Raw genomic sequence first — 112,057 nt, 5'->3', positions numbered from 1 at the left:
TCCTGATGTGTAGACTAGAGTTCTAAAAAAGAAACAGAAACAAAAAGAAGACCATGACAAAAGTAGCAAATTCAGAAGTTTTGAAGCTGCTTAAACTTTGTCCCAAAGCTGACCAAAGCTAATACTCTTCCATTTCTATTCATAAAAACTCAACAGTTGATGTGCGGTAGAGAGGATAGACAACGATGACTTGCAACCACATGCTCTTGAGCTCTATTTAGCCTGTTGTTGTTTGCCAAGCATAAATAAGTGTTGCTCTCTTCTTGTCCAACTATTGACCTACATTTTTATAATATTTTGCCATTTTGAGGAGGAACCCGCATCAGTGTATGCAGCTATATTTGAAATTGTATTTTGTCTTCTACATTGCCTACAAATAGAAATCCAACAATGAGTATTTATATTGGCTATTCTTCCTACAATTAACATGATTCACCTGTTATCATGCACCTTCCTGTAACTGGTGTTCTAGCGAATCAATCTCAATCATCATCATCTTGTGATGAAAAGGATTCTGTTGGGAGTTACTGCCTAAGGTTGAAATAGGCACCAACTGATATTTACTTTGTATCATGTCAAATATGATTAAAACCAAGGTGACGTATAGGCTACAATCACACGCTTATAGGCCTAAGTAAAATATGCGTTACCTGTTGCATGCATTGACTCGGCCAGCAATTGTCTCCCACACCAACTGTCTCTCCTACGCTGCTCGTTGTGTTGCTTGTTTCCAGAATATTTGCTCAGATTCACCATAAACACATATTAACACTTGTATCTGAAGTGTGGTGAAGTAGGAAAATGTTTTTTGTCCAGGTGCCATGGTGGATCCTAGTATCGGCATTCCATTGATGTTGGCTTTTAATAGTTCTCATGCCCGCACTTAACTCAGAGTAGACGTACTCCAAGTTTTCTTTCACTAATTCAAATAATCTTTTATGGAACCGTAAAGTCGGAGTTTCCCATTTTAGGGTAAATCAACTCAGAGTTCAGGGTTAAGTTCACAGTTTGTTGAACCCGCTTTCTGGAATACCCCCCAGGTCAGTAACCATACTCTGACCATGATGCAACCAGTGATTAGGATGTTGGTTAGTTGATTTGGTGACACATACAAATAAAGATTTCAAACTGAAAGGAAATGTTCACTCACTTTAACTACTTTTATTTATAGTAAGTTTAACGTGTAAATATTTGTATGAACATAAAAATAACATTAAATGATTTAACAACTAAGACAAACAAGTTTCACAAACATGTGACTGAATAATGTGTCCCTGTAAGGCTGGGTGTCACCCTACCCCCCACCTTTCATTTGCTAAAAGTTGCTGGATGGAGTCCCACCTCTTACTCCTTCTCTCTCAGATTTACAATAATAATTGTAGAGTAGGTAAGATTCAAAGCCTTCACTTTAAAACATGTTTGCCTTCTAATTGATTTAATTCATTTGCAATGTTATTAAATATCTATTTAGTTGAACTTACTTTGACCAGTCTTATTCTGATTGAATCCATATACTCAAATAACTGTAATTTCAGCATTTTTTATTAATGTTAATACACTGTTGAGTTTACCCCTCTTCTTTTAAATTTAAGGGAATAGTTTTGGTTGTTTGCCAAATCTTAAACCCTATACAGTTTTGGTGACCCCATGATGTGATATGTTACAAGCAATTCAATTACAGTTTGGGAAACCGGCGTCTCAAACTATGGTGCGGTGAGTAAGCATTGAAGAATGTATGTTATGTGTCCCACCTGGTTCCTTAGGTAGATGCATTACTAGTTTCTGATATTAGCTCCTGCATAAAAATGAACTAAAGTAGAATTACATTTCATTTATTCATTTAGCAGACACTTTTATCCAAAGCGACTTCCAAGAGAGTGCTTTACAGGGGCCAGGCAGGAGAAGAGCTTGTGTTGGGACCGGGCGGTCTTGAGCTGTGGGACCACCAGACGGTTGCTTGACGGGTGTAAGGCGGGAGGAAAGACTTGATGTAGTCGGGTGCAGTCCCGTTCACCGCTTGGAAGGTCAGTACCAGGGTCTTGAATCTGATACGGGCCATGATGGGTAGCCAGTGAAGGGAGATGAAGAGCGGGGTAACATGGGAGCGTCTGGGTAGGTTGAAGACCAAGCGGGCTGCTGCGTTCTGAATCCTCTGGAGAGGGTGGGATGCGCATGCTGGGTGGAACCCAGAAAGCAGCTGGGTGGAATTAGAAACTTTATTGGAGAACTGTTGGGGTTGCCAGCAGAAAATAAACAAATAGGCCCATTAAAGACGACAAGCAATTTAATTAAATGTACTTGATTTAGGTCCAAGTTGTGAGATTGCTACATTCCTACTGAAAAATAGTTAAACTATCTGGTGGTTGGGTTAGTTCAAAACACTGTGGGGAGTCCGGTCAGAACTCCGTGATGGAGGGTTCCATTGATGCAGGGTTCCATTGATCAGACGTTGTATCCAGAAATGTATTCTTTATTTATGAACTGACAGGATTGGAGCTGGGATAGTAGTTTCTCTCAGATTATTTAGTATGTGGGTGTGTGTGTGTGTGGTTTATTTAGGTGGACGCACACAATTCGACTTATCCTAACTAACTACCTTAAACTTAACTAAAATCCTGTCGAACTCTTTCTGACTTATTGCGGGCTCTAGTAAAATAACCGTCACTGATCTAGTTAAACGCTTGCGCAGTCCTTCTTAAAGGGGCAGGCACCCTTTTCAACACCTACTGTAATACACCTTTGTTCGGTATTTGATGCAGTTCAAAGATTCAGTTGAGCTATGTTTACATTTCTATTCATATTTTTCCCTTTATGCTGTACTTTAAAGCAGTCTTATCTTTTTGTTTACTGTATTGTAATGACATGGCCTGTCAACAAATTAGAGTACAAAAATAATTATACGTAAATCGTGTTCAATCTCTTGCAATCAATCTCCAAGACGGGCGCCGTATAAGGTGGAAAAGGTAGGACAATTCCAAGGGCCCCTGACTGAGAGGGGCCCCCAAAAATTTAAAAACTATTATAAATGTTTTTTTTTTTTTTCATGGGGTCCTTAATCTGCGCATTTGCCCAACCGCAAAAATTGTAACTTTATATAATGCCTGTTACTTAAGATAATAAAACCACTGACCTCGACACAGAGATTCCTGTCAGATTCAGTTAGATTGTCAAATTGTCAAATTTGTGAATTGAGTCAGACTTGAGTACACGTCATTGGAATTATATTTATTGATTGTGCTTATTACTTAAGAAAGCCACTAGACAGCACTGGCTTAAATGGTATGTGATCATTACGAAGTGAAGAGTCACAAAATAAGAAGATTCATTAGTTTGAAGAGACACTAAAGACAGTGTGACGACACGAGAGGCTACACAGCCCTCAGCGGGACAGCTCAAAGTAGTGCGAGGACACTGAGGGCCTCATTTACTAACATTGCGACGGCAGCTTAATCTGCGACTTGGCCCATCCGCAAATAGCGTACGGTGTATTTCTGCATTTTGCGTGGTATTTATCAAAACAGATCCTCATCGGGCAATTAGCGCCTTACTCCGCCCTTTAGTGTTAATTAGCGCGCCGTTAAAAGACGGAAGAAATTGCTATTTTACGCCTGAAATGGGCCAATCCTGTTAGTAAATGAGGCCCTGAGTTCGAACATAAAAAAGGGGTTTACTAAAGGTCTTCGGAATTAACAAAACAGTGTTCCAAACTCACAAAGGTTAACTAAGGCTCAGGTTGGTTGGTCTAAAAAAAAAACATAAACTGCGCCTCTTCCTGGCGATGAAATCCTAATCCTCTCAAAACCCCCACCTAACTTTGGCTCTCCTCCCTCCTCTTAAAAAGAGGGAGGGGTGGAGCTCCCAACTTCCCCAGCAGAGGGAGCCACAGCTGCTCAGGGCTGCAGCCACCTCCGGGGAATGTAGCACCCCTCCAGGACCCAGCCTCTCGTGACATCACAACAAACATGTGGAGTGTTATATACCCTCCCCAGATGTTGTGTGCCTAGGACGAGAAGGGGGATGCTAGCCCAAACGTTTTGGGAAAGGGTTTCGTTATAAAGGGTACACTGGACACAAGGATATATAAACTACTCAAAAAAGGTTTGGAAATGTTATTTCGGTCATTATTCCTTCCCTTCAATAATACCAATTGGTATTATATTTTATATTGTTGGAAAACCTGATTAGTCACCTTTACAACGAGGTACAACTTGTAAGGATCGTGCATTTGTGGAATGAGCAACACAGCTAACCGTGTGGGTAGCGGCCCCAAATAATGTGCCAAAATCCTCTGCAATATTCTTCTGTTGGTATTCACTCTCGTTTTGAGCTTCAAGTGGGATCCGCTTGGGCATGCTGTATGTGCCAGAGTGACCAAAGCAAACATGTTGACGGACTTTCGACAAATCCTGGTTGAGGAATGTCATAGAAAATTCTAACGGCACTGTGTAGATTTGAACGTAGTCAAAATGGCGGTTTCAATATAATGTATTTAGTTTGTACAAACTTAAGATTAAACAAAGTACTTTGTGATCAGTCATTTCGAAGGGTGCGCTAGTCACAAATCGTTCGCAAGAGTGATACAGAACTATCACCTATGCACTGCCTAATGTAAACTCTAGATCAAATGCCATTCTATAAAGTCAGTCAATCAATGTAGCAAACTCTGTGATTGGCTAACTCAACTCAGTAATAGTTTGAAACAATACATCGCCATACCAATTGTCACACTGTTCTTTGATGTAACATCTCTCCCTAAACCAGTAGATAATAAAGCCCTAGGAGTTGGCCAGCCAAATGGTCAACTGTCCTTTGTGTGGTCATATTTAAACAATACTTTTAATTAACACACAATGAAACAGGACACAGTTCTTCTAGCCAAAGTTCAGAGCAACTGCCTCATTGACCCCTTCAACTACTTCCCCCCCCCTAGGTCATAAATACCTTAAAACAATACAAGATGCTTTACCCATCCTCCAGAGTAAAATGCCCACAGAGCCATCAGCACCTCACATTCCTTTGAACTCAACTTCATTATCTTCCCTTCCTGTCTCTTACCAATGAACATAGAAGCTTATAGATTTCATACACATACATCTATGCATATGACCACAGGAATGGGATGCCATCCCACAGCAGTGTGTGACCAGGCTGGTGACCAGCATGAGGAGGAGGTGCCAAGCTGTTGTGGCTGCGTTTGGATCTTCCACATGTTACTGAGGTCCCTGACAGTGTAAAATTAATTAAGTGTAATAATGGCCAATATGTGTTGTGTTTTCCTTATTACTGTGGGAGAGTGCAATTATCCCATCCATCAAGCAACTCAAAACGAGAGTGAATACCAACAGAAGAATATTGCAGGGAATTTTGGCAAATTTTTTGGGCCCGCTACCTGCCGGTTAACTGTGTTGCTCATTGAACGAATGCACGATCCTTACAAGTTGTACCTCGTTGTAAAGGTGACTAATCAGGCTTTCCAATGATGTAAAATCGAATATCAATTGGTATTATGGAAGGGAAGGAATAATCGACCAAACTAACGTTTCCAAACTTTTTGTTGAGGGTTTTAGTAACGAAGATGGTTTATTATGACTAACAACCCCGACAAGGGTGCAAGGGAACAGAGAGCGGTGCCAAATAATAGAACAGAGTAAAACAGCCCAGCCTGCCTATCCAAATGCTAACTAAACAGAAATACAGTGGGTGGTCCGGTGGTCTCACCAGTGGTGAGAATGGGCAACCCCACCTCCTCTGCACTGACCCTGAGCATTGGACACCTTCAGGGCTGCGTACTCAGTCCCCTGCTGTACTCCCTGTTCACGCATGAGTGCGAGGCCACTCAGAACTCCAACATCATCTTTAAGTTTGTGGATGACACCACCATCCTGGGTCTTATTTCCAACAACGATGAGACCGAATACAGAGAGGAGGTAAGGGACCTGGCTCTGCAAAACTAAGGAGATGATCGTGGACTTCAGGAAGCGGCAGAAGGGGGATCATGCCCCCATACACAACGATAGAGCTGAAGTAGTGAAAGTCTCCGACTTCAAGTTCCTTGGTGTGTTCTTCAAAGATTACCTCACATGGTCCAGGCAAGCAGACTCGGTGGTAGAAAACTGCCAAAAAGTGCCTATACTTCCTGAGGAGACAGGAAGTTTGGCATGTCTGCAAAAGCTCTTACCAACTTTTCCAGGTGCACCATTCAGAGCATCCTCTCCGGCTGCATTACTGCCTGGTATGGCAGCTGCTCCGCTGCTGAACGCAAGGCCCTCCAGAGGGTGGTGAAGTCAGCGAAGCGCATAATAGGCTGCCATCTCCCTTCCGTGCAAAGCATGTACGGAACAAAATGCCTCAGGAAAGCACGGAACAGCATAAAAAACTCCAGCCACCCAGGCTATGGTCTGTTCACATTGCTGCCGTCTGGTAGACGTTACCGGAGCATCACGACATGCACTTCCAGACTCAAAAACAGTTTTTACCCCCAGACCATAAGCAGAGTATGAATTATACATGGCAATCGGGGGGGTCAGCCGGCTGTCGGCGCAGCCGGCGTTCCATGAAGGCGAACACACCTTGTGTGTGTGTGTGAGTTGGCTCGACCCTCCCTCATGCAGTATAATTGGTTGACACAGCATGTATGATTGACAGGAACAGAATGTGAGGCTGATTAGACAGTGTGTGCACCTTTAGGCCTATATAATTATATTTTCTCTGTTCTTTGAATTAGTCAATTATTTTAAATACAATTAAAATCATTCATTATTTCATTTTTACATAATCATTTCATTTCTATAGACTATATTTTTTTATATGGGGCTCTTCAGATAAGAGCTCCTAGCGAACGACCCATCAGTACAGAACAACATAAGGTCAGACTGGGCACTGAAATTCTTGGGACAAGACAACGGAAAGCAACCTGGCATAACATAACGTATACATAGATGACATATATGATAAGCTAAAATATAATAAACCTCCTAAATATACAAAATTGTATACAATATACAATAAAGTATACTAAACCTCTAATACACATAATAACCTATACTAACCTTATAAACCTATACTAACCTAAAGACAAGGGGGGTACAATTAATGCAATATTGCTGATAGTGCAACCAGTAGCTGAAAGTGACAGTGTATAAAGTGAGAAGTGTATCAGTGTCCATATCAATGTCCATTCAGAAGCCTGATGGCACTTGGAAAGAAACTGTTGTCCAGTCTGCATGTACGAGACCGAATACTTCTTTACTTCTTGCTCAGTCAATTACTTAATTTCATGCCTGTCATAGTTTGTTTCATAATGTCACTTACAGTTAGAGACAAATAGTTTCCCCAACTGAACTCACAACTTGGGTCATCGTCGCAAAGTAACACTAGGTAAAGCAGGGCTCTCAAGCCTCACGTATTCACCGTGAGACTCACGCATTTCAACCAATTCTCACGCTCTCACGCAACACCTTGTATTTCTCACGCTGAGAAGTAAGAGTTAATTGTCCCGCTATATAGCTACGTATATACTGTATATTGACAGGTTGTAATCTCACGCCAAACGTTTTGATTAAACTTGAGAGCCCTGGTGAAGAAATAGGAGTTGTGACATAATATTGTTCATATTATGGTCAAAAAATATATACAGTTTTGATATGTGTATAAGTTATTTTACACCAATTGTATAGGTGAAAAGGAAACACTTTGTAATTTTACAAATTAAAACTTAATGCAGTGGATTTTTGTCAGTGTCTTTTTATCTGACTTAGTCTTCCATGAATAACATGCCTGGGGCATTTTTTTGTAAATGATAGGATGGCATTTACATCTTAAATTCCAAGACTTTGATAAGTCACCTGAACAACCTCTGATAAGATAGTCCCAGAAACAGAACAAATAGTCTAGAACAGTTTGGATCATTACACAGTTTGTAGAGTAAATACGTGTTTGAAATTGTACCGGTTTTAAGTTATAATATTATTCAGTAAACAATATGTTTGTAATAATATTCAATAGTCACACAACTGTTAGTTTAAACTCATGAAATCTGTCTGAAATTAGGTTTTGTCTAAAATGTTATATTGAAAAAGAATTACTCAAGATAACACTAAAACCACACCTTCAAGGCTGGGTCAAGTGAACAACGTGTTCAGGTTATAACAGTAATAATCATTAAAATACCTCCAACTGGGGGTGTGGTTGCATTGGTAAATGTTAGTAGATACTTTGGACTTTACCATGGCCACAGAACAGGAACATTACTTTCTTCCTTTATGACATTCTCCCCTGCCTTTTGTTTTATACACAAAATATAAATGCAATTTTCTTTGAGTTACAGTTCATACAGTTCTGTTGGAAGAACAATACAATAATCCACACAATAAAACAATGTTAGATGGACATAAATCATCCTGTGGAAATGTCAACAAAAACACTATTCAAAAATAAACGTGACTGTAAAATAAGCAATATAGACTTATTTCCTTATTTTATTGTATTCTGTGCAATGGCAGAAAAATAATTATTTTCTATTTGGATTCCCATTAGCTTTACCCTTAGTAGCTGCTCATCTTCCTGGAATCATCCCTAACCCTATCCACACAATCAATTTCAGTTTTTTTCAATCACTTTGGGTCATTTGAAAAACAGTTCACAATCTCTAAACTGTAAGTGCAATTGTCCGAACTGTTTTATGGGACATCACAATTCTATTGCATGTCTGTATAACGTAGTAACTAACCCCAAACCTTTAATTAATGCTTCAAAATCTAGTCATTGTGTCAGTAACTTCATCAATACCACCAAAATGAAAGTTGGGCAATTCCATGCAAAGGTCACCCTTACCATAGAAAAAAAGGTTGTGCCCACACAAATATAACAGTTGTTAAAATGTTCACCTAGGTCTATATTTTGTTGCATGAAAACACTCTGATCTAAATGTATAAACAATAGCACTCTTTTACATAATATACAAGTTGTGCACTCATGCAAAAAAAGGGATTAGTCAAATGGCCGTTTTGTACCATTTCAAGAACGGGGTAAATGGACTCCAGTTTTCAATAACATTTTACCATTTAGCATTTTCCTGATTGCCAAGGGATCGATAGAGCATTGTGTATGCTCAGCTCGAGTTAAAAGCACAACTCCTTAAATGCATTAAGCCTCTTGTTTATGAGTCAGTGAGTTCCATGTCCAAGTCATGTCCGTAACGTATTGTGGAATACGTTTATGCCTATCAAACAGTGCCTATGCTACAACATCCAAAGTTTCTGTGCAAATCTTATTTATACCAATGGTTAGTTACACTGTTCACAACACAATGGAAATGTTCTCAACAACAGGTCCAGCCAGGCATTCCTAAGAGCCGTTGTACTCCCGGAACAAGGTCATCTTGAGCCTTTTCTTGAAGGTGGGGAGACAGTCAGTGTTCCTGATGGAGGTTGGGAGCTGGTTCCACCATTGGGGGGCCAGGTAGGAGAAGAGCTTGTGTTGGGACCTGGCAGTCTTGAGCGGTGGGACCACCAGGCGGTTGTCTGAGGAAGGCCGTAGGTGACGGGTGGGGGTGTAAGGTTGCAGGAGAGACTTGATGTAGTCGGGTGCAGTCCCGTTCACTGCTCGGAAGGTCAGTACCAGGGTCTTGAATCTGATACAGGCGTTGATGGGTAGCCAGTGGAGAAAGATGAGGAGCGGGGTAACATGGGAGCGTCTGGGTAGATTGTAAACCAGGCGGGCCGCTGCGTTCTGAATCCTCTGAAGAGGGCGGGTTGCACATGCTGGGAGACCAGCGAGCAGTGAGTTGCAGTAGTCCAGCTTGGAGAGGACCATTGCTTGGACTAGCAGCTGGGTGGAGTGCTCAGACAGGTATCTCCTGATCTTCCGGATGTTTTAGAGGGTGAATCTACAAGACCGGGAGACTGCGTCAATGTGGGCCGTGAGGGAGAGCTCGTCATCCATGGTAACCCCAAGGTTCCTGGCAGAGGATGAAGGGGTCACTGTCGCAGATCCCAGGGTGATTGACAGATCATGGGAGATGGAGGGTTTAGCCGGGATGATGAGAAGTTCTGTTTTGGCGAGGTTCAGCTGGAGGTGGTGCTCGGTCATCCAGGCGGAGATGTCTGTGAGGCAGGCCTCAATCCTAGCTGAGATCCCCGGATCAGTCGGGTGGAATGACAGGTACAGCTGCGTGTCGTCAGCGTAGCAGTGGTAGGAGAAGCCATGGGAGGGGATGATTGGTCCAAGTGAGGTGGTATACAGAGAGAAGAGGAGGGGGCCAAGGACGGAGCCCTGTGGGACACCAGTGGAGAGCTGGTGAGGGCCTGACAGTTTGCCTCCCCAGGAGACCTGGTAGGATCTTCCCGACAGGTAAGATGAGATCCACTGGAGTGCAGTGCCAGTGATGCCCATCTCAGAAAGTCTGGAGAGCAGGATATGGTGGTTAAACGTATCAAACGCTGCAGAAAGGTCCAGCAAAATGATAACGGATGACCTGGAAGCCGCTCTGGCAGACTGGAGGGCAGTGGTGACTGAAAGAAGGGCAGTCTCTGTGGAGTGGCCAGTCTTGAAGCCCGATTGGTTGGGGTCAAGCAGGTTGTTCTGAGAGAGAAAGTAAGACGGTTGGTTAGATACAGCACGTTCAATTGTTTTTGAGAAGAAGGGTAGCAGTGATACCGGTCTGTAGTTCTGGAGGACGGCAGGGTTAAGGGAGGGTTTTTTGAGTAGAGGGGTTACTCTGGCCTGTTTGAAGGCAGAGGGAAAGGTGCCGGAGGTAAGGGAGGAGTTTAGGACATGGAGAAGAAAAGTTATAATGGAGGGGGAGATGGTTTGAAAGAGAGGGGAGGGGATAGGATCAAGGGGACAGGAGGTGGGGCGATGAGAGAGAATGAGGTCAGAGATCTCTGCCTCGGACAGAGGAGAGCAAGAGTTTAGACATTTAATTGGGTCAGTCGTGGAGGGTGAGAGGGTAGGAAAGGTGGGTTTAGGGAACCGACTGCTAATGTCGGCGACTTTTTTCTCAAAGAAGGAGGAGAAGTCGTCTGGTGTCAGGGTGGAGGGAGGGGGTGGGGGAGGTGGGTTAAGAAGCTTGTGGGGGTTTGAAGCAGAGTTAATTTTATTCAGAAAGTAGATGGTTTTAGCACCAGTTATGTGAGAAGAGAAAGATTTAAGGAGGGAGTGATACTTATCAAGGTCCAGACCGTCTTTGGACTTGCGCCATCTCCTCTCAGCTGCCCTAAGGGTGGACGGCTCTTCACGAATAACATCCGTAAGCCACGGGCAGGAGGGAGAAGATCGCATAGGCCTGGTTGACAGGGGACAGAGAGAGTCAAGTGATGCAGTTAGAGTGGTTAACAAGGAGTCGGTGGCAGTGTTAGTGGGGTGGGACGAGAACTCGTCAATGGGAGGGAGGATGTTGCAATAGAGGAGAAATGGGAGGGGGATAGGGAGCGGAGGTTGCGGCGGAAAGTTACAAGGGGAGGGGACGTAAGAGGGGTTGGAGGGAGAGAGACAGAGAATTGGATAAAGTAGTGATCAGAAGTGTGTAGTGGGGTCACAGAGGTTAAGTCAGTGATACAGTTACGTGTGATTACAGTCGGAATCATGGGTAACAGGATATAGCCTAAACACATCTTCAATGATCGACATCTTTTTGAGTGATACTGACATTTCGAGTAGCCTAACTGTCTTGCCGTAACTGTCTTTGCCATAACCTCGATCCCTGCTCCATATTTGTAATACTTACTTCCTTCTAGAGAGGTAACTCGAAAATGCTCGAGGGACTCGATTGGTTTAGGCATTTAAGGCGGCGCTCTGTAATTTGCTCGCGCTACCTGTCGGATCAAGCTGAGGTAGAGTTGACACAGAGTTAAAATAACTAGAGTAAGCTAACTTTGTCTTCCAAGATGGCGTCCCCATTCATTTCTATGAAAAGTGCTCAGTGGCGCAGTGAGGCAAGCGAGAGCGCGAGACTGGACGCGGCCATATTTCCACTTCCGTGTCTTCCGGTCTAGCTTTAAACAGTGGCTCTTTTTTCCCTAGCTCCGAGACCTCGTGCACGCTTGCAACTAGCTGTACACGTCATACTTTGCGACAACCAGTCGCGAGCATAGATTTATACGGTTACGAGCGTGTGAGCTAAGGCATCGCAGTGGCAGAATCTATGGGCAGAAAGTACGATAAGAATCAGAGACATGATGCAAACTTAACGGAAATGTATTCTGTCACTGTATAGTATTCCTTCCACTTGATTTTTAGAAATAGGCTATAGGGCTAAATATATGGCTATTCTAGATGGAACTCATCACATATGTTGCATTTTTCTTTGAGAAATGAGTAGGCCTATGATTTCCAACGCCGCATTGTATCGGATGATATAAACTTAACAGTTTCACGTGACGTGATGTGGTAACAGGTGAAGATACGCTGCGTCTCGCGCTTGTCTCGCACTCTTGTTAATGTTTGTTTATGCTTAATCTCACCGTATGTAACCTAACTCTCTCCTAAACCTAAAGTAGTACATTTACTAACTTGCTGTTCTGCTATTGAACTGCCGTGACCATGCCGAAAGCTAAAGCGGCGCAGGCCAACATAAACACCGAGGCGGTCACCATGGCGGCCCTCACCCACCTGCTTGAGTCTCATCGTACCGCCATCTCCGATGACTTTAAACAAACTCTCTCAGCTCTCGAGACCAAGTTGAACGGTGTCTTAACTACCGTGACAGAACATGCGGAGAAACTCGAAATACTTGAGAGTGAAGGTGACGCGCGAGAGGTATGCCTGAAGGCTGCCAACGAAGCTATCACCAAGCTACAGAGAGACCATGCTAAATTTAGCAACCAAAATTGGCGACCTCGAGTCACGGAGCCGGCGCAACAACATCAGGGTTATCGGTGTACCAGAATCCATGGAGGGGCCTGGGTCAACGGCTTTCTTCGCCGGGATGCTCGAGTAGGTCTTTGGAGGGGTCCTCGATTCGCCTGTGGAGTGTGAACGGGCTCATAGAGCCCTGGCACCTAAACCAGCGACCAAGACCGGTCATCATTCGTGTTCTCAGGTTCCAGGTAAAGGACAAGATCATCCGCTATGCCCGGACCATGAGGGGTAAACGGAGGTTCCAGGATCATTCCATCCTTGTGTTTGAGGATTATCCTCCAGAGGTTATGGAGCAGCGAAATGAGTTTAAACTGGTCATGTCGAAGTTGTACGAACGAGAGTTTAAGCCGGCCCTGCTGTACCCGGCCAGGCTTTACGTCAAGCTGGAGTCGGGAGGTAGGAAACATTTTCCCACGGCAGCTGAGGCTGAAGCCTTTATCGCTTCCTTGCCACCGCGGAACACCTAAAATCGTTGTTTTCCCAAAATCCATGCGATGAGGATGGCAGGCAAGAGGGCGGAGAGGTGAGAGACTTTTATTTTTATTTTCTTTATTTTCTTTGTTCTTTTCTTTTCAAGAGACGTAACGGTTTGCGAGCTGTCAGCGATGACCGCGGCGTGGTACAGATTGCTTGAAATAAAATAAATAAAATTGTACCTGAGTATTTTCTTTTTCTGTTTGTGATATGTGTTTGGGTGTTCCGAGTGTGCTTGTGGCTATCGCTGTGTCAATGTATTTATGTAATCCCAGGAAACTCCATGATTAATTGGTACTGTTTATATTATGGGTTTTAATGATTTCAATATTGTTGGAGATTCTCAACACTGTTTGGATATGGGTGGCAATATTACTTGCAATGTTCTTGACCCTGATAACTTAAAACCATTAAATGACATATATAATTATTCATTGTTACATTTAAACATCAGAAGCCTAAACAAATATTCTGATTTAGTTTCCTTATTGTCTAATTCAAGTTGTCATTTTTATGTTATTGGGTGTAGTGAAACCTGGCTTAATGACTTCTCATATGTGGATTTGCTTAATCTCGATGGGTACAATCTACACATTAATTAGACATTAATTAGATTTCAAGCAATCTGTACCACGACAATTAATAGACCTAATAGAACAGGTGGAGGGGTCTGTCTCTATGTTAAGAACAGTCTCCAAGTAAAAATCTGTGATCTTTACCTAGAGGATGACGACTGTGAGTCTTTATTTATTGAGATTAACAATAATGACAAAATATTTATTGTCGGTATACTTTATCGGTCACCTGACTCTGCTCTTGACACTTTTTACCATAAACTGGAAGATGTGTTCCATAAACTGAATAAGCAAAAAAAAGACGCTCCTTGGTGATTTTAACATCGATATTTCCAAGGAAGATGGGGTAAAACATGACTTTATGAACACACTGCATTCATCCTATTTCTTCCCCACCATTAATAGATTTACTAGAGTTACACCGACATCCAAAACGATTATTGACAATATCCTTACTAATATTCAAAATACCAAGTTAGTGACGGGAGTCGTGCAGTCTGATATTACAGACCATTTTCCCATTGTAATATTTTTTGGCTCTGGGAAATCGTTCTCTCCCCCACTCTCTAATATTAAGTCTAAAATCCTCAACAAGAGAACTTTACGGCACCTGATTGTTAACTTACAGACCAAGTCATGGGACCCTTTCTATGACAGTGGGACTCCTGATGCAGCTTATGACAGTCTGATAAAGATCATTCAAGACTCCATCATGGACACAATCCCTGAGAAGACTGTCAGATGCAGCACTACTCTCCAGAACCCTTGGATTACAAAAGGAATTTTAAAGTCTATTAAATATAAAAGTAGGCTTTATAAATCCTACATAAAAATCCTTCTATCTTAAATAAAGAGAAGTATATTTCTTATAAAAATAAACTAACGCAGATCATAAGAAAGAGCAAAAGAAGCCATTACGCTGAACTCTTACAAGCATCACAGGGGGACTGTAGGAGTTCATGGAATGTGTTGAATGAAGTCCTCAACAGGAGACATAAACCTACTACTCTGCCTGACTTTGGTGATGCCAAAGATGATTTTGTAGAGAATTTTAATAATCATTTTGCCTCAATAGGTGTAAATCTGGCTAAGAATATAAGTCAACCTCAGGGTGTCACCTTCATGAATTTTCTTTCTGGTAGCTACATCAACTCATTTTTCATGATACCGACAGATAGTACTGAGCTCCTCAAGATAATTTTGGACTTGAGGAGCTCATACACTGCTGGTGTAGATGGAATATGTAGTGAGATCATGAAAGCCATTGCAAATGTCATTGTAGAGCCACTGGCTCACTGCATCAACCTTTCTTTACTTACTGGGACTGTACCTAAAATGACAAAAATTGCTAAAATAATTCCTATTTTCAAATTGGGCGACAGAAAATATATGAGCAATTACCGGCCCATATCAATCCTACCCACTTTCTCCAAAGTAATGGAGAAAGTAGTATACACCAGACTCAGTGGCTATCTTCAAAAACTGGATATTCTTGTTGCCTCTCAATACGGTTTCAGAGAAAAGAGTACAACCTCTATGGCAATACTTGACCTAATAGAACAAATAAATGACTGCATTGAAGAGGGAAAATGTGGTGTTGGTATTTTCTTGGACTTATCAAAAGCCTTTGATACCATTGACTTTGATATTCTATTGTATAAACTGCATTACTATGGTATCAGAGGTTTAGCACTTAAATGGTTCAGAAGTTATTTATATGAGAGGGAACAGTATGTCCATGTCAATGATCATAACTCCTCTTGTCAGCCCATGACCTTTGGGGTCCCCCAGGGTTCCATTTTAGGGCCACTCTTATTCATTCTATACATAAATGATTTTATAAATTCTTCAAAAATATTTCATTAAATTATCTTTGCAGACGACACAAATTTGTTTACATCACACAAGGACCCACTTATTTTACAAGATATAGTAAACTCAGAGTTAACCAAAGTGGATTCATGGTTTAAATGCAATAAGCTATCATTAAATGTCAGCAAAACAAATTTTATTTTATTCAAATCATGTAAAAAAATGCCTGATTAAAATGAATGGGCAGGCGATGAAGAGTGTATTCCACAAAATTCCTGGGGGTCCTCATTGACGAGTCGCTTAACTTTAAAAGTCATATAGACTATCTTGTAAACAAACTGTCCAAATTTGTTGGCTTGTTCTATAAGATCAGACATTTTCTTCCTCTATCTGCCCTTCTCACACTGTATAAAACTCTGTTTGAACCACATCTCAACTATTGTAATGTAATATGGTGCAACACTTTCACCAGCCATCTTAAAAAACGTATTTCCCTGCAAAAGAAAGTCATACGGGCTCTGTCTTGGTCAGAGATAAATTCTCCCACCCAACCTCTATTCCACAGTTTTAAGTTATTAAGACTGACTGAGTTAAATGAATATCATAATGCCTGCCTTATGTTCCAAATTGTCAACAGACTGAACCCTAGATTGAGTAGTCTTGTTCCCATCTCCAGCCCCCAACATATATACCAAACGAGAATCAAACCACTCATATCAGGAAAATGTCGCAGACATGTGCGTTCCAATATGAGTGTTGTTTGCAGGGGGCCACAGATCTTGAACGGGATTGATGAAGGCCTCAAGGTGCTGACCTCTATCTCCAACTTCAAAAGACAACTAAAACATAATTTCTTATTAACCTATACCTAATATAAAAATAAATACAATTACTGGGATGTATGTGAATGATTGAAGGTATGTAATGTTATGTTATGTATGTACTTGTGCGTCATCTGTGGTATTGTGTATCCTATAGTCTGTACCATGTTATGTATGTTAAGCATGTACTTGTGCGTCATCTGTGGTATTGTGTATCCTAATGTCTGTACCACTAGCCTTACATGAATCATCGGCCCCCTCCTATAAACTTTCCTAGCTTCTTTGGGGGACCCTTTCACGCTACCCAATTGGTCTTGTACCCCAACTGTATTATTATTGCAATCCCAATACTCCCCCTTACCCCTTCCCCCTTCCCCTTAGTTTTGCGCGTTTCCGTGAGAGCTAGTGGTGTCCCAATACTCTTTTGGAGCTAAGGGAAGGGCTAAGACTAAGGGGTATACACCCCTTAAAACCAAGTAAGATCGGGAGCTTACTTGAAACCTAGGGCTATGTGAAAACTGCGCGACCGGCAACAATGGCGACCAAATCATCCAGAGAGTCCGATAAATGTTATATTATCGGCTTAATTAATTGGAAAAAAAATTATGACAGTCTAGTTTTGTGTTATATACAGTCATGAACATATATATTTGCAACCATTTTCCTAATTGAAACGTTTCTAAAAATCGCTAGTTTGGTACGTTAATGTTACAGTTCTGAATTGCACAACAGTCCCGCATTTCTTTGACTAGCATGTCTACAGTTCTAAGTAAACTCCATTAGCAGCGAATTTCGTTTAATATCAGTGCATAACGCTACTTGCTTTGGAGATATCAATACGTGCTAGATGACGTACCTGTAACCAAGTGGCGTCCCATTTCCTAGGGCTATGTATTCCTTACCCCTTACTTTCGAGGGCCAAGGGGAAGGGGTAAGTTAAGGGGAAGGGGGAAGGGAAAAGCGGAGTATTGGGATTCGGCCTAATGTTATTTAAATATATATCATTTCCGATTGTGGTTAACAGTTAAAGTATTAATCTTCGTATTTGCTCCAGATTAACATGTCAACAATATGCTCGCGCTTAACATAATATATTTGCAATCATGTCATGAACGTTTTTACGAAATATCAAATCTGTTTTAAAATAACGGGAATAAACTATATTAACAACATTTAATGTATGTGTGACAACCATTTGCTAAACAACAAGGCAGTTAACTCAAGCCATTTCTCCCTGTGCTCATTCAATATAAGTCTATGGCTCATTCAGCTCAATATAAATCGGATATCGGCCAATGTGAACTTTTGTTCTAGTGCCCTGTTAGTATCCGCGAGCACATTTGCAGGCAACTTTTATTGATGTAGGCAAATAAATGGGATGCTAGTTTACCCTTTTCGGATTGGTTTCAAACTTAGCAAAAATCAGGAAAAAATATTCTATGAAAAAGCTAGTAGTATAAGCCAGGTTCGAGAATGGAACAAAAATGATTTGGGGAGATAGTTTTGTAAATTTTGACTGGAGTTAATGGAATAAAAACGACCGGAAGACACGGGAACCTAATCGTAAATGCAATTCCACCCACATCCACCAGAGCGGTTGCTTTAAGCCGAGGGGTGGGGGTCTGAGTTGACGAGTAGACAGCTTCGATCGAAGATGTCTTAAAGGGGTCATTGACTGTGCTTTTTGGGTATTTCACACATTTTATTTGTAACTCAATTTTTTTATTTCAGTGCTAAATTAATAGTTCAATGTTGAAAATCACTAAACTGCAGAAGACTGGTCCAGACGCGTCACATCCATGACGTTCAAACGTCATATCCGAAATGCTGGTTTTCCAAAAAAGACAAATATTTTCAAAAACACATTTTTTGTGTTCATTACTCAAAATCATTTGTAAGACTGTGAGAGTATTAACAGCTAAAGATGATTGGTGACCATTCTGAACTTTTATAATAGTAATTTGACAACAACTCCATCTAAAAAAAGATAAGGGGTCCTTATTTTGTACCCAGCGCAATTGACTTTGTACACTGACACAAGTATATTTCCTATTTTGCACTCAATGGTAAGCGGACTTTTGCCTTCACAGACGCACGTCGGTAAATTAGGGAATGAACTTGCGCTCCCAGGGCAGTTCAGCGAAAAGAGGGGGCGTGTTCCGGCGCAAACGTTCCTTGGTGTTATTTTGCAGTTTGCGAAAAACAATTCCACCACAGACCAGGAAAAACTTAGACTAAAGTCAATGGCGCGTTATTCAGATGCTATTTTAAGGGTGCATGCTTGGCCCGTGCGCACTACTGGTGAGGGCAGGCTACTTTTCCTCTAAGCTACGTTACATTTCTTCCATGTCAATGATTGAAAAGAGTTTCATGAGTCTCTGTATGTGAACTTGATTTGTAACAATTGTGGCAAATTCCGTTATAATAGTAATCCGCAAGATAACGAGCGCGCCTGCTCTTAAATGGAATGTGAGATGTTGCTCTGATTGATTTATTGCACGTTACACCCAAACCACACCCAGGCCTGTAAAGAATACCCCCGCAGCCCCCGCACCGCGGGGGGGCCTCGCAGGGACGGGGGGCCTCGTGGGAGGTCTCCCGTAAAAAAAATTAAAAGATAATCCAATTTGAATTACATGGGATGCACATGGTCTTATTGTCTTGTCTGTGTTTCCAGAGGTGATATGAAAATGAAGAAAAGTATATTTCATTGTGCTTTCTTTGTTAGTTAGGTAAGTGACGTGACGAAGCAGGTCAGGTGGTCACACAGACCGGCGAGCCCGCTGCAAATAGGTAGCTAACTGTAGGAAAAATGAAACGCACATTTGAAAGCGGTGCCCAAAAGCGGCATTCCAAAAAAAAAAAAATCTGAATTAAATGCAAAACTTACAAGTCTTTTACGACCAGCCGGTGAAGGAGAGTGCACAGAAGAGACAGGTATTGTACTGTTTGCGTAATGCATTACTGTACCACGCAGTTTAAGGGGCCCCATTATCGTCCACAACCGTTTCTTCTGTTAATTTCTTAAAGAAGATATGCAGCAGCAACGAAAGAAAGTAACTTATCGATATGTACACATCTTATATTGCTGCACACCAAATTACATCTTCTTACTTCGAGATTTGAGTATCTAAATACGCTCTCAAACCGTATGTAGCATCTGCCTTGCGCAGCGTCAAACTGACATTTCTCCATTGAAAGTGGTTGGGTGGATGATAATGGGACCCCCTGGCTAACTGCAAAGATCAGGAAAATAGCTAGCTAACGTTATACTTTGACAGCTGTACTGCTCTGTCTGTGTTGTGCTTCCTAGCGTTAACAGCGAGCCTCCTTTCCAAGAGCCAGGAAAATTAGCCTTCTTGCTCCTTTATTGACTTCCTGTCAAGCTGACAACATTGAAATAGAGTGAAACTACAAAAAGAGAAAGTAGAAAAAGTGCTTAATTAGCCTATAAAATATATTACATAACTGACATTATTAGCAAACATGCTAACGTATGCGACATAGTAATATCGTGCAGTTGCAGCGATTGCGTTTGACTATTTACAGTAAACATACAAAAAACATAATCAAAGTTACAATAACTCATTGTATTTCAGTTATATATATATTATGATTGTGTAAAACGTACAGTCATTGCTTTCTACAAGTTTCACACGACAGATCGAAAATACATTAAACTTCACAGCTATTTGACAGTTGCTATGTGAACGATGCCCGGTTTGTGTACGTTCAAAACTTCCTTTGCTTTCCCGATCTCTAAGGGCGTCAAAGTAGAAGTCCCATTCACCGTTTACACTTAAATCATATTCTGTGAAAGAGGATAAGGGAGAGCCAGGCGTGCGCCAAATGTTTTTTTCTGATTGAATACATTTCCCTCACAGGACAAGCTTGAGTTTTGATATTGTGCATTTATTATAAGGCTCTCAGAATGTTCCAAAAAGTTCAGTTGATCGTGTCTGGGTCCTTTTCGGCCCGTCGGTATTTGTATTACAGTATCCCTTACATATGTGGGGGGAGGGGGGGGGGGCTCTCAGACTTATTCTGCGGGGGGGCCTCATGTGTTTCCGTTACGGGCCTGACCACACCCCATGAGTAATGTAGCTACTTCAGACCAACCCATTTTAGATTTGCGGCAAGTCATTTATCCCGCCGGTATAATAGCAACCGCGCCGGAGTCCCGCCCACAAAGTCACTTGCGTGTCACTTTTTGATACTTACGTTTCAGATTGTTAAAATAGGGCCCAAAATGTCATTATCAATGCAAATATCAAATTATTTTGGTGGCCATCTTGAAAATCTCCAGTGACATTTCAAATGGTTTTCTTAATGTTAAAACTAATTCACAAGTTATTTTAGATGTTGAGAAAAGCGCTGTGAAAGTTTGATTCTTGATTTCCCAACAGATTCTGTGTGTATTTCAGACACGTCACATCCATAACAGAATAATGTCACATCCATAACGCAGGATTTTCCTCATACAATTCTGCATAAAAGACTACATGTTTTAAAAATGGCTATTTTTATGTTCACCTAATACTCCATGATCATGTCAATATCAAACTTTCTACATTAGACTTAATGGTTCACAGAGTTACAGAAAAAGTATAGTATCCAGAAAATGACTGTCATTTCTCATCACATAAATGTGTCGATGCTTTTTCACCATGGAAGTCCACCCTGGGAAATGTTTACAAATTTCGTTTTTGTTCTACTTTTTGTTCACACTGACTGCGTATTTTACAGCACAAGAATGTCAGTTTTGTCTAGCTGAATGATATTGTGTAATTGTGTATCACAGTGAGCTTTTTAGATACTGATTTCAACAGGTACCAGTTTACTGGGAAAAGTGAATACTTAAGCAATAAGCCCCAAGAGGCCGTGGTTTACGCTGATTTTAGAACAGGTAAGGGGAGTTGTTAGGCACTATGCGAAGCGGAGTGCCGAAAACCCCCTTACCTGTTCTAAAATCAGCGTAAACCACGGACTTGCGGGGCTTATTGCTTTTCTAAAACTGTTACTACAAATATTTGATATGGTTTCATCAATAAAAACAATTAGAAACAAAATAGTTTAATCATAAACCGTCATTCTTCCGCTACTACAAAGTATAGTTCCTACATAAATCGTTGCCACGCAACAGCCAGATGGACATCTTTGCCGTCTTTTTCAATTTGAAATATTCGATGCGCAGTAATATGGAATGTTAAAGATTGTTATGAGGACAACCTGTGAGGTTATGCTGGATTTTACAACGGCATGGAATGCGATATAGCCAATCACAATCAAGGATGGGAACAACCAGTTTTAGAATGTACAATATTGTAGTACACAGATTTTTTTTTTTTTTCTACTCTTTTGCACTTGTGCCAAAACACGTACAATTTGTTTACAGTTTTTATCAGTCACTTTGGTGCATTCCTCAGATACTAACTGAAATTCTCTAAACATTTTTTTTTACTCCACATCATCTAGTCACTTGACTAGTCACAACTTTTGAACACATTACTAATGCCTTGGTACATTTGTAGGCGGTGTGTGGTCAAACTCACTCCTCAAGTATGTACACTGGTCACACTGGTGCCGTGACCCGGATCACTAGATTAGCGTCAGCTGACCGCCGAAGTGAGTTTGAGGGGTGAAGGTAGCCGGTGTGTGGTGAAACTCACTCCTCAAGTATATAATAGGCCACCCGCATCACCAAATTGCTAGCTTTTCGTTGCCGTAGTTGGTAGTGGTGGCACTTGGGAAGTTAGAGGTAGTAGGTTTGACTCCTGGTCGGAGCGAACAGTTGCCCGTATGCCTCTGACAGAGCTTGCAAGACCACGTCTGTTACACATTCATGCAATTGATTGTGTCTGCTGTTTCCCACATTATCAATTGCACATGTCATGTTGATCCAAATATATAATATGATTCCCTGTTCATCCGCTCTTTCCCTCTATGACTCTGGATGAAGCTAAATGGTACAAATTAGTATCCAGAGCCTCATCGCGATAAGTAAAACATCTGGACTAGCACTTTTTCACTTTTTACATTACCGCAAGGCAAGTACGGTGAAGTGCCTTGCCCAAGGACACAACGTAATTTTTCACAGCCCGGAATTGAACCGGCAACCTTCTGATTAATAGCCCGATCCCCTAACTGCTCAGCCATCTGACCCCATGACATTGATTGACAGCTCACCTCATTAGCTTAAGGACAAGAAAATGCAGCATAAATAAATACATAAATAAATACATATAAAATAAAATATAGCTGCAAGCAGCAATGGCGGATTCCTCCTTCAAAATGGCAAAATGTAAAATTCACATAATACACTGGGATTAACTCGAAGACTTGAAATTAAAATGTTTATACCTCTTACTGGATTAGAACCGACCACCCTTCGCACATCAGCACTGCGTCTCATCCTACTAAGCCATTCACAGACTTAAACTTTCAAATGTTCAGTTTTTGTGTCAGAAAATAAGAAATTTTATGGCACACATTGTCAGATTTGGTTAAAGTTCAAACAGCTGTAATTTAGTCCTGTTTATATATGGGACAACTCGTAGTGCTTTAAAAAAGTAGTTTGGAGTGCCATAACTTGTCATGGAAGGGAATTTCAAATCATGCCTAGCATCAGTGGCGATGTGTCCTGGTTTAGGTAACTAAAACACATTTGTGCAACAGGCAACGGATCCACCTGAACAATCAATATGCTTCATTGAAGCTAACTCGGTTGTGAATCTGACACTACCATGCGTAGACTACAAATATCTAGCTACTGTGGTGAGCCTGGCTTGTTTTGCAGTGGTTTACACAGTCTTGCTAAACACATGATCATAGTGTTATAATTGGCTCAAATAAATACTCTTTGCTATGTTTTACAACCGGAGGATTGACCGGAAGACCAGAAACCGTTCTGTAAGAAAAAAAAAACATGCCTGTGACTGGTTTTGAACCTATAACCCTTTGTTCAACAGTACAACATCTCATCCAATTGAGCCACTCCCAGATCTGGACTTTTAATGTTCAATAACTAGATAATAAAATAAGACGTTTCTCCAATGGCAAGCATTGTCAGATTTGGTCCAAGCTCAAACATATTTGTAATATTTGCACATATTAAGGTGAACTTTGCAGGGTACTTCAGGGGGGTGTCACCTTAAAGCCTATTAGGTCTGAAAAACCATCATTCAAAATGACATTTGATTTAGTGACACAAACACATTGAGGAAATGTGTACATTTACATAAATACACCCCTTTCAGCCATTTTGTATTTGATTCAATTGCCTTAAGTAACATTTTAAAATACGTCAATGATATATCTGTACAAAATTTCAAGTCATTTAGACATTTGGTTCAAGAGAAGAGGAATTTTTAAGGTTTTCTAAAATTATCACTGTACAGGAAAATCCATCATGGCAGACCTTATGGGTCCTTGAGGCCTTTTGGTTCCTCGTGAAAAATGAGGCATGCACACCAAGTTTCATAAGAATTGGAGATATGGGGTGGAAATGCCATCACATAGAAAATTTGACTTTTGGGCGTGGCCTGTGGCGCCCCCCGTGGTCTGATGTGGCCCATATTTGGTGTGGGGGTACCCACTTGGATGTAGTATCAACGTGCCAAATTAGAACATTTATGAAAAGGGACTTTTTGAGATATTGGGGGCGCAAGGAGAAGAAAAACAATAATAATAATACTAACAAAAACAATAGGTTCCCTTCTAAAGGATGAACCCTATTAAGAAGAATACTAACAAAAACAATAGGTTCTCCTACCGGAGGAACCCTAATAAAATGAACAAAAACAATAGGGTTTCCTCCTACCGGAGGAACCCTTGTAAGAAGAAGAATACTAACAAAAACAATAGGTTCCCTCTTACCGGAGGAAACCTAAGAAATATAGCTGCAAGCAGCAATGGAGGAGCCAAGCAGTCCAGAGCAGGACATGGCCTCCATAGCACTTAAGCAACAATTAAGTCACAACAACCTCTTGTGACTTATTCAGTTACCAACATACCAGTGATTTTTGTGGTATAACACCCCAGCCCTCTGCTCTTCGTGGGAACGATGGAACCCAAGTTTGGTGCGATCGGACAAATGGTTGATGAGATATGCTCTCACGTCTTGTTTGGCGGCTTTGCTGCTGCCTTTGATCTGCTCTACCGAACAAACGGTTTTGGAAATGGAAAATCCATCTGATACCTTTTGTGGAGCTTGGTCTGAAGATCATCTGTGCCAAATTTGGTAAACATTGGACAAAATGTGTGGCTTGCAAAAGGTTTTTACCCTTTTTCATGAAATCCAAAATGGCCGCCACCGCCTTTGATCGGCTCTACCGAAAAAAAGTTTTTGAAAATGGAAAATCCATCTGATACCTTTTATGATGCTGGGTCTGAAAATTATCAACAAAATTTGGGGCGTCGCAAATTTGTATCTATTCAAAATGTCCATTGATTTTTTTGTGCACTTTTGGTTGCGTACCACTACTTCTCGCATGTAGCCGGCCCGGTACTCTACCACACTGACAGAGAAAGTGTCAGTGCCAGATAGATTGGTAATGACCCTAACGTTACATAAACTACAATACCCAGAGGGCACTACGACTACGTGACTTACCTCAGATCTTGACGAAACACGTAAAGGCAGAGAATGTCTAATATAGAGAGAACTGCCACTCTCTGGAAACTTCTGAACTGGTTGCAGTTCCATGTGAGGGCGCTAACGAGCGAGTGCAGAATGAATGGAGGTCTATGGAGCGGTACCCTTCAAAATCCACTTTTCTCAGAATATAATTTTTTGTCTAGTAATTTGAATTCTGAATTCAAAAGGGGAGGCAAAAATAATACACACTGCTGGCTGTTAGATTGTTTTAAAGTCGCCTTTCTGTTCTAATAAGCCTTTGAAAATGTCATTGACGTCATACACATCGTACGACCAGAGCTACTGCTTTACGGCAAGCTCTTGTCACTTACTTTTTTCTCTCAAGGCATCGACAACACAGCTGACAGGTTAGGCTCTCCCTGTCAATACACATGCTAGAAAGAGTTTTGGCTTGCTAATGTTGTTGCTAATGTTGCTAATGCTCTGACATTCTGATTCCGCTTCGGATGCCATCAAGCTAGCCTGGTCCTAACCAGACCCTCGTACATTTTATTTGTACAGAGGGTCTGGGATCTCTTGATTGACAAACGTTAACTTCCTTGAAGGTAGGTCCTCTGTTGAAGTTTAAAACTATTGGATCCGCCTAGAGCCACTCTGAATTGCCATAACCAATCGCAAGCATTCGCCTTAGCCAACTCCTTCACCACTACTGTAACGGAGCTAGCTGCCGTTGCTGGAAAATCCAACTTTTCCCGAACCCCGTGGGGAGGAGGGCCACAACATCATGGCCACCAACAAAACTCAGCAAGGAATGTTCTTGCTCCGGCTTTAACCTATATTCGGCAGCGTTGCCACAACCGCACAATAGTTTCGCTCGCATCTTTCTCAGCCGCCATTACTGAACTACTCAAACAAGTGCACAACATTAAAGTCATCGTTCTCAGCCACTCCCTCTGTTCGCTGATTGGACCTACAATTTTTTTTTTCTGGAAACTGACTTCAGAGCCAAGCTCCCAGACCTAGTACAGAAGCAAAATCCAAATTGAGCGGAAGTACGTGGGAGGGCATTTCCAGGCTACCATCAAGCGGGAGCTCTGGTCGTATCAGTCCTTCACTAACCAATCAGCATTCATTAGCAGAATGCTAGCGAGTTGTAACAACAACTCACCCTGTAAGAAATCAAAAGGACATAAGTACTCGTTCATTCAACTTTCGACCTATACTGCCGTGCAAAGGCAAAAGACCGTAACTTCAATTTTGTTGAAAATGATTTTTTTTCATTTTCGGAACAGTTAAGGTCTGCTTTATCATGTGGCCAAATATCTTAAATGAACTTGTTTGTTTTTCAGAGAAAATAAGGTTGTTGTCTTCACCGTAACTTCCAAAAGCCTGCTTTGGCTTTAGAAAGCCAATGCAGAATGCCGTAACATCAGTTACGGTTCTTTGCCTTTGTTTTGCGGCACTCAAAAACGTTCAAATGGAGTTACGGTTTCAATTGAACTAATACGTAACTTAGCAACAACAAACACATCTAGCATTAGCCTAGCCTACTCGCTGGCATTCAACACCAAACATCCCAAACATGAGTCGTTTGTAAGTATCTTACCCTGGCAGTTAAATCAAAAACACTTGTCTTGTGAGTCTTGTGACAGGTATCCACGTGTATGTTACATTGGCTTATAAAATGCGGAGTTTATATCGTGATAAGCAACTAAGTGAGCGAAGAAACGGAAGTTACTGTATTTTGCCTTGGCATGACCACTTACGATAGACTATAGTATACTACTGTAACTTCAAAATAGGGGTCAAAAGTGCAGTTTAAGATCAACAATTTCAAAGATTTCTAATTAAGATAATGTGTAATCACTAAAACATCAAACTGCTAGATTTCCAGTGTCCTACCTAAAATACATTTGGCAGGACAACTACTTTGAAAGTGCAAAAACTTTGAAGTCGTTTTTCTCCATTCTACACTTCGGCGAGTTACGGTCTTTTGCCTTTGTAGGGCAGTATAATCCATGTTGAACATGCAAAAACTACAATCAAATCGGAGATTTCACAACGACAATCAGGCGAAAGAGACAAATTTAGCTGTTTAGCTCCCATTCAACATGCACTTGCTCGAGATCACCCCCAGTGGAACTGCAGGCAAATTTGGTACAATGGGGCTTAACAGGGAGTGGCAAGGCTCTCCTTAAACAGGCTCTGGTAAAGGCGAGCAGTCAGCCCATCCTATCAGAAGTTCGCTTCTCCACGGATGCTAGTTCGAAAAAGCTGTCTGATGCCTGCTTAAGTGCGTAACAGATTTTTTACTGCTAAAAACCTAGAAACTAAAAAAGTTTGTCGAGTTTCGGAGTTTGTAAGTCGTTATGTTAGCCTGGCTTCAGAAAGGTACTAAAAGAACGCGTATGCCAGAGCCAGACACGTCAACAGAGGTTCAAGTCTAACCAGAAACATTGGGTACAAATCATGAGCTTCAAACTTGTTTCAATAAGAAGGGATTTATTCGCCATGAAAGTTTGCACAGACAAGGAATTTGCTTTGGCAGGAAGGTGCATACAATAAACATATAGGAATCTTAAATTTAGATATATGGTCTAACTATACTAAGGATACATAAACTAGCAATACTAAGTGGAATACAATTAAAATAAAATATATAATAAAATATAAGTTGCCATAAAATAAAATAAGTAGCCAATTTACAGTATAAAATACAATATAAACAAATATTACACAAATTGTGAAGTAGTGCAAATGCAATTGTTTTAAGACATGAAGTCATTAAAGTCAGTGTGAACTCTTGGCCTTGTTGAGGAGGCCAACAGCGGAAGGGAAGAAACTGTTTGTGTGGCGTGAGGTTTTGGTCCTGATGGACCGCAGCCTTCTGCCGGAGGGGAGTGACTGAAACAGGGAGTGTCTAGGGTGGGAGGAGTCGGCCACAATCTTCTTCGCTCGCCTCAGGGTCCTCGAGGTGTGCAGGTCCTCAAGGGAAGGCAGATTGCAGTCAATCACCTTCTCCGCAGTGTGGATGATACGCTGTAGCCTGCTCTAGTCCTTGGCAGTGGCGGCAGCATACCAGATGGTGATGGAGGAGGTGAGGATGGACTCAATGATGGCTGTGTAGAAGCGCACCATCATTGACTTTGGCAGGTTGAATTTCTTCAGCTGCCGCAGGAAGTACATCCTCTGTTGTACTTTCTTAGTGAGGGAGCTGATGTTCAGTTCCCACTTGAGGTCCTGGGAGAAGATAGTGCCCAGGAAGCGGAAGGACTCCATAGTGTTGACTGGGGAGTCACACAAGGTGATGGCGGTGAGTGGGGTTGTGTTCTTCCTGAAGTCCACAACCATCTCCACTGTCTTGAGAGCATTGAGCTCTAGGTTGTTCTGGCTGCACCAGGTCACCAGGTTGTCCGCTTCCCACCTAAAATCAGACTCGTCTCCACCAGAGATGAGCCCAATGAGGGTGGTGTCGTCCGCAAACTTCAGGAGTTTGACGGACGGATGACTGGAGGTGCAACTGTTGGTGTACAGGGAGAAGAGCAGAGGAGAAAGGACGCAGCCCTGGGGAGATCCAGTGCTGATGGACCGGGAATCAGAGACTTGTGTTCCCAGCTTAAAGCACTGCTTCCTGTCAGACAGGAAGTCTGTGATCCACCTGCAGGTGGAGTCAGGCACATACAGCTGGGAGAGCTTGTCCTGAAGCAGAGCGGGGATGATGGTATTAAAGGCAGAGCTGAAGTCCACAAACAGGATCCTGGCATAGGATGCTGGGGAGTCCAGGTGCTGTAGGGTGAAGTGGAGGGCCATATTAACTGCATCGTCCACAGACCTGTTGGCTCTGTAGGCAAACTGTAGGGGGTCCAGTAGAGGGTCTGTGATGGATTTTAGGTGCTCAAAAGACTTCATTACCACAGAGGTCAGGGCGACGGGTCTGTAGTCATTATGTCCAGTTGGACTGGGCTTTTGGGGCACAGGGATGATGGTGGAGGACTTGAGACAGGCTGGCACATGGCATGTCTCCAGGGAGGTGTTGAAGATGTAGGTAAATACCGGAGACAGCTGATGAGCGCAGTTCTTGAGGGTGGCTGGAGAGACAGAGTCCGGCCCAGCTGCTTTGCGGGGGATTCGTGTATCTTGACAAGTTTGTTCACTTCTCTCTCCTGAATGGAGAGGGTCGTCACTGTAGACGGGGGGAGGGGGGAGGCCTCACGGGTGGAAAGGGGTTGTTCAGGACTGTCCAATTGTCTTTCAAATCTACGGTAGAACTCATTCAGGTCGTTGGCCAGGCGGGAGTTGTTAGTGGAGTGGGGGCTCTAGGCATGAAGTTGGTGATCTGCCTGAGGCCTCTCCAGACAGAAGCAGAGTCGTTAGCAGAGAATTTATTTACATTTACATTTATTCATTTAGCAGACGCTTTTATCCAAAGCGACTTCCAAGAGAGAACTTTACAAAGTGCATAGGTCACTGATAATAACAACAAGATAGCCCCACAGCATTGCGGGTAGTCAAAAACAAGAAGTACATATTGTGAACAACCAAAAAATTGTGCTAAAGGGAAGAAACCATAAGAGCATGTAGTTAAACAAGTTAAAATTACACAACATTAATCTCTAAGTGCAGGTGTACCTGTAGGAAAGCAATAAAAATAGGATTAACTAAAATAGAATACAACAGTTTAAATCAGCTACCACTAACCAACAAGAGCAACAGTCTAAGCAAGAGTCATTGTGATCCTTGAGGAAACTAGCGTTGGGTTCAGCAAACCATTCCTAAGTACCATTGTACTCCCGGAACAAGTGCGTCTTGAGCCTTCTCTTGAAGGTGGAGAGACAGTCCGTGTCTCTGATGGAGGTGGGGAGTTGATTCCACCACAGGGGTGCCAGGCAGGAGAAGAGCTTGTGCTGGGACCGGGCGGTCTTGAGAGGTGGGACCACCAGGCGGTTGTCTGAAGAAGACCGTAGGTGGCGGGTGGGGGTGTAAGGCTGCAGGAGAGACTTGATGTAGTCGGGCGCAGTCCCGTTCACTGCTCGGAAGGTCAGTACCAGGGTCTTGAATCTGATGCGGGCCGTTATGGGTAGCCAGTGGAGGGAGATGAGGAGCGGGGTGACGTGGGAGCGTCTGGGTAGATTGTAGACCAGACGGGCCGCTGCATTCTGAATTCTCTGAAGAGGGCGGGTTTATGTTCTAGTCTCTGCGAGTGCAGTCGTTTAGCCTCTCTCACCCCTTTGCTAAACCTGTTCTTCGACTCCTTGAATCAGTCCCTGTCCCCACTCCTAAACGCGGCCTCTTTGTCCAGCCTCAGCCTTCTGAGTTTAGCTGTAAACCAGGGTTCGTCGTTGTTGTAGCTCACCCTGGTGCGTGTTGGTATACAGAGGTCCTCACAGAAGCTGATGTATGATGTCACAGCCTCTATGAGCTCATCGAGACTATTTGTAACAGTCATGAACATGTCCCAGTCAGTACAGTCCAAGCACGCCCGCAGTTCCTCCATAGCCTCACTGGTCCACTGTTTTGATGTACTCACAGCAGGCTTACTGCGTTTAAGCTTCTGCCTGTATGCAGGAATCAGGTGGACCATGGCGTGGTCTGAGTGACCCAGTGCTGCTCGGGGAACCGCATGGTATGCTTTACTGATAGTAGAGTAGCAGTGATGCAAAGTGTTCTCTTCTCTGGTAGGGCATTAGATGAATTGTCTATATTTGGGGAGTTCTTGAGTGAGATTGCCTTTGTTAAAGTCGCCTAGCACAATAACCAAGGAATCTGGATTTTCATGCTCCACGCACAATATCTGGTTGGCAAGTACACGTTGAGCCTCATTGGCGCTAGCCTGAGGGGGCATGTAGACGCCGACCAGTATGAATGAAGCAAACTCACGTGGCGAGTAAAAAGGTTTACAGTTAATTAAAAAGAAATCCAGATCAGGAGAACAATACTGCAGAATCACTGTCACATCTTCACATCAGCCACTGTTGTTGTGAACACACTGTTGTTGTGAACACACAAAAAAAACAAATACCACCGCCTTTCGTTTTGCCAGAAAGCAGGGAGTCTCGATCCGCTCTCAGCAGTTTGAAACCTGCTAGCTGTAGTGCAGAGTCTGGGATCATTTCACTTAGCCATGTTTCCGTAAAGCACAAAACGGAAGATGAACGAAAGTCTCTGTTTTTCCATACCAGTAGCTGAAGTTCGTCCAGTTTGTTGCTCAGCGAACGAACGTTGGAGAGAAATATCCCCGGTAACGCTGTGCGCACTCCGCGCCGACCAAGTCGCACCGGCCCGTTTACTTCTCCTGCGATTCTTCGCTGCTAAGACAAAGCCGAGAGTGGCTGTGACTATAATTCCCACTAAATCTGCCGCTGAAAGCAGAAATGTGGGAAATAAATCCTGATGTTAACAAGTGCTTCTCTTGTTAGAGAACCCCGGAAATCTTGGCAGAACACTAAATTAACAGACAAAACAGAGCACACCTAGCTGCCACGGCTGCCATCGTCGGCGCCATCGTCCACATTTTTTTTATACGTACATATGCATTGCCGCGGGAGCACCCCCAGACAGCACAAGAATTAAAAATGATATGACTTGAAAATACACCACCGCGGCGCAGTAGCACACTGGCCATCGGGAGCACCGGAAGAAGAATAACGATGGAAAACCAGGCTAAGAAAATTAAGGGTGGGGCTGAAAAATTGATAGACAAAAAGACATCACCTTCGCTACACAAGGTTTTACCAATTAAAAAACGGCTATGTTTATTTTACATGAAGCTCAAAAAACGATTTCACGCTTAAACAAAAGGCCCAAAAAGTTGGCTTGCAAGCAATGCACTCGGGCATTACTGTAAGTAGCCTATCAAACTCCCGAACTAGCATCACATCAAACAGACTGCATGCATTAACAGGGCAGCTGTGGTGGCGTATATTATTACTGATGACAATTAGACCAAAAGAGGTGCGTTTCGACCTTATGTTCATCATAACCGCAAGCTGTTGTATGATTTTGTCGGTAACAGTTATTAGCAATGCTAACCTATCCTGTATCTAGCACCTGCCTTTCTCCAGTTCTTTCAAATGGATAATCTAGACAGGCGTTAGCAATAGGCTAAACTGTTATTCGTTTTCTGGATTTTTTTCCCGGAAAATTCCGTTCTAATGCCGACTTTAGCTAGTCTAGCTAGAGTCATTTGTATTAAGTAAGGTATGTTGATGTGTTTAGAAACATATTTAGCATTCTACCTATGGTAGATACAGGGGACGTTAGCATTGCTAATAGGCTAACTGTTAGCGACAAAATCATACTTACAGCTTGCATTTGTAATGAGCATACGGTTGGAACAGCACCTCTTTTCAGCAACAGTGACTTGTTAATTGTCCAAGGTTTTCATTCAAAACTGTCTTTGATGAAATGGTTCGAGCAAATGAATAAATGAGTGTCTAACTTCACAGCGATCTTCTCATAGAAAAACATCAGCCATGCCCGTCGAGTGTCTGGTTCCTTGGGAAGATTATGAAAAGTGCCAGCATCCCCAGTACAGCCTGGAACAGGTCCATTTTCAATATACTTTAAAAACTTTCAAACGTTCTCCTTTGTTGTTCGTGTGGAGGTACACAAAGCAGCGCTGCTAAACTAGGGTAAGGTCCTGCGCCAGAACACCAGAGGGCTGGTCTGTATAAATGTTGGGGCGTGACAAAGGTGATGCCTTATTTGTGACATCACAAATACAGCATTTTGAAAACCGACCGTTTAAGAGGTGCAGTTTCATGTTGTGAGATTTAGACAGGAAAGAGGTGTCAATTGACGAACTGTCGTTGTTCAACTATGACAAGGTAAAATCGATTTCTAAGCTAATTTAAGACAAGTGGGGGCTAGTGGTGTTTGGAGAAATTTCCAATATGTATGACAAATCATTGACTCAAGTCTTTAAATACATAACGTAATAACATTAATGTGGCAACACACACAACACATATACATGGATGGAAGACATAAGAAGGAATGGTTCCGCCTTCTATAAGGTGTGGTCTGTGGGTAAAACTGGTCTTCGTGGACACAAGCTTGAACAGTAAAGGCAATTTACTGAAGCCCTCGGGAGAACATTTTAACTTCAAGATGTTTGTCTGGAAACATTTCGTTTTCTGCAGTTTTGTATTGATTCTTCTTGAAAATGCTGTCTCACAAAGTAAGTGCAATGTCTTCAACCAAACTGCAAATTGCAAAATTCACTTGAAACTGAGTTATGTCACATGACAGAAATCCACAGATATGCAGATAATAATTAAGTTAACGTCCAAATAAAAATATATTTGTGTATATGTTTATGCTACATTATAAAAAAAATCATACCTTAAATGTACTCCTCACTTTGAAGTGATGGTTCTCATGATGTCTGCACAAGGGAGTAATGGAAAATATTGTCTCACACATGGTTCTCCTCTAAGCAACAGGCTGTTTTGACAAACTGAGTTTTCTATTTAAAACCTACAGTTTCATATAGTTATTTAATGCCATTACTTCCTTCAAGTTAATTACATTTTGACAGTGCAATATCATGGGGGCACATGGCATAGTCTATCAATTAAAGTACAATAATAATAACCATCTAGGTAAACAATAGTCTACTGGAACGACAGAGGTAACAGTAGCACCTCAGAGACAAACTCTTTAATTTGGGAGTGGAATGGAATAGAATGACAATCAAGCCTGAGTCCAATCTTTCAAGGTGTGCTGTAATTCTCCTGGAACTTTGATCATGGGACAAAATAATACAAGTGTGTGTCTGCTTATATCTGTTCCACTATCTGCTAGTGTTGGTCTCTGTTCCTACTGATTAATCAGCGTTCTGCCTTGATTGCATGTGAAACTAAAGGTTGTAAGCAACCTTGGAGTTCATACCATCAGTGAGAGGGCTGGTGAGAAGTAAAGGGGCCTGTGTTATGGGAGTTAACCCATCTGTTGGAGAGATAAGATGTGCCAAAGTCCGAATGCTACATTACATCAGAAACATACCTGCTGTATAGATTGCAAGATATTGCCAATTATGCTTCTATTGATTTGATACAGTTTATTGTGCAGTTTGTTGAACGATCATAGGGGCTCGCAATGAGTATGTATGTCTGCGAGCGCGGTGCTGACCAGCATTCTGATCAACCCTCTGCTACTTGTCTCGTCTGCGACCCAAGTCACACTCAGTGTCTCTCGATTTCCATAGGCTGCGTGCGCGGAGATCACACGTTTAGTTCTGAGTTGGTCGGAGCCTCCCTTTCGAGAATCCCCGCACCCAATCAACCACGGTGTTGTAAACGTTACTGGGCTTTCAATATAACATCAAGGGATGTTTATAGCAGCAAATGTTTTGGGCCTTTTATGGCAAACATTATAATTTATCGATCACTTTTTTCCCACTCGGACAATATTAGTATTGCCTATACAATGATCAAGAGCTTTGCTCGCTCTTATTCTCCCCCGTTATTATAGGATACTACACCGCACCTATGAAAGCGAGTAAGTCTGAACAGCTGAAAACTTCAAAACCCTGTTTTGCGTAAACACCAACTGGACAGATCATTTACATCATGTCAAAAAGACTGGTCGAGATTCCCGGGGACTCACCTTGTATCGGCGTGGGGCGATGTGTGCGTCAGATCCAGGAGGGGGGCTCACGAGGGAGGACGGACACTGTCTTTTTAAATGTTTATTGTCAAATATAAGAAAACAATACAAAAGATAAACTAACATCTTTGATAGAGGGCGACTTGAAAAAAATTAAACGCGGGCCCAATGCCACCGATTCAACAAAGTATCAAACTGTCAGAACAACTCAACAAGACTGTAACAGAGTAATACTCTAGCAGGCTGTAAGTAAGACACTAACTCAAAAAGTGTGTAGGACCCGTAAGACCTCTGTGTGAGCCCGCTGCTCCAGATGGAGCAGAAAAAAAAAATGTATATATTCACATAATTCATTAAACTGTAATTTCATTTTCTCTTGGGGGCCCTCTGGTAGCCACAGGGGCCCTAAGCAGCCGCTTAGTTCGCTTATGCCTTGGGCCGGCCCTGCGTTTTTCTAACCACATCATATGCAGGCAGTTTCTTATAAGTCCTACGCAAACAGTTTCTAGCTGTCATATAGAGGCCTCCTGTCTTAAACTTTAAGCAAGACGTTTTATCACATCCTATCTAAAATGCACACCAGCAAGCAATTGCTGATCCATAACAGAATGGAAAAGAGTTCTAAAACGTGTTGCAAGCTATTGCTAATCCATCCTGTCTAAATACACATATGGAAGTAATTTCTAACACATCCTATGCAAATACACATTTTATCTAGTAAACATTTGTATTCATTATTTCTCCAGGGTACATCCAAACGAAGGAACTTTGACAAGCTATAAAGGGTATGTTGATTCAGTGACACACACTTGCTAGGGAGTTTCAAAACAAGTCTTTTATTGTCAGATGCACAGAACAACACAAGGTCAGACAGGGCATAGAAATTCTTAAAACAAGACAATATAAAGCAACCTGACATAACATAACATATAAGTACTCTGAACAAAAATTACACCTAAATAATAAAACATATAATAAACCTCCTAGATATACAGAATAATATACAATAAAGTATACTAAACCTCTAATACACATAATAACATAACCTTACAAACCTATACTAACCTAAAGACAAGTGGGGTAACAATTAGTGCAATATTGCTGATAGTGCAACCAGTAGCTGAAAGTGACAGTGTGTCACTTTGGCTAATGAGAAAGCGGTGAGAGTGTATCAGTGTCCATTCAGAAGCTTGATGGCCCTTGAAAATAAACTATTCTCCAGTCTACGTGTGCGAGACTGAGTACTTCAGGGATTGCCAGAAAGCAACGGGGTAAAAAGACTGAAGATGGTATGGATGGGTGGTAACAGTCTCTTAGAATCATGCCAGCTTTCCTGAAACATTGTGTGTGGTAGGTGTCCTGTAGCGCTGGGAGCTTCCTGCCGATGATGAACTCAGCAGACATGACCATCCTGCGTAGGCCCTTGCAGTCCCTGTCTGTGCAGCTCCCATACTACACTGTAATGCAACCAGTCAAAATGCTCTCTTTTGTGCATCTGTAGAAGTTAGTGAGGATGACTTAGTCTGAAGCTTCTAGCTTTTTACTTCTAATTGAAGCTGTGAACCTTTGAACTGAACTTCTTTCTACAAATATTACATAAAAAATGTCTATTGTTTTATGTACCCAAAATGCTGTTACATAAATTATTTTGTGTACTAAGTGTCGGGGCGTCATCTATGCTAATTTTGTCAGACTGACAACGTCATGCTGGCTGCAGCTGGATACTATGTGCCAGTAGCCTACCTTTGATGATATTTACATGAAAACAAAGTCCATCCTCCTGTCCTTTTGGATGAATTGGTTGATGGCTGGGTCATGCAATTGATCCTTTGTTTTTAATTTAATCAATAATTCCTTCTCGATGAAAATTAAGGCCAGGTCTGATAGTTGGGCCTGCCCAGTCATTTTCCTCGAGAAGGTTTTTATGCGCTTCAGCGCTGAGAATGACCTCTCCACTGAGGCAGTGGACACAGGGATTGTCAGGATGAAGCATGTGAGTGTACACTTGCGCCATGCTTTCTTTCAGTTCTTTTTTTTTTATCAGAAACTGATGAATGTCAGCTGGGCTCTTACCCGCAAAGTCAGACATGCCATACATGATGGTGAGTTTGGTGCAGAGTCAGGGATGGTTGAAATATACACCATAGCTATCCATCAAATTTGATAAGGCATCATTGGGAAAACGGGCACTGTAATGCCCAAACTGTTGTGGATCCAGAAGGGCCAGGAACGCAAGCTTTTTGTGGTCACTAAAGCGGTTGGCAATCTGGGTTACGCCTGGGACACACTGCCTGCAATTAGCTGCGATCTGCTGCGTAGCACCTGGAAGCGCCACCCTTTTTTCCTTTTGGCGCCCATGTTATCAAATGGGACCGGCCACACTGGCTACGAAGAGCTGCAAAGCGCCGCGATTGCCTGCGATCTGTAGCAAATTCTTTCGCGAGACGCTTGCGAAATAGGCTGCAAGATGATAAAATACACCATATTAGTTGATGTATTTGAATAATAAAACATGTTATTAAATTTGACTACATTAATTGTAGACTACGGTGAACATTTGTTAAGTTGTAGACTTGATACTTTTTTAAATATTACTTTGGAGGCCTACGTACTTTACCAATATTCACCCTATATAAAACCTAACTACACAATGTTGGTAATGAACGGCCGTTCCATGTGGTTACCCTGATAAAAACGAAGGAAAATAAACTGATTGATCTGTTGAGCCAGCATGTCCGTAGTTGTTTTGTTTGTTTGAAAGAAATGAGTTTTCATGCGTTGCACACAAAACACGCGAGCAGACATAGCCTACCGAGAGAGAACCCCCAAGTTGATTTTGAAAATCAGCGACAAATTCAAGGAGATGGACGACATCAAATTAATTCTCGAAGTTGAAAATCACAGGGAGTTGTATGACCCCCAGAATGAATTTTAATGGAAGCTCGCTCATTCTGGAAAACAATTGTCAATAATGTACGTGCTGGACCAGGACTACTTTTTCATGATAATAAACGCTTGTTAAGAATAACTCCGACTGCATTAAATCAACGTTAAATGATCCGCCAGAGCAGGTGTTTCGATTACTCATTAAACCAGACACCAATTGGTCTTGTTTCGTTATGCGTTCGTTTTCATTTCGCTCAAATCTTGCAACAATATATAGATTACAAATCAGATAACAATACTATTGCAGTGGAGGAGATAGCCTTGCCAAAAATCCTTCACATTGAACTAGCTCTAACATTGTAGGTAGGCTACTGCAACACATTTCCCTGAACATATGTTAGCTGACTAGCCGACAAGCTGACTACTGTAGCCTTTTCAAAGAAGACGCTGCAGTTCACTTGATTATGATTGGCCAAATGACTCGCCTGACGTGTCACCAAAGATTCTTTATTGTTAAGACTACCGCAGTAGGTTTTTGAAACTCCTCTTTATGGGAAATTGTAGGAATTTTTGAAGGACCACTATGGTGACTCATGAAGTAAGGGCAAGTTACCACAAAAAAATATTAATTAATATTATTTTGAAAATCAACCTGATTTTTTATTTTGTATCTGCGCACGACTTCCTGTCCTGCACGACCTGCTCTGTGCTGTGTTGCGCCCCGCCATCCGGAAGAAATATATAACAAGTTCAACATTCGACATTGAGAAATCAACACTGAATAAATGTTTAATTTTCAATCACATCAATGACATATCAATCGCAAAATGAATGTTGATTCAACCAGTGGAAAATGATTGACGACCGGTACTGACGGAGTTAACCAAACTTTGATTCGATGTTTCCTTGCTGAGTAGTACACTGGGCTGCAATAAAAGTATTTCCACATGAAAATGAATTTTCTTCTCACAGTCATCTGCCACTTAAACTTTTCTCAAGCTACATGTTTAGTTTGATGCGCTCCTCTTCCAGTGACTACGGTGCGTTCACACTGCAGCGGGGCGGGCAGAGCGGGGCGTCGGCTTCCAATTCATTTTCAATGTAACCAGGCGTTGACGCTCGCGTAGGGCATTGTGGGAAGGCGAGCGGGGCGTCGACGCTCGCGCAGGGCATTGTGGGAAGGCGAGCAAAGAGTCAAAAGTTGGATTTTCTCAACGTTATGTGAATGATGAGTAGGGGTGGGCGAAAATCTTCTATCACGGTATGAGTAATTTTATATCACGGTTACGGTATATATCACGGTATAGTAATTGTTCTGTAAATTCAATTAATAAATGGTACAAAATAACCATACCGTACATCATCACACTCTGTTATTTATTTATTACAAACAAAAACAACTGCCTCACATGAGACAACACTTGAGTTAAAAACAAAAGACAAAAAAAAAGTTACGAGTACGAGCGTTCCGATTGGCTGATGCGCAGTCATGCCATCCGCGTGGTGACCTACTCACAGTTCAATACGGATCCGTAATGCCCTCCGACGAAAATTTCAAAATGAGCGAAAGTGATCAGTCTGACTTTTACTATCCATATAACTTCGGTTTCGGCGTACCTCGTTAAAGCTCGGTCGATACGTTTCAGTTTGATATTTCCCAGCATGACCTCACTCTCAGTAAGTAGTTAGCCTTCACTAGTCATCCTAGATCAAGAATGCTAGCAACGCCAACAGTGTAATTTTACAACAAGAATTCTACAGCGCGAAACATAAAACTTGAACAACAAATCGAATTGGTTACCTGCAGAATGGGACATCAAATATATAAGCAATTAGCATCGGCATGAATGTGGTCCGCTTAGACAAAATACACTCCACATCGAAAATTCCGTCAGACCAACGCAAATGTGCTTCAGGTCAAACGAAAATAGCAAATCAAATAGAAGTTAAACTACAATTCTAAATATCGCAAGAATGCAATTTATATGATGGCTTATATACAATACAACAACCAGACATTTAATTGACACGTGTAATACAAAAATATAGTATAAAGTATACCGCGGTTGAAACGGTATAGCCAAATCTCTCCCGGTAGACACATTTCTACCGTCACACAGTATATACCGTCATACCGCCCAGCCCTAATGATGAGCGTGAAAACACTAGCGTTGGCCAATCGGGTTGGTTTCTTTTAACGTAGCAACTGTCGTTCATGGTAAACATTTCTAGGTTTGACAATTTCAAGATGGAAGATCAACTCATCGTATGTGTGTCTTCATACCCAGTACTGTATGATACGTGTATGTTCGATTACAGAGACGTAAACGAAAAAAATGATGCCTGGCGCAGGGTTGCTGAGGTTGTCGGCGTCCCTGGTGTGTATTTGTACTTTAAAGAAGACATGACATGAAAACTTCATTTTATGAGGTTATTTAACATTAATATGAGTTCCCCTTGCCTGCCTTTGGTCCCCCAGTGGCTAGAATTTTCGATAAGTGTAAACCAAGCCCTGAGTGTTTTTCTCCGCCTTTGACAAAATGAAGGCTCAATTGCTCTGTTTGAAAATCTCCTCCTAGTGACGTAGATAGGAGGAAGGTTACCTCCCCTCTCTCTGCTTTGCCCGCCCACATCATCTGGCCCGCCCATGAGAAACTGAGTTACCAACGTGCAAGTGCGAGTGCGATATCGGTTTTTCCTGGAGAGACATCATGGCTAGCAAACAAACGAAGCATAACAGTTGCTCAGTGCTTGGATGTACAAATCAAAACTAAAGTATTTTTTTAGTTCCTTCATCCAAGCTTCTGCACAACCAGTATATTAATTAGATTTTCGCTGGAATTGCGCCGACACAACTTCACAAAGTTTTGTATGTCTGCGCCAAACATTTCAGCCTCTACTGTTTCCTCAACTTGAGCCAATACAAAACTGGCCTTGCTGAAATAAAATTCTGGATCATTACTAACTCTCCTTGGTCAAGCTACAAACCTTGGACAAGTAAGTTAACTAACGCTATATCATTTTGTTGCTTTACTGTATATGGTTACCTAGCTTGCTACCCTTAGAATGTGGCTGTAACATTAGCTCTGCAGCTAACAGCTGAGTTACTGTTGCTAATGTAAAGATAGATGGCATCAAGTATGTGTGTGAATACAAATCATGTAACGCCAGTGTTGTACACTTCTTAGTTATTTGGATAACCGTTATGCTGTTGGTGTTATGGTACGGGCGATATCAGCCTTTCTCCTCATTGAAATTATTTATGAGTGTGCACCTCTGCAAACCAGGGTGATCAGATGAGAATGGGCAAATTCGAGGCATCTTACAGCAACGGAGCTACGAGCTAGCTGAGATACTGTCGCTAATGTAAAGGTGGATGGCATCAAGTGTGTGTGTGAATACAAACGCTGTAACGCCAGTGTTTTACACTTCTTTGTTATTTGGATAAACGTTCTGCTGTTGGTGTTATGGCGCGCGATATCAGCCTTTCTCTTCATTGAAATGACTATGAGTGTGCACCTCTGCAAACCAGGGTGATCAGATGAGAATGGCTAAATTCGAGGCATCTTACAGCAACGAGGGCTACGAGCCATTGCGATACATCCGTTGTAAACATTAGCGCATGTTGCCGCCCCTCTCCTCCTCATTAGCATTTAAAGCTACAGACACCAAAACAGCGCGTTCTGAGGAAAGCTCATTGTGGAACTACTCGTAGTGGCTATAATTCTGCACCATGGCTGAATTTCGGGAAAGAGACTTCAGATACAGTTTTAGGGGACCACTAAGGCCTATATAAAAGCATCCAAAAAGAGCATTTCATATCTCCTTTAATTCAGTTTCGTCACATTACGTAACTTTCTTCTGTGGTAGCTGCATAGTCTAGCTAGGTTAGCTCACCCGGCACACGATTGACATTCAACGTTGAAATGCTGACTGGCAGCCACTCGTATCCATACAGTGAATATGTAGTGGCAAGTCATAATCTAGCGAGAGATTTGCAGAGATTTCGAGTAATATAATAAAAGGTTACACATGTCAACGTTTATGTCTGATGCATCTTTTTTTCTAGTCGATGTATGCAAAATAATGGAAGACGTTGAATACCGGATACAAAAAAGAACCTATGGTGTGCTGTAGATAAGATCATGTCAGATCTAGAAAGCGTATCGGATTTTTGTTTAATGTGTGCAAAAGTTGTATTTTGTCTGCACATTTGCCATGACATTATACGAACAACAACAGTGATTTAAGAGAACTACAGCTCTGAATTAATCTGTCTGACGCGCCCCCGAGCGTGGTGCACTGTGGGAAGGCCAGCGGTGCAGAGTGTTAAAAAACGCTGCAGTGTGAACGCACCGGGAGAGAGTACAGACATCCAGGATAAGAGGGGAGAGAACAGAGAGAAGGAGCACACTCACACAGCAGTCAGTCAACACATCCAGTCAGAGGCATGCACACAGACAGGGGAGAGGAGAGTGGAGGGAGACCAGACATCCAGGATGAGAAGGGAGAGAAAGCAGAGAGGAAGGAGTACTATCACGCAGTAGGTCGTCAAAATATCCAATCAGAAGCATGCATGCACACACACAAGAGGAGAGTGGAGAGAGAGAGACCAGACATCCAGGAGAGGGGAGAGAGCAGAGAGGAAGGAGCACATTCACACAGCATGGTAGCGGTAACAACAGGTGCGTTCTACTTCATGCAGCGCCGGCGTCGCCTGCAGCCCGGCTGACTTGAAGCAGCCAATGGCATTCTCAGCTTCAAGGCAGCCGGCTGTTGGCGCCGCCGGTGCTGCATGAAGTCGAACACACCTAACGTCAGCGTCCAACTTGTGTGTGGTGTTTACCATAGCGCCAGTGCGTGTTGTTGATGACGCGCAGCTGCGTCATTATGTTGACCAGTGTAGCGCAAGCGTAGGGTTCGGATTCGGTGAAAAAACATTCTAAAGTTTGGCCGAACCCCGTCAAAAAGCCCAATATTCATCCGAATCCTGGATTCGGTGCATCCCTAATATTACCCTTCTGAGAGCCTAGAGGGCCCTGACCGTTCAACACTGCTATGTGCAGAGCCATGTAAAAAAAAAAAATTCACGTTAAGTATGCTGAATGGCTGCCGCACGTCTCCTTGGCTCCTAAAGCGGGGTTCAGATGGCTGAGCGGTTAGGGAATCGGGCTATTAATCAAGTTGCCGGTTCGATTCTGGCCGTGCAAAATGTCCTTGGGCAAGGCACTTCACCCTACTTGCCTCGGGGGAATGTCCCTGTACTTACTGTAAGGTGCTCTGGATAAGAGCGTCTGGTAAATGACTAAATGTAAATGTAAGGCCTCGGTATACTCCAGGTTTGTAAGTGTACATGTGCGTACGAGAAACCTATGCATGCGGCATTACTCACATACTCCACTGCTCAACATGTATGTTTTAAAACTATGTCCACTATGAGGCAGGTCAGCGACAAAACATTTTGTGACTCAATACATTGACAACTACAACTACTAATGGATTTTGAACAGCAAATAACCATGGAGACAGAGGAAGTATTGTTAATGTATGTCTTTATCCATAATTGCGAGCCAGCTCACATATTTGCTCTTTAGAATATACCGCTGTTGTAGATACTTCTTCAATGCTTCCTGATTTTACACCTTGCATATATGTAAATTTAAAGGTCATGGAGAGGTGCACAAGGTACGCACCAAACAAACACACTATACCTGCAGCAGCCATCCAACGTATGCTTACACAAACTTAGCGTGAAGTATATTTCAGCCTTAAATGTACAATGCCAACAAAAATCATTGGTAATAAATCAATCAATAGTGAGCTAGCGACATTCTTATTGTCGCTATCTACACTTAAATATACGGATGTAGGCTTCGCATGGATCTCTTATCGCTGTCTGCTTGTGGGAATGTAGGACTAAGAAGACGTACAGTAGAAGGTTCAAGTTACTTTATTTGCAACCCTTGGTTGATTTGATCGGCAGTGTTTGAGTTTATACATCTTGACAAGAAATACAACCAACAACACATAAACTAAACATTCAAATCTGATGAAAATGCTCCAAATTACTGTCTGTATAACTGTGCAATTGTGCTAGAACTTGTTCAACTGGGTAATACCTGCTGGAACAAAGCAGTTCTGCACTGTGGGACTGTATACCTTCATCCAGAAGGAAGAAGCTGGAATTCACTGTGCAACGTATGGTCTTTTAAAAGTCGTTCTTTACAATTGAGGCATCCATCCACTCTAAGTGTAAGATTTTTGAAAACAGGTCTATCTTTGAACTTTGATGCAAATTAAGAAGCTGTATGTAAAAAGGGGCACCAGCGTTTGTTTTGTTTTAGGAATTTGTTCAATTTTCACAAAACCTATGATGACCTTATTCTGTTGTGAATTATTGACCGATTGTATCTTTTTATTCAGTGTCTTTGTTTGGAAACCTTTCTTAAATTTGCTTTTGTTATTTGAGTCAGATTGTTAAATCAGGGTGTCTACAGGTATTAATAAGTTAAATTTAAGACTTTTTAAGACCTTTTAACACCACTTCTAAATTATATTGAAGACCAAACTTACAATGGAAATACAAATCAAAAGGAATATACAGTCATCTTTCCAAATAATCACACTAATGTCTGTTCAAAATGAACAGTATAGTAAAATGACAATGATAGGTTGAGTTAAAAGAACATTGACTAAATGTGTGTAATTGCTCAGAGGTGTAGGGGGTTAAATATTGGCCAAGCAACCAAAACGAATTCCCCTATGGTTTAAAAGGAAGATGGGAAACTGAACAGTGTATTAGCATGAACCATTAATGCCAAAACCAATAGAATTCCAGGTATTTGACAATATGGGTTAAAGCAGAGCAAGAATGGTCAAAGTACGGTTAAATGAAATACGCATTTAATAACATTGCAAATGAATGAAATCAATTACAAGGCAAACATGTTACAAAATGAAGGCTTTAAATCTTACCCACTCTACCGTGATCATTGTAAATCAGAGAGAAAGCAACAGGTGAGCAAGGAACAGGACAGTAGGACAAGGGAGAACTGAGGAGAAGGTCTCAGGAGATGAAGAATCCAAAGAACAATGCATTACAATTCCCTTTATACACAAGAACAACCAATCAGACCACATCTTGAATGGGGTGTGAGAGCCATCAAGTTGAGACCGTGCAGAAACTCCAGACTTTAGCATATGAGAGGTGGGGGCAGGTTTGACACCCAGCCTTACAGAGGTCAGATCATTGTTGATCACAGGCATTGTTGGCTCTGGATACCCTATCGTAACATCCAGCGTTGTAGCGTTGACGTTCAGAAACTAGCAATTGCAGGCTTCTGGCGTGCCTTTACGTAGTCTGTGTTTTTTGCTTTGCATGTGCGATTCCATCGCTCTGATCCCCATTGTCCCAAGTTTGAAATTCTTCCGACACACAGTTCGCTTCATAACGTTTCCAGGCACCAACCTTAACCAAGAATACTCATTATTTTCAAGCCATTTGTAATTGAACTTTAATTTCCCATGTTTCTAAGTTGAGTGGCTATCAACCATTGCTGTATTACCTGTATTGCAGATGCTTTACGTCATCAAAATCTGCGCAGTTGGCTACGCTCTGACCTAATCATAGATAACGCAGCGCATATAGCCTGCAAATATTATTTATATATATAAATATATATATATATAAATATATATATTCAACCTGGCAGAACAGATGGCCTGCATTTTCGCAGTGACATGACACAAATATTTTTAAGACCCATCCAATCTGAATTTAAGACAATTTAATACTTTTAAGGCCTTATTTTTAAGAAAAGTGATTTAAGACTTTACTTTTTAAGGACCCACAGCCACCTTGTAAATGCTAGAAGGCTGATTGGGGAGTCACAGTTTAGCCCAATGGATCTGTACATCAGACAGTTACAGTGGATGCATGCCAACATTTTAAAGGACAACTCACAACCTTAAGTGTTGTTTTTTGCCAAAGTTTCTTTGCCATTGGCGAGGCCTTGTTGGCTTGGAAGACAGGTACCCCTTTTCCACCAAGGCAGTTGGAGTGCTGGTTCTGAGCAGGTACCTAATCGTCAACCATAGTTTGGCATTTCGACAGCCGGCTCTGAACCAAGAAAACTGGTTCCAACGTTGCCTTGAATCGTTTTGGTCAAGCAGTAAGAACCGTTTACGTCAGAGGCGGCGGTTACTGCGACCAACGAGACCAACGCTGAGGAGAACTCTGTATCTGTATCAAACTGTATAATACAGTTTGAATTTTCAAAATATTTATGTTGTAACAACTTCTCACTCGACACACCCGTCAAGTGTTTAAGTCAATAGGATGAACGGTTCTTGAGATATGCAAACCACAGAGGTATACACAGATTCTCTGTAGTTGTATGTAGCACCATGGTCCTGGAGGAACGTTATTTTGTTTAATTACTGTATCGCGTGTGTGATTGAAACAAGTTGGATATGCTAGTAGCTAGGTGAACAGCTGGTCATCACCAATCACCTGTCAAGTATTTTTTGAAAGTGCCTTTTTTTTCAGCTAAATTTCCCAAGACAATTTCTGAAATTATGATCTGGGGAGGCAGGTTAGGTTCTCAGCAGTTGACCTGGGGGGAATTCCCGAAAGCGGGTTCAACACATTGATGAACCTAACCTTGAAGGTTCATCAATGGCTGAACACATTGAGATGTTTATTTAATGGAAGGTGATTTCTGCATGTGGAACTGTGGAATTTAATGTAATTGTTGTGTATTCCCACTTACCAGTAAAGGGGTTGTAGAAAAAAGCAACTCATGAAGCAAGTGTCAAAAACTGACCAAGAGATGGTGTACCATAAAGGCTGATCTTGAAATTGATTTGCTGGAACACCAGTTACAGGAGGGTGCATGGTCACAGGTGAATAATGTTAATTGTAGGAAAAATAGCCTATATAAATACTCATTGTTGGATTTATATTTGTAGGCATTGAAGTAGACACAATAACATTTCAATGATTTGTCTGTTTCAGTGCCAAAAAGCATTTGGTCAGTTCTGAGTGCACGACCACGGTGTGTAACATTAGTGATGTAAGGACTGAGAATGTTGCTAAAATAAGTTATGGAGTGTGACGGAAAACGATAATGTTAACTTAGGTATTTATGGCTTTATAATCCTCTCCCGACGTAAAGCTAAGCTAATAAAAAAGAAATTGAGATTGATTGGCTGAACCAGGTTTGCTTATGGAAAACCTGCTAGCAAGCAGGTTAGGTTCACAGAGTCAGTTTCCATGGATACTGACCCACAGTTTGCGTTACCTCTCTTTCTGGAATGGAAAGCCCAGAGGCCTCATCTCAGGGCCTCATGTATTAACCAGAGCCATAGAAAAAGAGAGTTGCAACACTTCCAAAAACCAACCCTCTACGGACATAATGAAGCGTGACTCGCAATTGGCTAGTACATTTTTGGCTAGTACATGGCTTTGTCTTTCCACTTGACCTCAGCCACCTCTCCACAGCTGAGGATGGGTCATACGGCTAAAGCTCTGGGCCTTCTGTTGAGATGAAGATGAGGTCTGAAAGGCGTGCAGATGTGAGACTGCTGCGGACATCTGATTTGATTCTCTTTTGGGTACTGAAGGCTCTTTCGCAGTTGGCAGAGATGATTGGCAAAACAGGAAGAATCTAAACAAGATGAAGAATGTTTTGCATCTCATCTCTGTAGGGTTCCTTCTGCAGCAGTGTCTGTTACAGGTCCAGGTAGGACTTTCCATGAAGATCATTAGACACTCACTTTGTAAAGTGTCTCCATTCCCCAGGGATTTCTTCAACTTGACATCCAGATTGAACAAGCTTCTCTCTGAACCATTCAGTGAGGACCTTCAGCTCCTTGTTGCTGTACAACAGTTCAAGTTGCTTTCTGTCATCAGGCCACTTGTCATGGTTGAATATTGCAAATTCTGAGATCACAGCTTGTGCATTTTGATCTTTGTTAACTCCAAGCAGGTTGTCCAATCTAGCATGAAGGTGTTTCTCACAGGCTGAACATGCATGCTCCATCTGTTGTCTCAGATTGTCCATAAAACAGTCTCTTTCCCCTCTTGAGTCAATGCCCTGAAAAGTTGTGGAATGAGTACCAGGAGTTTGCTTTTCCAGACACTGTGTGATGGGCTCCACCAATAGGCTAACAGTGTCTGAGAAGTTGTCATGCGCTATGATTTACCGTAAAGAACAATCGCACGCCAGGGTCATGATGAGATACTACATTAGCATTCATGAAGTGCTTTGCATTGACCATTTATGGTTAAAAATGGGCGTGTTCAGGGCGGGGTACAATGCTGATTCACGTACACACACTTGTGGGTAATCTGTAATTTATAAAGGGAACATTGCGTACAGGTGTGCGTACGCACGGTTTTATAAATCTGAATTTTTGTGTGCGTACGCCATTTTAGGCTTTTGAGCGTACGTACACTTTTAGTAAGAATTCTACGCACAGTTTTATAAATGAGACCCCAGGCCATTTTTTTTCTGCAGCAGAATTAGTGGCTTCATCTGAGTGAAACTCAGTTCCTCCGTTGCGATATACGTAATATGCTGTATTCATTTTTACAGAAAGCTCACATCTCTCTGCGCTATCATTCTTTTTATTTTGAGTTTGAAAACCTTTTGCGATCGCAGATTCCTCAGGGTCTTTGCTTAAAGCCATCACATTATCACGACAAGCTGCATGTCGTTTGCTGTTTGAGTGCACTGTAAGATTTTCATGATTGAAACAGCTTGACCCCAGGGCCGGCCCAAGTCTTTATAGGGCCTTAAGCAAAATTGATTTGTTGAATTTTGAAAATTGATTCTACTGAAGTACTTGCATGTAATCACATCTTCCTCCTCATCATACAAAAGCCAATCAAAGTCCGACGGCCAATGATTCTGGAACTTTCGCTTTTCAATTACACTTATTGATTCAGAATGCACAGTCCTTTCCGCCTCATTTGACGTGCTTGGCTGGGGTTCGCAGGCGCATTCACCGGCTTCTGTCTGCACTAAACTGGACTCTTTATTTTCTTGGTGCTTGAAGACAGAACATTATCAAGCGTTTCTGCTGAGACTGGAATTTTCGCTTTTTTTTGTTTTTGGTACAACAAAGAAAGAAGACAGTAGATCTAGTGCGTAAATTCTCTTTACACAGCATCTTTCTCTCACATTGAGGTCGCTAAGAGACGGATTGTAAAGAGCAGCAAGGCCACGGGAACTAGGGGTACTGAGGGTGCCATTGGGTAACGAAAAAAGAAAATGGCGCCTAGAGGGAATTCCACAGAGTAGGGGCTACAGCTGAAAAGGCAGGATCACCTTTTGTTTTCATCTGAGTCTGTGGAATGGCTAAAAGGGACTGGTTTTATGATCTAAGGGGCCTGGAAGTGTGATACAGCATAAGAAGATCTGAGATAAACAATGGAGCCAATCCATGTAAAGCTTTAAAACAATTAACAACACCTTAAAATCTATACTATATTTGACTGGCAACCAGTGAAGAGGCCAATATCGGAGAGATATGGTCCTTCTTCCTGGTTCCAGTAAACATTCTAGCAGCCACATTCTGGACAAGCTGCAGGCGTGATAATGATGATTGACAAATGCCATAATACAGAGAATTACAGTAATCAATTCTAGATGATATAAGTACATGAATAACAATCTCCAAGTTATTGAAAGATAGGAAAGATTTTAGTTTTGCAATAGTCCTTAAATGAAAAAAAACTACTTTTGACAACAGAATTAATTTGTTTGTCAAATTTTAGTGCTGAATCAAAGATAACATACACATTTCTGGCATGGGAGTGCACGTTGGTGGACAAAGGGCCCATTTTTTTGTTGATAAAACGTCAATTGATTTGGGGGTACCAAACAGAATCAACTCCGTCTTACTCTCATTAAGTTGGAGAAAGTTTTTAGCCATTCACCACTTTACATCTTTAAGGCAATCAAAAAGGGACACCAGAGAGTTGGTATCACCTGGTTTTAACGGTAAGTATAACTGTCTGTCATCAGCATAATAGTGATATGCTATGTTTTGTTGACGGAGAATGGAGCCCAGAGGGAGAATACACAAAGAAAATATAATTGGACCAAGGATTGAACCTTGAGGTACTCCACATGTGATCGCTAACGAAGAGGAAGAAACATTTCCAATATTGACAGAAAAGGTTCAATCTTTCAAATAAGAATGAAACCACTGTAGAGCCACACCCTGGATACCAACCCATTTCTAGACACGATGCAGGAGGATAGCATGATCAACCGTATCAAAAGCAGCACTGAGGTCAAGTAATATTAAAACCGCACAATTCCCAGAACCACCGAACAACAACAAATTATTGTGTACCTTAAGCAGTGCTGTTTCTGTGCTATGGTGTGCTCTGAAACCTGACTGAAATTTGTCCAACACAACATTCTCACTAAAAAATGACCATAGAACTGCCCCTCAGCCAACCTCTCAAGAAAGACAAAGAAAAAACAGTTCTTCAGCAGTTGACTTGAGAAACAATGCTAGGAGGTTTATGGGTTTGAAACCAAAAAATATCCATCACTAATGAGATGCCATGTCTCGTTTCCTGTCGTTTCTCCACTTACAAGACTATTATTACCTTCCCACTAAGTGAACATAACAATATCCCAGTAATCACTATCAACAATCTCCCTCGCTTTCTAACATCTCTACAGATTCTACGCCAACCCCCAACCCTTCAGTAAAAGCAGACACGACGACAACAACAACAAAGTCACCAGGTTTGTAGAGTTATTTATTGAAGCCGTGCAGGTTTAATCGACCATTTGACAGTAATGTTAGCTGCATAAAATCCCCGTTTGTTTACATTCCAGGGGGAACATGATTCATATGGTGAGATGGTTCTGATTTGATGAAGTTCCATATTGAATTCAAATGCAATATCTTCTGAATATTCTACCACCCTTGTTGATACTACTGATATGATTGATACCTGTAGTGTTTAAAAACAGTCAGCAAGAACATTTATCAATGGTAGCTATGTAAATTGAAGGCCACCTAATTGGTCACTTCTGTTGGTAAAAGTGTGGTAATTTCTGGGTTCTCGGTGACCTTGCGAGACAGCTGGATTTGTCAGATCATAAACACATGAGAATCCATCTAGCTAAGCTCCTAGTCCGTTGTTTTCCTCTGAACCACAGTGGTTTGGACCAATCAGCATCCCATGAGGAACTACTAGCGGCTACGGCCATGGTTAAAGTTAGTTCATGATAGATGGTGATAGGCATATGGTGCATCCAATCCCTTCCCAAGTACTTTTTGAAAGTCCCTATCTTTTTCAAAACAGTTTGCCTTTACAATTTCCAAGATGATTATGTGTAACAAACCATCTGGGGAGTCAGCTTAGGTTCCCAGCAGTTCAAAACAAAATGAAATAAATAAGATTTCAAGACATTATTACAAGCAATGTCACAGAGGGCTTTACATATGCCCATAAAACTGCCCCTCAGCCAACCTAAGCCCTGAGGGAAGACAAAGAAAAACACCCAGTAAAACTAATTGAGAAAAAATGAAGCAGTTGACCTGAGAAACGATGCTAGGAGCTTTGTGGGTTTGAAACCAAAAAATATCCATCACTAATGAGATGCCATGTCTCGTTTCCTGTCGTTTCTCCACTTACAAGACTATTATTACCTTCCCACTAAGTGAACATAACAATATCCCAGTAATCACTATCAACAATCTCCCTCGCTTTCTAACATCTCTACAGATTCTACGCCAACCCCCAACCCTTCAGTAACAGCAGACACGACGACAACAACAACAAAGTCACCAGGTTTGTAGAGTTATTTATTGAAGCCGTGCAGGTTTAATCGACCATTTGACAGTAATGTTAGCTGCATAAAATCCCCGTTTGTTTACATTCCAGGGGGAACATGATTCATATGGTGAGATGGTTCTGATTTGATGAAGTTCCATATTGAATTCAAATGCAATATCTTCTGAATATTCTACCACCCTTGTTGATACTACTGATATGATTGATACCTGTAGTGTTTAAAAACAGTCAGCAAGAACATTTATCAATGGTAGCTATGTAAATTGAAGGCCACCTAATTGGTCACTTCTGTTGGTAAAAGTGTGGTAATTTCTGGGTTCTCGGTGACCTTGCGAGACAGCTGGATTTGTCAGATCATAAACACATGAGAATCCATCTAGCTAAGCTCCAAGTCCGTTGTTTTCCTCCGAACCACAGTGGTTTGGACCAATCAGCATCCCATGAGGAACTACTAGCGGCTACGGCCATGGTTAAAGTTAGTTCATGATAGATGGTGATAGGCAGATGGTGCATCCAATCCCTTCCCAAGTACTTTTTGAAAGTCCCTATCTTTTTCAAAACAGTTTGCCTTTACAATTTCCAAGATGATTATGTGTAACAAACCATCTGGGGAGTCAGCTTAGGTTCCCAGCAGTTCAAAACAAAATGAAATAAATAAGATTTCAAGACATTATTACAAGCAATGTCACAGAGGGCTTTACATATGCCCATAAAACTGCCCCTCAGCCAACCTAAGCCCTGAGGGAAGACAAAGAAAAACACCCAGTAAAACTAATTGAGAAAAAATGAAGCAGTTGACCTGAGAAACGATGCTAGGAGCTTTGTGGGTTTGAAACCAAAAAATATCCATCACTAATGAGATGCCATGTCTCGTTTCCTGTCGTTTCTCCACTTACAAGACTATTATTACCTTCCCACTAAGTGAACATAACAATATCCCAGTAATCACTATCAACAATCTCCCTCGCTTTCTAACATCTCTACAGATTCTACGCCAACCCCCAACCCTTCAGTAACAGCAGACACGACGACAACAACAACAAAGTCACCAGGTTTGTAGAGTTATTTATTGAAGCCGTGCAGGTTTAATCGACCATTTGACAGTAATGTTAGCTGCATAAAATCCCCGTTTGTTTACATTCCAGGGGGAACATGATTCATATGGTGAGATGGTTCTGATTTGATGAAGTTCCATATTGAATTCAAATGCAATATCTTCTGAATATTCTACCACCCTTGTTGATACTACTGATATGATTGATACCTGTAGTGTTTAAAAACAGTCAGCAAGTACATTTATCAATGGTAGCTATGTAAATTGAAGGCCACCTAATTGGTCACTTCTGTTGGTAAAAGTGTGGTAATTTCTGGGTTCTCGGTGACCTTGCGAGACAGCTGGATTTGTCAGATCATAAACACATGAGAATCCATCTAGCTAAGCTCCAAGTCCGTTGTTTTCCTCCAAACCACAGTGGTTTGGACCAATCAGCATCCCATGAGGAACTACTAGCGGCTACGGACATGGTTAAAGTTAGTTCATGATAGATGGTGATAGGCAGATGGTGCATCCAATCCCTTCCCAAGTACTTTTTGAAAGTCCCTATCTTTTTCAAAACAGTTTGCCTTTACAATTTCCAAGATGATTATGTGTAACAAACCATCTGGGGAGTCAGCTTAGGTTCCCAGCAGTTCAAAACAAAATGAAATAAATAAGATTTCAAGACATTATTACAAGCAATGTCACAGAGGGCTTTACATATGCCCATAAAACTGCCCCTCAGCCAACCTAAGCCCTGAGGGAAGACAAAGAAAAACACCCAGTAAAACTAATTGAGAAAAAATGAAGCAGTTGACCTGAGAAACGATGCTAGGAGCTTTGTGGGTTTGAAACCAAAAAATATCCATCACTAATGAGATGCCATGTCTCGTTTCCTGTCGTTTCTCCACTTACAAGACTATTATTACCTTCCCACTAAGTGAACATAACAATATCCCAGTAATCACTATCAACAATCTCCCTCGCTTTCTAACATCTCTACAGATTCTACGCCAACCCCCAACCCTTCAGTAACAGCAGACACGACGACAACAACAACAAAGTCACCAGGTTTGTAGAGTTATTTATTGAAGCCGTGCAGGTTTAATCGACCATTTGACAGTAATGTTAGCTGCATAAAATCCCCGTTTGTTTACATTCCAGGGGGAACATGATTCATATGGTGAGATGGTTCTGATTTGATGAAGTTCCATATTGAATTCAAATGCAATATCTTCTGAATATTCTACCACCCTTGTTGATACTACTGATATGATTGATACCTGTAGTGTTTAAAAACAGTCAGCAAGAACATTTATCAATGGTAGCTATGTAAATTGAAGGCCACCTAATTGGTCACTTCTGTTGGTAAAAGTGTGGTAATTTCTGGGTTCTCGGTGACCTTGCGAGACAGCTGGATTTGTCAGATCATAAACACATGAGAATCCATCTAGCTAAGCTCCTAGTCCGTTGTTTTCCTCCGAACCACAGTGGTTTGGACCAATCAGCATCCCATGAGGAACTACTAGCGGCTACGGCCATGGTTAAAGTTAGTTCATGATAGATGGTGATAGGCATATGGTGCATCCAATCCCTTCCCAAGTACTTTTTGAAAGTCCCTATCTTTTTCAAAACAGTTTGCCTTTACAATTTCCAAGATGATTATGTGTAACAAACCATCTGGGGAGTCAGCTTAGGTTCCCAGCAGTTCAAAACAAAATGAAATAAATAAGATTTCAAGACATTATTACAAGCAATGTCACAGAGGGCTTTACATATGCCCATAAAACTGCCCCTCAGCCAACCTAAGCCCTGAGGGAAGACAAAGAAAAACACCCAGTAAAACTAATTGAGAAAAAATGAAGCAGTTGACCTGAGAAACGATGCTAGGAGCTTTGTGGGTTTGAAACCAAAAAATATCCATCACTAATGAGATGCCATGTCTCGTTTCCTGTCGTTTCTCCACTTACAAGACTATTATTACCTTCCCACTAAGTGAACATAACAATATCCCAGTAATCACTATCAACAATCTCCCTCGCTTTCTAACATCTCTACAGATTCTACGCCAACCCCCAACCCTTCAGTAACAGCAGACACGACGACAACAACAACAAAGTCACCAGGTTTGTAGAGTTATTTATTGAAGCCGTGCAGGTTTAATCGACCATTTGACAGTAATGTTAGCTGCATAAAATCCCCGTTTGTTTACATTCCAGGGGGAACATGATTCATATGGTGAGATGGTTCTGATTTGATGAAGTTCCATATTGAATTCAAATGCAATATCTTCTGAATATTCTACCACCCTTGTTGATACTACTGATATGATTGATACCTGTAGTGTTTAAAAACAGTCAGCAAGAACATTTATCAATGGTAGCTATGTAAATTGAAGGCCACCTAATTGGTCACTTCTGTTGGTAAAAGTGTGGTAATTTCTGGGTTCTCGGTGACCTTGCGAGACAGCTGGATTTGTCAGATCATAAACACATGAGAATCCATCTAGCTAAGCTCCAAGTCCGTTGTTTTCCTCCGAACCACAGTGGTTTGGACCAATCAGCATCCCATGAGGAACTACTAGCGGCTACGGCCATGGTAAAAGTTAGTTCATGATAGATGGTGATAGGCAGATGGTGCATCCAATCCCTTCCCAAGTACTTTTTGAAAGTCCCTATCTTTTTCAAAACAGTTTGCCTTTACAATTTCCAAGATGATTATGTGTAACAAACCATCTGGGGAGTCAGCTTAGGTTCCCAGCAGTTCAAAACAAAATGAAATAAATAAGATTTCAAGACATTATTACAAGCAATGTCACAGAGGGCTTTACATATGCCCATAAAACTGCCCCTCAGCCAACCTAAGCCCTGAGGGAAGACAAAGAAAAACACCCAGTAAAACTAATTGAGAAAAAATGAAGCAGTTGACCTGAGAAACGATGCTAGGAGCTTTGTGGGTTTGAAACCAAAAAATATCCATCACTAATGAGATGCCATGTCTCGTTTCCTGTCGTTTCTCCACTTACAAGACTATTAGTACCTTCCCACTAAGTGAACATAACAATATCCCAGTAATCACTATCAACAATCTCCCTCGCTTTCTAACATCTCTACAGATTCTACGCCAACCCCCAACCCTTCAGTAACAGCAGACACGACGACAACAACAACAAAGTCACCAGGTTTGTAGAGTTATTTATTGAAGCCGTGCAGGTTTAATCGACCATTTGACAGTAATGTTAGCTGCATAAAATCCCCGTTTGTTTACATTCCAGGGGGAACATGATTCATATGGTGAGATGGTTCTGATTTGATGAAGTTCCATATTGAATTCAAATGTAATATCTTCTGAATATTCTACCACCCTTGTTGATACTACTGATATGATTGATACCTGTAGTGTTTAAAAACAGTCAGCAAGTACATTTATCAATGGTAGCTATGTAAATTGAAGGCCACCTAATTGGTCACTTCTGTTGGTAAAAGTGTGGTAATTTCTGGGTTCTCGGTGACCTTGCGAGACAGCTGGATTTGTCAGATCATAAACACATGAGAATCCATCTAGCTAAGCTCCAAGTCCGTTGTTTTCCTCCAAACCACAGTGGTTTGGACCAATCAGCATCCCATGAGGAACTACTAGCGGCTACGGACATGGTTAAAGTTAGTTCATGATAGATGGTGATAGGCAGATGGTGCATCCAATCCCTTCCCAAGTACTTTTTGAAAGTCCCTATCTTTTTCAAAACAGTTTGCCTTTACAATTTCCAAGATGATTATGTGTAACAAACCATCTGGGGAGTCAGGTTAGGTTCCCAGCAGTTCAAAACAAAATGAAATAAATAAGATTTCAAGACATTATTACAAGCAATGTCACAGAGGGCTTTACATATGCCCATAAAACTGCCCCTCAGCCAACCTAAGCCCTGAGGGAAGACAAAGAAAAACACCCAGTAAAACTAATTGAGAAAAAATGAAGCAGTTGACCTGAGAAACGATGCTAGGAGCTTTGTGGGTTTGAAACCAAAAAATATCCATCACTAATGAGATGCCATGTCTCGTTTCCTGTCGTTTCTCCACTTACAAGACTATTATTACCTTCCCACTAAGTGAACATAACAATATCCCAGTAATCACTATCAACAATCTCCCTCGCTTTCTAACATCTCTACAGATTCTACGCCAACCCCCAACCCTTCAGTAACAGCAGACACGACGACAACAACAACAAAGTCACCAGGTTTGTAGAGTTATTTATTGAAGCCGTGCAGGTTTAATCGACCATTTGACAGTAATGTTAGCTGCATAAAATCCCCGTTTGTTTACATTCCAGGGGGAACATGATTCATATGGTGAGATGGTTCTGATTTGATGAAGTTCCATATTGAATTCAAATGCAATATCTTCTGAATATTCTACCACCCTTGTTGATACTACTGATATGATTGATACCTGTAGTGTTTAAAAACAGTCAGCAAGAACATTTATCAATGGTAGCTATGTAAATTGAAGGCCACCTAATTGGTCACTTCTGTTGGTAAAAGTGTGGTAATTTCTGGGTTCTCGGTGACCTTGCGAGACAGCTGGATTTGTCAGATCATAAACACATGAGAATCCATCTAGCTAAGCTCCTAGTCCGTTGTTTTCCTCCGAACCACAGTGGTTTGGACCAATCAGCATCCCATGAGGAACTACTAGCGGCTACGGCCATGGTTAAAGTTAGTTCATGATACATGGTGATAGGCAGATGGTGCATCCAATCCCTTCCCAAGTACTTTTTGAAAGTCCCTATCTTTTTCAAAACAGTTTGCCTTTACAATTTCCAAGATGATTATGTGTAACAAACCATCTGGGGAGTCAGCTTAGGTTCCCAGCAGTTCAAAACAAAATGAAATAAATAAGATTTCAAGACATTATTACAAGCAATGTCACAGAGGGCTTTACATATGCCCATAAAACTGCCCCTCAGCCAACCTAAGCCCTGAGGGAAGACAAAGAAAAACACCCAGTAAAACTAATTGAGAAAAAATGAAGCAGTTGACCTGAGAAACGATGCTAGGAGCTTTGTGGGTTTGAAACCAAAAAATATCCATCACTAATGAGATGCCATGTCTCGTTTCCTGTCGTTTCCCCACCTACAAGACTATTATTACCTTCCCAATAAGTGAACATAACAATATCACAGTTATCACTTTGCCGGTTTGATCGACCATTTGACAGTAATGTTAGCTGCATAACATCCAATTTTTCGCAGTAATTGCCGTGAGAATGTCATCAGGGGGGTATTGCAGGTAGCGGGTTTAGTGAAAACTTGAGTTGTTTAACCCTGAAAAGAGGCTTACTCCAAGATTTTCGTTCCAGAAAGAGAGGTAACGAAACCTTTTGGTAAGTTTCCATGGTAATTTACTCCGTAAAACTAACCTGCTCGCTAGCAGGTTTTCCATGCCAAATTCTGCGTTTCTACCTATCCCCCCCACTTTCTGACTCTGCTAGCGTTTGCAGACATGGGATATCCTTTCCTGGTTAAGCTGAGTGATCTTGAACAAAATTTAATTTGCTTAGTTATACGCCGGGAGACGATTTAAAGACTGGGATTTGATGTGCTTTAATTCCTTGATGAATTCCTAAATTAACGTTCCCGTTTCCCGTCACAATCTGTTATTTATTTTAGCAACATTCTAAGCCCTTGGGCCTTCATCGCTAGCCTGTTCCTAACCAGACTCTCGTACATTTCATTTGTACATAGAGTCTGGGCTCGCTCCATTGACAAGCGTTGACTTCCTTGTAGGTTGGTACTCTGTTGAAGTTTAAAACTATTGGATCTGCCATAGCCAATTGCTAGCGTTCGCCTTAGCCAATTCCTTCACCACTACTGTACGAGAGCTAGCTGCCGTAGCTGGAAAATCAAACTTTTCCCGAACCCTGTGGGTAGGAGGGCCAGAACATCATGGCCACCAACAAAACTCTGCAAAGATTGTTCTTGCTCCAGCTTTAACTTATGGATAGTAGGCAACTTTTTCACAACGGCAGAATAGCTTCGCTCGCATCTTTCTCCGCCGCCATTACTGAACTACAACTCAAACTAGTGCACAAAATCAACGTCATTGTTCTCAGCCAGTCCCTCTGTTCGCTGATTGGACCTACAAAAAAATTGTTTCTGAAAACCGACTTCAAAGCAAAACTCCCAGACCTAGTACAGAAGCAAAATCCAAATCCAAAGTACGTAGGAGGGCAGAGCCAGGCTAGGGCAATATTGGCCAAACAACCAAAACGAATTCCCCTATGGTTTGAAAGAATATGGGGAAACTGAACAGTGTATTAACATCAACCAAATAATCCCAATACCAATGGATTCACAGTTATTTGACTCAATGGGTTAAATCAGAGCAAGAATGGTCAAATTAAGGTTAAATAATTTAAACATTTAATCATATTGTAAATGAATGAAATCAATGAATGTTAACTCTTACCTACTCTACCATGATTATTGTAAACCAGAGATAGAAAGCAAGAGGTGAGGAAGAAGGAATAGGACAAGCCACGGCTGAGGAGAAGGTCTCAGGAGATCAAGAATCCACAGAACAATGCTTCACAATTCCTTTATACCCAAGAACAACTACAATCACACCACAATCTTGACCTTACTTATCAACATGACTAGCAATGCTACAGTAAGTTACACAATGATGTTTGAGAGCCATCAAGTTGAGACTCCATCCAGTAACTTCATATTTTACCATATGAGAGGTGGGTGCAGGTTGATAGCCTTACAAGATCAGCCTTTATTATTCTGCACCATCTCTTGGTCAAAATAGAAATTCAGAAAATTCAACAATTAATATTCATATAGGTTATTGTTCCTACTATTAACATCACCTGTGACCATGCATCCTCCTGTAACTGGTGTTCCAGTAAATATTTTTCAAGATTAGCCTTTATTCTTCTACCCTAAATAAGCCTACATCATCTCTTGGTCAGTTTTGGACACTTTCTTCATGAGATGCAGTTTGTGCAACTCATTTTCTTGTAAGTGGGAATACATGAGATTACATTACATTTCACAGTTCCACATGTAGAATTCACCTGCCATTAAATTAACATCTCACTTTGTACAACATCCATGCTCTATTGTCAGAATGTGCCAATCTTTTTTATATTCATTATCAGAATCAGAATTGGTGTTTATTCGCCATGAAAGTTTGCACAGACAAGGAATTTACTTTGGCAGGAGAGCCTACCATCGTGTAGCCAGCTGCGAACGTCCCGTCAGGACAGTTGGGTTCCCCCGAACCCGAGCTTCTCTTCGAGAAGATGGTGTCAATTGCATTGAGAGACCAGCTAATTAATTCCATGCTTCTAGTTTCGGAGAGTGGTGGTGAGAGAGTATCTTGAGACAGACAAGACAAGACAGAGCCAAGCAGGGAAGGTCAGGGAGGGGAGGAGAGAAAAATGCGACTGCCTTCGTCGAGAGCCAAAGAAGAAACATTATTATCATAATGTCAGTGTTACTGACAATTCCACACAAGCCTGTAAATAAAAGTACATGGAGAGAGAACTACCAGTAGCTACCATACATAATTATTTGCATCCATTTCTTCGGGAGCAGTCATTAATGTCTCTTCGTCATCTTAATCATCATCATCATCCTTTGATGAAAAGCAATTGTTGGGGGAAACTGCTACTACAAGTTGAAATGGGCACCAATTGATATTTAGACTTTGTATCATGTCGAATATGATTAAAACCATGGTGACGTTGAGGCTACAATCACAAGCGAATAGCCTAAACAAAATATGCATTACCTGTTCGTAGTATGTTTTTATATTTAATATAACATTGAACATGCTATTTTATTAGTCCACCACGTTTTCTCCTGTAATATTAACAGACAGTGGGGTTAAATGTTCAATGTATGGACTGGCTATTGTATTCAAATGTATGCATTGACTCGGCAGTAATAGTCTCCCACGCCGTTTGTATAGGCTACGCTGCTACAGCCGTGTTGCTTTTTTCCAGAATATGTGCTCAGATTGACCATAAACACGAAAAATAAAACATATCTAAAGTGTGGTGAAGTAGGACGTTTTTTTTCGTCGGGTGCCATCGTGGATCCTAGTATCGGAGCTTTATTAATGTTGTCCATGTAATTTTTTGGGGTAATTTCCTGTTTATTTTGGCTTAAAAAAAACATCTAACAATTTAGACTTTTGAAAACTTTTGTTTTATTTTATAGCGTGTCCACTGTAGTGGACTACAGGGTCATTTTAGTGTGAAAAGACATCCAAATTTAGAAAATAGAAAAACTGAACATATTATTGCTGTAGAGTGACAATAAACCAAGAATACATTTACCTTGATAACATTTTTTTTTTGACTTGAACGCATTGTTTTATGTTAACCTGTGATAGTCCTGGAAGCATTTCCTCCATTGGGCTGGTTTTGGGCTGGTTTTTGATTGGCCATTGGGCTGGTTTTGTCACACAGACCTGGCAACCCTGGCCTGACCTGCAAACTTGTCGCTTTTCGGCGACAATCGCCGTTTTCTTGGTCAATTGGGTCATTTACGTGAATCGTGTAGAATGTTTTTTTTTTTTTGGGGGGGGGGGGGGGGGGGTAGGCTGCCCTTCTTCTGCGTGCCATGCATGCTTAGATTGGCGAAACATTATTGGATAATTCTTATCATTGACATTTCTCTGGGCCAATTGGAATCTTTGCACTTTTTCTCTTGGCCAACGGAATCTTAGCACTTAAGTCTGAATCTTTGAGCACACAGCGTCAACTGTTACTTGCACTGGCCAGCTTGCACTGAGGATAGCCTACCGAAGTTGAGTTAGCCAATGTCGTTAGCGATGCTAGCTAACGTTAGTTTGCTAGCTAGCTGTATATAACATTTCACTGGGTCTTGCAGCTGTGTGTTTAGCAAGTCGCAGTATTTCCAAGCCCTGATAGTTTAACTGAGACGACGCAGTAGATATGACGTGCATATATGTGCTAGGCTGGATAGAACTAGCTAGCACTCTATGGGATAGACTATGGCAGGCCATTTTAACATTTATTTCTATAAACGTACTAGTCACTATTTTAAAGTTACTAGTACTTATTCTTTAGTTACTAGTAACTAATCCAATAGTTACTAGTATCTATTCGGTGCGCTTCGTTGCAGAGCTAGACAGATAGCTAACAATTCAAAACTCCAGTGACTACAAGGCTTGACTTCTTATAGTTTACTGGTTCTTGATATTCTTTTTTGTAAAACTGAAAATACAACACAAGAATGGAAGCATACATTAGTACAACATGCCATCAAAGGAACACGAAACAAAGCTTACTGCGAATCCTGTACAAGAGCTAGCTACTAAATGTTAGCTGCTTGGAATGTGTCCCGACAAACACGTTATCGAAGAAATAATGTTCCAAAATACATTTCCTGCAAATATAATATAACGTAACATAACAAATTATCCATACTGTACTTACAGATAAATAGTTTCCAAGGCAAAACGTAACAAGAAAGAAATCACAAAACAGTTGAGTTTAGATGCGCGTCTTGCTTTCAACTGCAGACGTTTATCATTTTCCACTCGTGCATTCTAGGTACCAAATACATTCTGAAGGGGGCAACACGCACAATGTACCTAAATGCAATCTTAATGCAAAACAAATCAAACAAACAATGTATGGTTTCAACCTAAAACAAATTACACGAAGGAAGGCAGCACACTCCCCGCTTGGTATAATACAATTGTACCACTAAAATTACAGCTTAACCCAAAGAAATCCCCTCAGGCCTCAGGCGACTTCAGTCTTTTCCACAGGTACCTTCAGAAAGAAGGATTACAACTTCTGAGACTGGCCTCAGGAACACCTTGGCAGTCCCATCCTTGACAATCTTTACTTCCACCTTACGGACCCTCTTATCACTGCTCGGCAGAGTTTTAACAATCAGTCCCACCGGCCATTCATTTCTGTGGACTTGGCTGTCTTTCAGCAAGCGTCTCCTATCTTGACATTCGACTTCTCCTCTGTCCATTTCCTTCGGCACTGTAGTGTGGACAGATATTCTCCTCTCCATCTTTTCCAAAAAGTGTCTGCAAGACACTGGACTTGCTTCCACTGCTTCCCATGAAGCTCAGCCATATCGAATTTTCCAGAAGGGGCTGAAATAGCACTCATCTTTTGAGTAAGGAGCATCGATGGGGTAAGGACTGCTGGCATGTCAGCGTCAGTTGACACAGACACTAAAGGCCTTGCATTCATGATAGCCATGACTTCTGCCATCAGAGTACTCAAGACCTCATGTGTAAGACGAGTAAGTCCTGTTTGAAGCAGCATTGCGCCTAGCTACATCTATGAGCCTCTCCCATGAACCACCCATGTGGGATGCATGGGGGGGGGTTAAACACCCAGGAGCACCCTTTCTCCAGGAGGTAGTTTTTACCGCTGCATTGTCCGCACTGATGTCCAACTCCTTACAAGCTCCTACAAAGTTCGTCCCTCTGTCAGAGTGTAGAAGTTTGGCTGGACCACGAACTGAGAAAAACCTCCTCAGAGCATTTATAAAGCTGGATGTTGTCATTGATTCAATGAGTTCAATGTGCACAGCTCTGGTAGACATGCACGTAAAAAGCACAGCCCAGCGTTTGCTATCCGCACTACCTCCTCTCGTACGTCGAGTCATAATAGTCCATGGCCCAAAGATGTCAAGTCCATCACTGGTGAATGGTGGCTCTGGAGAGAGTCTATCGGCTGGCAAGTTAGCCATCTTCTGGCCTTCTAAACTCCGTCGTAGCTTGCGGCAGATGACACACTTGTGGATAACCGAAGAAACCAGATGCTTGCTGCCAGTTATCCAGTAGCCTGCAGCTCGGATGACTCCTTCTGTAATGTGTCGTCCTTAGTGTGCCACTTGCTCATGATAGTACCTCACTAGAAGCGTGGCAACGTGGTGGGTACGTGGAATGATCAGAGGATGTTTTTCTTCATTTGACAGGTCTGCCGATGATATACGACCTCCAACCCGAAGTAGACCGTCTTCATCTACAACAGGGTTGAGCCTCTTGAGTAGACTTTGCTTAGGGGAAGTCTTTCTCTTCTCAAGCCAGTTGAGTTCCTCATTAAAGGCGTCATACTGGACGGAGCGAATGATCTCAGCTTTGGCCTGTGAAAGCTCACTTGTGCTGACTGCTTCTTTGTAACATTTCCAGCCTTTGCATCCTGCATTCTCTGAACTCCCATGAAAGGATGTAGCAATGTGGATGAGTCGAGCTGTAGTTCGACAGAGTTTTCCAGCTTTACTTAAGCCTTTTCTTGAAGGTGGAGAGACAGGAGAAGAGCTTGTGTTGGGACCTGGCGGTCTTGAGCGGTGGGACTACCAGGCGGTTGTCGGAAGAAGATTATAGATGGCGGGTGGGGGTGTAAGGCTGCAGGAGAGAGTTGATGTAGTCTGGTGTAGTCCCGTTCACTGGTACTAAATAAAATCTATGTGCTACTACTGGCCCAAAGAGGGCGATGACTTTTCTGATCTTCCCTGTCTGTATTATCGTAGCCCCCTGCATCATCTTCTTCTTCTTCAACATCTTCTATCCCAGGTTCAAACTCATCCTTATCTGTCTCATCATCTGACAGCTCCAAATCTGAATTTCCCTCAACCATCCGGGAAAGAATCATCTCTGCTTCAGTTCTGTTTCCTATAACAATTTTACATGAAGATGATCTTGGTGTCCACTATAATTAACATTCATGAAAGGGCTGTAAAAATATAGTGTCTCAGAAGTGAATAAACAAGAAAATATAAAATTATCATAGTAAAAACTTAATTGATAAACAATATTTGACTTTCCTCTCCTCTTTCCATAAAATGTGCTTGCTGCTATGGCGGCCATTTTGGATGAAGAGAAAAAGGAAGTAACCAAAATCCCAGCCTATCGCATGACACATCAATGGAAAGCCCAGGATGTCCTCTTTCAAATACAGCAGTGATTGATAAAATAGCTCAAAAGAATAAAAGTAGATGCATGTGAACCAAATGTCCAGAATAGAGCACACAAATTAATGGGTGGAGTCTCAGGAGGATATACAAATACGAAGTAGTGTCCTAAAGCAGAGAATGCCCACAGACAGATACAATACTCTTTCCCTCCATTTCTTCTAAAACATCAGGGACATCTCAACATTGATAAACTTTTGCGACTCAGCGTCACACGAATAAAAAAAGAAAATCCAACTCAAGTGATTATAAACGCAAATTCGTAAATAACGCAAATTCGCCTCACTTTCCTCAATTACCTTATTGCATTGACGCTACATGTAATCTCGACGCGCAAATAATTCGCTTCTTGTTTGGTGTGAACACCGCATTAGAGTGGGAAGCGGGAAACAGCTTCAAGGGACCGTGCACAGCCAGGCTATGAGGTGGCTTGGGCTGCTGTCCCTGCTGCTGGGACGGTTGGGAAAGCCTCTGCTCCCCCAGTAACGCTACCCCTGGAGCTGCCTCACTACCCCTGTAATCACTATTGACAATTTCCCTCTGCTTTCTAACATTTCTACAGACTCTACAGCAACCACCAACCCTCCAGTAACAACAGACACGGCAATAACAACAGAGCCACCAGGTATGTTGTCGCTTCATGGTTTATTGCCAGATGTTACTTAACTTAAGGCTACTCACTTTAAGAGGAGATGCAATGTTGAATGAATGTAGTTGGTGGCCAAGCAGCGAAGCTGCGAAGCCACCTTAAGTGTTTCTACGTATTCTTATTAGGATTCCTCCGTAAGGAGGGAACGCTATTGTTATTGGTGGTATTATTATGGTAGTCCTATGGGAGTCAATGGCAGCCCCTGAACCAGAGCTGTAAAAAGTTGTTGAAACTGCAGCACATTACTACCTACCATACCAAACATGGGTCACTTTAGACAGAAGTTGGCGCTACAGGCCACACCCCAATTTGAAAATTTTCAAAGTGATGCCATTTGCTTCCCATTTGTCCCAAAATTCTGACATTTTGTATTTACGCCTTATTGCTCATGCGGAACAAAAAAGCCTCAAGAACCTATTACGGCCGCCATATTGGATTTTTCTGTACAATAAAGATTAAGAAAACACGTTTTTTTGCTATTCCTTCTACAATTCTGGTCCAATCTTCCCCAGAATTGGCACACATCAGAGCAATCTTCAATCAATTCTTCAACAGATTTTTGATTTTCGAAACCGTTTGTCCTGTACAGCCGTACATCAAAATCGTCAGCAAAGACACCAAACAGGAAGTTGGGTCATATCTCACCAAATCCTTGAGAAATCAACACCAAAGTTGGTATATTGACTCAAAACTCAGAGGAAATGTTTTCTGGGTCATTTGACTCCAAAGCTTCGCTGCTTGGCCAATAAATATAGCTGCAAGCAGCAATGAGGTGGCCAAGCAGCGAAGCTTTGGAGTATGTAGGATTATAGGGGTCAAAACTAAATAAATAATTACTTGGATAAATAAATAATCATATAACACAAAGCTTAAATAAATGACTAATGATATAATGAAATGCCTAATTGACATACAAAATATATAAATTACAAATTAAATGAGACACTAAATATATAAATATTACATGTATTTGTGTGTATGTATATATATTTATGTTTTAATGTGTTCACATTTATTTATTTATTTATACTTACATTTATTTATTTATCCTTACATTTATTTATTTATCCTTACATTTATCCACGGTGTAACTTGCTGCAGCAAAATAAATCAGTTGTCCGCCGTCACCAAGTCAAGGGGCGGGTTAAAGCCTCTGATTGGTGGTTCAACTTGAATCGACTGCTTTTGACTCATTCAAGATGGCAGCACCTAGTGCGGATTCAATGAATGAAATATTGCATGCTACAGTGGTCGAAATGTTGTCGGTAGCTGAATAGATGGAGGCAACTGCCAATTAACTTTTTTTTTACATCATATTAAGAGCTTTGCTGAAATTATAGCAATGATATTGGCGGCCCTGACATCAATGAAAATGTGTTCACGATCCTTGGCGAGCTGGTACAGCATATAGGGGTGGGCAAATCGATCTTAAGACCGATAGTATCGATACTAACGTTGGTATCAGTAGCCTATTGATTGATACTGGCGTGATAAGATCGATACTTACGTTTCAATTTCTGTTCTCTACATTCAGTACACAATTCCCTTTACATCATAGTGGTTGTAACTCGTGCACACATCGTCTAACTTGTGCTCGTGCCGTGTGCAAAATACCAAAACAACAGTAACACCTTTTCTTTTAAATTATATATTTTTTTAGTTGGTTTATTTGTCTTAAATAATATAATCTACAATGTCTGTAGAACATTTCGTTAATTCAGCAATGATGACATGAGCGGGAATCAGATCGCACACTACCATTTGGCAGCTCGACTAAAACAATCTTAGTCGACCAAGAGCATATCGACCAGAAAATTGACTAGTCGACTAAGTGGGGACAGCCCTACTGAAGTGTAACTACTTTAGCATAATAATGCACCTAAAATACAAACGTGAGCAAGGGCGTTTAGCAATTGCTATCAAATCAACAGCCACGTGCAATTTAGCAAGCAGGTGAAGAATAAAACAACGAAAATCACCAGTTAACTTAATTAACTATAGACTAATACAATAACAGGCTTAAATGAACTGACAACATAAGTTATCTCAACTGGCTAGTTCTCCTCCGGACAGCGGCATGTGTCCGCTTGTGGTGTGAAGCTCGTGTCCATGCTATTCTCCGACATGCACTCAGTCACTGATAGACAGGGGTGCAGATGTCATTTTTGAACTGGGGGGGAACAAGCTGTCAGCAAATGATTCCAACTCAATTAGTTATTTTGTGTAATATATATGTATATATACTGAAGCTGCAATAAACATTAGTATGTCAATCACGCACCAAACCTTCATGCCCTATCCATGCATCTATATAGATGGGGTCAGATGGCTGAGTGGTTAGGGAGTTGGGCTATTAATCAGAAGGTTGTCGGTTCAATTGCCGGCCTTGGGAAAGGCACTTCACCCTACTTGGAGAATGTCCCTGTACTTACTGTAAGTCGCTCTGGATAAGAGCGTCTGCTAAATGACTAAATGTATATAACAATGTGTATGAAAACGGAAGTATAAACACTTAAACAGATTTACATAAATAAAAATATGTATAGCCTACAGAGCATGAAATGTGAAATGAAATGTACACTTTAAATTAAATATTCGGAATTCCCTCTGCAAGTATTAATTTTTATTGTAAATTGTTTCCAATAATACGTCGCTCTTGATAAGAGTGTCTGCTAAATGACTAAATGTAAATAATAAACAAACTTGATTTGTGCTGTCAAACGATTAAAATATTTAATCGCGATTAATCGCATTAATGTCATAGTTAACTTGCGATTAATCGCACATTTTTACCTATTTTAAATGTCCCTTGATTTCTTTTTGTCCTGTTTTTTCCCTTGATTTTTTTGTCCCATTATTTTTTCTCATTTAAATGCTCTTATCAACATGGAAAAGTGGATCAGATTGCTTAGTGCAAATGTTTTTTTTAATTGAAAACCTCACAGAATTCGCATCAGTTGTGTGCTTGGTCATCAAGTGGTATTTCAGACTGGACGTGCTACGATGACAGCTCAGTTCACAACAACAAAACACACAGATCATTTTGGTCTTGTCAATGGAACCATTTGGTAACCTTGTAAAAGTAAACTCTCCATTCAGAATCATACTGGCATCCATTTTAGCGTCTCGCGCTCGCCATCCACTCAAAACGTAAAGTTAGCCTCCTACTCTTTAGCCGGCTCGCAAGCTCAAACAACTGTGTGTGGCAGGCATGTTGTTTTGTTTCTGGTTTAGCTAGATCCGGTGTGGTGTTGTAGTTTTTTAACGTCAGTAGTTGTTGCAACAGATGTGAAAAAACGACAAAGTTTGCTAGGCCAAAAAGAACGTTAATTGCACGATAAAAAAATGTCCCCCGTTAATTTGGGTTTGCGTTAACGCCGTTAATAAGACGTTAAACTGACAGCATTAAAATTTATCAAAAAAAGAAAAAATAATTCCCTCTGCTGCCAAACAAATTTACACTCTAGAAGCAGACTCAATACGTCCCAAAAACATCTCTCCTCTCTCCTCTTTTCCTGAAGACATTGCTGGGCAGTACCTTGTCTGTCCAGTTTGTCAAGTAGGCTATGTCTTGGTGAACATGGCACTCAGCAATGCATTTGAGCCTTTTTTGTGTCATGGTTGATCGCAACCATGTTTTCAATATGCGTAACGCACTGAAACTGCGCTCTGCCTCTGCAAATGATATGGGCACCACCATCAGCGACCTTACTAGTGTCTCTACCTGCTAATACACGCTAACAACGTTACACACGCTAATACATCGCTAACATCGCCTAATCAGCTGTGCAGTTGTTAACTGATGCTTGTGGCCTTACGTAGGGAGAGTGGTGGGGACGGATTGGGGTCACTAGGAATCTGGGGGGACATGTCCCCAGTGCCATCTGCGGGCATGCTGATAGACGCTCTTTTGTACAGCCCTATTTCTGATACCGTGGTGGCAGAAATTTTGCCGCGACGGCCTGGCAAAATTAACATAGAAAACACTGCAATTGCTAATAAATTTGGGTAAAAGGTTTTGAGATTTAACACATTGATTCAACATGCCACAATTTACGCCCACACCAAGAATGGCCCACATCAGACCTGAGGGGGCGCCACAAGCTACTCCCAAATGTAAATTTGTCAACGTGATGGCATCGCCACCGTATTGCTCCAATCCTTATAAAAGTTGGTGTTCATGCCTCATTTTTCATGAGGAACACAAAAGCCTCAAGGACCCATAAGATCTGCCTTGATGGATTGTCCTTTAAAGTGACATTTTGCAAAAACCTTCAACCTTCTCATGAATCAAAGGTCCAATTGACTTCATATTTCGTAGATATGTGTATAATTGATGTCTTTAAAAATGTTTCCTGGGAAAATTGAATGAAATACAACATGGGTGAAAGGGGTGTATTTATGTAAATGTACACATTGCCCCAATAAGTTTCCATCCATCCATCCCCTGTCGCTTTTCCGGGAGTCGGACCCTAAGCGGGGAAGCCCAGACTTCCCTTTCCCCGGCCACTTCCACCAGCTCTTTCTGGGGGACCAGGAGGCGTTCCCAGGCCAGCCGAGAGACATTGTCCCTCCAGCGTGTCCTGGGTCTTCCCGGGGCCTTCCCAGTGGGACGTGCCCAGAACACCTCACCAAGGAGGCGTCCAGGAGGCATCCTTATCAGATGCCCGAGCCACCTCAACTGGCCCCTCTCGACGCGGAGGAGCAGCGGTTCTACTATGAGCCTCTCCCGGATGACCGAGCTTCTCACCCTATCTCTAAGGGAGAGCCCGGACACCCTGCGGAGAAAACTCATTTTGTCCGCTTGTATTCGAGATGTCGTTCTTTCGGTCACTACCCACAGTTTGTGACCATAGATGAGGGTAGGAACGTAGATCGACTGGTAAATAGAGAGCTATTCGACTGGTAAACTGCGGACGCCGCACCGATCCGCCTGTCGATCTCGCGCTCCATTCTTCCCTCACTCGCAAACAAGACCCCGAGATACTTGAACTCTTCCGCTTGGGTCAAGAACTGCTCCAGTGAGAGCTGAAGGTAATGGCTCGATGAAGCCATCAGGACCACATCATCCGCAAAAAAGCAGCGACCCGATCCTGAGGTCACCAAACCGGACCCCCTCAATGCCCTGGATGCGCCTAGAAATTCTGTCCATATAGGAAAGGAACAAAATCGGGGACAAAGGGCAGCCCTGGCGGAGTCCAACCCTCACCGGTAACAAGTTCGACTTAAGGCCGGCAATGCGGACCAAACTCTGGCACTGTTCATACAGGGACCGGACAGCCCCGATCAGGGAATTCGTTACCCCATACTCCCGGAGCACCTCCCACATGAGCCCCCGACGGACACGGTCGAACGCCTTTTCCAAATCCACAAAAAATGTGTAGACTGGTTGGGCAAACTCCCTTCCCCCCTCCAGGACCCTGCCGAGGGTGTAGAGCTGGTCCACAGTTCCACGTCCAAAACCACATTGCTCCTCCTGAATCCGAGATTCGACAATCCAATGGACCTTCCTCTCCAGAACCCCTGAATAGACTTTCCCAGGGAGGCTGAGGAATGTGATCCCCCTAAAGTTGGAGCACACCCTCCGGTCCCCCTTTTTAAAGAGGGAAACCACCCCGGTCTGCCAGTTCAGAGGCACTGTCCACACGATGTTGTGTCAACCAAGCCCTACAACATCCAGAGCCTTAAGAAACAGACCTCATCCACCCCAGGGGCCCTGCCATCGCGGAGCTTTTCAACCACCTCGGCGACCTCAGCCCCAGAGATAGAAGGGCCCCCCCGATGTCCCCAGACTCTGCCTCCACGTCGGAAAGCGTGTTGGTGGAATTAAGGGAGGTCCTCAAAGTATTCCTTCCACCGATCCAGGACGTCCCCTGTCGAGGTCAGCAGCGCACCATCCCCACCGTATACAGCGTTGACAGTGCACTGCTTCCCCCTCCTGAGTCGCCGGATGGTGGTCCAGAAACTTTTCGAAGCCGTTCGGAAGTTATTCTCAATGGCCTCGCCGAACTCTTTTTAGCCTTTTTGCCTCCGCGACCGCCAAAGCCGCATTCCGCTTGGCCTGCCGGTACACATCAGCTGCCTCTGGAATCCTACCAGCCAATAAAGTCCGATAGGCCTCCTTCTTCAGCTTGACGGCATCCCTCACCTTCGGCATCCACCACCGGGTCTGAGGGTCTCAGATCTGACGACACGACTACAAAGTCTATCATTGAACTGAGACCTCGGGTGTCCTGGTGCCAAGTGCACATATGGACACCCTTATGCTTGAACATGGTGTTCATTATGGACAAGCCGTGTCTAGCACAGAAGTCCAACAACAAAACACCTCGGGTTCAGATTGGGGGGGCCGTTCCTCTCAAGCACGCCCCTCCAGTTCTCACTGTCATTGCCCACATGAGCATTGAAGTCCCCCAGAAGGACGAGGGCATCTCCGGTAGGAGCACTTTCCAGCAACCCCCCCCCCACCCTCAGAGACTCTAAAAAGGGTGGGTACTCTGCGCTGCCGTTTGGTGCGTAAGCACAAACAACAGTGAGGACCCGTCCCCCCACCCAAAGGTGAAGGGAGGCTACCCTCTTGTCCACCGGGGTGAACCCCAACATACAGGCGCCAAACCGAAGGGAAACAAGTATTTCCACCCCAGCTTGATGCTTCTCACGAGGGCATCTCCAGAGTGGAAGAGGGTCCAGCCCCTCTCATGGAGACTGGTTCCGGAGCCGATGCTGTGCGTTGAGGCAAGGCTATATCTAGCCGGAACCCCTCTACCTCGCGCACCAGCTCAGGCTCAGGCGAGGTGACGTTCCACGTCCCTAGAGCTAGCTTCTGTAGCCGAGGATCGTACCGTCAAGGCCCCCGCCTTTGGCCGCCGCCCGTCTCACACTGCACCCGACCCCCATGACCCCTCCTGCGGATGGTGACATCGTTGTCTCTTTGGACTGTGCCCGCCCCGGGCCACATGGGAAAAGGCCCGGCCACCAGGCGCTCTCCATCGAGCCCCGGGCCCGGCTCCAGGGGGGGCCCCGGTGACCTGCTTCCGGGCAGGGGCAACTGGGAACTATTGTTCATTTTCTTCATGGTCTATTTTTGAGCCACGCTTTGTTTGGTCCTTCGCCTGGAACCTGTTTGCCTTTGGTGACCCTACCAGGGGCATAAAGCCCCCGACAACATAGCTTCTAGGATCACTAGGACACGCAAACCCCTCCACCGCGGTAAGGTGGTGACTCAGGGAGGGGCCAATAGGTTTGTGTCACTAAATCTAATGTCAGTTTGAATGAGTTTTTCAAACCTAATAGGATTGAAGATGACACCTGTACCGTGCAAAGTTTCATCTTGATATGTGAAAATATGACAGAATTACAGCTTTTTGAGCTTGGACCAGAAACATATTATTTTTTTTATTATCCTCTAGTAACTTACTAAACTATAATAAATAAACTAAATAACTTCCTGGTCTGGGAAAGGCTCAATTGGATGAGATACTGTGCTGGTAAATGTAGGATCCTACATGCAAAACAAGTCAGAGGCATAGTTTTTTATTTCTTCTAGACATTTTCTAGTCTTCATCCATCCTCCTGTTGTAAAACATAGCAATGAGAGAAATTGCTGCTTGCTGCTATATTTTTTACTTGTTATTGGAGAATGTTATGAAGCAGGGTTGGTGTCAAACTTATTTTCACCGAGGGCCACATCAGCATTATGGTTGCCCTCAAAGGGCCGGTTGTAACTACAATGTTAACAATGTTTACGATGTAAAATCATAGTTTTTAGCTGTAGCTTTTGTGAAAATATTTTGCTGCGATTGCAATCCGCCTTTTAATTCTTGGACAATCTGCAGTTTTTCTTGGAGGCTAAATTTGGCATATTTATCTCTGTGTTTGGTGTCAAAATGCCGACGGAGACTGTACTCTTTAACGACCGACATCGCCTCATAACACAAAATAAATACAGTTTTTTCTCCTTGAAGCACAAATATGTATTCGCTTTCCCATCTTTCTTGAAACTGCCTTCCATCCAGAGCCGGATGCAGCCTGCTTTGACTGGGGGTGCAATGAAAATTTCTGGGGTGTATCATGATTACGGAAAGGGATTGTATTATTTTTTATATTTATACAATTTTGAGATTGCTTATCGATCCGAGTGTTAATCAAGCGAGGAGCCAGGCGTTGTAAACATTCAGGGATTAGCCCAAACTAAGGACGTATTCTGGGTTTGATGTGATGCTGGATAGTGACTTCCACAGTTAAAGATCCAGTAAAGTGGAATTGAAAATGAGTTCATCACACCACAGAATAATGTGCTGTTAACTACCGATACAAATTCAAATGAAAAAAAAACTGACAAGAATGGTAAATTAGGCTTTGAAATCGTGAGAAAATCTGCAGTCTTCTCTGCTTGAGACTGGGGGGGGGGGGTGTCACCTGAAGGAGATGAATCTCCACCCCCTCAAATGTATTGAATTGAGCAACAACAGCAATACTAGCTAAATCAATTGCAGATATCAGAACAGACCTACCTGCAGTCTCTGAGTGTTTTATGTATGACTTTGTCTTTGCATCCTACCAGCTGAGTCACAGAATGCAACTGTCTGTGATCTGACGTAGATAGGTTGCTGTGACGTAGATCGGTCAGGTTTTAGCTCCGCTATACAAAGCCTGAGCTGAAAACGGAAGAGAAACTGTTCAACGGTCTAATTCCAACAAAGTTTTCACGCTTTGCACATCCACACGTATATAGAAGCAAATCATGGAATTTGCTTCATAGGATCTTTAAGGCAAGGCCGCACAGTGCGCGAGCGACATTTTTTGCCCTTCATTTGAGCGCAAAATTGCCTTTTTGAGCGTTTTCCAATTGGTAAAACCTCGTCTAGTGAAGGTAATGTCTTTAACATTTCTAGCTCCCAATTGTCGACAGGGGAAGCAGAAACATGCTAGCTTAGCTGAGTACTCTCACCAAGTTCGAAAGCGATACCAACTTGGGTTGAATGCCTGAGGGCCTTGGCTGAAAATGCGCATGTGGTACGTTTGCAGAACCGGCTGCATTGGAGTGCTGTCATTCAAACCATGCTTGCCTTCACCAACAGTTAAACTTGGAACTTTGCATTAAACACCGATGTGTATATACACTGCTTTCTAGAGGCAGGATGTCATCACTTTGCCGTAGCATGATCTAATCAGTCAGTCTATGTCTTGTGGTTGTTGTTTGGTGTAAATAGTCTCTGTGTCTTGCTTTGTGTTCTTGTTCTTTTAACATTTTTATCCACTCTGATTCCCTATGTACAAATGCCCTGCTTTGTTTAACCTGCTTGTTTTTGAGCTTTCTTGTTTAGTTTTTTCTACTGTATGTTGTACTGCTGTGGTTGTGTGCCGTTGTGCTTTTTAACCAGATCTTTCTTCCATAGCCCCCTCCCCTCTCCCTCATAAAGCTTCAGCTTTTTGCCAGGCCATATTTGTAAATAAGAATTTTGTTCTTAAATGATTCTGCCTGGTTAAAAAAAGGTAAAAAAAAAAAATGCATTGTGAGAGATGTAGTTTATGGTCAATGCTCGCTGTAAAGCAGCGTAGACTTATTTCAATACACCATTTAAGCTCCCGCCTTGAGTTTGACACGTGTTATTAACAATAAGAAACATTTCATTTTACATAAGACAGTACAGTGATTTAACAAATGTTAAGTACAAACATAATTCAAACTTAGAACAGACATGAAAAAAGAAGTGCATTATATTAATCTTTTAGCAGTCATCAAAATGTATTCAAAGGTACGTTAACCATTTTTTATTATAAAACATTTCAGAATTAGTTACCTAGCTGGTCAGCACCTCTCCATTGTATTGGGTACAAAGTTTTACAGGTAAAAATATGAAATTCTGGACTGCAGAATCCAATTATGGAGCTGCCTTAACATTCAATATATTAGTATGAAAAATATAGTTTTTTAAATTTTGTTGAAAAATTTGACAGTTTTAACAACAGTTTTCATCATAACAATAGTTTAAGTGTTGAAGGAGCCACTCAATATAATAAACAATAAGTTTAGGATCACTAAATACTCATTTGTTCTTGTTTACCTTAGCTTCCAGTTGAACAAATTAGTTACAAGAACCAGAACAAACAAACGAGTCATGCCTGATTGGTTTTTCCCTTGGCTACTTATGCTAGCGCGGTGGTACAAGCTGAAATATAATATACAACCCCCCCCCCTCCTAATTAAGTAGTGAATCCGAAGATTTGGTCTCGAGTCCAGTACCCTTAAATATAATGTTAGAGCTTTCCAGGTTTATCAACATTCAGATACGTGTTTCTTCTTCAACTATTTCATCATCGTCATTTGAAAGCTTACAAACTTCTCTTTCACAATCTGTAAAACCTAGAAATAACGTTGGCTGACAACCGGCCCTTTTCACCAGAGCGTGTTTTACATGTTTTGTGTGTGCCTTTTTTTGTTCAGGTCCTTGTACCACAAACCCATGTGGGGTGGGTAGCACCTGCCAGAGGCTTTATAATGGCTCCATCTGTTTATGTGAACCAGGCCAATCCTACTCTTTCAACGAGAAACGTTGTGAAGGAGGTGGGTATCTTAACATGCATGCAAACCATAAATAACCTTTATCACTCGAGGTTAGTATATGTTGGCATATCAGCCTCTTTGAAGGCTTTTAGATCGTTTTTTGAGTGATTTGCAAGAGTAGTTTTGGGGTCTTAACTGTACATATTAGGTGTTAATGTTTCAATCAAGTAACTAGGGAAGTTGATAGATTTAAAGCTATGATAAAAACAGTTATTTTTGATAAACTGTCAATTATAGTGTCTTCCCTCCCTGGGAAGACAGTCATTTATTTATCATGTTTCTATCTTTGTGTGGTTAGCATATTTAAACCTTGTTTTACATTTTAGCCAAGGTTTTCCCTGGATTTCTGGTCCTGTCAGATGCCTTCGTGGAAGAGATGGAGGATAAGATATCAAAGGTGTTCCAAGAGACAGCTGAAGAAATAACAAATGCGGTAAGATTTTGTTTCTGACAAAGTTAAAAGGATTTCCTTGTCACTTTCAGAACAGTGTAAGACTGCAGCTTTATCCACCAGTATATCAAAGGAGGTGGTAAACCTAAATCTATTGACCTGGCAAACAAAGTGGTGGTTTGGTCTATTAAAACTAATGACCAGCCCTGGATTTTAACTAGGTGTATTTTGGTTTGACTATATGATTTTCTGGGTCACAAAAACTCATATTGAAGCTCTTTATTAGGACATGGGGCCAGTTGCATAAAATAGACCTAGTCTTAGACTTAAATGTTACTTTGTCAGACTTGCCATAGACAGGAAACAGGTTTACCTGTTGCATAAAGCTTTGAGAGCCTAATGCAAGACTGATATGTGTATACTTAGATGTGTCGCCCGTCGCAACACAATAACGGCGGAAGATTGAGACATCTAAACCTAAGCTGTATCTGTTGGAGGAATACAATAATAAAAAAGTTGTGTCATTAAGTGAATTTGTATGCGTGTTTAAGCTTCTTAATTTAACCTCGACGCTACTTCCATTTATGTCCAACAACTCCAACGCAGATGACTAGTGTCAATGCAATGACTTATGTTGTCATCTACTCACTCGTTTAATACAATAACATTTTAGTGGAAAAGCAGACCCCAGTTAAAATTCTGAGTTAACAAATGTAAATTTCCTTTTGTAATAAATTATGCTAAGATAAAAGATGGTTGGCATATCAACAAATCCCTTACCGCCATGGACGGATTAAGAAACCACGGGCCCCTGGGCCTGGATGTTTCAAGGCCCCCCCCCCCCCCTCCACCAAAAAAAAACATTGGCAAAACATTTACACATTTTTTTGTCTGGAATAATATTGATATTGTTGTTTAAAAACGCAAAAGTGCTTGAGTAATAAACAAAATGAATGACGTTTATATTCCAAAAATATTTGATAGGTTAACCCTTGAGTGTAAATTTGTAGCCCACACAACCCTCTCTCTTTCTTGAAAAATGACCATCATAGGCTTAACAATATTATATCTTCAATAGATAGTGTGTGTTGGGGGTGCTTAGACACAGCTCTAATGCTATTGTTTTGCACTTGCTTTTTGGATTCCTCCCTACAAAGTTGAAGGGCCCATATTGCATGGAGTACTCAGCCCCTCTAAAGTCCTAGAGATAAACTGAGGGGATAAACACTCACTTGAAAGGTATCATGATGGTTTCTTTCTTGTGACATCTTCAAAGTGAAAGTTTAGGCTATTTTTTTGTTTAATCAGTAAGACTTTTGGGGCCCTGTTCAAGACTTTAATGACTTAAGCCTAGCATATACCGGCTATGGCGCATTGTGTCATATCAATACAATACATATCAAGTTAATAACAGCGACGTCACACAGAGACTCTGGGTTATGTGCCCCCTGAGCTCATGGGCCCCTGGGCCTGGGCCCGGTAGGCCCATTGGTTAATCCATCCCTGCTTACCGAAGGCTTAGCCGGGGGAAGAGGTGGCCAACTTTCAAACCTCAAATTAAGTCAGTCTTACTTTTTATGCAACAGGCAGACTCAATTAGACTTGTCTAACCTTACAATTTAAGACTGCGTAAGGCTAAGACTAGTCCTAAACTAAGTTTATGCAACTGGCATCTCAAACTTGTCTCAAGTCATTTTTTTTTTTGAAATTAGGTAATTGATTCAGTACAAACTTAATAAAATTTTCTACCCTAATTGCAGATGAAAAAGATTTTGGGTAGCACTGGCGATAACTACCTCCAGTCCACAGTGTTGGAACTCAGGTCAGTGTTGTTAGTTTGGTGGATATTGATGTTTTGTAAATATATAGATACATTTTACATGTTTACCACTGTGTCATATCACCCTTCCATTTACTTCCACACTTTTTAATCGTTTACAAACTGAGGATAGAAGTTGTCGCAGCTTTGCAAGTGGAATAGTTGCCCATTCCTGCTTGATACAATTTTGTCAACAGTCCTAGGTCACTATTGTCGGGTTCTCTTCTTCATGATGCCCCATGCATTTTCAATAGGAAATAGATCTGGACTCCAGGCAGGTTAGTCATGAGCTTGGGCCAAGAGAACTCTGTGGTGTTTCTACATGGCGTTGATGTCTGGCTTCATCCTGGAATGACAGAGTTTCAGGTTGCATTTCAGGATGCAGCAGTGAACTATGTTAAGTGACAACGGTTTTCTGAAGTACTCCCAAGCCCAGTTGGTTATATTTATCACAGTTGCATGAAGATTGCTCAGGCAATGCCGCATGAGGGTTCAAAAGTCAAACACCTTCAACAGTGGTTTCTGGCCTTGCCCTTTATGCAATGAGATTTCTCAGAATTCCCTGAATCCTTTCACAATATCATGCACAGTAGATGATGAAAGACCAAAATTATTTTACAATCTTGAGTTGAGCAATGTTCTTTTTTAACTGAATGACAATGCTCTCATGAAGTTTACCACAAAGGGGTGAGCCATGACCCATTCTTGCTTTCAAAGACTGAGCTTTTGGTTAATCTTGATACCCTCCCATGTTGGTTATAACCTGATGTGGAAGAAATTGCGATTTCCTGTGTGCTTACATTATTCACTAATCAATAGAACTAGTCATTGGATACTAGTTAGTATGTTCTCATGTAAGCTTGCTATTACAGTTTTTTTCAGTCGCTAACAAGCATTTGTCCAAACAGTTGTCACATTTTCAAAACTCTAAACACAATTAGCACAGCATCAGTCTTTTTTGGCCATACAATTCACATATTTCATGTCTTTTTCACACAATATACAGTCAGTGAACACATTTCCACAATGCTTACATTTTCTTAACAGACAAGCTATACCTCCCAACAAAATGATGGATTGTTTGTGTTGTATTTACGAATGTTAACACACAACATCCCACAATAGCAAAAACAATTATCCAAACCTTAGATACAGTATAAAAACATCTGCTTCTGCAATGATATTAGTTCAAAAACAACATATCTCAGCTGAAAAAAAAAGACAATTGAAAAATGGACACAGAGCTGATTTATGTTGGGTAAAGTGGGCCAACCACAGCTGATTCCAGTCTAGCTTAGACTAAGTGGCAGGGATTATTTCCTTCAATTACTATAAAAGAAGGACTTTGAGGAGTGATGTTTTTGGAAACAGAAAAATACAAACACTGTAATGTTTGGACGAGGAAGAGCAAGGGGCCCAGGGAGATTCGAGCAGGCCCAGTGAGAGATGGAGGGAGAGGTGCAGAAGCAGTGAGAGATGCAGAAGGAGGTGCAGGTGCAGTGAGAGGAGCAGGGCTGGTGATAAGAGCAGGCCCAAGGAGAGGGCAAGGTAGAGGTGTAAGAATGCGTGGTGGTGGCATTCCAAGGGCTGCAAGAACAGTAGTCAGTGATGAACTTCGTACCACTATCATTGACCATGTAATCAACCACGGTCTTTCACTAAGAGAGGCTGGTGAAAGAGTGCAACCCAAGTTGAGGTGGTCAACGGTTGCCTCCATTATACGCATCTTTCAACAAACCAATATTTAGTTCACTGTAAGCATTACTGTAAAACGTTTTCTGTACTATTACTGTATACTGTGTTTCTACTGTACTTCCTTTAGTAAACAGTAAGAAAAAAAAAACTAATATGCTTTTTACTGAAATGTGTTTGAATGTGAACATTATTGTATATGTGGACATACAGTTCCCAACCAAGAAATTGAGTGTAAAAGGTGGATTGCATGTTTTGCATGCAAATACCTGAAACATAAGTCTATGCAGTTTTTATAATGTCAACAATAGCCAGTATTTTGAAACCTGGTGTACTTTGAATGACCGCATGTACCTTGTGAAGTGAAAACAAGTGTTATTCTTTGACAGAATCATTTCATTTTGAGTCAGATTTCCAGTGTTTTGGTAAAGTCAGTGTATGCAGAGAATCAACTGTTCTGTCTTGAAATGGCGAGTTAGTATATATTTAACAACATTTGTTTTTGAGAAGAAAATTATCCATTTGGCCAATTGTGTTTTGTAGGTGTCAGTCTGTGTTAAGAGTTTAGAAAAAGTATCCGAAGTATGGGTAAGCGCTTCTTAGCGATTGAAAAAAACTGTAATAAGAGTCAATTGTCAGGGTTAATAGATGTTCGGGATCAGGAGAAAGTACTGGCTAAATGTTCCTTGTCATGACTACAAGGAGAGCGCAAACTATGAACTCTCTAGTCTGAGAGATGTCATGTGTTGGGAGCTGTGAATCTCTTTCTCTGAGACTGTTGTAACGTCATTACTGCCTGACTGTCACTATCTATGTTTACATTCTTGTGCCCTATAAAAGATGGTCCTCCGGCCTTCAGAGCGGAGAGAGACATGATTGAGACCTAAGACTGGGGTTGTGTTGTCATTTATTGTCAGAGGTCTGGTTTTCCCTCCAAATCTGCAGATTGATAATACTTATTAAAATCCAGAACTCAACTGAACTTAGTCACTCCGTTTATGAAGAGACGGACAAAACACTTTCTTCATCGCTGATTATTGTGAAATACTCCAAAATGGTGTTACATTAATATTCACTAAACTTGTCAGTTTGTTTGGAGTACAGGCATCAAATTCTAAATTTGACATTCACAAATCACAATTAAATTGGTCAGTGTAAACATTTAATATGTTTTATTTTTACATTTGTTAGTCAAAGTTTCAAGAGACCTGATAACAATTTTTTGTTTTTCTTGCATTTTAGAAAACATCAAAACCAGAAGCCCAAGTCAAACATTGGACTTATAAACTTACCATTAACAAGGTTTCCCATTAACAATAACAGTTGGAAATGTCAGCAAAGAAAGTTATTGCTTCCAAAATTGTTTGAATTGCACCTACTGAAGGCAGTATTGTCACGGAAATATATTAATCATGAAATGAAATTCAACTGTAAGAAAAACACATTTGATAAAAAAAGAAATAAAAGGAAAGGGTTTAACAATGCTCAATTTTGAAACTAAAATACATCTAAATTAGGAATAGGCATTGGACTATTATTCGACTATTTCACCATTAAAATAGTATCCAAAAAAACGTTAGGATATCCGGATAGTTAGTATTTTTTATGCTGCTGCGGTTCGGTTATGCAATTAGCCTGACATGACGCAAAGAATAGGGTACAGTAAACACATGAACCACTACAGATCTGGTATAAGTAGATGAAATAAGGGTTCAATAAAGAAAACAGATGCAAGTTGCATTTATTGAACATGATGAAAAGACAATGAACTTGAAAGGATGCTGCGTCTTCAGACAAAGGTTTTTAACTGAGTGCAATAACGCTAATCTTATTACCGTGTTAAATAAAAAGTACAAACATACATTGGATGAACTTAAACACATTAGGTTTAATATTGGTAAAAAAACTAAAGACACATGGAGAAATGTTTCATAAGCTATTAACTTGAAAATAAATAAACAATTGGAACTGGATACGGCGCACAACCACACACGTAGCCGAGTACGGAGGTGATTTTGGATTAGGCTGGCAGTTGACAAGACTTGATGCTGGACCTGAGGTTGCTGGTACAGGGAGGTACTGCTTAGCCAGGACTTTTTGTACTTGTCCTGCTTGATTTTCCACCACTCCAGTGGGTTGGTCTAGGCCTTTGCTTTTTTAATAGTCCTCTCCAAAAAGTGTGTTACGGGGTGCAGCGATGTCGGTGCGGGAGTGCGTCAGTATTATTGGTGTGGCTGGTGCTGACTCTGCTACACATTTCTGACAGCTTCTCCGTGATCTACAGGTGGAGAGGCTGTTCCAGTGCTGTGTACAACAGTGATGTGGTGAAAATGATTCACCAACCTTCCACTTGCACCCACCACCCAACTGGCCACTTTAAAGCCATCATTGATGGCTAGCTGGAGGGTATGGGCAAAGCAAGGCACAGACTCCCACTATAAAAAGCCCTGGTTGTCCAGCACCATGGTATTGCCGTTGTTGTGTCCCACTCCTCGGTGGGGAAGTTGGGAATTTATGTTTACTACTTTTGTGTGCCTTTCATCGGAGCTGTGCATCATTTTCACAGCGCTCCTAATGTCTGGGGAGATATAATGACAGGTGATAGTTGTGTTATGACTCAGTTGTCAGAGCAGTCCACCACACATCTGTTGTATTAGCAACATTCTGTGACTTCAAGCTCTGCTTTCTGATTTCGCACTTATACTCTGAGGTGCAAAAGGGTAAAAGTGTGTTCATTTTCTTGGCTTGGATCCTAGATTTCCCTAATTTTGCATGGGAGTTCGCACTGACCATGATCTCACCACTTACACCTGCAAAGGCATACAGTGGCATGCAAAAGTTTGGAGGAATTTTGCCCATTCTTCCTTGCAAAAGGCAAGGATTCTGTTAGATTCTTGGTCCATCATACACTGCTCTTTTGATTTTCGATGATGTTTAGGTTGAGGGACTGTGAGGGCCATGTAAAAACCTTCAATTTGAGGTAGTCCATTGTGGATTTTGAGGTGTATTTAGGATCATTATCCTGTGGTATGAGCCATCCTTTTTTCCATCTTCAGCTTTTTTATAGACAGTGGGATGTTTGCTTCCTGAATTTGCTGGAATTTAATATATTTGTATACATTTTGACTTAATTCTTTCCTCTACCAGTGAATGTTCCTTTCGTTTCAGATTAGCTGAAATGCTGCAGTTTTGAGGCCTATCAGATGACATGATCTGAAACGCTGAAGTTTTGAAGCCTATCAGATGACATGATCTAAAACAGCAAAATAGTAGTTGAGGCCTATCAGATACATGATCTATAGTGCAGGGATGTGCTTACATAAATGGGTATATACACTATGTATCAAAACTATGTATATAATCGAAATATATATGACATATATTACAGCCAGTTTTATGTATAAAGCTATGTATAAAAATGCTAGTAAAATGATGTATAAAAATGCCAACTACATAATTATATTACACAGTCCAGTGAAGCAGTCATGTAAGGGTATTTCAAGTTTTTATTGTCAGGTGCACAGAACAACAGAAGGTCAGACTGGGTAATGAAATTCTTGGGACAATGCAAGCAACCTAGCATAACTTATGAGTACTAAGAACATAGATGTAATCTATGGTAAGCTCAAATAAAATATAATAAAATAAAATATAATAATGAACATCCTAATATACAAAAAAAAGTATGCAATATACAATATACTAGACCTCTAATACACATAATGACCGGGCCACTTTGCCTCCGGCCTCGTGGCTACGGCCGAACACCACCCTTGGGAATATCCCTTACCTACCTCACTCGCACTAGTACTATATTGCTTAAATATCAAGTATGCCTCTTTATCTATGGGACTGACTATGAAACAGTCAGTATTGCTCTTAGTTGTGTGATCTGGTTCGAGAAGAATTGTAAAGGGTATCATTATTTGGAACATTTTCGTTTCCCTCCTCTCGTTGGCGTCTTTGCCACTCTGACATTCTCTTCCCTTTTAGAGTTATATGCCCCATTGGAGGAACTCATTCCTCCAATCTAACATACCGTATTTTTAGAAAACAAGCCGCATTTTCTATAACCTGCACCCCATCAGAATCGGAGCTTTGTGTTTGTAAATCGGATTTTAACCTGCACTGAAATAATTGCTGCACTTGAAGCAATGCACGAGTAGGTTATTATCTTACAGCATGCCGTAACACACTTTGGTTGTGGATAGTATGTCCATGTGTGACAAAATCCATTGTTATGTCTACAAAATTATTTTAGATATAGTGTAAGTTTAGCTAGCTTGCAAATCCTGAGGATCGCCTACGGAAGTTTAATTAGCCAATGTCGTTAGCGATGCTATCTAACGTTGGTTTGCTAGCTGTATATAACATTTCACTGGGTCTTGCAGCTGTTTGATTTACTGAAATAATTATTACATTTTATGTTCTTCTAGCCATTTGCCTATGTAGGAGCCAGGAATAACTTCTTTGTATTATTGTTTATTATTGTGCGGTTGCAGTGTGATGGAGTCAAGTGGGTATGGGCGGTGACACTCAATTAGTGTTAAAGCTCCTGTACATCTGTGCACTTGGGGGCTTGTATGGTGGAAGAGGGGGTGAATGGGGCCTTACTTTTTGTTTACCGCAAACATTTTTTGATCACAACATTTTTTCAGATAGCTGTAATTACTTTTGACTATGATTTCTGAACATTCAAAAACTTAAATACTTTTCAGCAATAAAAGCGAAATTTCTTGGATCTCTGCGAATCTTTTCTTTTTAATAGCGCGTCCGCCTACAAAGCAACCCAACCTCGGCCTCTCAGCAACTTTTAGTTTGTCCCATGTAGTAGCTACAGCCTACTTTAGCAAGTCACTGTATTTCCAAGCCCTGATAGTGTAACTGAGACGACACAGTAAACAATTCCTCTTTCAATAAGCCCCCGTTCCAGTGTTGAGCATTAAATTAGCTACATGGTCTGTAGAGATCTTGGGACAAAGCCACTTTTTTGTTCTAAAACCGGGCTATAAGCCGCTTCGAAATATAAGCCGTACAACCACAAGAAAACTGTAAAATCGGGGGAACAATCAGTGGTTTTACTTCCGAAAAATACGGTATATATATATGTGTGTGATATCCTGAAAATCCAAAACAAATATATGGTCTTCAGGGGCCCGTTCTCCGTACGTCGCTTATTACATCCGAGATCAAATGTCACATCCAAGAAGACATCATCTTACTAATCATGATCTGGCTAATTTGGGTCTTTGAACACCCATGTTGTTTGTAATTAGTATAGCTGGATTGAGTTATGCATTGATCTAAATATATATATATTAAATATATGTATATATATGCATCGATAGTAGAAACCTTGATCAGCAGCGCTGGTATTGGCTGCTCACATAAGTCTATGGCTGCTCACCGTGGCCAAAATGAGCGCCCTGTTTTTTCAGCGCAAAAGCTTGCTCGAAGGTTAGTCCGAATTTGAAGATTTAATCAGAACGCCAGGGAACACCTCAAAGTCTGAAAAATCCAAGAAAGAAGGCTGGCTAAAAGAAGCAGATCAAATTAAATGTAGAGTAGTGACCAGGGCCGGACTGGCCATCGGGGATACCGGGAGAATCCCCGGTGGGCCGACGGGGTTGGGATGGTCCAAAACACCGGCCCACTTCCATTACCAACCGGCCCTCTGACATCGCCAGCATCTCATATTATTTCACATGTCACAGCTTGAATACGTAAAAATAGTTATTAGACCTTCTGTAGTCTTGATTCACTGACTGATATTTATACTGCTCCTTGCGATCTGTATTTACACTCATGGCGCAGATTTTTCGAAGATTTTCTGACCTGTTTTCTGAAATGTGTTCTTACGGACTTAACGTTAAACGGAAGTTTAACGTAAGAAATTCAACATATATGATGTAATTTCTTTGTAATCATCCAAAATAATGCTAAGTGTATATGGGTATTTTTCCAAGTAGGCCAATGACTGGTCGATACGTGCGATCGATGCATTGAGTGGACAACGTGTTTTGAGTGGGCCGCGCACCGTTTACTGATACCCCTTTTCCACCAACGCATTTTGGGAGCCGGTTCGGAGCCGGTGCCTAATCGCGAACCAGTTCTTCCTCTTTCGACAGACTGGGAACCGGAAAAGTGGTTCGCAACGAGCACCACTTCGGAGCTGGTCTAGTTTACGAACGAACAAAGAACCGCTTGGGGCGGGGTTACCGTGACCAACACAACGCTTTGGCCGCCATTGCAAAGTTTTTACAATTCATATTTCAGCTAAACGGTACTTGTAAATCAGAATCTGAATGAAAATGTATTGAGAAGTGGGCAGTGTAGTTGCTGAAAATGTGCTTATTTTATTGATGAAACTGCTCATTTGTAAATTTGCTCCGACTTTTATTATTCTCGCTTGTAATGTGAACATTCGGGATGCGTGCGCAATGTGGCTGCAGAAAACCGGCAAAAGATATAATTTTTAATGGCAAAAGGACCACACGGATAATACAAATAGTTAAATTTAAAAATACCAAAAAGGTCGAGGAGGACAGCCTTTAAAAGAGAAAGCGATTACCCATTGATCTGTCGCATCAGAATTTTGATTTGGGTCACGAAAGTCTTGAAATTTGAGTGAGAATGTTGCCCTGACAGTTGTGTGACGTAGGGTGATAATTGGTCTATACAAATGGCGAGTTGAACAAACACGTCGGATGCGCCATGTTTGGATGCCGATATAGGTTCGCAACAAAAGCAACGAAACGTCCGCCATTGTTGATGTTGTGTTTGGCGCTACCGCGCTAGCGTTGCTTGGGAATATGAGACGTATACAGTGACGTAATGACGTGGCTCTGTGGTGGCTCTCGCCCGTGGAAAAGCAAACCGGTTCTTAGTAAGCTCCGTTCTTGAACCAGCTCCGAACTGGCTCTAGCACCAGCTCCGAACTAGCTCCCGGTTAACTTTGGTGGAAAGGGGGTATGAGTGGGCCGGTCTGACAGTAAAACTCCCGGGCCACTTTTTCCCCCCAGTCCGTCCCTGGTAGTGACCACGCGTTTTATGGCTTTATAAGCAATAAAGCTAGGCCTATGTTTTTTTTTCTTTTTAATACTTTAATATTTTCATTTATCATCTTTAAATCATATGATGTGGTTTCAACAAATGTTTTATGTAAATGACACCCTCACAAAAAAACGATGCTATCCGCTCTAAAAGTATAGGCTAGCATATCGCGCTGTGCTTAAGGAGCCTATCTATCACGAAATGAGCAATTAATTTGGTTTCATGTTAAATTCTGCTAATTATTCTTGCACTTTCTCCAACAGGTTCCTGTAGTAAAAACGGAAAAAGAAATATATGTGACAGACTTCCTGTATCACCTTTGCTTGTAAAGCCTCAATCTAATCGTGTTTACATAAAACAGGGTTTTTTGCGGACCTGTTGCTATGACAGCAAGTCCAGGATTAGCTTCGAAGAACCGAACAATCGAAGATAATGACAAATCGTCAACAATCAAATTCAGCTAACTGAGTTAGCGACGTACGGAGAACGGGCCCCTGGGGCGCACTGGTGGCTTACCGGATAAGTGAGAGTATCATTGAGGCTAAGGCCAAATCCCAATACTCCCCCTTACCCCTTCCCCTTAGTTTTGCGCGTTCCCGTGAGAGCTAGTGGTGTCCCAATACTCTTTTTGAGCTAGGGGTAGGGCTAAGACTAAGGGGTATACACCCCTTAAAACCAAGTAAGATCGGGAGCTTACTTGAAACCTAGGGCTATGTGAATACTGCGCGACCGGCAACAATGGCGGCCAGATCATCCAGAAAGTCCGATAAATGTAATATTTTCGGCTTAATTAATTGATAAGAAAATTATGAAAGTCTTGTTTTGTGTTATTCTCAGTCCTGAACATATATATTTGTAACCATTGAAATGTTTTCTAAAAATCGCTAGTTTGGTACGCTAATGTTACAGTGCTGAATTGCACAACAGGCCCGCATTTCTCTGACTAGCATGTTTACAGTTTTAAGTAGTGCTGTCAAACGATTAAAATATTTAATCGCGATTAATCGCATTAATGTCATAGTTAACTCGCGATTAATTAATGTCCCTTGATTTCTTTTTGTCCCATTCTTTTTTCAATTTTAAAGCTCTTATCAACATGGAAAAGTGGTTCAGATTGCTTCGTGCAAATATTTTTTTATTGAAAACAACATTGCAATCGCCTGGCTTTGACGAGGGGGCGGAGAATTCGCATGAATCGCATCAGCTGTGTGCTTGGCCATCAAGTGGTATTTCAGACTGGACGTGCTGCGATGATAACTCAGTTTACAACAACAAAACACACAGATCACTTTGGTCTTGTCAATGGAACCATTTGGCAACTTTTTAAAAGTAAACTTTCCATTCAGAATCTTATTGGCATCCATTTCGGCGTCTCGCGCTCGCCATCCACTCAAAACGTAACGTTAGCCTACTACTCTTTAGCCGGCTCGCAAGCCAAACAAGTGTGTGTGTGGCGTGCCTGTTGTTTTATTTCCGGTCTAGCTAGATCCGGTGTGGTGTTGTAGTCTTTCTAACGTCGGTAATTGTTGCAACAGCATGTGAAAAAAACTACAAAGTTTGCTAGGCCAAAAAGAGCGTTAATCGCGCGATAAAAAAATTGACACCGTTAATAACGCGTTAAACTGACAGCACTAGTTTTAAGTAAACTCCATTAGCAGCGAATTTAGTTTAATATCAGTGCATAACACTACTTGCTTTGGAGATATTGATACGTGCTAGATGACGTACCTGTAACCAAGTGGCGTCCCATTTCTTAGGGATATGTAGCCCTTACCCCTCAGTTTCGAGGGCCATGGGCTAGGGGTAAACTAAGGGGAAGGGGTAAGGGGGAGTATTGGGATTCAGCCTAAATCCTTGTTACAGTGGCCTGGGTTGGAATCCAGAGCATGCCCTTAGTTGCATTGTTATCCCTTCTCTATGCCCCCCAAAATCTATTTTACACTATTACACTAAATATATTTATCATCTTCAGAAGCTTATCTTAACTCAATTACTGGATATTGATCTTCTAGGAAATGTAAATTACATAAAATATATTGTGCGTAGATGTACCAGTTACAAGAAGTTTGGTTAACTTTTTTGGTGGTGAGGATGAATGGAGAACCATGGCTCACTTTGTGGTTGCCAACTTTCTCTTCCCCTCTGTCTGAAGTTATTGAACTTGTAAATTGTTTTGTGGTTGCTCATGTGCAATAGTATATGAATTGCTTTTGAGTGTTTCATTCATTGTCACTTATCAGTTGCATTGATCCAGTATAAAAAACAAAAATGTGTAGGTAACCCCTTGAATGGATCATGAGTCTGAGTCTTTTGTTCCCTTGTGGTGTACGTTCATAAATGAGTATTAATGATCTGAACTTTTGTTAATTGATTTTACAGGTCAGTCTACTGTAGTTGTGTGTACCAGGATAATTAAATGTCAGTAATAATCCTGGTACAATGATCTGTCTCAAACACATTGTAATGAACAAAATGACTCAAAAAATGCTTTGTTCATTTTACAAGTTTCTAAAATGATCCAATCTTCCCATATTTACTTTGATTGCTCAAGTGTTTAAGACCCCAGACGAACAGCACTGATAAACATCCAATGAGATTTTACACACAGCAATCTGTGGGGCACAAGTGTTATTAGTGTCTCCAGGCGGATTTCCATCGCACCTAAACAAGCGATGTGATGTCTCTGATTCCAGAACGCTAGTATGCTATCTCAAATCACAAACACAAAGCAGCATAACAACGGTATTGAGATATGCATGAAAGGATCTACAAACAGAGAAACAGAACAGGAAACACAAGGGAAATGACCGAAGGCATGGCCAGACGGTGACACTCATTCACAAATTGGTCTGGTGACCATGGAATGCCTCTTGTCCATTCAAATTACAGTCAGAACTGTTGACTACATTTTGATAGAGAATACTGTGTTTGCATTTAAAATAATAAATTAGATTGGTTGGAGGGTTTTTGACATAAGACATAGATTTTTTTTTAAAATCATGCATTTTGCCATGTAGGAAAGCTGATGTCAAGACATTTCGGTCAGGTGATTCAAAGATTAATGCCACCGTGGAGAACCTATACAACGCCAGAGTCAACATCAGTGAAGCCGGTGTCACAAAGAAGATAGAAGATGCCCTCCTCAGCTGTCAAAACGGGAGCTGTATTGACAATGTGTTGGTAAATGCCATTTACACAGGTATGTAAATGTCATTTACACAGGTATAGCGGTCTTTTACATGTGCACTGATATTCTGTGACACTACAGATTAACAAGGACACATTTTCAATGGATTCTACTTCTGAAACCATCACATATATAGAACGGTTTTCAGGACTGTAATTTTATTTTACATACATTTACATGTTGATGTCATGAATACATTAGAAGGGTAATGAAGGTAAATGAATGCCAAATTATGATGTTTCTCCTTTATTCACAGGCAGTAACCTTTGTTCCCTGAAGGTGTGCCACATGGAATCAACATTGTGTAAGGCAGCTGATGGGGTCTTCGAGTGTCAATGCAATACGGGTTACATAAACACCGGACATAGCAACAGAATATGCACAGGTGAGGGTCAATGAAAAATATCAGTTTGGTTGTTTAAAATGTTACTTTGAAGACCAAAGATTATCCTGTCAAGTATTTATTTTATGTGCAACTAATGACATAAAAATAATGAAAGATAATTACATGATTCTATATGCCGCAAAAATAATTAAAGAGTCCTTTGCCGTTAAATCTCCACCATCATCACTTGTAGAGTTTGTCGAGGGGGAGTAGTTAAATTACTTTAAATATCCTGTAAAGTCATTGCCAAATAGTTGACAAATTTATTTGAAAACCCACTCAAGGGCAGGTCCGATTCTATCCTACTTTAGTTGGGGGCAAATAGTTTAAAGCTCCAATTTGGTGCAGTCTGAGAGAAACATTGAGTACAATTTCATAGATTTTTGTATGGTTAGTTTCCCAGCCCAGGCATTGGGGATAACAGGGCTGGGGCAAGTCGTGTGCTTAACCACCTGCGAGTGCAACATTGGTGAGAGTGCCCGCGGACTTGAAATACCTCAACCAGTATCATCAGACTCACTGGTGATACTACTTTTTGGCGTCGGAAGACAAATCAAAAACCTATGCATGGCTGAAACCAGCGAGGTGAACACAGACACGAGTGCTGCAGCAGCTATGTGCCCCAATTCACACAGGAAGCGTCTAAATGGCGCATAACAGCCGCGACACGACTGTCGGAGCTGAATAAAAGTGAAAGTAACTGACATGCCTGGCTTCAATTCGCTTTTTGGAACATGCCCCCGGTCACATCAAAGCTTTGCCGGATAAAGGGGGGGCAGGGGAACGCTTCGCCCCCCCAGGTTTCTGCCTTGCTGCCCCCCCCCCCAGCTCCTTCTGACTTCAGACAAAAATGTTCAAAAATCAGCAAGAGTTGTCTGGGGAGGAATTGAATACAGCTCCAAGTCGGACATTTCCTGCATACTCCTGGTGGTTAGCTGTGTTTACATCAGTCAGCGTGGCCGATCAATTGCTGTTTGCTTGCCTCATTTTTGCCTGACAAGCTGGACGCGATAAAAAATACTTTTATTTGCATGAAATCGAGCACATAACTTGCTAGTACCGCTGTGTCTGATCTGGTTATGTGGTTATGTTTTATGTTAAACTCTCTCTCCAATCTGCAGATTGATAATAGGCCTGCGGAAAATCGCTAAAAATTAGGCTACACGTGTTAATGAAGACAGACTAAAACATACAATTTGTACAACAATATTATTGCAGTCTGTAAATAACATCTACTGTAATTTTCGGACTATAAGGCGCACCTAAATATAAGCCGCAGCAGGTAAATTGAATGATGTGTACATACATAAGCCGCACTGGACTATAAGCCGCAGGTGTTTTAGGCCCCGTCCACACTAGCCCGGGTAAATACAAACACGCATATTCGAATTGAAAACTAGCGTTTTCATATCGTTTTCCAAATGTTTGCCGTCCACACTAACACGGGTACATGACAATCGTTGTCATGGTTACGCCAATCCTGCCCCTCCTACGGTGTTCATTTTAGGACATCCTCAGATCTCAGACTCAAGAGTCAGACTCAAACGAAAAGGCGTCAAGTCTCAGACCAAAAGTCGTCAGACTCAGGCGAAACGGCTTCAGTCTCCGAAAACCTCTGTCATTCTCAGACAAAACGCTCTCAAACTAAAAGGCGTAATTCTCAGACAAAACGCTCTCAAACCAAACGCCATCATTGTCAGACAAAACTTTCTCAAACCAAACGCCATCATTCTCAGACAAAACGCTCTCAATCCAAACGCCGTCATTCTCAGACAAAACGCTTTCCAACCAAACACCATCATTCTCAGACAAAACGCTTTCAAACCAAACGCCATCATTCTCAGACAAAAGCCGCAGGGTCGAAAAATTTGAAAAAAGGCGCGGCTTATGGTCCGAGAATTACGGTATATGTTTTTAAATATTTAATAAAATTGCACTATTCGGTTCAGATTTGAGCATTAACGGGAACTTAAAGATGCTGTAAAGTGGAATTGAAAATGTGTTTAAAGTTCATCACACCACAGGAGAATGTGTTGTTAACCTGTTCGGGCGGGCCCGAAACACTGCCCCCTCCTCCCCCAGTTATTACGCATTAAAAATCATAAATAATTTTTTTTCGACTAGTACACATGTTATACATCGTTGGAAAGCTACGATTCTTGTGCTTCCATTGAAATAAACCAATTCAAGCTCATCTTGCAACAGAAAGTAGCATCAACGTCTTTGTCCGGTGACCGTTCATTCAACAATGCCAGAGAAAAAAGTTGTACTTACCTTCGATTACTTAGGAATGTCCAGGTATGCACACAACTCATCAAAACCTCATCTGCTTACATTCCCAAGGGTCCAAATTATCAAACCATGTCGAGTAGTTGTCCAAACAAAGAATTATATCCACACATAGCCACGATCTTGTTGCTTCATTGTTACTTCGTAAAAAAAAAGAATTCTGTCTCTCAACGCACTTTAGCTCATAGCATGAGATCTGGGTCAAGTAGAAACACGGGGATAATCTTAAAATAGCCGCTACACTCTGACCTGTTGATAGACACCTTGGTTTAGCCAATAGGAGCTTCCATGCCCCGGTGACAGTCCTCTAAAGCCAACTAGGTCTGTGCGTCCAGTGGTTCAAGAACAGCTGGTTCAAGAACAGCTTTCAATTTACTTTGGGCATGCTGTTTAGGCGTTTTTAGGCACATTTAACAGTCTCCAGAACAGGTTAACTACGCATCCAAATTCGAATGAAAAAAAAAAAAACATAGACAAGTGTCATGGCTGGCTGCAAGGAGGACCCAAAGCGGAATACGGAACGGAAAGTTTATTAAAGGGACGACTGAAATCTCACAAGCAAACTCTGGAACCAAAACAGAAACAGGCCGTAGAAGGTAACTCAAAGGGGTGATCCGAAAAACATAGTCAAGAAAGGCAGGGTCCGAGATCGGGAAGGCAATCCAGTATGTCCAGGGAAGGGTAAGGCAGCGGCTCAACGTGGCTGGAACAAAAGAGCATATCACAGGATATGGAACTGGTCTCGAACATAACAAAACTCTTTGGCAAAGCAGGAGGGGAAAACAGAGGGTATTTATAAGGGGTGTAATCAGCGCACAACAGGGAACAGGTGGTGAGAAGGAAAAAGCTGCTGACAGAAAGAGCGCTGCCATGAAACACAGTGACCACTAGGTCACCCCTCAAACCGTGACAGACAAGTATGTTAAATTAGGCTTTGAAATTCAGAGAAAATATTCTCTGCTAGAGACTGGGGGGGGGGCGTGTTGCCTGAAGGAGCTGAAGCTTCGCCCCCTCGAGTTTAGCAACAATAGCAACACTAGCTAAATCCATTGCAGATATCAGAACAGACCTACCTGCAGTTTCTGAGTGTTTTATGTGTTAATTACTTTGTCATTGCATCGTACAAGCTGATTAACAGAATGCAACTGTCTGTGATCTGACGCAGATAGGTCGCTGTGACGTAGATATGTTGGGTTTTTCCCCCGCCTACACAAAACCTGAGCTACAAAAGGGAGAGAAACTGTTTAACGGTCTAACTCCATTTCAGTGCGAAAAGTTTTCGCGCTTTGCACGTGCTTTTAGGAACTAATTTCACACGTATATAATGTACTGAGAAGCAAATCATGGAATTTGTTTTACAGCATTTTTATGGTGTCAGAATAAACACGGTTGTTTCGTTTGAGTTTGGCCAATCATGAAATAGTTGTTTTGTCATCAGAGCTCGTGAAGTTTTTCTGGATAAAATGCACTGTTTAACTTTTCATAAAGTTCATGAGCTTGTCAATGTCACTTTGTCAACCATCACAGCCAGGATAGGGCGGGACATAACAAGTTTGACGTGCTATAGCAAACCTTCATTGTAATAATGCATAAATGGTTATGATTGTTTACAAGATGGTACTCAGCATTAACACTGTGAGCGGAGTGGGGGGTGGCTTCTGGGGCTTGAGCCCCGAATGTCTTCTCAAAAGAAAGGTTTTCTGTTTTTGCAAAACTGAAACTAAAAAGTGCAGAGTATGTGCAAGTAGTAATATACACACAAGATATGTATATAAATAGTATAACTGAATAGTTATAACAGCACCCCCCTGATAAATATGTTCCCGCGGCTATAGGTGTGTGGCGGTCCAGACCAGGGTGAAGGGGGGGAAGTACGGTCACTGGAGGAAGGTGTGTAAGGGGGGGTCGACTAGGGGGGCTATCACCATGGTGCAGAGTTTAGCAGGGTAACAGCCGCAGGGAAGAAGCTGTTCTTAGGAACGGAGGGCCCTGTAGTGCCTCCCAGAGGGGAGGAGGTCAAACAGTCTGTGGCTGGGATGGGAGCTCACGACACAGACTATTTTGCGCTGGACTGCCTATATGGTGGGGAGTGAGGAACCAGTGATGCATTGGGCAGTTTTCACCACCCTCTGAAGTGTTTTTTTCGGTCCCTAACAGAGCACCTACCATACCACACTGAGATGCAGTAGGTAAGGATGCTCTTGATGTTGCAGCAGTAAAAGTTCACCAGAATCTGAGAGGCAGATGGCCTTCTTCAATCTCCTCAGGAAGAAGAGATGCTGGTGAGCCTTCTTGACCAGGGTTGAGGTGTTGAGGGTCCAAGAGAGGTCCTCCTCGATGTGGACACCCAGGAATTTAAAGCTGGTGACACGCTCAACCTCCGTCCTACTAATACAGATGGGGGGGGGGGGGGGGGGGGGGGGGGTTGTGCCACCTTTAGTCCTCCTGAAGTCCACACTGAGCTCTTTGGTCTTCTTGGTGTTGAGAGCCAGGTTATTGTCAGCGCACCACTCTGCCAGATGCTTGACCTCTTCCCTGTAGGCAGACTCATCATTGTTGCTGATGAGGTCAATCAAGGTTATGTCATCTGCAAACGTCACAATGGTATTAGAACCATGTACAGGTGTGCAGTCGTAGGTGAAAGGGGAGTAGAGGAGAGGGCCCAGCACACAGCCCTGTGGGATACCGGTGTTCAGGATGAGGGTTGAGGAAGCGTGGTTCTCTAATCTGACAAACTGGGTTCTGTTGGTAAGGAAGTCCAGTATCAAGTTGCTGAGGGAGGAGTTGATGCTTAAACAACAATATTCTCGGATGGATGACTTAATCATAAGTGGGCTTGCAACAAGACATCAAACTTTTGCCGGTGTGGTAGACGGAGAGAAAGGAGAGAATGCCAACACGAGAGAACAATACTCTCTGGAAAGAGAGGTTGTCCAGTTTTTTCTAAGCAAAAAATGGAAATACAAACTAACGCGATCTCAACCTGTCATAAGCTTCCCACAAAGGATAAGAAAACCAAGCCGGTAATTGTCATACGTTTCGCCAACAGAAAAGCCAAAACAGAATTATTGAGGCAAGGAAGGAAGCTGCGTGGGTCAGATGTGTACTTGAACAAACACCTAACGAAAAAAAACGCTGATATAGCAAGGCAGGCACGGATCCTAAGAACACAGAACAAAATACAAGCTACCTGGACAAGGAAATGTAAAGTATGGATTAAGTTGAATGGATCACCCGAGGAAGCAATGAACATAATGGCAAGAGAACTCGGTGAACTGGAAAAATATAAATAAACACTGCGGGATGCTGATGAATGGGACATACAGTCGAGGACACGTACACTTGAACTAAATAATGCAAACCTTTTGAACTTTCTATGGACCAAGAAAGCCTATAACTAACAACTTTTAACTACACTGATTATAAATTACAAGACATGGACAACAACATTTATCCTGAAAATAACTTTTTCCATAATATACAAATACATTTTTAATATTATACTGATGAACAATTCAATGTCAAGGTAAAAATGGATAAAGCAGTATCTATAATACACTTTAACAGTAGAAGCTTAAATTCAAACTTCTCAAAAATCAAACAGTGTTTACAACACATTGAACAAAAAATGACAGTTATAGCAATCTCTAAGACTTGGCTCAATGATACAACAACTACAGGAGCAGAGTTGTGGAAAATATGTTGCTTGTTAAAGATAATGTTATGGAGTGTGTTACTGTAGAAATCGAGATAGAGAGAGCAAAAAATATAATTATAAGCTGTGTGTATATAACTCCGGGTTCTTGTATTGAAACGTTTACAGAAGCATTAGTGGGGTTGACAGCAATGTTCCCTCTAAGCTGCGCGCGCGTTCGCTCGTGGGGAAACTTGGTCCGAGTGTTGAAGCTTGATTATCTAAAGCGTCATCTGACACAGAAAGTCCATGTAGACGCATTGAAAACACTGAGACTTAGACATGGGAAGTCTATCGATCAAATTCTCACCGAAACGAATGAAGCCCGAGAGAAACAAATTCAGAGAGCACGATCCGACCCTGAACAAATTAAAATATTTATTGACAACGTGATGCTAGCAATTAACACCAACATGTCCATGTTATCAGTTCAGGATATACACGATCATATGGCAAAATACGTCGACCTACCTCAGAGTTGGAGAAGCAAAAATTATGCTTTTGAATTTGTGGAATGTATCAACTCAGTTGTGCAGACTGAGATGATAAGCAGTATAAGAAGTGCCCGTGTCCACACACTAATTGTGGATGAAAGGACCGATATCTCAGTGTATAAGATGCTTGTGCTTTACATTAAGTTTCGGGGGGAAAACTGATTTTAGTTACAAAACAGTTTTTGCTGGAATCATTCAGCTTTCAGGATGCACTGCAGAAAACATCCTTGATGCCATTACAAAGTTCTACGCAGATCATGCGCTAGACATGAAAAAAATGGTAATGTTTACATCAGGTGCTTCTGTCATGTTAGGCAGACATAAAGGAGTGGCTGCTTTACTGAAGCGTCAGGTACCACACCTGACTGAGCAACACTGCGTGGCCCATAGGGAGGACTTTGATGGAATTTGATGACGCATGGAAAGATGTCCCTATATTGAAAGAGGTAGAAACGCTACTCCGGACAGTATACTCCATGTTTTGCAGATCATCTGTGAAGAAAGCCAATGAAATGAAAATCGCTAAAGTCATACCTAAATATATAAAACTTGAGATAGACATACCTTTTCAAATTATAGGCCTGTTTCTTTGCTTTCGCAGTTTAAAAAAATATTGAAAAAGATTACGAATTTTTTACGGAAAAATACGGATTGCGGAACAAAAAATATGTGGGACCTTTAGTAAGTTAAAGAAACTATTTAAAAATAATGCAATGAAATTATATGAAACTATTTAAAGAGTGATAAATGAACAAGCTGCTTTTGTTGTATTTGGACTGTGCAACTCTATTGCATAAGAATATTTATGTTTTTTTGGATGCTGTCCAGATCTGATTATCAATATAAAGATGTAAGACAATAATTATTTTTATTTATTTTTAAGATATGACATGTATTCATAAAGGGTAGGCATTATAAGCATGAGCTTCAGCCTACACCTGTTTCAGACTGAATATTATTTTGTTTGTTAGCTTAACTGTATGAAACTAAGTTGTTTGTCTGAAATAAACCAACTATTATTATTATTATAATAAATCAGTTTAGTTTGATTAGTAATAGGTTTTGAGGGGATGATATTATTAAACGTTGAACTGAAGTCAATGAACAGTCCTGCACTTTTGTGGTTCATGTTGTTTAATTTGTAACTTGTATAACTGCATGCTCTTATGGGTCTTCCCTTTGGCACTTGTTTAGCTTTTCACAATGTATGCTTCATGTTTTGGCTACTGGCAATGTTTGGGACTATCTCGTTGTTATGATCAGTGACCTATGCTCTTTTGTAAGCTCTCTCTTGGAAGTCGCTTTGGATAAAAGCGTCTGCTAAATGAATAAATGTAAATGTAAATGAACAGCAGCAGTAGGTGTTGTTGTTGTCTAGGTGGGAAAGGGCGGAGTGTAGTGTTGTGTAGATGGTGTCCTCCGTACTCCTATTCTGGCGGTTGGTAAATTGGAGGGGGTCCAGTGTAGATGGCAAACAGGTTTTGAGGTGAGCCAGAACCAGCTTCTCGAAGCACTCCACGATGGTGGGGGTGAGTGCAACAGGGCGGAAGTCATTAAGGCTTGCTGTCTTGGAGTTTTTTGGTATCTGCACGATAAAGGTGGTTTAATGCACGTGGGGAGAGCTGCTTGGGCCAGTGACAGGTTGAAGATGTCAGTCAAGACCTTGGTCAGCTGCCCAGCACAGGCCATGAGCACGCATTGGGGGAAGCCATCAGGGCCGGCAGCCTTGAGTGCATTGGTCCTGTTCAGCACACACGTCGGTGGGGGAGAGTATGAGGGGCTGGTGGTCTTCGGGGAGCACAACCTTGATGGACGCCTCCTGTTTGTCCCTGTCCTTATGTGACACAGAAGCAAATATGCAACAGCCTACAATCCAACAACACAAACCGCCCCTTCTCCCAAAAAGCGAAACAAAAAACAAATGTAGGAATGCAAATTAATTTAACAAAAAAGGTCAAATGCAGAAACTCTTTTCTCCTTGTTTCACTCAAAGACTCAAAACACAATTTAGTTTGCTAACCACCAAATGTGACAAGAGGCTGTTAACTAGGGATGTGTCGTTTGTGAATGATTAGTTCATTTTGAACAAAGCTTTAGTATGACTCGGGAGTTAAAAGTAGTTTCAGAGAGGTATTTGTTAATTTTCTCATGGCAACTGATTGACAAATGATTGTCATTTATTATCACACTAGCATTTAATTATTACGGCAAACAATTAACAAAGTTAAAATAACTAAACCTGTAATTATCACAATCAACTAACAGTCACGTGAAAATGAATGAGGCAAACAAATCCTTTCTGTTTCCTCTTCTGGGCCTATGTAGATCACGTGATTAAATCTTTTTCAAAGACTCGTACCTGAAGACACAGGACACAGGAGATGGATGAATCCTTTTGATTTCCTCTACCCAAATGTTGTGTTGTCCTAGTGGAAGTGATGTGCGGTGATGTCAGTAAGAGGCTAGGCACTGAGTTATGAAAGGCAGATTACCTAATTTATTGTTTAGGCTAATATGTCAAAACAGTAAACGTTACGCACAAGCACGGCACACACACACGGTCGATATCAAGAAATTTCCAATCAGGATGACATATTGTGTACTACTCTCACAGTCTCTCTCTCTCGCACACACAAGCGCACACACACACCAATAGTTAATGTCCAGCATCAGAATGCAACCATTTGTATCCTTAATTATTGCACAGCGGCCATTTATGTTTGTCAGTCAGCAACAATGAAAACACACACTGCTCAATTCAATATGAAGCCCAAAATAATTTCTGACTCACCAACTGGTAGATTATTTGTAATAAAATCCATCTGCCTCTCTTTCCTTGTGAAGACGTCGATCACAGCATTGTAAAGCGTTGTTTTTACGGCCTTCAGTTTGCATAGTCTCTGGCTCTCAATTGACAAAATGGCAAGGGCTGAAAGACTTGCTTTCCCGGTCCGGTTCCGACTATGTTTTTATCCATTTCAGGGTGGAAAATGTGCACTCCACCGAAGCTGTAGTGGCTGGTATTGTCAAGACCAGTTGCAGCAACTTTGTTGCTTCAGGAACTGTTGCTTCCAAGTCATGTTCTTAAAAAAGAAGAAGCTGTGTCTGTCATTTGCCCCTTAGTTCTTGTGAGCCATACAACCCCACGAGATAACTTTTCAGCTTGACAAAGTCAAAGTACCTTGCATACTTTGACAGCTTCTCCAGTTTGCTGTCATCAAACTGGCCCAACATCTCTTCAAACATTTTGCAATCTCGGGATTGTCGCTGATTAGTTTAAACATGGCACGTAGATCTGGAAGGTGAAATAAAATTATTTGGACCAGCCATGAATTTGAGCTCCATCTGGTTGCTGCTACTCTGGGAATGCGGCGTTTGACAGTCTCATTCAGGAGATGGGCGCGTTTTGTGGCAACCAAGGGGCATAGCCAGGAGCGAACAGCACAGCACAACTCAAAAACACGGTTGGTTGGATGAAAGTAGTAGGCGTTTATTAAGCTAAATGACCAAACAAAGCACAAAAAATAACTTTGATTCTTCCTCGGTCGAGGGAACGGTCTGGACTGGTCTGGCTGGTCTTGTCTGGAGCTCCAACTCCTCACTGACAAAAATCACACAGTAGGAGGTGGTTAGATTACAGCCGTATGTACTACGTGTTGGAGTCAAGCTCCTACTCACTTCTAGCGATCCCCCCTGCGGCAGGGATGGCCCGCCTTTTATGGTGAGGCCATCCTACATTTCACTCATGAGCCGCACAGGTGCAGCTTGTTGTCTACTGTGGGGGCGGCACCCTGATGTACCTGCCCTTGATAACCTGACCCCGGGTTTGCCGGTGCCGCTGTCCAAGGCTCCCCGCGTCTTACCCCCGCAGAGAGACGGCGCCGTATTCGTCAAGGGCTCTGCCTTTATTGCGGGGAGGAGGGACATGTCGTGGCCCAGTGCACCCACACCCGAAGAGGGGGACCGGGGCCAAGACGAACCCCCCAGAACGTCACCAAGGTAGGAGAACCCTCCCCTGGTGGTCTCTTGAACATTCGTTTATTATCTGTGGAAGCATTACTGGTTGACTGTCCTGTGAGTCGTTCCTTTCCCGCATTAGTGGATTCCGGTGCTGCAGGGAAATTTATGGATGAGCAGGTAGTTTGGGATCTGCATATACCTACCGTACCGTTGAGTGTTCCCATTCCTGTTCTGGCAGTGGACAGTCGACCTGTTGGTAAGGGCAAGATTACACACAAAACAACCCCATTATCAGTGTCAATCAACAACCAGCACATGGAGGACCTTAGTTTTTTTGTCATTGAGGCTCCTGCTCACCCCATAGTTTTAGGCATGCCCTGGCTCATCCTACACAACCCCTCCATATCATGGACGGACAAGAGGATTAGGGCCTGGTCACAGGCTTGCCATGAGAGGTGTCTGAGGGTAGATATGGGGGCTACGTCGGTGGAGAGTCCAGATAACGTCTGTTCTGTGTCTGTTCCCCCCGAGTACAAAGATTTACAGAAGGCCTTCTCGAAAACCAGTGCCACAAAACTTCCTCCGCATCGACCCTGGGACTGCGCCATCGACATGCAGCCAGGAGCTCCAATTCCTCGAGGCCACGTATACCCCCTGTCTTATGCGGAGACGGAAGCCATGGAGACGTATATCAAGGAGGCCTTGGATCAGGGATTCATTCGGCCGTCCACCTCGCCTGCAGTGTCCAGTTTTTTCTTTGTCAAGAAGAAGGACGGAGGACTCCGACCCTGCATTGATTACAGAGCACTAAACAACATCACTACCAAGTACAGGTACCCTCTGCCGATCATTCATTCCACCGTTGAGATGCTGCACGGAGCCAAATATTTCACGAAGCTGGACTTGCGTAGTGCCTACAATCTCATTCGCATCCGTGAGGGGGACGAATGGAAGACCGCCTTTAGTACAACTACAGGGCATTATGAGTACTTGGTCATGCCATACGGATTAACCAATGCTCCTTCAGTCTTCCAGGCGTTCATCAACGAGGTGTTCAGAGACATGCTGGGACGCTGCGTAATTGTTTACATCGACGACATTCTGATCCATTCAGCAACATACGAACTCCATGTACTACACGTGAGGGAGGCCCTAGGGCGGCTGTTAGACAACCAACTCTATGCCAAAGCTGAAAAATGTACTTTTGATCAGACATCGATCTCGTTCCTGGGCTATAGAATCTCCACTGCAGGAGTGGAGATGGAGATGAACAAGGTCGATGCTGTCTTGTCTTGGCCAATTCCCGCTTCTATCAAAGCGCTCCAGAGATTCTTAGGATTTGCGAATTATTATCGGAGGTTTATTCGCAGTTTCAGTACGGTGGCTGCTCCTCTCACCTCCCTCCTGAAAGGAACTCCCCGTGTTCTTACATGGACGCCAGAAGCTGGAATGGCATTCGAGCGCTTAAAGAGATGCTTCACAACGGCTCCCGTCTTGAAACACCCGGACCCCACTTTGCCGTTCGTCGTAGAGGTGGACGCTTCAGAGGTGGGCATAGGAGCCGTTTTGTCCCAGCGCCAAGGTACGCCCTCTAAACTCTTTCCCTGTGCCTTCTACTCCTGTAAACTCACACCAGCAGAAAGAAATTACGATGTCGGGGATAGAGAACTACTGGCAGTCAAGAGGAGCCTGCAGGCATGGCGTCACTGGCTAGAGGGTGCCAAACATCCGTTCGTGGTCTTAACGGATCATAGTAACCTGGAATATATCAAGGCGGCTCGTCGACTCAACCCTAGACAAGCCAGATGGGCTCTGTATTTCTCACGTTTTGATTTTACCTTATCTTACAGACCGGGCTCAAAGAACACTAAGGCCGATGCACTATCGCGGATACATGAGAGCAAGGAGGACGGTGCAGAGGAGGGTCCCATTCTCCCACCAGCACGCATCATTGCACCCATCACTTGGGAGGTGGATGAGGCCATAAGCCAGGGACTAGTAAACAAACCGTCTCCTTCTAACTGTCCCCAAGGGGTGTCCTATGTTCCTACAGTGGTGAGAGATCAACTCCTCGCCTGGGCCCACACAACCCTAGCATCTGGTCACCCTGGAATCACGCGCACCCTGCAGGCCTTACAAGGGAAGTATTGGTGGCAGGAAATGGGATCTGATGTGCGTAAATACGTCTCCTCCTGTTCCATCTGCGCTCAGAGCAAAACTCCTCGACACCTTCCCTACGGTAAGATCCACCCTCTCCCAGTGCCGCAACGACCTTGGTCTCACCTGTCGGTGGATTTCGTCACAGATCTGCCTCCATCCCAGGGCCACACCACCATCATGGTCGTGGTGGACCGGTTTTCGAAATCCTGTAGGCTCATTCCTCTGTCGAAGCTACCTACCGCTTTCCGGGCAGCAGAGGTAATATTCACGTATGTCTTCCGGTGTTATGGCATACCGGAGGACATCGTGTCTGACCGCGGACCCCAATTTACCTCCAGAGTGTGGAAGTCCTTCATGGAAGGGCTTGGTGTGTCTGTTAGTCTAACGTCTAGTCATCACCCACAGTCATCACCCACGGTCAAGTGGAAAGGGTGAACCAAGAGCTGGGAAGGTTCCTGCGGAGTTACTACCACGACCGCCCTGGAGAGTGGGCTGACGTTCTTCCTTGGGCTGAGTACGCCCAAAACTCTCTCCGACATTCTGCCACTGGTTTGACGCCCTTCCAATGTGTTCTAGGCTTCCAGCCCCCCTTAGCGCCTTGGCATCCTAGTCCGACGCAAACCCCTGCAGTGGATGAGTGGTTTCGACGGGCTGAATCCACATGGAATGCGGCCCATGTCCGCCTGCAAAGTGCTGTGCACTTTGCAGAGCACAGCTCCTGTGTTCAGACCCGGAAATCGCGTATGGTTGTCCACGCAAAATTTGCGGTTACGCCTGCCCTGCCGTAAATTAGCACCCCGGTATATAGGGCCTTCTAAGGTCCTGAGGAGGGTGACTGAGGTAACGTACTCCCTCCATCTTCCTGAGCACTTTAAGATCCATCACACCTTTCATGTCTCCCTCCTCAGGCCGGTGGTAATGGGTCCTCTGGATAGCGGCGTCCCGCTCTCTTGTGCCAATGTTGTTTTACACATAGTTTAAACCAAGTGCTTGTATGATGTTAACATGCTTGCAATTTTTTGTTTGCGCTGGTCAGATTTTTCTGGATAGTTTGCATTAAAACTGGCAGCATGAATAGAGTTAAAGCTGTCAAAGTGGGCCAGACATTTTCATTAAAACTGGCAGCATAAATAGAGTTAAAGCTGTCAGCGTGGGCCAGACATTTGGCTCTTGCGGGCTGGATCTGGCCCGCGGGCCGCTAATTGGGGATGGCTGCCCTAGTGTGTTGATGGCCAGCATCAGAACTAGAGCCGGTAGCCCTCGAAAATTGTTCTTTGTGCCCATAGGGACTTTCAATATAGTCTACCTATTTGTCCTTTGAGCTATGAAAAGCAGCTGAGGTTGACCACCAACCCATCAGAAAGGCTGGCATGGTTAAGATATGACTTTCTCCCCTTGTACCGCCGCTTGTTGATTTGGGTGTGAAGGTCTCTCATCGCCCCACTGGTGTGGGTAGAGGACTGCGACGCTGCTGAAGGGTGGGTGGTTAGCCATTGGCCTTCCGTTGCCTCTGAAGAGGTTGGGATGTGCAGTGGCCATACCCTCCTGTAGAGGTGGCTCTGTCCCTGCATAGCTTGGCAGGTGAACCCTTAAGTAAAAGGTAGGTCCTTAAATAAAAGGTAGGTCCCAAAGGATTTTCTGGTCTGGAGACAAATGTTTAGACTGGGAGAGCCAAAGGTGGCGTAAAAACAGATGCTATGGGCTTGCCATTGGCTTTTGCCATGTTACGATTTGCAAAGTAGTACTCAAAAGTACATGGAATGTGAATGTATTAGGAATGTGCTGTATCTAAATAAGAACTGCAAATATTTAGAACATGGGCAAAAAAATCTTCAAAACCCTGTGCCTTTAACCTTATGCCAAAGTATTGTGTTTTTTAAATAATACTATTACTATTATTTAACATCTTCATAGATGCCCCCTGGTTGATGCAGTGAATTTGGTGCAATTTGATACCGACCAAAACATGTCGGCCCTACAGAGTATTTTGGAAAAAACGGTGTCAAATTTCGATACTTTCTTTTGGTGACGAAACAAACGCTTTCCAATCACTCACAGCGTTGTTGGGTTAGTTACCTAGTCGACTTTACTGACAAATCACCGCACTCCATTTGACTGGTTTACATCTTACCTCTCTAACTCAGTTCATTCAACTCAAGCCTTTTAAATCCACTCCCTCCTCTGTCACTTCAGGTGTGCCCCTGGGCTCTGTCGTGCTGCCCCATACTCTTCATCATTTACCTCCTCCTCCTTGGCAATATCTTTCGCAAATTCAACATTCACTTTCACTGTTATGCTGATGACAACCAGCTCTACCTTTCTACTAAACCCTCGTCCACTCTCCCGCCCACCTCTAGGGTGACCAGAAGCTTTTTGACAAAGGGTCAAAAAGGAGGACAATCCCAATAAGTTGTTAGAATGAAATTAAGTCAATAACATTAGTCATTTTAGTAAAACAACATTTGTAATTTGAAAGAAATCCAATACTTCAATACAAGTGCATTGACTTTCTGTTGTCTTTGGTGAGACAAGTTTATTCAAAAGATAAATAAGAAAATAAGACAGTACCATTTCCCAAACTATTTCAATTGGAATAGAAATTAAAATGTATAATTTGGTCAACTCAGCAGTGGTTGTTTTATCATCCACTATTACTGTGTTCGGAGCAAAAAATGATGTTAAGAAAAGTGCCCGGCAGAACTAGCATTATCCTCGTGCATGCCGCTTTAAAACCCCTTTCCCCCTACTACTCACGTCTATATCAACGCGACAGAGCTTACAGAAGGCACGATATTGATCTTTGCTGCTCTTAGTGGCAATGTGGAATTCTGAACTCCACCTAGGTTTGAAGGAGGTCTTTCTTTTAGGCATCTAATCTGGTTCATCCAAAACTTCCTCAAATTAAACAGTAATAAAACCGAAGTTCTCCTCATTGGCACCAAATCCACTTTATCCAAAATCGACAGTTTTTCTCTTTCTATTGATAATAAGAGTCTGGGGGCCTCATGTACTAATGCTTTTGCGCCCACTTCAAGCGTATTTGTTTCGCAATTTGCGCGTAAAAGCATGGCGAGGTATACATGCCGCAATGAGTTAAAAGCGCAGACTGCCTGCCTTACCCCCCACACTGCCACCATTCTAGTACACAGTAGGGATGGGCATAATTAATCGACGATCGATTATCGATCATTAAGAATTTCGTTGATGACATTATTTGTTCATCGATAAAACGAATGCGTGTTCTGTTGCGTAGTGTGAGTCTTTAAGGAATGCAATGGATTTCGCTATGTGGCAGCAATTGAACATTTTACCCAACAAAGCCAATGTTTTGAAAAAAACGCCACAGGCCTACTCAGTTACCGGCGAGTTTCCATGTAGGCTATTTCAAAAGTAAACATGAAGAGGTCACGGCGAAGTGTAGCGTGAGACCATTTTGACTTAAAAATTACTTGTTCACTGCCAACACTGCAAAGCTGAGTATAAATACAACTCCTCCACAACTCAAATGATGTACCACTTGAAGAACGTACATCCGACCCTGGTTAGTGGCGGTGCATCCTGCTCTTGGTGTTAGCACAGAGGAGCTGCGATGCACAACGAGCAGATAAAATTACCCAACGGATCTGCAAGTTCATCGCGATAGATATGCTACCCTTACGTATTGTTGAGGGCAAAGGTTTTTATGAAGCTTTGTTAATTAACCGGAAAAAAAACGAGGGTCAGTTGTGTTTGAGCACCGGCTTCTAGCTGTCGGCTCCGCTTCTAGGAGTTACAGAAATGGTTGTTCTTCTTGTACTAGCTACAGATCTCAATGCGGAAACACGCTGTGTTTTGTCTATTTTCACTGCATTTTAATATAGCCTATAAATAGTGAATTTTAATCTATATTTTTTAATGATTAATCGAAAAACGCGAAGATATAAATAAAATTGACTTTGGCATGTTGAGATTACTAGACCATCTCAAAATGTGCTATTTAAATAAAATTGACTTTGGCATGTTGAGATTACTAGACCATCTCATTACTAGACCAAAGGAATTCCCATTAAACTGATTATTAGGCTCGTCAATCATAGGACAGATTATTAATTAAAAGTGTTATTTTACTGAACAGAAAATAATTTGGCAATGAGATTTGTCTCTGATCCATTGGTATCAGCATGTGTACTTACATTGGTACACCAACCATATTTCTTCATCTTAATTTTTCTGCAGCTTGTCCTAGTGGCGAAAAGGCTAATGAGGATAATGGTTGTGACAAGTGAGTAATTAAGATATTATTAAGATTAGTAAGTAATTTCTTCTTCTTAATCTTTAGAATGTGATCTGGCCATCAAGTTGACATTTAAAATATGTTTAAAAGAACTTTAGCAATTTATTGTGTTTCAGATGTTCATTTGGTCTGTCTGGATTTAATTGCAATGAGAGTAAGTATGGCCAAGCCGATCATATTTGCAGCATATTAATTTAGATCTTGTGTTGTTGTACTAACTGACCTGGTTGTTCTGTGTGTGTGTGTGTGTGTGTGCGCGCGCCTGCCTGTATCTCCCTTCTCTCTGTATAGGATGGCAGTTAACTCTGGTGATTGTTGGATCTGTGCTCGGGGGTGTGCTGCTCATCACTCTCATTGTTCTGTCTACAATGGCATTCAAGTTAGTCACACACACCAAACACACACACACACACTCATGAAGACAGTCGACAACCCTTATTTTGCACAGCCAACAATCACAATGCTTTCCACCAGTTATGCACACATGTGTACATTGTAAAATAAATCTCCACAACTATCCACACCTTTGCTTACGAGAGAATTGTGTACAACCCCGATTCCAAAAAAGTTGGGGTATGGTTTGATAAAATAAATAAATACAATGATTTAATAATCTCATAAACCCATTATGTTATTCACAATAGAACATATAAAACATGTAAAAATTTTAAACAGATTAAATGTACCATTTTAAGGAAAAAATAAGGTCATTTTGAATTTGATGGCAGCAACACGTCTCAAGGCTATGTTCACCACTGTGTAGCATCCCCTATTCTTTTAACAACAGAAAAACAACAGAAAAAAACTAAAACTTTGATTAATTAATAGGAATTCTGAGGCAGTTCTATGGAGGCACTCCACTGCATCTCTGCTAGTGAGCCTTAATAGTAGATTACACGGTCCTCTGCCGTGTGCCAATACAAACGATCTTTTCTAAGCTGGTTATCGAGAAGCAGGTCCAACAAAGCCAACTATTCCATCAAGGGTGAATCAAATGCTCACTCCTTTACCCTTTCTCCAAGATGAGATATCACTAAGCAAGTTTAACAGATTTATCATATTTAGAAAATAATGAAAAGTTTGGACAGTGCTAAATAGTTTGACATCATCTTGTTTGGCATTCCTTTATTTTTCTAAGCCCTAAGTATGTACTATTCCTTTAGTTCTGCTAACCATACCTGTGTACAACAAATCTCAAATGGGTGGAATGATTGTGACTTGTTTTCCTCAGACCGTCAAAGGAGAAGTCTGAAAACAACATCTATGAAAGCTCCTATCCTACCAAAGCTCCTGCTACTAATGTGGGCATGACCACTTTCCAAGCTAATGCTAACACAAGGGTACCGCAAATTCCTAGAGCCAAGGCTAACAATAGCTGGAATCATGGTAGCAACCTGGAGATGACGGAGAGTGGCAGCCGACATGCTTTGATCAAGGACAAAGTGGTAAGAGAGTAAGAGGTGACAGAGGAAGAGCGTTAGTGACAAAGTGTTGATGAGGATATATAAAACATGCAAGTATGAACTAATGTGTACAGCTGTTCAATTGCAATGACTTTGAATCCCCAACAGCAGGGCTTGTGTTAGTGTTACTCAAAACAAATAGTGTACCAGTCTGCTACATTTGAAAATGTGATTTTAATATGAAAGAAAAAGTAAAATGTAAAGTGTGTATTTCTCATCAGTGATGAGGGTCGTTTAAAATATAAGAATTGCTTCAGATACAGTCAAAAGTAATACAATTCGAATTTAATAAACAAAAGAGAAAAATCCAACTAAGCTTAAAGGTTCCACTTTGATTTCCTTGTGCTTCCCTATGCTAGGATAACCTTCATATGACCCTGTACTACCAACTGGACTAGCCACCATTTAGAAATACACTATTTACCATATGAAGTTGCAACAATTGTGTTGTTTTGTTTTCGAAGCCTTGCAGATTTTAATGCATTATTTTTCTCATAACACGCTCATGTGTTTCATATAACGGTACAAGTGAGTTCCAGATGAACTAGCTAGCTACAGTACAGACTTTCAAAAATGTTATCAATCTAATTAAAGAAAGTAAAAATATGTATTATATTAAATAATATTTATTATCATTTTACACTGATTCCAATGTATTTCATTCTTTTTAGAGGAATATGAACCTGGACCCAGATGAGATGAGGAACCCTTACAACAGGAATCCATACAACCAGAATCAGGGCAAGCCCAATCTTTACTACATGCATGACAATGCATAACTAGGAGCCAAGGCCCGAGAATACATAAACATGCACATTGATTTTGTGATTAAACTAAAATTCACTTTGTATTCTATTGTATTGGAATTTCCCTTTTCTTATATAAAGTGCATATCTTAATGACTGAACATGAGATGGTGTTTGACATGTGAACCAAGTACAACTCATGCTTGGTAAACCTGGCATATTACAGCAGTTTTAGTGCATCAGCTTGCTGGTGCAGAGTTAAGCTGCACTTCATAACAGTAACAATTGAAGTCCGGCCTATGTGGTGGAATTGACTGGTGATGCTGATGCTGATTGGTGTGCTGACTATAAATACTCAGTTTGCATTGTTATACCTGGTAGAAATGTAAAAGGAAACATCAATAGGGACCTGGTCCCTTGTTTACTTATTTCAATCATCAAATCAATGGCGTGACCTCTAATGCTTGTGGGCAAATATTGCTAAATGTATCTGTCAGTAGCGTAGAACCATAGAACAAAAAATAAAATAAAAATGCATTAATAGTCATGACTTTGTTTTTTAAATACTTTTTATGAAAGGATATTAACTGTCAGTAAAATATAACAATGTTTTGTGAATTAATGGTGTAGATGCGCAAACAAAATCAAATTTCTATATTTTATTTCAGTAATGTGCTTAGCATGTAACCCTCATTATACAAATGAGAAACTAGATTTGGAAGAACAATATGAGACTTGTAAAGTTAATGCCGAGACCAAAACTAATATTTCAACAAGTTCATGCCGCCTTTTTCTTTCAGGTTTTAAAGACAATGATAAAAACATTTACATGGTGGTACTTTTTCTGTATGGCATATTGTATGGCTCTTATACTGAAAAGAATCGGGTCATTATATTGTCGTTACTAGCCAGCATTTCACCCATAAACAAATCCCTTTGAAAGAAGCTGATTTAATATCATGCAAACATTGGCTGTCAGCACTGCTCATCTGGCCATCTGCGCTGTAATACATTTACATTTAGTTATTTAGCAGATGCTCTTACCCAGAGCGACTTACGTGAGTACAGGGACATTTCCCCGGGGCAAGTAGGGTTATGTTCCAAAGACACCTTGCATTTGGCATGGCCGGGAATTGAACCGGCAACCTTCTGATTAATAGCGTGATTCCATTACCGCTCAGCCATCTGACCCCCTCAGTAATGATAATATAAAAACATATTTTGGAATTGGCAATTGAAATGTTGTCCAGTCCTCATTTGATTATGTCTTGCAAAGCAATGAAAATCAAATCCCTGTAGGCTATATAGTGTGACTCCCCAAATGGAGGAGGAGGAGCCTGGGTAAGGTCATCAACCGGCTCACTCTTGCCACATGGCCGCTGCCTAACTGGCACCAATCAGAGAGTAATTGAACTCCCCATAAGGATCAACAACTCATTTTGCTGGGGAGAGAAAACAAGGAGGTTGGAAGACTGGAGGACGGCGGTTGTTGAAAAGGAGGAAACCTTGACCACACCAAGATTGGAGGAGCAAACAGGATGAAGGTCCTAGAGCACAGACTCTCTTTAACCCTCTCTCTCTCTCTCTCTCTCTCTCTGTCTCTCTCCCTCTCCCATCTGTCGGGACTGATGAGGAACCATAGTGAGTTGTTTTACAGTTAGACCTTCTCATTTTTGCTGATTCTGGAGTCTGATGTCCTGTTGTACCTTTTGCTTGAGGCAATTTTTTCCAGCATCTGCTTCTTTTTAATGGAAACGGTTTACCTTATAGGCCTAACTGCTGTTTACTTTATAGGCCTATTAATTTCGCAAATGCGAACAGCTAATCTAAACGGCGAGAACAGCATCACTCAGGGCACAGCATGTCTTTGAATCGAGCAATACACGGGTTCAACAGTGCCTGGCTCTCCCAGTTGTTCTCAAAATGGGGTCCACAAAATAATTTGCCATAAATTATTAAATTGTGCTGTATCATTAAAAAGTGAAAACATATATAATAATGTACAGATGGGGACCATTTGCACCAATAAAACAAGCATATTGTGTCCCTTAAGGTCTTTGCACACTGGACGGGACACATGATCATATCCAGCTAGACAAATCCCAAAGCAAAGATCAATGGGTCGGCGCGGCTGACAACCAAACCTCAGAAAGAAAGGTGACTCCCCAGTAGCATCATTAAGAGTACAATTGTAGGCATGTACCAAAGGACGCACATATTTCCGCCACTGTTCCTTTTTCTTGTCCTCCAGTGTGCCCAAGAGATCCAAGAGAGTGCGATTAAATCTTTCCACTGGGTTTCCCCTCGGATGATAAGGTGTGGTTCTAGACTTCACTCCAGCTAGCTAACATAGCTCAGCCACAATCTCAGACTCAAAGTTTGCACCTTGATCTTTGTGGACTCTCTTTGGGAAACCAAAGTTGCAAATCAGATTTCCCCACAGGATTGTTGCTGCTGTTTTAGCAGTTTGGTCTTTAGTGGGAAATGCCATAGCATATTTAGTGAAATGATCGGTGATCACTAAAACATTTCTAATGTCTCCCGAGTCTGGCTCCATGGATAAAAAATCTATACACACCAGCTCTAATGGGGAATACACTTTGTTATTGACCAGTTTTGCTGCCTTCTGAGCTCTTGCTTTTCTTCTTAGACACCGTTCACAGGTTTTAGATTTCTGATCAACATCTGCTGCCATTTTTGGCCAATAAAACCTAGCACAAGCCAGCTCCAGCGTTCTTTCATATCCCATGTGCCCTGT

At 41.8% G+C, this 112,057-nt stretch overlaps 1 protein-coding gene across 1 annotated transcript; it reads left to right on the top strand.

Moving 5' to 3' along the window:
- The first annotated feature begins 50,357 nt into the window (after positions 1–50,357).
- Positions 50,358–109,842, top strand: LOC124475653 (protein HEG homolog 1-like). Its single transcript, XM_047032427.1, has 18 exons — positions 50,358–50,401; positions 51,391–51,456; positions 52,446–52,511; positions 53,501–53,566; positions 54,556–54,621; positions 55,611–55,676; positions 56,666–56,731; positions 65,040–65,102; positions 75,574–75,693; positions 76,020–76,126; positions 77,845–77,906; positions 89,666–89,847; positions 90,092–90,220; positions 107,033–107,078; positions 107,207–107,244; positions 107,382–107,469; positions 108,322–108,535; positions 109,225–109,842. Exons 10-18 carry the CDS (start codon positions 76,070–76,072, stop codon positions 109,330–109,332), a joined length of 924 nt encoding a protein of 307 aa, XP_046888383.1. The 5' UTR covers positions 50,358–50,401; positions 51,391–51,456; positions 52,446–52,511; positions 53,501–53,566; positions 54,556–54,621; positions 55,611–55,676; positions 56,666–56,731; positions 65,040–65,102; positions 75,574–75,693; positions 76,020–76,069; the 3' UTR covers positions 109,333–109,842.
- The last annotated feature ends 2,215 nt before the right edge of the window (positions 109,843–112,057 follow it).

Source organism: Hypomesus transpacificus, chromosome 13 (genome assembly GCF_021917145.1).
Source record: "Hypomesus transpacificus isolate Combined female chromosome 13, fHypTra1, whole genome shotgun sequence".
Taxonomy (NCBI): Eukaryota; Metazoa; Chordata; class Actinopteri; order Osmeriformes; family Osmeridae; genus Hypomesus; species Hypomesus transpacificus.
This window is presented reverse-complemented; position numbering and strand designations above follow the sequence as displayed.

Coding starts and splice junctions, on each gene's coding strand:
- LOC124475653 (XM_047032427.1), top strand. CDS start 76,070: ATGGAGGATAAGATATCAAAGGTGTTCCAAGAGACAGCTGAAGAAATA. Junction 107,245..107,381: donor TGGATTTAATTGCAATGAGA/GTAAGTATGGCC, acceptor CTCTCTGTATAG/GATGGCAGTTAACTCTGGTG. Junction 107,470..108,321: donor CTGTCTACAATGGCATTCAA/GTTAGTCACACA, acceptor TGTTTTCCTCAG/ACCGTCAAAGGAGAAGTCTG.